This window comes from Rousettus aegyptiacus, unplaced genomic scaffold, assembly GCF_014176215.1.
Source record: "Rousettus aegyptiacus isolate mRouAeg1 unplaced genomic scaffold, mRouAeg1.p scaffold_m13_p_1, whole genome shotgun sequence".
In the NCBI taxonomy this organism is placed as follows: Eukaryota; Metazoa; Chordata; class Mammalia; order Chiroptera; family Pteropodidae; genus Rousettus; species Rousettus aegyptiacus.
Window position 1 is genome coordinate 73,894,614 of NW_023416284.1, and position 144,179 is coordinate 74,038,792.

At 39.6% G+C, this 144,179-nt stretch overlaps 1 pseudogene; it reads right to left on the reverse strand.

Moving 5' to 3' along the window:
• Positions 1 to 34,196: 34,196 nt before the first annotated feature.
• Positions 34,197 to 34,315, reverse strand: LOC118606105 (annotated as a pseudogene).
• Between the last annotated feature and the right edge of the window lie 109,864 nt (positions 34,316 to 144,179).

Genomic DNA, 144,179 nt, shown 5'->3' on the forward strand with positions numbered 1-144,179 from the left:
GGAGAGCAAGATTAAAGTGTTTTAAGACTTATAATATGACCCAACTAGTTCTGGTACTGCTCTACCATGCATTGTTTGGTTTTAGAGTTTTTGTGAGTTCCAACTATGACTTCAGACGAATGTCTCAAAAATGGCTTGTGTTTGTTTAGAGTGACTACATGTGTTCAGGGCAAAGATATTTATGAGAGATAGGCCAATGAGGCTGTAGAATGGTTCCATTTTGGATCACTTTGTACTTCAACTGTCATTATTAATTTATATTTTACCTCTTATATGAATAGTTGCCTGTAGAAACCTGGGTTAAGAGGCATCATCCATCAAATTTATTCCAGTAATTTTTAGCATCTCGTTTGGTGGTGTCCTGGGCAGATGCCCAGGTGCCCTGCTCTTTGATCCAACTCAAGGAGTAGATGCCCCAAAGTCAGGCTGAGGGGGACAGGGAAGCTTCCTCAGGGGCAGAAATACTGGAGCCTGAACTTGAAGGCTAAATTAAAATTTTCCTGGAGGACAGAATGGGGAATTGCGTGTGAAATACTGTAGATATCGTGGCACATTTGGATGACTGCTGGCAGACCAGTGTTTGTGGGTCGTCAGGTGGTTAGAGGACAAGAGAAATGAGACCAGACAAGGCGTCCAGAGCCAGAATATGACAGGTCAGGGACAGGAATTTCACCCTTCAGTTTTGGCAGCACAAAGCGAGCTGACAATTTTTTTTTACACATACCTACATTCCAACATTTTATTATGAAAATTAAAAAAATAGAAAAATGTAAAGACTAGTACAGTGAACACCAGCATACCTACCACCTACATTTTATAATTAGCCTCTTACTGCATTTGTTTCAGCAGCTCCCAAAATGTAGCCCTCAGGCCCTGGATGTCCCATGACCCTTTCACGGGATCCTTGGGGTCAGAACAATTTTCATAATAATGCTAAAATGTTATTTGTCTTTTTTTCTGTGTTGAATTTGCACTGATGGGACAAAAGTGAGAGTAGGTGAAACTCTAGTGCCTTAGCATCAACTGAGGCAGTGGCATTCACTATACCAATAGTCATGGCATTCTTTACTGCCTCTCACTCATAGTATAGAAACGCCAGCTTCAATTAAAAGTGTCCTTGATGGAGCATTACAAATTACTAGTTTTATTAAATCTTAATTCTTGAATACATATCTTTGAAATATTTTGAGTGATGAAATGAGAAGTTTACATAAAACACTTGCTCCATGTTGAAGTATAATGACCATCTTGTGGAAAAGTAAGTATTCATGTGATTGTTTAAGTTGCCAGCTAAACTAGCAACGTTTTTCATAGAATACTAATTTTTATTTGTAAGAATGACCACATTAGTTTCCTTGGGCTACCTTAACAAATTATATTAGTCTTTGTGGTTTAAAAGAACAGAACTTTATTCTCTTATAGTGCCGGAGGCCAGAAGCCCAAAATTAAGATGTTGGCAAGGTCACATTCTTTCTGAAGGCACATATCTTTGAAGTATACAAATCTGTTCTTTGCATCTCTAGTTTCTGGTGACATGCCTTGATTGGGATGCCTTGGAGTTCCTTAGCTTTTGGCAGCCTCACTCCCACCTCTGCCTCTATCTTTACATTGCCTTCTCCTCTTTGTGTCTCTATGTCTTCTCTTCAGTTTGCGTCAAATCTCTCCCTCCCTCTTTCTTACAAGAGGCTTGTCATTGGATTTAGGGTCTACTTGGATATCTCAAGATGAGCTCCTCTTCTCAAGATCCTTAACTTAATCACATCTTTTACCATATAAGATAATATTCCCAGGTTCCAGAGTTTGGAAAGTGACTATATCTTTGGTGCAGGGGGCCATTTTTTTTTTCTGCCACCAGCAATGACTGACAGATAAATTATACTTATTTAGACTTGGGTGTTTGCCAAATATTTTCTTGGAAATAACAAGGAAAGCAACTGACATTTTTGTTACCAATTAGAAAGTTTGAGCTTTCAAGTAAAAGGTAGAATTCTGGAAAACTTGTATTCATCACCATGGGCTTGACAGTTTCTCAATCCTTGAAGGCTTTCTTGATGCGATTGGTGGTGATATGAATGTATGGGATTTTAAATACATATATATTTTTTAATAAAATGTGTCAACATTTGGAAGTTCTGTATAACTCCATGAACTGATATTTTCCAAGTGGTCAGAGCTTAACGCAATAAAATTATAGATAAAGAAGTTGTCATTCAAAGTGCAAGATGGACTGATGAATTTTAATATAACAAAGTATGAAAAGTTTACTAATAAAAATTCAGAATCTACATTATAGCTAAGAAACTATTTAAAAAGTAAAAGAAACTATTACTTTTTCAGTTTTGGATGTATGAAAAAGGAGTACCATAATTATCTGAAAAGACTATTAAAATTCTCTTTCCTAACACCAGTACAATCTCTGCGAGGCTGGATTTTCTTCATATGCTTCAACCAAAACAATTTACATAAAAAATTGAAGGCAGAAGCGGATATGAGAATCTAGCTGTATTCTAGTAAACCATATAAAAATGTAAAGCATTGCCACCGTCCTCATTATTATTATTATTATTTTCATTCTGGAAGATATAATTATTTTTCATGTTTTTAATGTTAACATGGAATGGTTTTATAGAAATGGTTACTAAACATTTAAAAATATTCTCAGTTTAATTTATGTCATAGCAAATTAACATATATAATCCACAAAATAAAAGCTCTTTGGGGTCCTTAATAATTTTTTAGTATGTAAAAGAGTCCTTAAGCCAGAGAGTTTGAGAATTGTTGTTCTAGGAATTTGAACAGGGCAGTGGAAGGTTGAGGATATGGGACTCGATGAACTGTCAATAGCGGGGTGGGGATTACAAACTTGCTGCACTGTAGGAACAAGGAATGAAGGGCCAAAAGAGCATAGTGTGTCTGGGAAAGGTCAAAGTGGGCTGAAGTGCAAGAACAGAAGGTCTTGGTTGTGATGCAATAAGAAACTAAAGTTTCAGGGTAGCGTAGGGCCAGGTTGTGCAGGGCTGTGAATCTGGCACGTGGGATTCCTCAGGAGGCAGTGGGAAAGCACTGATGGTTCTGCCTGTGGGTGGTCCCATCAGGTGATGATGCTCAAGAGGGAGGAGCTGAGTCAGAGCTGCTGTCCTCAGGCTATTGCTATGATTCAGGCAGGGGGCCATGAGGATCATGCTCAAGTCAGTAGAGGAGAACTGTGAGAATATTAAAGGTTACACACATAGGGCAGACATTTAACAGAAAAATGTCAGCTGTGCATGCTATACAATGACAAAGGGGATGAGTGAAAGCACTGAGACAAAGATAGAGCCATAGTTGTGTTCTGCACAATAGTTTAATATGACATCTGAGCTATCTTTTCAACTGTCAGATGAAAACATTTCTATTCATTCCTCAACCCTTCTTTTATTCTATAGACTAATTTTGTCAAATGCATACCGATTTGTAAAATTCTTGGCTAGGAACAGAATTCCACTCTGGGGAATAATCGGTCAAATTTTATCCTTGACCATAAGCACTGCGTATACCAGAATTAAAAAAAAAATATTTTTTTTACACTTTTATTAGCATTTATTTGATACTGAATTTACTCCTGAGCCATAAGTTTTGGTTTCTTCATTTTCTCCTGGGATATCTTTCCTTCTGTGCAACCTCCTCTTTTGCTTAGGATCATGTCACTGTGGCAGGCAGAGCTCATGTCAGGGTTTATCTGCCCATGAGCTCTGTGAGTTCTGTGTCGCATCTTAGGAGCTTGGTTCACCTGAATGTGCTCAAGCACCAGAGAATCTAAACCCTTAAACTCAGCATCACTCTCTGCATTTTTAAGCATGTGCAGCAAAAATTTAGCATTCTTTTTGGGCCACCCACCCTGCATCCAGCTCCCAACTTCACCATTGTAACGATGGAATGGCACATACTGCTTCTGTAAAGTGACATCCTTCATATACTTGGTGGCTTTTCAGATATACATACCTTGATGGCCTGGGCAGTTTCACAAGTGTTCGTAAAGTGAACATGAAGATTTGAACCACTAGATTTTCATGATTTTTGGGAGGTTTTCTGGGTCAAGTGAATAGCAAACCGTATTAGGAGGTTACCTCAGGTTACTTATGGGAAGAGCCAGAATTTGAAATTTCTGTTGTGGTCTAGAGAGATAGAAGAGCCAGGTCTGTTTATGGAGGGAAGAAGGAGATTCTTAGAAAAGAATGCTCATCAAAGGAAGAAAAGAGGGTCCCAATGCTTTCAGAAAAGTGGAGGTCATGGGCTTTGTCTAGGGACATTGTTACCATGTCAGAAGAGACATGACTGAGGACCAGAGAATGTGTACTGTCCTATTATTCTCCAGTTTTCTATCAACAACTTGTGCCAAAGCCTTCTTTGCAACCAGTCACCTCCTAATTATATTTGCAGACTGTGCTTTTTTTGAAACTCTTTTCTCTTTGGTCTCCTATGTCATCACTTTCTTTTGTTTCTCTTGCTACCACTAAGAACATTTTTGATCTTCCAGGTTTTTTTTCCCCCTCCGTACCCCTTAATCTTTTGATGTTTCCGAGTTCTTCCCTTGGTTTTCTTTCATATACACTCTATATTTTCTTCCTAAGTGATCTCACCCACTTAATGTTATAATGACTAGAACACGAATTCCATGAGGGTTGAAAATGATCTTCTTCAAAGCTCTAATCCCAGCCCCTAGAAGAGTACATAGCATATTGTGGGTATGCCATAAATATTCAGTGAATGAACGAATTGCCATTCATATACAAAATATAAATGTAACCCTAATGAAACCTGGCTGCCTTGAGTCCAGATTAACACAGTAAACATTCAAAAGAAACCTAAATTTGATTCTAGGAAGAAAAGATTTGTAAGTGCAGATTGGTGGAACCAGTCTGGAAGGCAATCTGTCAACTTTTAGTTAAGATAAGTATGTGGATGCACCATGACTCAGTAATCACTTTCCTCGATATAGATTTCAGAAAAAATAATCTCATCTGGGTCCATAACAGAACGTAAATGAGGATGTTCATTCTCGCATTATTTGCAGTAAAAGGAGTTGGAGGCAATCTAGATGTCCTTCATTGGGGAATTTTAAATAAATTGTGGCAGATGCACAAGGGGGATACTCTGAAGTAGTTGGAAGCAAATATGTAAACAAGTGCATACATCAACCTTGAAAATTTTTTGCTGTGGAATGAAGTAAGAAACAGAATGATATCTATTCTGCAATGTCACTGATGTGAATTAAAAACATGTGCACAGAGCCGCAGAAAATATTCTGTCTTGATCTGAGTGCTAGTTACATAAATGTATATATGTGTGTAAATTCAATAAGCTGCATAATTAAAGTTATTTCACTTTGTTATATGCAGTTATACATCAATTAAAAAACATGCACACAAAGTTAGATACATTATATAAAGCACTCACTCAAATAAAAGGCTACCATCAAACACGTTAGGAAATTACTTGAGGTAAGGAAAATGAGGATAAAAGGGAGTAAATGAATGAATAAAATAATCAATTTTGAAACATCAAACAAAAATGGGGCTTTGCATGAACCAATGATGATAATATGCCCCGAGAAGTTTGATGTCCCTCTATTTATTTTGTCTGTTTATCTATCAGTCAGTCTACCTATGGAATTATTTACACTCATGGTATCAGCTGACACATCTATGTGAGTGGTTCCCAGAACATTATCCATAGCTCTACTGTCTTCCTAAACTCCAGTCTGCATCTCCATTTGCCTTCTAGGCATTTCTTTCTTGATGTTTTCATTTTTGTAGCCTGAACACTAAAAAAAAACCCCTAATCCCGATTTCCTCCCCACCCCCGAAAATCTCTATCTTCCTTCAGAGATGGTCTTTTCCAGCACATTGAAATCCTAGTGCTTAAAAGAATTTGTGTTTCTCTCCAAACATTTTAGATTGGGGCACCATTTTGGATGAGTAGTGCTGGCATCACCTGGAAGCTTATTAGAAATGCAGAATCTCAAACCCTCCCCCAAGACTTTCTGATTCACAACTTTCATTTCAGTAAGATCACAGGTGATTTGTTTACACATTAAAGCTTGACAAGCACTGCTCTATTTCTTGTTTACTTTGTTAGCCTCACTCATACTATTGGGTAAAAATAAGTGGGGACCCCTTCCAGAAGCACCCAAGTTGGGTTAAAGACATGGTCTTTATTGTATGCCAGGGTCTGTCAGAGGAAGACCAAGGTATCTAGAATTCCAGCCTCTTCTTCGGTGAGTGACCTTGAAAGGGCCACTCTTCAATATGCATTTCAATTGCACTCTACATTAAGAAAGCACTTCGCCATCAATTTATTAGTGATTCTCTCTCAAATTCTCTGCATCATCTTCCTAAGCAATAAATCGTGGTGAATTTTCTTTGTAACCCATAAGTACCTGATAAATTGTAAACAAAGGGATTGAAAAGGTAGCATAGCATAAAAATGTTTAAAGTTTCCTTCATCTAGCCTCCATGCATCACTTAGAGAGAAGCCAAGTACTCTCAGGCTTGATTGTGTATCTAGAATACAATTCTAAACAGAGGAATATCGAGAAGAACTTTACATTCTAAGATTTAATATATTAGTTTAATAACTTTGGATAGCTTTGTCAAGGTGATGTGTCAATCCAATGACACTGGCTGAACTGGAGTCCAACATCAACAAAATTAAGCTAATGCTTTTCACCCTCTGACTGCATGTATACCACTATAGAGCTACTGCATTCACACAGAGATTAAGTATATTCTGCATTATTTTATGAGCTGCCCCAGTATGAGCTGGACATAAAACCATGAATAGTCTAATTTTTTTCCTGTACAAATTGATTTTGAAACAAGTTCCTCCTTGCCCAATAAGAGCAAGGGGCAACTATAAAATGCCCTCTCCATCTGTGTTCATTTATTTCCAGGAATCACTTTAGGTTCTATCTTTCTGGTCTTGCTTCTGCTCAGTTGTCTGTCAGACACCTTTGGCTTCACATTTTAGACTTCCCCCTTGGTTCTAGAGGCTTTCTTTTTCAGAGACACAGTCTTTAATTCCTTGTTGGTTCGTATTCACAGCCTCATGCCAGCGTCTCCTAAGCCCATATACAAACCAGGCTCCCCTCTACACTGAAATCCTCCCAAAACAGCCCAAGTAGGCAGTATGACCAGTTCTGACTCAACCTCCTTCCCAGTAAAGGTAGGATGCCCCCTATTTCATGCAGGTCATTGCTACACTTCTTAGATTCACCCAAAATGAGGAGCAGAATATGTACACCTGCGATTTCATGGCCAACCCATTAATTTCTGGGACGGTGAGGCTCTCAAAATCAATGTTTTGATTTTGTTTGACTCCCAGAATAAAAAGACTTTCATGAAGACAAAATAAAGAAGCAGCAACTACTGACCCGTTGAAAAAGCTACATATTTACCATAAAAAAAAAAAAAGAATTGGCTGTGATACAGGTATGAAAACAAGACTCAATAGCAAATAAAACTGCAGTGAATATGAATGGAAAAAAAAAAAGAGAGAATGGGTCAGAAAGAGACAATCTTCTGCTGGGCAGCATCAGAGAACCTGCTGACCCCTTCGGAATTTCACTAGTGCCATGCCAGCACTCAGTGGGGGAAAGCAATTATTTTAAGAAAATCTATTTGAGTCTAACATTGTCATTATCCTTTTAATGGTGCTGTTCCAACAATCCAGTTAAAATAGGCTTTAATAAATAAGAAATGCTCTTTTTGCCAATACAATTTAGGCATTTTGGAGAGGCAGATGCTATTAGTTCAGCTTGCAGAGGCTTTTTCTTGCCATTTCTAAAAAAAAAAAAAAAAAATTTTTGCAAGTGTAGTATGGTGCAGTAACCAAGTCCAATATAGGCCTGCACAGCCAAGTACTTGTAGTGGTCTACCAGAAAAATAGCGTGTGTATGCGCGTGCACACACACATACACACACACCCCCATGCAAAATGGAGCTTCCTCTAAGATTCAAATGAATCTGTTTTCCATCAATAGAAAATAAGTGGAAAATTACTGTGTTTTCCAAATAACAAGAGAAGAGATAACTTTTGGGAAGCTAATAAGAAGTTTCTCTGCATGTAATAAATCAGTTGCCTTGAAAATGGGTTATCTCATTCTTTTCTTTTTCATTTGCCTGATATTAGGTGATTCAAAGGGCTTGAAATTTAGCTAATTAAAGGAGCTTGAAGAGGAAGAAGGAGTAGAAAATTGAAAAGGTTAAAAGGTTTGGCCCAAGTCCATTCATTAGTTGAAATCCAAAATTAACTTGTAGAATACCGTTCCTGAAAGTATGTGGGGGTTCTGAAGGCAGGTGTTCCTTTGAAAGTTTTACTATACATCTGCTATTGACAGCCCAGAAAAACCAGAAGTAGTCTCTCTCTAGCACTTGCAAGTGCCCCCATTTAACATTAAATAGGGCAAATTTGAGCAAAACAAATGGAGAGGTAATAGGAATTGCAAGAGTACATTGTCCAAAAATTTTGTGCCAATAAATCAATTCCAGTTTGGGGTTATGAGTGGAAATTGGCTTTGTTTTACCCAGAAAAAGATGACCACAGTGCTATGAGACACATGAAGGAAATCCATGTGACCAGAGGCTGAGCCTGGAACTTCCAGACAATTGTGTTGGGAAGCAGAACCTTTCTCTGTCTTACAAAATGCAATGTAAAGGACCTGCGTAGTTCCTCATCAACTACTTTGTGCATGACCTTGAGTGACTTACTCTCTTTTGGCTTCAGATTCTTCAACCATAAGATGAGGGACTATAGTAAATGATCCTCTGACATGTTAAAGGCTTTATGTTCGGTAAGAATATGAGCATAGTACACGGTCCACTTGTTTATGAAAGTTTAAGTCTAACAGGAAGATAATACATGTGCACAATAAAAGTTGTCAATGCAAGGTCATGTATTTAGATATCAAATGAATAGCACAGACATTCATTTATATATGACCGAGGCGCTCTACTTGTAAGGCTGATCCGCTCGTGACCCTCATCCTCCTCTAAATATGTATGCCTTAGTGCTCTTCTTCCTCTCACAGCCAAATTTCTAGAACAATTAGTCTTCATGTACTGTTTCCATGACCTCATTTTCCATTAAATTCTCAACCTACTGAAATTTGGCTTCTACTCCCCCAGCATCACGAAAGCTGTCTTCTACCAAGGTCACCATCAACCCTCAAATTGCCAAATCCCATAGGCTCTTCATTCCCATATGTCTTGACTTCTCAGCATCTTATACCACTGATGAGTTCATTTTCTTGAAACTATCTCCTCCCTTTATTTCCAAGATCCTATTCTCTCTGGTTCTGCTTGTTCCTCACCAACTGCCTCTTCTCAGTTTCTTTTACAGGCACCTCCCCACTGCCATTAAATCCATTTGCTGCCTCAAGTTCTCTTCTTGGTTTTGGCTGCATCCTCTCCCTCTCTAGACAAAAGCTTTTAACACTACATACATGCTGCTAATTCTCCGATCTGCCTTTCTAATGGAGATCTTCCTGTACTATTATTTACTGGCTAATTTATCTGGATGTCTCATAGGTATCCCAAAATTACATCCAAAATTCAGCTTACAACCTTTCTCCCAAAATATGTTTCACCCTCCTAAATCCAATTCCTAACTGTCGCTCAAAGTAAAAATTCGAGGGTCACTGTGAATTCCTCCCATTCCCTCATCCTGTCCTCTCATGTCTAATCAGTCGTCAGGAGCTGTTGGTCCCACCATCTGCTTGTCCCTCTTCTCTACACCCTCTATCTTTTCCCTTGTCCAGGCCCTTATCATCTCTCTCTGCAACTGTGGCAATGGCCCCTCTGACTATTTACAACCTCTGAGACTTTCTCTTGGATGCCATCGTTCCCACTGACAATTTTCTCACCCCAAATTTAATCATGTTCAACATTCTTTGTTATATTGAATTCCAGTCGATGCTGTGCATTTGATGTGTTCACAGGTAAATCTGCAATTTACTTTGAAATCCATAAAAAAAAAAATGAATCAGTGAATGGACCAAGAGACTGATAAATGGATAAATGTGTGACAAATTAGAGTGCTCATAGTCCTTTTTTGTTTGTTTGTTTTGCATTGTTGATAATTGTTAAGCAAATGCATATATCATCTTATAATGGCATTTAAGCTTCTCAAGAACCGGATCATCATAATACATTTTTGTATGCTGCATTGCTCCTAACTCAGGCATAGGGCAAAGTAGCTTCTCTGTCAATATTTGGCAGAAACAAATAGTAGATATCATTTTTATCTGGCCCTTTGTCTAAGCTCAATATAGCAATAAGGAATACTAGAGAATGAACAAGGACATATAAACCAAACGTATCGATACCTTCTATTATACACGTTTTTAAAACTTGTTGATCGAAATATGCTTTTTGAGGCATTAAGAGTTCATCTACATACCGGAAAGTAGGTCTTCTCTTTCTGTTTTTCTTCACATATGAGATTAAGACAGAAGTAACCTTGAGGCACTTTTCATTTGGGGAGAGAGTAAAATGACAGATTATTTTGTCAATAGTAAGCTGTTAACATTGAGTTCAGTAGATATTTAAAAGGAATTCACTGGAGCTCCACTGTGAAACATTACCTGAGTTTCATGCTTTGAAACCAACTATGAGAACATTTCCTAATAAGCCCTTTTTTGCAACCTCAGTAAATAAACACTTTTGGGTGGGATCCAGCACACCCTTTTACATAAAATCCTCTCATTTAGGGAACAGTAATATGGAGAAGGGTGAGTAAAATTAAGAATTTCTTTAGCAAATAACGCAGTGCTAGGGATATTTATCATATCTAAAAATAAGAAAGGATTGTTTCCACATTGTACACTCTGGTTGTAGTCTGGAACTCTTTTGTCATAAGAAATCGGAACCAAGCATATCCTAGTTCCAAGCATAATTTGGCATTATTTTATTATATGTGGTTCCAATTTCTTGGAGTGAAATGAGTCCAATTTGTTTTCCATGAATCCGATTCAGAGTAATCTTTCCAAAGGAGTTTGGCATCAGGAAGAACATTGAGGAACACATGTGGTTAGGGGTGTCGCAAAAGGGGGATTGGTTGTTAGTACAGCATTCGTAACAGTGAATACTCTGTGTAGTTGAAAATCATTTTCCATCGCAACCTGACTTTCAGGTACCTTTTGAACTTTGTGAAAGCCTCTTCTTCAGGTGTCTGAAAAACGTAAACCAAAAAGCAAAACCCAAAACAGGATATCTTCCTCCCCATTTTTGATGTCAGCATAAAATATGTACTGTAGGAACATTTGTAGAAAATGCTATTAAGTAGGTCTTCTTATGAGGATGTAGACAAAGATGTGCTTTTACCAAATGTCAAAATGATGTTGTCAAATTTGATATGCAAAGCAACAAAAATGAATTTATCGCATAGATTTTTATGGTAGTGGTTCTCTGCGGGAAGGAGTATATTTGGTTAGGGAAATAGTTTGCAATCAAAGTATTATTGCTTTGGGGGCAAGGAGGATGTCATTCAGAATAATACAGCAACAAAACATGCTGATAAATTTTTTTTAGTTACTTATTGCATTGTTAACAGAAAGTTATGTGTATTAGGGTATCAAACATGGTTTGTCCTAACTATTAGAAACTTCAGCATTAGACTCACGGAACTGAAAGAAAATGTAAAGGTTAGCAAGACCAAAGCAAAACTGGAGATTCATGAATCTTCTGGAAAATTAGCTCTAACAATAGTGTCTCAGGATTAGTTACCAGAGATGAACAAGCAACAGTGAAATCTACTCGTCCACTCTGGTTAAAATTGATAATCTTTAACATTGGACATCCTTTATCAGATGACCTACAGTAAAGCAGCCTACAACCCCACATTAACCTGTGGTTAGCACATCCGTTTGTTTCCATAACTTTGTGGCAAGAGCATGGACTTTGAATTGAACAGAGCTGGATTTAAATCCCAGCTCTCCCACTTACCACCTACATGATACTGGACAAGCTGCTTAATCTTTTGATGCCTCAGTTTTTTTTCATCTGTAGAAGGGGTATAATAACTCTAACCTTTTAAATGTTACTATTGAAGGTTTCATGACATATTGTTTATAGCATGTTCTCAGTAAATAGGAGCTATTATTGCTACAAGAATAGTAGTAAATTTGCTTTTCCTCCTAGGGTGATGGTGACAGTTTCCTTCAAATGACTTGGAAGTGAGCATGAGGTTTGGAGGCAGGATTTTGTCATGAAGACCAATGATGTCATGAACTGCTCTTAGAGGTCTCTTTTGGGTTGCCCCAGTTCAGTCTTACTCTCCTCATGAGTGAAACTTGTGAGGCAACGTGCTCAGAACCAGGAGAAAAAGTTGTATCTACAACTGCTAAAAGGAGATGAGCTTTTATAGAAACCCCATTTAAGGACACCAGGGCTACGATTTAAAATATTAAAATACTCTTGACGCAGTGATAAATAGCAGCTGCTTAAAATCCCCTGAGTGACCCCCACATCCCCCTTTTCTTGCTCCCCTCAACCCCACCCCACTGTGATGGCTAGTCAACTTTACGTTTCAACTTGGGTAGGCTATATATAGTTTGTATCCTGTTATTCAAACACTCATCTAGGTGTTGCCGTGTGAGGTGTTTTGTGGATGTGCCTAACATCTACCATCAGCTGATTTTAGGTAAAGGAGATTTCCCTTGATAAGCTGGTGGGTTTTATGCAATTGGTTGACAGCCTCAAGAGTGAAAACAGATTTTCTAGAGAAAGAATTTTGTCTCAAGACTCCAGCTGAAACCTTGCCTGAGTTTTCAGGCTATTGGCCTGCCCTATAGGTTTCAGCCTCGTCAGCCCCTATAATCACATGAGCCAATTTCTTAAAGCCTTAGTCTCCCTCTGCTTCTGTCTCTCCTATTCTGTTTTTTTTTTTTTTCTGGAGAATCCTGAATCATACACCCTCTTCGCTACCCTTTCCCAGAGATCTTCCCATCCACCAGAGGTGAAAGTGTTAAAGGCTGCCCAGCAGGAATTCAGCCAGGGACCTTTTTCTGTTCTGATTGTTCAGCTTCCAGGCTGCACCGATTATTAAATGTTTTGAAATCACTCTTGGCTAGACTCAGAGTGCATTGCCCAGTAAGAAACACAGAGGGCAGGACTTCTGGAAGACGGACGTCTCCTTTCCTGAAGCTTTCCTTGGTGTGTACCCTCTCAGGCCTGGTGCTCTTTTCCTTGCTATGTCAAGGAGGTTTCAATTTCTTGCAAAAGAAATTGCGCTGCTGATAAACATTAGTCATGGAAAGGTTTTCTTTCAAACCCAAGGGAAGGAACAAGATAATTTCCCCTGGTTCAGGAAAGTCAGAGTAGAATAAAGCTTCTTGAAATATGAGCTTGATAAAAATAATATTGTCAGTGTGAAATAAAAATGAGGACTTGGAGACAGTTTCATTCAAACTCAATTGATCATATATAATAAAGCCAAGAGAATCAGGTGTGGGGCTGAGAAAGGGATTGTAACATGCTGAATGGAATCAAGCCGAGCTCTTAGCTTGTGAGTTTAGCTTTCTCTGACAGAATGCTGGAAGAGTCACTTGGGCAAGGACTGTGTTGTTGATCTTAGGGGCCTGGGTGGACAAAGAAATCTGCTAGATTCCCAGTTGAAAATATTTTTCTGAGTTCAGGTAGACTTTGCTTTCTCCCATTCCACAAACAAAAAGTATTACCAATCTGTGCTAATAGAGTTGGCCACTAGAACATATGACATTTATACAGATGAAATCTGTGGTAGCCAGAATGCCCTACTTTGCCAGTGTGTTTGTTTCTTTCTTTAGTTTTTGTTCATTTCTTTCTTTTCTTTCTTTCTTTCTTTTTTTTCTTACCTTGCCAGTTTAGAGAACCAAATAAGGTCACAATTCTTGTTATGTCCAAACCACAATCACCCGAGATTATATCTGGATGGAAGAAGTTCAGTGTTTCTTTAAGGGTTCCCCTTATAGTTTCGAGATATCCTGATGAAGGCCACCTTGTTTCACAAACTGATCCTGGTGGGATCCTGTCATTTAAATCTGACATATGAATCAACCCGTGTTGGTTCTGCTGTTATGCTCTGTTGATCTCCTTTTACCTTCAGTCATGGAATTTTCCAGGTCGTATGTTCACTTGTTTTTCTTCCACCCCAGCCATGGGTTCTCTCAGGTCTTAGGGGCTGGGCCCCTAAGCTGGCTTCAGGTCCTTCTAGCAGATTCCCACACATCTCTTCCCTGCTGCCTTCCCGTATCTGTAGAGACCTCTCCAGGTCCCCTCAGTGGACTCTGCCCTGTAGAGCAGAGATGGTTCCCCTTACCGTTCACAAGGACTCCCTCTTTGACCAAACTTTAGTCAGGCTCCTTTGAAGCCTCTTCTTGACTAGGCGTCACCCTTGGCCTGCTGAGCCCCGTTCAGTGAGAAATCTCATGCCCCACCCTCACTGCAGAGCTAATTGAATTTCTCTTATTAATATTCCATCCACTGATACCCTCTCTCTGCTCATTGGCTACAAATCTACAGCTGTCTTTGCTGTGTTTGGAGCTGAGCTCAGTTCTATACTGAATTCTCTCTCCCCCACTGCAGAAGCTAGAATAAAATATGTCTGTTTTTAAATAAATGTTGTGTACAATTTTTCTTTGATACCTTCTCCAAGTTAATAGCCCACTCACAGTTTGGTGCCCAACATAGTTGACAATGGGGACATTCATTTTCTTAAGAAGAAAGTGCCACCTTTACCCACAAGGTAGATCTGATTTCACGGTCAACCAACTATCTCAATAATAGTGTTTGGACCCACAAGCAACTCATAGTCTGGCCCCTCCCCCAAGTACAAAGGGAGGGACAGTGAGCTGCCTTTGTACTCCCTGCAGTGCCTGGCACACACCGCCTTCACACCCCTCCTCCTCCTTTCTCATACCGCAGGGCCCAGCTCAGGCTCCTGTCAGCCTTTGCCTGGCCTATTACAATGGCGTCTAGGCTCACTGCCCTCAAATCTACCTCTGCAGAGTCACCTATCTGAGGTGAAAGCCTTGTGACTTTCCCCCCAATACTCCTTAATGACTCCCCATTTCTTAACGGAGTTAAGACAAAGCTTCTGAAGTGGCCTATGTGGTTCCCATCAAATTCCTGTCGGCTTTCAGCTTTACACTCAGTGTAATCGTCCTAAACCACTTAACTTCCTGTGTATTCATCACGCTTGGTCATGTGGCTTGGAATAGTTACTATGTATCTACCCTTTATTAAGAGAATGGGAAGCTTGCGGAAAAAATATAAGATATTCTTTCTCTACCCTGGAAGTGTAAAATGTAAATTTTTGTGCGGGCGGGATGATAATTGAATAAAGAGGAAGAAAGTATTTTGGCCATTGGTTCTGTGCTTGGAATTTCCAAAGCATTCCTACTGAGGTCTTCATAGGGGAGGAAAGTGTTAACAAGCATGCAGCTGGGAATTGACTCCCTTGAATTTTTAGTTTGTTACTTAGTATCCTAGAGTCTCATCTGAACAACTGATTTCCTATTTTCTTGACTATGGGTATTACCTGAACACTAGGCAGGTTCTCCTCTTTAGAAAGGAAAAAGGGAAGATGGTCAATTCACATCAAGATTTTTCTTCCACTGTTGCAGATTTCTTTTTAAGGTGAATTTGATGAGAAATTGACTGAACTGTTAGTTATAATTCAGATATCTTGGCATTAGGGTTGTGGGGGCTAAAAAAATAATACTTCCCCCACATCTTTTAAGTTCTAGCTGGTCTAATAATCAAATTAACAGAGACAGATTAATAGGAGGAAATCGAATTTCAATACATGCACACAGGAAATTTGCATAGCATGAAAGTTCCACAGACAGTGAGGTAAAACTGGGTATGTATTTCACTTTGGACAAAGGAGAAAGAGGGCAGTAGGGGTCTTTGAGGTAGTTGAGGAAGAGCAGAACACATGGGAAGGTACTTTTTTTTTGCTAGTCAACCCAGAAACAATGAGACATAGGTGGGGATCTAGTAAACATAATTCAACTCAGGCTAGGTCGAACAGCCCAAGATATCCTTCCTGGAGCAGGCCAGGGAAAGGGAAATCTGCATCTCTTCAGCAGGAAAGGGGAGAGGGTCAAAGGTTCTTACTCTTTTGTTTTTTAATAACCAACTTAAAATCAATATCCCCAAAGGCAAAACTTTGGTTCCCTTTAGGGCCAAAGCATTTGGGGGCTACATGAGACCATGACCATTTGCATGATTTCTGGTTCCTGATAGTCTTATGGATCTCTATTTCCTGGCCTTGGGAAACTTCGATTCTATAAGAAGTAGACATTTTTTATTTCAATTTCTTCTCATTCCTAGCACAGTGCTTGCAGTCTCATGCTCCCAATTAAACAGAAATATTTCTGGATGTTTTGCCCACTAACATGATCCTCTTTCTTGCTGGCTCGAAGCTTTAAGACATGTGCAGTTTGTTTTGCCCCGAGTCCTCCCTCTTTTTCTGGTTCATTCTCATCTCTAATTAGCTACCATAGTTTGAAACTCACTCTGTCTTCTTATTCCTTTTCCTATGAACGGTTTTATTAAGTGTGCATTATGCTGTGTGGTGGAGATGAAAATAAACGGGACAAAGTCCTCACTCTTGAATCAAACAGTAGTAAAAAAAAATCAAGAAGAAGAAATAATAGAAATTTGAACAAAATCCATAAAGGGGGAAACAATTCACAGCCTGGGCTTCGGGGATGACTTCTCAGAAGGGCAACTTTTTAGCCTGTTTTCTGATTCAGGATAGTGCTGATTGAGAAAACAAGAGGCTATCCATCTTCGTCCCCAAACCAGGTCAGAGTCTAGAAGCTTCTGTGCCAAGCAGTTATTGGCACTGCCTGGATAAGTCAGAGAAACATACCTCCCTCCCCTGTTCATCTGTTTCTGTGTCTGAGGGTGGAGAGTATAAGACGAAGAAGCTGGTACTGAGTTTTTTCTTTCATTTCATCTCAGGGCAGAGCAAAAGATTCAGCTTCAAATGTCAAGCGTGTCCATTCTCAGGGCCTTGTGGCTTCATCTTTCAGGACTTCCATGCCCTCTCCTGGATTGGCTCTGACCCATGCACCCTGGATGGGACCCTCTCCTATCCTTGACTCTTGGCATCCATGCACCTTTGTGCTTCTCTGGTGTGGAGATCCCATGTCTGCCTAGAGTTGGTTGGAAAAAGTTTCCAAGGAGCCACTCTATTCTGCCCCTTTGGCTTATGATCTTCCTACCTAGGAAGATCCATAAAATACAACCAATGCCTCGTTAATTTTAAACGAATCTCCCCATGTAACCGCTCATCTCTGACGGCCACAATTAACCTCGACTCCACACTCCTTTCCTTTTGTGTTTGGCTGGCTGATTCCTTATCCATTTGCCCTCTCTTAACTTGTACCCCAGGAGTGTTGCAGGCTGTTCAGTAAAACTCCAGGAGGGACTCAAGTTTACAGCCCCTTCTTTTTCTACAGCTTTTGGGCCCCCTCCCCCTTTCATTCTGTGCCTACTACTTCCAGACCATCTAATGCTTTAAACATGTCGAGTAATCAGACTTCCCCAGGAGGTCACTTTGACCTTGTAATTTCCTCCCCTACCTTCCTTCTTTGACTTTCAGACTTGCGTTTTCCGCTCCATGATGTGTGTGGGTCGTGGGTGATGGAATGGGCTTCATCGGCTATGGATTTCCCACAGCAGGAAGGAGGAAATTCAAGAGCTGGGTTTTTCTTCCCAGCTAACAAACCGCTGTTTTGCTTGCTCCTGGGGCCCCTGGATTTCTTTGTCTTGCACTAGTCATGGGTCCAGCTTCCTTTATGTTTATTGAGTGGGGAAAGCCTGAACATGTCACAAATTGCTGAACATTCCCTGTGGCCTAGAGGAACTGAAGGCTGTGTTTTTCAAATCTGCTTTGTCTATCCTGTGTGAATTTGCACTTTGCCCTCCGAAGGTTTCAAGGCCTTCTTCTGTGTGTACATTCAGGCCATGACCGTGGAGCCCGAGGGAAGGTCTTATTACGCCAGTGCTATTTTCTTCACCTTTCACACCCAGCTTAGCCTGCAGTCCGGGCTGTGGGGAAAGGGGAATAGCTGCTGATAACTTACAGGTGTGATTTATATCTTGGATGTTGGGAGGACCCAATGAGGTGTGGGGGGCTTATTTCCTCAGGTAGGGAAAGACATGGCAATTATGGTAAATGCAATAAGATGTCTAGAGAAAAGCAATCATGTGAGTGCAGAAAGCCCAGGTTCTTGTTGTGGAACCTGAGCAGTGTCCCCAGTTCCCTGAGAGACTTAGCGATGCTGCAGTGATGATAAAACCTTGGTCTTTAACTCCCCATGTGCTGGAAAGGACTAGTAGAAGACAGACCACCCCCATCCTCACCCCACCACCAACACCTGGTGGCAGGAAATGAGTTTCACATCCATTCTTAAATTCTAAGAAAATAGTGTATATGATGTGTCACATGTTTGGGTATCTTTTCAAACTAGCTGAGGAATTCTTTGTATCTGTTGCTTGCTTTCCTCTGTCCACTGTTCTTCCTTCCATCCTGCTTCTCTCTCTTGCTTTTCCTTTCTCTTCCTTCTTCACTCCCTGCCTTCATCCCGAAGTCAGCTCTGTTCTTCCCCACACTTTTTCTCCTTTCCACTCTCCTCTTGGCCATTTGGTCCTTCCTGAGAATTGGGGGGAGAGGGGGGTCATCCTGTAGTCAGTGTATGCAAAGTAGATGATGGGTTCCTTGAATTTCTCATTTTATGATTTTCTAAACAATGTTTTGTATTTCTTTATGAATTGCTTTGGTGGACCAGTGATAATCAGGGTTGCTGGATTTAGCAAATAAAAAAGTAGGATGCTCTGTTGCATTTGAATTTCAGGTAAATAGCAAGTAATGTTTTTAGCACAAGTGTGCCCATGCAATAATTGAGACATGCTGATACTGAAAAGTTATTCCTCATTTACTTGCATTTCAAAGGTAACTGGGTGTCCTGTGCTTTCTCCCGCAACCTCATTCATGATCTAAGGCTGTGACTGGTGTGCTGACAGGTCATCAGGTATTGTCCTCTCCCTACCTTTCTCTATATAGTTGAGTCCTCTTGACAGAGAACAATCTACTTCTTTTTCTTAGATATTTTATTTTCTTCTCATTTTTAGCTTCAGAACATAGCCAACACAGCTAACTGATCTTTAGCCCTCTGTAACCTGTCTGAGTTTAAAAGGGTGATTAACTCAGGTACTGCAGTGCAGGGACACTCCATGCATTGGGCACTGACTTAGTGGCAGCCCTGTGTCAAGTACTTTGGATAAATGATCTCATGTCCTATTCACAGCAAGTCCTTGATATAGTTATTCCAACCCCATTTAACAGATAAGATGCAGAGTTTAAATTACTTCCTTGAAGATGAAGGGAACCATATTTTTGCCACTCTGAAGCTGCCTTTTAGGATATTGACTTTAAGCTGTTTATTAAGAAACAAGCCTCAGGAAGAACTTTTGACCCTCCCTCTATTTCTGCCCAAGAGATTCAGAGAAAACTACTTCAGGAAGGAAATCTTAGAATGCTGCCTTAGCCTAATTTGAGTTAAGTATGGTAAATAAGAGGACATCGAGGCAGCCGCCTATTAGCTAGATGCCCCTGTGTTTCATTGTTTCTGAGTTGCACCACTAAGAATTTTCCTGCCTCTTATGTTCTACTCTTCCTCAATTACCTATAAATAGTCCATTCTCACTTCTGAAGTCTAATACCCCTCCCTCACCCCTTTCTCCTTCATCCAAAAACATCTTACACACCCAATGTTGCCTCACAGTCTTTGGAATTTTCATGCCTATGCGAATTCCTCAGGCACATGTATTAAAATTTTGATTTTCTCCTGTTAATCTGTCTCTGTTAATTTGACTATTAGCCCAGCTAGAAGAACTCAGAAGGTGGGAGGAAAGGTATTCATCTTTTTAGCCCACAAAGACAGATTGAATTTGAACCCTAGGTTTCATTTTGTTCCGAATTCCATACTTTCTCACTCCGTGGGTATACACATTCATGTCTGCTAAAGAAAACGCCGAAGGTTGTAATCCATTCATTTCTCTCTTATATACAGCCATTTCCCACTAGTCTTAAAATGGACTAATTCTCAATGCCTTGGAGAGAATTTCCAAAGATTAACGCTATGTAGAAACCATATCCTGTGCTTTTGCAGTGGGGGCACATGTTTTGATCAGAAAAACTAGGACAAACATGTAAGAAGCTCTTTAGATTTTGGGAGAAGGCTCAGTGGGTTCTTGTTCCCGCGTCCTCTGGGAATGCGCTACCTGGGGTCGGAACTGTAGGAAAGAAGGGTCCCACTACCAGGCAGTTGTGTCCCCCTCCCCCTCCCCCAGGCACTTCCTCTGAAGCTCTGCTCCCTGGACTAGTTTCTCTTTCGTCCTGACTCCTTTCTTTTCTCTCACCCTTTTCATTTCTCAAACCCTCCTTCAATTTCTTTTAACGAGTCTCTCCTGGTAACTTCAGGGAAGTGTACTCTTAGACACCTGCTTATCTTACAGTGTTGTCTTACCTTTAATGCTTGACAGCTCTCAGATACAAGAATTTAATACTATTTTAAGTCGTCTATCTCTGGCAAGGTTAGGTCGCATCATTCTGTGACCGAAAATTGTATTAACATTTTCTTCATTTGTGCAAATGCTATCTTCCTGTAAGCGATAAATACCGAGCAGGAGATTTCAATGGATATGAAACTACTTAGAAAAAGGAAAAAAGAAAGTGCTCAGACTTTGTCCTTATCATGGTACAAGTTTGTTTTCCTAAGGGGGAGATTTCCAAGAGCTCTTAGTGCTGTGACTTTATGGTAGAAACGTGGAGAAAAGGACACACTTCCCATGCCGTATCCTTTTTACTCTCTTCTGCTCCTCTGAGCTTTGCTTCTGAATACACAAAACCAGTATTTGTGACTGCCAAAAGGCCTTCTCCTGTGAGGGAGAATGCATTGTAAATCACTCTTTCACAGCCGGTTAACAGGCAATGTCTTTCTCACCAATAATTACGGTTTTGCTTTGAGTTGAGAGGGTTGTTTTTGGGGCAATAAATTGTGATGTCAGTTATCCTTCAGTCTCTTTGCATGTGATTCCTCAGTCGGAAATTGCTGTTCTTAACAGTTGAACCTCTGGGGTCTCCAAGGCTTTGCAGCTGAAAATCTTGGAGTCCTCCACTTTGGAAAGAGGAGAGAGGGGGTGAGGGAGTGGGAGAGGGAAAAGGAGAGAGATTGATGTAGAGAAGTTCAGAGAAGGCTCTTTTGTTTTCAACTTTGCTGATAGGAAATTTGAAAGACAGGGAAGGGACCTTGGCTTCTCTTATTGAATATATTTTATGTTAGAGAATTTTAACAGGGCTTTAAATTACTAAAAAATTTTTAAAATTTCAAAACAAAGTGCATCAAGGTCATGACCATCTGATTATTTACAGTGGTGTGTTCTATTGTGTAAGGGCCTTTGTATACACACATCTTTTTTAAGAATCACCCACATGGACACATTTGGATCATCATTATGTCTCTGGAAAAGTTTATGAGCAACAAAATTCCAAATAGAGAATCAAAGTGCTTAACTTCATGGAAATTGTGAGTGGAAAACTTCATTCCCCAAGTCACTTTTAACTTTATTGGGTGGCAGGTTGTGATAAAATCATCTTTACATGTTTTATGACTCTGTTCTAATCTCTTTTGGTAATCAGTTACAAGGACTTATTTGGCAACCTCTGTAAGAGAGAAAGCCATTCACCCAGATTTTTTTAGGCAACTGCGGTAATTGGTAAAGCCTGCTGTGATGGGGCCAAGAGTTTGTCCCTGTCCAAGAGTGTGTGGCTTTGGGCCTTATTTCACATAAAGGGGAGGGATTATTCAAGTCATAAGGGCTCAGTGCTTCTTTAGCAATCTGCTGAATTGACATTGGGGTTTAGCCTATTTTTATTTTATGTGTGGATGGGGCAGGGTACTTAGGACAGCTTGACCTGTAGAATTTCTGACTTGTGAAGCTCAGAGTTGTTAAAAATTAGGCAGCAAGACAATGTGGTAAAGCTCTCAAATCAAAGCCTGGTTGGAGTTCTGTCTCTGCGTTTATTACCTGTATCTTCTTGGGCACATTGCCCTACCTTTAGTTTCCTCATTTGTGAAACAGGTATAATAATTCTAAGAGTACCAGAGCTCTCTCTACCTTCCAAATATTTCCTGAAGCTAGCTGCTTCTCACTACTTTCTCTGCTGCCACCTTGGTGCAAGGCACCATCATATTCCATCTGGATTATTACATTAGTCTCCTAAGTAATCCTTCCTTCCTTGGCCATACATATAGTAGACAGAATGACTTTTTAGAAACGTCAGCTCAAAACCCTCCTGTGCCTTCTCTCTCATTCAGAATATAGCCAAAGTCCTCTCCATGGCTTCGAAGGCTCCACTTGATTTGTCTCTTGGTTACTTGTCTGTTCTCATCTTTACTCTCGGCTCGATCCAGCCATTCAGACCTCTTTGCTAGTCTCAGAACACAGTAAGTGTATTCCTGGCTCAGGAAATTGTACTGGCCTGGGCTGCTCTTCCCCACATATCTATCCCCATGGCTAATACACTAATTTCCTGCTCAAATGTCACCCAATCAATAAGGCTCTAAATTGACTGTATTTTTTTCTTACTTTGCATTTTTCAGTATCCTACACACTGTGCATTTACTGTTTTTCTCCAGCCCTGGAATGCAAGTTCCATGAGGGCAAGTTCTTTTTTTATGTTGTTTATTTCTTTATCCCCTGTACCTGGAACAGAGCTTGGTTGATTAACTTTTGATAAATAAATGGTAGAATCTGCCTCATAGAGTTGTTGAAAAAAATTAAATGATACTTCTTCTGAAATGCTTGGCACAGTGCCTTACACATAGTAAGAATGCAATAAATGTTAGTTGTTATTATTTTTACTGTAGAATTTAGTAACAAGAAATTCACTTAGGAATGGAAAATAGGAATTTAACTATAGCAAATTGGCAGAGCCAACTGGTGGGGAGGAACTTGCCCAAACTTCTTTGTTGGGGTCTGGGTTATCTTCATGGTTTTTCCCTTTACATCATTTCTTATTCATCATTTAATGATAATAAACAAGAGCTAGAGAACAATAATAAAAATGAGCTTAAATGACAAATGTGGGTACGTGGGATAAGTAGTGCCTTTTAACTGAGGCCACTGAGTTTATAGATAGGCATCTTTTCTGAGGTCACAGGCTTGGGTAATTTATTAGAGAGAGTCATTGAGGTGGTAGGGTCTGTGTCCTTTGTCTACGAATCATGGGGGACAGTTATCATCTTTTGTATCAGTTACTTATTGCTGTGTGACAAACCCTCCCCAAACTTACTGACTTAAAACAATAATGATTTATTATTTCTCACAATTCTGTGGATCAGCTAGGCCGGCGGTCCCCAACCTTTTTGACACCAGGGACCAGAGCTCCTATGAAAATCAAAAGCCTGATGATCCTAGATGGAGCTGAGGTGGTGATGCTAGCACTGGGGAGTGGCTGTAAATACAGATGAAGCTTCGCTAGTTTGCCTGCCTGCTGCTCATCTCCAGCTGTGTGGCTCAGTTCCCAATAGGACATGGACTGGTACCAGTCCGTGGTCCAGAGATTGAGAACTCCTGAGCTAAGCCATTTTGCTTTTCCTGATGTTAACTGGGGCCACCTGTGATGCATGTGTCTGGGAGTTGGCTAGAGCTAGGACATCCAAGAAGGCGGTTGCCTAGAGTCTTAGTGCTGTCTGTCAATTGGAAGGTCTTGGTTCTCTCCACATGACCTCTCTCCAGAAGGTCTTTCATCATTCAGCCAGTGGTCTAGCCTAAGCTTCTTAGCTTGGTGGCTGGCTTCTAAGATAGCAAAAGGAAGCAGTAAACCCTCTTAAGGCCCAGGCCTGTAATTTATAAGAGATCACTCTGTTGCTTTCTATTGGTAAAGCATGTTGCAAGGGGAGGGAAAAAGAGCACTCTTGCTGTGAGTAGTGGAGTGTACATGTGTGTATGGAGTTGAAAGGGTGATTGGCTGCCATCTTTTCAGATGATCTATGGTACCTTTTAACTTGCACCAAATGATTGCTCTTGTCTTGGGCTCCCCATGAAAGTTCACTGTCTATGGGGAAGCCAGACTTTACAACCCTAGCATTTCAAGGCCAACTATCTCAGTACCAACTCTGTACAGAAGATTCTAACTTCCGTTGTAAGGGGCACAGTTTTTCTCTCCATTTAAAAAAGGAAATAATTATTGATCAGAAGCCAATTACTTGGGAACTGTATGCTCTGTGGTTGAGGTTTTTTTTTTTTTTAAATTTCACAAGGATTATTGAGCCCCTCTTATGTGTCAGACACATAGGAGGCCAAGCTCTTTAACATACTTACATCATTTATTTCTCGCAGCAACCTCGGTGGGGATTTTGATGATTCAAATGGAAATTATTCACCCATTTTTTGAATACAGGACGTCATTTACTCAGGGTCACATGGCTAATAAAAGACAGAGATGAGAGTCATCTTAAGCTTCCTATGCTACACGTTGCATGCATGTTCCACAACACCACTCAGCCTCTCTTTTATCTGCATAAAGAAAGCCACAAAGGAACAAAGATGAGGAAAAACAATAATGTTTATTTCAGTCCATTTTGTTGAAATGAGTCATGGATCCATTTAACATACAAAGAAAAGGATTGGCACATACATGGACTTTGAAAGTTATGTATGTATAAATAGAATTTTGTTTGGAGTTTCTGGAAGTTATGAGTTGGGTTATAAGTTTTGATTCTCAGGTAGGTATATCGGTTAAGGTGGGTCTAGCTGCACATAACAGAAAACCCCAAGTAACAGTGACTTAAATAGAATAGATTCTTATTTCTCTCTCAAGAAACAAACTGTGGAGGCAAGTAGTGCAGGGCTAGTATGTCTCCTGTATAAAAACCAAGGACCAAGCTCCTTCTGTTTGGTTGCTCCATCATCCTCAACAGGTTCTTCCACTCATGGCTCAACAGGCTTGTAGGGTCTAAGGTTTTTTCTATAGTTCATCATTAGGAAGGAAGAAAAGAGAAAAGGGAACACTCCTTTCCTTTAGATACTTCCCAGAAGCTACACATGACATTTCTGCCTATATCTTATTGGACAGACATAGTCACAGGCCATTTCTAGCTGAAAGGCAGTCTGGGCAATGGGCAGCTAAAAATTAGAGATTTTGCTACTAAAGAAGAGAATGCACACTGGGGTACAACTAACTCCTTCTGATACAGCAGATGTGGTTTGTAGAGTGATGTTTTAATCAATCTGTGAAATAAAAATAAAGTTTAGAATAAGTTATTAATGATTAAAGATGAATAAAAATATATTAATTTTTTCCCTAGGTGCTTGTACAATGTTTGGTGTAATGTTATTGGGTATTTAAATTTAGATGCTCTACAGGAAAAGTGTAAAATAGGAAAAGTCTGCTTATCACCATTTCAGTTAAACCATGTTGATGGCATAAGCCATCCTATTTAGGCCACATAGCCAAGTGTGACACACTGCCACTAGCCAATGACAACTTACTCTAATTCCTGCCAATAAGTAGGAAGAAACAAATAGGTCTGTTTAGTACTGGACTCGTTAACCTAAACCTCTGAAATGAAAACTAATGAATAATAATAGATTTTATGATCACCAATGTCTGCAAAGTAAGCTGTATTTGAACAAAGATTATGTTGTACATTTTGCTTGTTCCTCTGGTGGTCAAGACAAAAGGATGTGTAGAGTAAGTATGTTTATTAAATTAATTTGTTTAATACCTTTGATATATTTAGCTTTGTTTGGCTCCCACATATCTACCATAGACTTTGCAGGGATATAAAAGAATATAAGACACTGTCCTGATTTAATGTGTATTAACAATACAAGTGAGACAAGATGAAAGTTTAGCTAGATTTTGAAATCAGAGTAGGATTTCGATAGAGAGGAAGAAAGTAGAAGGGACATGGTCCAGGTAGAGCCTTGGAATTAATCAATGCATCCACACCTGTGGTCCAAGAAGGATGCTAACAGCCCTGCCTAGAGCAGAAGGGAAGAGTGGGAGATAAGACTGATGGGAGAAGGTCATGTGGAATACCTCAAAGCCTAGGAACATGAATTGATACATTGTTTTACCAGCAATGAGGACCAATGGATGATTTCAGAGGAGGTGAATGATGAGGAAAGTATAAGAGTGAGGCCTGAGGATGGATCATCCCCCTGCTCTCATCTTTGGAAGAGGACTTGTGAAGGAGAGAGAATGGAAACACCCAGATAGGAATAAACCCAGGAGGACAGAGTGCTAGAAATCAAAATGGAGGATGCCTCAGGAATGGGAATGAGGGTGGTTATTACCAAATTGTGAAATATTTCAGAGTTAAAGGTAAATGAGAAATGAGAAAAGGTTGTTATTGGATGTGGTCAAGGATTATTGCTGACATTTGAGAGCTGGTGGTTTCAGGGGTGCTATGTGGTGTGAACTGCCTGAGGGTAAGGAAGGAATAAGTGCTAAGGAAACACAAAGGTGGGTGAGAAGGCTGGCTTCAGAAGGAAGGAGGTGAAACAGTTGGAAGGGAACTCCCCTATGCCTATACCCTGAGGTGGGGAGAACTATATTTTTCAAGGGAGAAAGGCTGCAGCTGTAGGAAGGGCCAGAATAAAGATGCGGACAGGGAATAGTCATGGACGTGACTATTTATAGTCATGTACCTCAGATGTTACAGGTCTAAACATAAGAGGAGGCTGGCTGCCCTTTAATAGGAGGAAGTCTGTACTTCTGGGGCTGGTAGGACACAAGACAAGATGGTAAACAGAGGGAGAAGCAGGCTGCAGCTGAAGGTAAGGGTCAGGATGTGTGGTGGAGCTTTGAACTTACATGCGAATGTGTGAGCAGAGATGGGTGGACATCAAAGGATTGTAAAGCAGTAGAGCAGTTTCTATTGAATGTACATCTGGGATTGGGCGCAAGGCTGCATGTGTGACTGTTTCTTCGTCAGGGTCCTTAGGCCTCACTAGGAGCAGAGGAAATAAGTTGTGATGATGGAAATAAGTCATGTTCATGATTAACATGCTGGACTTGGCCAGGACCCGAAGGAGGCAAAGGGGTCTCGGTAATGTGGAGGTTCCCACCCCCATTTCTTCTTTAGAAAGAATCCCATAATGCATATTTAGTCATCATTTCATACATGTCCCTAGGTGACTGTTTTATTTCACAAGAACAGATGACGAATGCAGGGTTCCCTTTGGCCACCAGACTCTTGGATTCTGTGGTGCATGTTAAGTACTAGAAGTGCTGTGGTACTACATATGGAGGGTGGTCTTGGCAATAAATAGCTTGCTCCAAGGTGTGCCTCACAATCTGCGTGTTTGGGGATTGACTAGAGCCTCTTCTTGTTCTTTCTTTTAATTTAATTTGAGGCCTCGACCTGCAGTGCCTTATGAGCATTTCGCATGGTCAAAGTGTTATTGGCTTTAGGAAAAAGCAAAGTTCATAGATACAGGAGATGCCTTTTAAAAGTGGAGTGGTTAGAGCTTCTGTGTCTTGATCAAATGCAAGGGCTCCACAGGTGGCTTGATGGCATGGGCGTGGAATCAAGGTACTGTGGCTTCTGGTTGACTGTTAGGAGTAAACACATAACAGAGACAGTAGAAAAAACAGTAGAAGGTGGAACCTCCAGGTGAGTGCAGACATCTGCCCTCACCTCCTGCCCATTTCCTCCCTCATTCAGCTGTGCTTGTAGGAGGAGAAAATCAAATAGAAAGTGTTTGTTTCTCAGGCCCTCATTAAATAGTTACTTGGCCACACAGAGCAAACATGCAGCAGGCAGGTGAGTCAGAGTTTGCAACTTGCTCAATGGGAACTCTCTGTTCTGGAAACCAGCATCTGTGCCAAGCCTGAGACAAGTCCTCCTCAAATCCCCCCTGGATGGCGGTCTGGCCTTGTCTCCTCTTCTCCAAGGAGAACTGTATTCCTAGAGCAGGTGATTCACTTGTTTATATTTCCACAGGACATACAGATTTCTAAATAGAGCGGAGAGTGCTAGAGGGAGAGGTCTTGAATCTCCAAGGTGGATCCAATGGTTTCGATGGCATCATTGGAGTGAAGTACACCAGCACTCTGCTGCAGACTTGCCTCTTGATATCTGGAGGTACTCAAAAGCTGAGGGTCGTCAGAGTCTCATATTCCTCAGGAGTGTGTAACTTTCTGGTTTGACACATCGTGATCAATTTGTATTGTCTCCAAAACTCCAGACAATTTATTCTATGCAGCTAGAGGGTGAAGTGTGAGAAACCCAATCTTTTCTCTTAACTCCTATGTTAGATCCTTTGAGAACTCCAGATTGGTCCCACAAAGGAGGTCCTTGACCACTTTTTTTTTTTTTTTTTTTGCTATTTCCCTGCAAGCCACAGGTTGCGATAAACAGTGCCATGAAAGATAAGACACAAGGTTAGGAGTTAATGTTACCCAAGGTTTGGCTATGGCTACCAGCTGCTTGGTGACCTTGAGTAAATCCCTTTCCCACTCTGTAGTTGGAATGTGGGCTGATAATACGGGCTGGCTGCTGGCTGGTGGTTCTCATGGAGCTGTGGTGAGGCTGCTGGAAGTCGCTTCTGTAAAGGGCTTTGGGCTTCTTGTATAGAAAAAGCACTGTCAATGACCCACACGAATGGTGTAATGATTTCTTTAGGCTCACACCTAGCAGCGCCTGAGCTCCAATCTCAGGGTCCAAAGCCATGCTCGATGTCCAGCTTCCTCACACTCACGCACTCTGTAGCGGTTGCTTCCAGTGTCCCACAGGCTCTGGGGTTTGTGTCAGTAGACATGTAATTTGATTTATCTTGGTCTGGCTAAGGCCAGATGAAGTCAACTAGCCAACAAATCCATAATTGTTTCTAAGGAGAAGAGGCTCAAAGGCAGTTCTCTAACCACTTAATTACCCTCAGTTGCAGGAAAAGCGTAGCCTGGATTTAAATAGGGTATTTGCATATCTGCACAGCTTTCCTTCTGTTCACTCTCTCCAAGCTTTTGCTGCCCAGTTCGGTGGATTTCAGGATCTTTTTCTTTTTCTTTTTTTTTTTTTTGACTTTGGTTAGAAAAAAGGAGGTTATTAAGAAACCCAAACTTTCTCAATTTTTGTTTTAGTTTTATTCCGTGTTTAATAACCGCTGGGTCTGTTCTGCCATTTTCTTTAATTTCGTAGCTGTCTCTCATATACACATTCTTTTTTTAGCATCTGATGCCTCAGATATCACTATTGATATTGTTCAATCTTGACCCAGAAAAATATTAGGTTAAATAACTTTTGTTGCCCTGAGACTCTCTCATTTGTACAAGAAAGGCTGTATCTGGAGCAGTTTCTGGGAGATTCTCTCTTCCCTGTGGACCAGAAGAATTCTTTTTATGGTCCTTTCTATAATCAGCATTACACGGAGAGTGGAAATTGAGGACTGACTTCGAAGTCAACCCATTATCTGTCCTTTTCCAAACAACAATAGGCAGTTATTTTTCAGAGAAAAGGGATCCTGTGGCATTGATTGTCTCTTTTTTCCTGCAGTTCTGACACCGAGGCTGCGCAGATCTTCATGATCTCCCTTTACTACTAAACACAGTGCTAATAACTCCCTGTCCCGATTTATTGTCCTTTGTTCATGACAGAGGAACTGCTTTCCACAGCGATTTAGCCAAGTTCCTGACATTACTTTTTGGGTTATAAGGAGATGGTATGTTCTATTTCTATATCCCCTTGACATTTCTCCCCCTTCAAGCTACTTCAAGCCTTTTGGCCACAAAAACATCTGGAAAGAGGAGCCCATAATCATGGCCTCCATTTTCTCTCCTCCCATTCATTCAACACTTAATTTCACTCTGACTTTTGCCCCATCACTGCCTGAAACTGATCTGGCAAAGGTCAGCTAAGACTTCATTGACAATTTGGTGATTTGGTTGGGGGGAAAATTTTCACGGGGAAAATTCTAATCTTTAACTACAATTTAGAATTTCCTTCAATTATGAATGTAGGCAGCAAACCACAGTAGTATTAATATCCATAGGTATTTCAATATTACATTGCAATTGCACATATGAGGATGAATTATTTTTTCATCACTATTGGGAAATTACAGTGGCTTATAAACTAACTGCTAGGTCTTATTGCTCACTGAATTGATAAGGAAGCATATAAATGACTGTAGTGTAATGCTGTAATCTTTTGATAACCAATATATCTAGTTTCATTTATTATCATATGTATTGTATTTTATATAAGTAACAGTATTATTTTGAGATGGGGCCCATAGGTTTCCCCAGACATCCCAAGAGATTCATGACACACAGAAAAGCAAAGAATCTAGTTTTAATATTAGCTACCTGATTTCTCTAGAGCATTTCTCTTACAATGAGAACCTCAAACTGAATACTCTTCTCCTTTGCTTGAACAATAGCACTCTTTCTTCTGTGTTTCTTATTACTCTTTCCCTGGCTCTTAGTTCTTCTTGAGTTTATTTCTTATATTTGAGATTTGTCCAGAATTGTCTTCTCCCTCTCTCTCTTCCTTATTCCTCTCTCCATTCTTTTCCCTCTTCCTTCCTCTCTCCCTTCCTCTCTCCTTCCCTCCTTCCTTTCTTCCATAAATATTTATTGAGTGCTTACTGTTAAGTAGCTGAGTCCTGTGGGAGGGTAAGTGGAACAGACAAGCAAAAAGATCTTTATGATACAGTTTGGTGTGTACTGCAGGATACTTAGAGACAGAATAAAAACTTAAACCAACCTTGGAAGAGGGGAAAGACTCCTCGTTGGAGGTACCCTTAAGCTAAGTCCTAGAAGATCAGGTAGAATTAGCCAGGCTTGGTGGTATTGGACCAGAGTGGCATCTACAAAGGACTGGTTGGGTGATTAAATTGAGGTTGGAGAGATAATGAGTGGCCAGATTGTGTAGTACATTTCAAACCATGCTAAGAGTACCTGCCAAGGGGTTTTAGGAAAATTGCATTTTAGAAAGATTGCTCTGGTTTGGAGTAAAGAATGGATTTGGGGCGGGGGAGGAAGCCTAGAGGTGGGAGACAAGTTAAGAGGCTGAGAAACTCTTTTCTCTCTTTGCTCTTTCTTAAATGCATCGCACGCGTCCATCCCGTGCTCATGCTTTCCTTCTGCCTGGAGGTGCTCTTCCCTGGTACTCAGTGGACAAGAGTGCTCAACCTCCTAGGCAATGTCCTCTTTTTAGGGTCCTTGACTTCTTTGCCACATTTGTGGAGGACGTTGGGAGTTATTTTTTACAGATTCCTTTTTTAAACCTCTTTGAGTTACTTTAGTACAAGGACTGAGCCTTGTTCATTATTATATCCTTAGCACCTAGCATATTGCAGGGCCTCTAGCAGATTTCTAAATTGAGCCAGATTAAGGGGGAGAACATACAAAGAGGCTATAGACTTTGTTCACAGCTGTATAGCAAAGAGAACCTATAAAACCCCTCAGAATTGTTCATAGAATCATGAGATCTTGGGGTGAGAAAATTATCTAGCTGTCCTTTAGGTTTTAAAAATAAGAAGTTTGTTTTTATATAGGAGAAATCTACTGGATTTACGCCTCTTCTGCCACTCCCTGCTACCACCGGCCTATTAGTAAGTGTTGTCAGAATTCGGAGGTGTTTGAACAGGACTTTGAAGTTTTTTTACTTTTAGTAATATGGATCTAATAGTCTTCTTTTGTTTTCAGTGAGAAGAGACATTTTCCTCCAGGATGACATTGTAGAGAATAACTATGTAAAGTGAGATGAATCTCAGTCAAGGGAAATTGTAAGGTTGAAAACCGGAACATCCAAAAACTTGACCCTGTGGCCAAATGTATTTGTGTGTGGCCCATTCTCTTGGGGGTGAGGATGTGATGCAATGGCAGTCCCAGTCACAGAGATTTTACTGTAGACCTTGACAAAGCTCCTGGACTGCCTCGATTATTGGCAGAGGGCGACTCCTCACATAGCTCCCACCTTGGATTTTAAGTTCTAGAGGAAAAACAGGGCACAGACTATATATTTTTCCTGTTGGTTCTTGCTATGTTTACCAGCTTTTCCCCGTGATCAGAATGGAAAAAATGTTAATGGTTCAGGTTCATTGCTCTTTATGCAGGTGGCAGCCAGACACCAGAAAACCCTGGGAGTTGGAAAGAACATCATAAAGATTGCAGTCACTCCTTAAACTTTCTGCATCTGCAGGTCAAGTGGAGAAAGGTCTGCTCCCTGGCTGATAGGGATGATCATGTAATGTGTTTTTATTCCCTGGCAGGGAGAATGTTGGTCAGTATGAGAATAGGCTTCTTCCATTCCTTTCAAAAGCAGAAATAAATGATGTGTGTTTTGAGGGGCTTGGGGGTCGGTGTGGATGTGGGGGTGAGGGTAGAGGGTGGATGTGGGTGTGGGGAGCTCCTGGTGGTGAGTTAGGGAACCCCAATTTACATTTGAGAAATACAATTTATACTTGAACAACATGGATTTGAACCGAGCAGGTCAGCCTATAACGTGGATGTTTTTCTTCTTTTAAACTTACTTATTGATAAATACAGTACGGTACTGTAAATGTATTTTCTCTTCCATATCCTTTTTTTGATCTTACATTATTGTAAGAATATAGTGTAAAATATATATAACACAAAATATGTGTTAATTGACTGTTTATGTTATCAGTAAGACTTCCAGTCAACAGTAGGTTACTAGTAGTTAGATTTTGGGTGAGTCACAAATGTGGATTTTTGACTGCATGGGGAAAACACCCCAACCTGTGTGTTGTTCAAGGGTCAACTGCACTTCAATAAAGTTTTCTCATAAACTTTATACAAAATCTTGCCTTAGCCAGAGTTTAGAATGGGAAAATTCATTTAGTTCTTGTCAGAACTAACTGATATTGGAAATCTCATCAAGTAAGTTTTTGAGCTCTATGGATTAGAAAATTTGAGAGGCACAATTTTTGAGGTAGGGTGAATAAAAGGGATAAAATGTGCATTTAAAAGAAACTTGGAATCAGATAGGGTACCTGCAATGGTCTGAACATTTGCGTAACCCACAAAATTCATATGTTGAAACCCTATTCCCAGTGTGATGCTATTTAGAGGTGGAGGCTTTGGGGAAGTAATTAGGTTTAGATGAAATCATGAGGGTGCGTCCCTCATAAGTGGGATTAATGCTCTTATGAGAAGAGACTGCAGAGAGCTCTCTTGCTTTTTCTACCATGTGAGGACACAAGGAAAAGTCAACAGTCTGCAACCTGGAAGAGAGCTCTTACCAGAACTTGACCTTGCTGTCACCTTGACTTTGGCCTGTTAGCCTTTAAAACTGTGAGAAGTAAGTTAGTATTGTTTATAAGTTACCCAGTCTATGAGACTTTGTTGTAAAAGCTTGAATGGACTAAGATAACGCTGTGGTTCTTGCTTTTCATCACTGCAACTGCTGGAAACCCAGCTTTTCAAAAGTATGACTTCATTAAAAGGAATACAGCACTATCTAATGAAGAAGCTATAAACTAGTAGCACCATACGAATTATTAAAAAGAGGTTTAGCTAGTAGTAGTTCGAGCTAGTATAGACAAATGCTGAGTATGGTGTGGTTTTGTTTTTTTTTTTTTAAATTTAAAATGCTCTGTAGCACCTCTTTGAATTTGTTATGGCACCTTGTGGTACTTCCCTGTACTGTTTGGAATTTAGCATTAGAATGGGGATGGTGGACTAGAGACATTGTCGAAAACTAGGGAAGAGAATATCAATGCAGCCCAGAATAATCAACAACAGCATAATCTCCAAAGATTGTCCACATCTGCCAACTTCATAAAAGAGAAGCTCTTGAAGGCAGTGAACTGTAGAACCGTAAAATATTAGGGCCTGAGGAAGTAGAGAGAAGGTCTAAAGCTGTGCTTAGCTACTAGCCATGTGTGCTTATTTCAATTTAAATTTCTTGAAATGAAATAAAACTAAAAATTCATTTCCTCAGTTAACTAGTTACATTTCAAGTGTTTGATAGCCACAGCACAGATAGAGAACATTCCATCAACACAGAAAGGTCTGTAGCATGGCACTGATCTAAAGTAGAGGGTCAGCAAACTATGTCCTCTGGACCAAATCTAGCCCACTGCCTGTTTAATTAATTAATTAATTAATTAATTATTTTTTTATGCCTACAGCATCTGGTCTTCCTAGGTGGTCTCCCATCCAAGCACTAACCAGGCTTGACCCTGCTTAGCTTCCAAGATCAGATGGGATTGGGTGTGTTCAGGGTGGCATAGCCATAGACCCCACTGCCTGTTTTATATAGCCCATGAGCTAAGAATGATTTTTACATTTTAAAATAATTGAAAAAATTATGGAAATTAATTTTTTTTCTTGTTGTATATAAATATCCTTGGTTTCACTTGTTGGCCTATGAAGCCTACCGTATTTACTATCTGGATCTTTCTAGAAAATGTTTGCCAACCTCTAGTCTAAAGTATCTTCTAACTACAGTTGAGGAAACTGAGGCCTGGAGACAGAAATTGACCTGTGGTAGATCACACGGATCAAAAGGCTTTTACTTAACCTATTCCTTTAATATGTTCTGGCCTCTTCTGAGGGCTTCTGTGGCCATTCACCCAGCAAGTAAAATAATAGTTTCCCTTAACTGCACTGTAAACTAGAAAGAGAGTGATCAACTCCTTGAAGAGACCTCGATCATCATTCACTTATGAATATGTCACAGGAAGGATCAGGAAAATCGTCTGCTAGAGCTTCATATCCACAAAGGGCATCAAATATAGACATTGGGATTCTCCTCAAATGAGGGTACAGACAGAAGTACCCAGATGTAGTAAAAGATGATTGTAATTCTATAACTTAAAACTAGTGTTCTTCTGCCACACCATACTGTCTATGATTATCCATGAATTAATATTTTTAAAATCTTTAATTATCTTATGATTAATGCCAATTGTATTTGTATTGTAAATTAAGGCATAATTTGTCAAATATAAACATTTATAATATACAGTAGTCTCCCATTATTCACAGTTTTGCTTTTCATGGTTTCAGTTACCTGCATCAACCGTGATCTGAAAATAGTAAATGAAAAATTCCAGAAGTAAATTAATTAAATCCTAAATTGCATGCTGTTCTGAGTAGCAGGATTAAATCTCACGCTATCCCGCCCAACATGTGAATCTGTCTAGTGTCTCCAAGCTATAGACCCTACTCACCAATTAGTCGCTTAAGTAGGGATCTTGATGGGTTATCAGATCAACTATGGCAGTATCTCAGTGCTTGTGTTCAAGTAATCCTTATTTTACCTCATCATGGCTCCAGTATTCAAGAGTAGTGATGCTATCAATTCAGATATGCCCAAAAGAAGTTGTAAATTGCTTCCTTTAAGTGAAAAGGTGAAAGTTCTCAACTGAATAAAGAAAGAAAAAAAATACTGAAGTTGCTAAGATCTTCAGTAAAAATGAATCATATATTCATGAAATTGTAAAGAAGGAAAAAGATACTCTTGCTAGTTTTGCCATCACACCATAAACTGCAAAATTTATGGACACAGTGTATGATAAGTAATTAGTTAAGATGAAAAAGGCATTAAAGTTGTAGGGAGAAGACATGAATAGAAAACGTGTTCCAATCAAAGGCAACATATTGCTCCAGGAAGCACTGAGCCTGTATGAAGGCTTAAGTAATGGATCCCCTGAAATGAATGACACCAAGCCATTTACTCAAAGTAAAAGATGGTTGCACAGATTCAGGAACAGTTTTGGAATTTTATTATCTTGCATCATGACAAGAAGAAGAAGGATGAGTATACTATAGTAAGATATTTTGAGAGTGAGAGAAAGACCACATTTATACAACTTTTATTAGTGTATTGTTGTAATTATTTTACTTTATTATTGGATACTGTTATTAACCTCTTACTGTGCCTAATTTATAAATTAGACTTTATTGTAGGTATGTACATATAGGAAAAACATAGTATATATAGGGTTTGGTACTATCCCTGGTTTCAAGCATCCATTGGGGTTATTGAAATGCATTCCGTGTGGTTAAGGGGGGATAACTGTACTGAATTTTTAATACCCTGTTGGTCATTGATTAATTTCGATTTTTGTTTTTAAAAGTATTCTAAGAAAGAAAGAAAGAAAGAAAGAAAGAAAGAAAGAAAGAAAGAAAGAAAGAAAGAAAGAAAAGGAAGGAAGGAAGGAAGGAAGGAAGGAAGGAAGGAAGGAAGGAAGGAAGGAAAAAGCATGTTAATGTCGAAGGACGGAATTAAGAAACTAAAATAAAGAACTATACAGAAAGCAAAAAACGCTCCTCCTCCCATCCAGACCTAACTTCAGAAAGCCCTGAAATAGAGGCTGGAATGACCTTGAAGATGAACTGCCTTAAATGGTTATGTGTTTAAACATTTAATCTAGATCTCATGAAAAATAACTGGGTTACAGGAAAGAGTTACAGTACAACCTACAGTCAATCCTCATTATTCACAAATCCATAGTTGTGAATTCATGTACTGGCTAAAATTAATTTTGAAAGTGCTAATCAATAGCTACAGTGCTTTTACAGTCATTTGTGGACATGCACAGAGTGGTGAAAAATTTGAGTCACCCAGCTCTCACATTTCCAGTTGAGGCTGAACAAGGCCATGCCCTGATTTCTGGTTCTAACTCTCCTGCTGTGAACAAGTGTCTTTTCCATGGTCTTTCCATAGTGCCACATTTCCTACATTTTTGTTGTGATTTCACTCTTTAAAATGCCTCCCAAGTATAGCACTGAAGTGCTGCTAGTGTCCCTAAGTACAGGAGGGATGTGCTGTGTCTTAAATACATGTGTTAGAGAATCTTTGTTCAGGCATGAGTTATAGTGCTGTTGGCTGTGAGTTCAAGGTTAACGAATCAACAATATATATTAAATGAAGTGTCTTTAAAAAGAAACACACATAAAACAAGGTTATGTATTGATTGGTCGATGGAAATATTGTGACCAGAGGCTCACAGGAACCTAACCTAGATATTCCCTAGGAGAAATGATTCAGCGTTCACAAAGACTTTATAGAACACAACTACTGTGAATAATTAGAATAAACTCTATTTGTAACATGCAAGATCTTGTGAACCCCTCACCATACCTCTTCCTGGGCAGCTCACCTGGGCAGGCCTTAAGGTTCATACTCTATCAGAACAGGAGGTAGTTTAATAGTTGGCTCAGTAATACATATGCAGACCGCACTCTTTACAGGGATGGCTAGAACCCATTTCTTAAATGACAGGGATTCCTGACCATCATAATCAAGAATACTTATCCTAAGGCTGAACACTTACAGCCAATTTCCTGTATCAAAGAATTTGCTTATTCTCCCATCCAGGAAGTAAATTGAGACCAATAGGACTGACTTAATTCACAAGCAGGTCTTATGGAAGATCAAGTTGATCATTAAGATCCCTTAGGTTATGCTGCAACCACATAGGCTTGGATTTTTGCTGGGCTTTATTCTCCACATGGAGATTACAGTGTACACCGGGTAGGAGTAGATTCATTGAATCAGGGGCAGATTAATAGACATGAAGGTTCAGTCAGAATTCCTTGGCTCTTGGAGAAGCCAAGAATATAGAAACACTATCTGAAGGGAAGGAGATAATATAGCAGTCTGTGTATTGATTGTTCAGAATTTCTTGTTCAGAATTCAACAGATAGATGTCTGGTGGGACCAACACTGTGTTAGAAGCCTGCTCATAGTTCAGATCAAGCAGCTGAGCATGGGCTAAGACTTTGATGATGTGTGCTAAGCGAGATTCTTTTGTTATTATTTCTTTTCTTCTTTAAAGGGAGCAAGTTTCCTTGAGGTTATGAGAGCTCCTGGAACGTATAGGAGAAATGAAGTTTGAGCATCTCTCCCTATTTGGAAGTGTTTCTGGAGTCTGCTTTGTCATAGCTTTAACTCGTCAGTGTCAGAGCTACTTTCTAATTGTGCACTGATTTCCACAGCATCTTCTGGATTAGCATCAGGTTTTTCTCAAACATGGAAATGTTCTTATCAGGGGGATGACACATTCAGAAATCTTCGATGTATGTGTATGCATTTGTTTACATGACTGTGGAGGGGGGGGAATATAAAAAAGCCATGCAAATCCCAGACCAGTAGGGGTCCAACCCTCTAAAACATATCTCCTGTTTGAGCTCTAGAAGTCTAGGACCCATACTGGATCACTGCATCTGTCATGGCAAAAGCAACTTTTACCATGTAAAATTTGTTATTTCCCTGCTCCTGCCTTCCTGGGCTCTGTCTCTTATCATGTTAGTAGATGCCCAACTAGTTAACGAAGCCAGAAAGCTGGAAATTATTTTAAACTCTTCTTTAGTCATCCTTTACATCTAATATTACATTCCTAAATTTTGTCTGAGGTTAGCTTACCTTCCAAATGCCCCAATATTCCCTCTAACCTACTGCCAATGACTTACTTCCAACCTCTCACATCTTTCCAATTGCCCATTTCTAAACCCTTTGAATGTGCCTTTTCCCAGATCTGTCTCTTTTTTCATCAAAGTGGTTTCATCAGACCTCTTTTTTATTAAAGTCTTCTGATGACTCCTCATCATCTTCAGGATAAAAAGCTGCACTCCTGTGTGTGACAGACAATACTCTGCAGGATTCAGCTCCCGTGTGTCAGTCCAACCTCCCTCTTCAGAACTCCCCAACTAGTTTGGTAAATTTCAGGTTTTTTTCTTTTTTTCTTTTTCTTTTTTGCCTTTGTCTGCATTGCTCCTTCTGTCTAGAACATCTCTCTCAGCTTTTCTGTTTGGGAAATTCCCACTTTGTCCTTACGACCCAGCTCCAGAGTTTTACTTCTCTCCCTGCGGATGATGGCCATTATATTTAACAACTGGTCTGCTTGGACTCTGAGCAATTAGAACAGATGCCACAGAGAACTCCCGGTATGGCCTTCGCTCAGTGCACCAGATACTGTCACATGGGTTTACTCCACCCTAGCAAAGCTGATCATCTCTCCTTTGTGCCACTACAGTATACATGGGGGTACCCATTATTCACCAGATGGTTATTCAACAAACATTTGATAATTGCCTATTCTGTTTAGATCTTGTCTGGATCATGGGAATACAAAAATGAATAAGAGAGCATTTCTGCTCTTAGGTGCTTATAGTTCAGTCATATAGTGTTTTTTCCCCTTATGTTTCATGTTCTATAAGATTATGAACTCCTTGGACAGTGAGAACCAGCCCTTTCATCTCAGCATCCTTGGTACCTGCAGGGTGCTGGCACATAGCATACTCTATTAGTATTATTGAATGCGGGTATCTGGTTGGGACCCTCAGTGTCTGGACTCAAGAGTCAGGGTGTCAAGGTGTTAAAATGATTCAAGGGGTTGATTGGTCATGGAGCAAAGGACTTCCAGCAAGAAGTGATAAGTTACAATGTTTATAAAGGTATAACCCAGAGAAACAGTTCATTTATCTTCTACGTGCCTCTTAATTCAGCTTTCTTTTTCTTCTTATGGTTATTTTCTGAATGGAATAATGTCACCCACTCGCTGGTTTTATATAGCTCCTATTGAAGTAGAACTCAACAGAAATTGTGCCTATTAATTAAAAACCCAGAATGTGGGCAGTTTCAAACTGCTAATTAAAACTCTTACCAATGAGGTTGCATTAGCAGTTTCGAGCTTTTTTCTTTTCCTGAACCCAGAACTTGGCTTACCAGAGAAAATGACTTTTAAGAAGACAATTGCCAAGTTTGATAGCATCCTGTCTTAAAAACTGTTTAATGTACCTCCAGTGAAATCATAGAGTCAATGGATATCTTCTTAGTGCTTTGAAGGTTGTTAGTGGGTTGACGTTGGTAGGGGCTAGAGAGGACATAAGTGGCCTCTCAGCGCCACTCCCTGCCGCCCTCAAATGACGGCTTGAGTTGTGTGTCTGCAGATAGCACAGCTGGTAGGTAAGGGTTTGAAAATGCTTTCCTTCTCGTGCTGGTCAGAAGAGATTATCTTAACCAATTTCTAGGAACTGCTAGAGCAACTGTGGCCTCTGAAGTTTTAGCTCATCTCCTGCTGGTCACCATAGCTGCTTGTGGGGAACTGGATTAATTCTAAGAGTATAGATGGCAGAAGAGTCTCAAGCCTCAGATTCTGCTCCTTGTTCTTCCTTCTTTCAGGGGGTGGAATTCTCAGCTGGAATTCTCGCCCACCAATGCTGGTGCTTGCAAAAGATGTGGCTTTCTGGGCATGATGCCAAAGAGCTCACATAGGACTCCCTATTCAGCCCCAAAATGTATCCTGTGCTGGCTTTTGGGGTGGAGCGGCCCAGCAGGGCTCCCCTTGTGACTGGAGTCAGAGCTCATGTGGACTCCCTCGAGGTGGGCATGATGAGGGGCATGAAGTTGCTTCAACAAGTGACCCCATTGTATGCTGAACTGAAGGCTGTGGAGAGCAGCTCTGTAACCACCACTGTGTGATGGAAGAGCCTGGGGCATGTCTGGAGGGTTTGATTCCACTGAACCAGGGGAAGAAGCCATGTGGTGAGCATGTGCTTGGGCCACATTTGGGTCCACAGACTGGCAATGTGCTTTGAGTTTGGGCTTCCTTTCTTTTTCAGAAGGTGGTTGATTCATGCAAAATGCTTAACGATGCCTGCAATGCACAGAGCAGGGATCAGATCCCCTTTGATGTGCAGGGTCTTTTTGGAGGTTCCAAAAAAATAGTTCAAAGGTTTACTTTGGACACCACACCTCCAGCACATGTCAAAGTCAAGGCCTGGCTCCCCAGGCAGCTTGCTGGAGAAAACATTTTGTGCCGGGTTCATCCTCTGTGTTTTGTCTTTTGCTGAGTACAGATTTCCAGGCTTCACACTGTCTTGTGGCAAAAAGTGGAGGTTAAGTAAAGGAAAATAAATGGCTCTGAGCTTTTTTAAGGGTTTAGGGAAGCAGGGTGCACTGTGGCTTTTCAGTCGTGTTGAAATCGGCGACAGGCCCTCTTATTGCCTTGGAGCTTGGGGCAATCTGAGCGAAGTGCATTCCTAGGTAGAAAAAGAGCCATCTGGACGCCCCATGTGGGTCAAATCACAGTTCTGCCTGGGTTTGTTTTAGGTTGCTGGCAGCAGTGCTGTCTTCTCTCTCTGTCTCTTCTCCTCCACTGGAATGTAGGACTTAAGGGACAGACTCAGTGAGGACTGGGGTGTGGGGTGCTGGGTGGGGGGTAGGATTGAAGGCACATGAAAACAAAGGGCGGGTGTATCCAATTAGAGTCTGTGGGGGAGGAGGGGAACCATTTATCATGCTTCAGTGTTCTGAGAGCTTCCTTGCCCTTCCCTGCCCCCAAGGCGTGGGCATGGGGAAGGTGCCCTCAGCTCTGCTCACAAGCTGGAGGCTGGCCAGGGTGGATGGTGTAGAAGTCCTGCCTACTTCTTGAGAGAAGGCAAAGCAGAACCACGCCTGACCGTGGACCTGGCTGTGACCTTGAAGTTGAGAGTTCAGGGTAGGATTTACTTCCCATTCTTCCTCTCTAGTTATCAGGATCTATTGAGTCCCTTGCAGGAGTCACTTTTGTTCTTGTGGGCTGTTTACCTACCAGCCAGAGAGGTGGATGTTTCTGCTATGACATAACTGCTGTTTACAGCTGAGGGGAGTACTGGAGAAATCCTTTACTCTGTTAGAAAAAGAGGTACAGATCAAATGACATTGCGGGCTCAGGGTGGACCCAGAGAGCAGAGTCTGGATTGTTACTGAAAAAGGGGTGAGGCATGCAGGCTCCCAGGGCCCCACCATTGCGTCACTGGAATTATAGTTCATTTCTCTCCTCATACAACGTAGGTTACAGCCCCCAGCAGCCCCCAAAACCCACTTCAAAGCTGCATCTCTGAAACATCACACATTCTTTCAGCATTCAAAGTGATTTTATACAATACATGGATGTCTCGTGAGGTCAACTCTCCAACAGTTTGGCAAATTACAGAAATATAGAAACTTATATATATATTTTTATGCAATTTATCTCAAGCTTTTACATTTCTTTCTAGTTCTTCTTCATAGGTATTCCTGTTCTTTTTTTCCAGCCTTGACCCCAGGGGAAGTTCCATAAGGCCCTCTCCTCCTTTTCAGTTGAAAATAATCCATATGCATCCTTCGAGTCTGCGTTAGGCTAGGACTACCCCATGTTCTGCTTGTAGGAGAACTCAATGAATTATTCTTTTTCTTTCCTGGGTTCATGTCCTTGGAGATGCCCTCTGGTTTTAGAACATTCCTACACATTTCTCTGTCACTTCATGCTGTGTCTTTGCCAGTTTTATGTTTTCTGAAATCGTTCCTTTTCAGAGGATATAGGTTTCCTCTCAGGAATCATTTTCCTGGTTTTTACATATCATATTCTGGCAGCCTTCGTTCCATGTCACTCTGGGTTCTTATTTTCATTTTGGAACAAATGTTAGTATTTGTAAATGTTCATTTCTTAGTGAGCTAACAACTAATGATTAATTCCTCTGGGTCAGACAGTGTGCTAGACACTTTTACTTATCGGTAACTTTCAAAAAAAAATCCTGCATTGTTATTCCTTTTTTACACACAAAAATAATGTCATTTGATAAGTTAGATATGAAGTAAATAGTGAGTAGCTCTAACACAAAACAACTTCTGTCCTTTCTGTATCACAAATGGTTCCCCTCATAGCTAAATGGAGATCGATGTCAAATTCACCTCACATTTAGAAATTGCACCAGTTCCCCCACATAACTAGCTTGGAGATGTAATTAATCCAAAGTAATGGATAAAACTCCATTTCATATCTGTGTTCTATTTAATTTTGGTCAATATTGTAGACATATATTACTCTCATCTTTGATAAACAAAGAAACAATTTGATTAGTTAAAAAAAAAAAAAAACAGCTCTAGATTCACTTCCCAATGGCATGTAATGAGAATCAATCTATATTCCTTTTTATTTCATCAGTCCATCTCCTGATTTTGTTCAAGCCTGTTTACCTTTTTTCCTTTTCTGGCTTTGGTACCTGGGCATCCAGGCCAATTTGCATAGCCACTTTTCTCTGGCTCCTGGAAAGCAGTCATTCAGCATGAGGCACAGCAGTAGTCAATAGAACAATGTAAGGTTTGCTATTTGGGTGACAAGAAGAGAGGTGCTGAGTGGTTATTTCCAACATCAATAGTGCATGACTTAAAAACAAAATACTATGCAATGGTCTGGACTCCCTTCCATGTGCCTTAGGACCAGAGAGGAGGGGGCATGTTGGAGGGGTTGGGAAGTCCAAGTCATAAAGTCAAAGGGATGAGGACATTGATAGTTACACTGGGACTATTTCATAATTGGAAAATATGAGGTAGAGGAAAATGAAGTAATCTGGGAAGGGGAAAACTTATTCAAACATCATAAAATCTTATTTCAAATTGGAAGACCCTCAGGTCAGGAAGAAAGTGGAAGAAGTGTGGCTATGTGCTCATTATTGAAGCCATTCGTGTGATTAACAATGTATAGTGCTGCTCTGTGGTATTTTTGTGTCTGTCTGTTTTTCACGGCTAGATGATAAATTTCTTGAGGGCTGGATAATGTCATATATATTTACCGTGCCAAGCAGAGTGCTTTGAATAGAGCACATACTATTGCACCAGTTAGCTGATTAGTAAATTGATTGACATAACATTAAAAACTCACTTGAACAAAGACCGAGTAAATCACTTTAGGTATATGCTTTGCTACATACTCTAAGATGAAAGCCCTGAGCTCTTGTATTTATTAAGGTACAAGCTAGAGTATTAAATATAGAAAGATCCTAAAATATAGTGATGGGAACAGGTTCGAAGTTTCTTCTCTTATGTAACAGTCCAGAGGTTAGCGGGCCAGGACTGGTGGCAAGGCAGCTGCGACAGCTGCAGTCAGCAGGAAGAAGGAAAAGAGCCAGGAGAGTGATCTGAAAATGACACAGGTCCTTCTACTCACATCCCTTTGGCTACAACTTGATCACATGGCCATGCCAAGCTGCAAGGGAGGCTGGGAAATGTAGTCTTCAGCTGAGAGGCTGTGCCTCGGTCCAAGTAGGACTTGCATTATTAAATATGGAAAGAACTGATGTTGATGGACAAATAGCGTCTGATATAGTCCCTAAGCTCAATTTTTCCTAAGATCCTTCTCTTCCCTTCCCTTCCATCCCTTTTGCCTCCCCCTTCCTTCTTTCACTCCCTCCCTTTCTTCCTTTGAAAGGTAATTAGTGTTACCCTTTGTAAGCAAATGAAATTAACCTCCTAAAACATTCCCTATGATTTACCCATTAATACTCCCAACCTGAGAGGAATCCTTTACAGGTAATCAAAGGGGAAAAAAATTTTCAGCTCTGATATAATCACAGGGTAGGGACAGAGCCAGCCAGAGGAATTGGGAACAAAGCTTAGGCAATTGTGTAAGAGGAAGTTTCTTCTTTCTGCAAATAATATATCTTTAAGTGGCACTGACTATGCCAAGTGCCACTGATCAGGAGCTGACATCAAGCAACAGGAGGCTGGGGTGCTGAAGAAGGTGATAGCTCAAGTCCTTGAGGAGCTGTGTGGGGAGGCAATGAATGTCAAGGAAGGGGCCTATTGTAAACTGGAAAGAGACCCCACCTGATGAAGGTTGGGATATGAAACAGAAAATACAGGGCCTCTAGTAGACACAGGTTCGATTTTCTGGGCTGGCCTGTCCAGGCCTGTGGGGCACAAGCAAAGCCAAGAGTGGAAAGACCCACTACATGTGGCTCCAGGCTGCAGGCTGGCATGTGGGATGAAAAGAGCAGACTCTCAGGGATGTTGGAGGCCCCCCTAAGAGGCAAGGCAGAAAGCTTGGGGAAGTTTGATGCGGTGGGAGATGGCAGATTTCTTCCATGATAAAGACATTTCCTCTCAGTGGCAGATGCTCTTGTTATCATGCAGAAGGAGATCTTGCTTCTATGCTGGATGTGCCAACTATACAGGGGGAGGTAGGTGGGGAAATATTCCCAGGAAGCAGACATTGTGATAAAACTGGTTTTAAAAGCTTACACGCTTAAAGAATCAGAGACCCTACATACATAAGAGATTCAGACACAGAAAGGGAAAACGAGGTATATATGGCATTGTGAGTTAAGCATCCTTAACTAAGATGCCTGGGGCTTCAGAGGAGAGGAAGGTCATTTGTATATGATAAGAAGAGCAGATGTTCAGGGATCAGAAGTTTGCATGGTCCTATAGATAGGTCATAAAAGTTATCTCTGGTGATCATTTGTATTATGAGCAGGACCCCAAATTTAAATTCTTTAAGGGAGAGGTAAAAATTTCTCATGAGCCTGCAGGGTCTTGATTGCCTTCAGCTCAAAATAATTCAAAAGCCAAAGCAGCATGTTTTGGAGAGGTCTGCTCTGAACCATTTCACTTATTAGACTCATAGTAGGGCAGCTCTAAGTGGCATTTGCTTGGTGATCAGCGGGGTAATTTGTTTTTTTCCAAGGAGGTTTCAGTGACAGAAGCATGAGTTGCTGAACACTATTTGCAAACCACCTGTAGCCCTGTGGATGTTGCTGCGATATACAGCATACCCCAGATCTAAAGTCTTCTCTTCCGAAGGCGTATTAGAGACAGTTGGAATGAGATAATGAAATCCTCTGAGGGCTACAGAAGCAAACCATCAGAGAGCCAAAAGATTTTTGCCCTGGAGAATTGAAGTAGTCTTGGTTGGTTCTTGGAAAATATTATAAATGGACACAGTATTGGGCAAAGTATTAAAGCTGAAGGAGAACCGCCGAATACATCATGTTTAGTACATAATCCTCTTCAGTTTTACGATGATGTTGTACCCATTTTAAAGTTAGTGCCTGATAATTTCAGAAATGTTGAATTACCTTTTATTCAACTTATATTTGTTTCCTCAACATGGACTGTAAATTGGCTTGGCCCTGCTGAGATTTATTCGCAGTAAAATGAAGGGAGCTTTAGATTTTGATTCAGAAGACTTGAGTATAAGTCCTGTTTTAGAGCTTTTTTTGGCTTCAATGTTAATCTATGAAAGGAGGATTATAGTAGCCAATTAGAGAAGCTGTGGGGATTAAACGTGAATGGTATGAAAACACCTGATCAATTTTCAAGCTTTGTACAGATGTTAGATTTTATTATGTCTATTACTATTACTAATTAATTGTCAGTTTACTTTTAAATAATTTTGAATGGTCAGATAGCAGCATGGGTATTTTGAAGCTCAACCACTAATTGTATAAAGCTACAAACTAATTGTACTGTTTGAATTGGGGCTGTAAAAATCTCTGCCCAGGCTCCTTTTGATATAATAGCATAAGTTTTCTAATGTATTTAGAATTGTCTTTTGATGTCTTCAGGGTTCATTTTCTTTCTCAAAGTATAAGACTTTTGCAGTTGTTCTGGTAACAAAATATAATTTATAACTGGAGGGGGGGGGGCGGGGGCGGAAATCTCTGCTCAGGGATGGTGAAATACCAGGGAGGATTTGGGGCTAGCAGTACCTGTGTGTGACTTCTTCTTTCTCCCTCAATGAGAAGCCAACTTGTAGAAATCTTGTATGTGGATGGCAATGTTTTAAAATGAATTATCATGTTATCGAGGTTTACTTACTTGGAAGAGTTGCCCAGGACATTATTATGTTATCTACAGAATAATTTCAAGATAAAAGAAAATCCGTGATCAATACAAAAATCAATACAAAAGGCCCTTCCTTTGAACAGTTCTTTTATGACTGCCATCCAGAGCTGGTGATACAGAGTAAAAAGAGTCTGAAGGCCATGAGTATGTTCCTGTACGAATGTGGCCTGGACTAATGGCTCATCTCTCCTCTATGTAAGGTTCTTCATCTGTCAAATGGGAAGCCCACTAGGGGATTTCTACCTCATGAGGATGACCTGTAGGGATGCTACAGGACACTTGAGGGGGAGGTTGTTTCAGACCACCTGGTCTTGTATTAGACACTCCCAGAGGACATATTGCAAACATTGGAATATAGGAAAAAGACCTCCTTTGCAATGAACACCTTGGAAGTAATATGGACTAAAACCAATGACCCATATCCTGCCAGGTAAAGAATTGTACCCTGGAAGTCAGGTGAGAACTCTTTCTGCCACTAAAGTACTATTTATTATCTTATAAAACACTCCGTTTGTTTCCAAAGAACTGATACATTGGGCAAAATAAAATGAAATCAGCTCTATTATCTTGCAAAATGGTTTGTTCTGATGACAACAGAAGATGACAGAGAGTAATCGCTAAGAGCTATAAATGTTCTAGTTAGTGTAAACATGGACTATGGTTTTCCTGGGATTGCTAAATGAAGGAATTATTTTTATTGTAGGATCTGGACATCAAACCAGTCCTACTTCTATTGGATGCCACCATTAGAGTGTAAACAGTTGGGACCTTTAATATTCGACTGCTAACAAAGACCTGGTATTCTGAATTGCAAAATGGGAGAGAAAAGGGAGGATATCAGATACTGGGCGGGATAAGAGAGCTGTTCCTGCTTGTGATACTAGCCCAGCTGGTCAAAAGTGAAGGTTGTAGAAATCTGGAGACAGGAATCACAGCTCTTTTAGTTTCTAAGGCAAGGATCAGGCTACTCACAGTCCAGGTAGATATTTGCTTTCTGACCTGCTTGATGAAGCAAAACCGCTTCCTCTTAGTTCCAAGAAAACCAGCCACTAAACTGAGAACCAACCCCAGGTGAAACTAACTGAAAGTTGCACAGCGCCTAGTGAGACTGACCTTATTTCTTGCCTCTCTGCAGCCTGACCTACCTGCACTGGGTTCTGCTATCTCTCACCCTGGTACACGAGCAAATGTCCTCTGGCTTTGAGGTTACCTCACCTAAGATTTGACACATTTCACCTATTTCTTCAGAAGGCAAAGCACCTGTGGTAAAATATGGCTTGGGGCAGAGATATCATCAACCTAAGGTTCACAATGAACGTTACCTAGTGCCTTTTGCCGATAAATAATAGTTCATCTCTGCTACTTCCACTCAGCAGATCCATATAGGTCAGATATGGAAGGGAACTTAGGGTTCTTTTTCTAGTCTACCCTTCTCACTTTTAAGGATGAGAAAAGGGAGTCTCAATAGTTAAAGTGACTTGTCAAGGCTACAGCTGGTCAGTGAGCTGATAGAAGAACTTTATTTCCCTGGTTTTCTGTGGGATTATCCTCCTGAAGCTCAGTCCCACAGTTCAGTGGTATCCCTGTTGTCACTGCCCTTTCAAGGCCAGACACCTGGGATTGTGGCCTTTATCTCCTTTGTCCTTTTTGGGATTGTTACTTAATGTCATTGAGCCTGTTTCCTCAAACTCTCAAAATAAGAATCCCTCAATCTTAAGAGGTTGGCCTGATGTTCATGTGAACTAATGGATAGAAAGTATCATTTTTAATTTTAAAGGAATCTACTAGTATAAAATGTCATTTTGTAAATATCCACCATGTAACATCAATGGACTTTTTTCTTTCTTTCCTTTTTTTTTTTTTTTCCACTTAAGCATCTTAATCCTTAGGTTGGCCTTAGTTAATTTTAGATGTGTGATTAATATGTTAACGATGCCCTCATTTAGCCCTCAGCACTGAATTGTTTTACAATTTCTCAGATTCCAATCGTACTTTGTACCCTCAAGCTCAGCAGAGGTTTTGTAAAGAGGTATATCTTTACCACATTTTTTAAATCTCTATTCCAGCAAAAGATAAACCAGAGGATTGATCATTATTGTCCCAAATCTATTCCAGAGAGCCATTAACAGGGAACTCTGCTAGTGTACAGAGAATGGATCAAATAACAAAAATTCAGACAAATATGTAACTTTCCTGGAATCCAACTATTGTTTAAAATTAGGAGAAACATGATTTTAGCCTTCATACCTGCTGCAATGTGTTAATGACCAAAGGTTTCACAAAACACAAGTATTTGAATCTCCTGATATGGAAAGTTTACGAAAAAGCTTCGTGCCATTTTCTGTTGCTGTTCCAAGATCACATCTGTTTGGAACTGAACCGTAGCATGTGTGCTGGGGAACCTGTATGAAATTAACTTTTATAGCTGCCTTTACAAGCAGAATCTTTTATTGTCTACAACTTGGCTGGGATTCAGGAAGTTCCCAAAATGATTTATTGTCATATGTGCCTATTCTATGAAACTGATATATTATTGAACATATGCAGTCATTTTGGCTAGAGAAAACAGATCATCTGAGCCTTTTATCCAAAAGTATCGAATAATTCACATTGTAGAAAGGAAAAAAAAGTTGAGTATTTTGTTTTAAGTGAAATAATTACTTGCAGGAGCAAAACATTTGTTACCAATCCTATAGTTCTTTTCTGTTTGCCAACATAGTAAAAACATTAGAATCTAGAATACATTCATTAACTAAATAGTTAAGGTGATATTTCCCCAATAAATGTTGGATCACATTTTTACAATATCTGGAATAGTTAGTTCAGTTTATTAGATCATGATATTAAGAATCAAAGATAATGAATTTAAATTTCTTTCACATTACTTAATGCAACCCCCTGCCCCCCCCCCCCCAACTCTCTCTTTTAGTTTAACAGGGGGCTTCTTTAGTCCAACTAGTCATCTTTCATATGGTTACAAAGAAATTTGCTGAAATGGTTGGTGATAACAATGCGTCTCAGGAGCATGTTTTTCTATTTATTGATGAATCATAACTTCCACACATGAAAGCTGGCACCCTTAACCAATCAACAACAACAAAAACAACATCATGTTAGATTAAATTAGAATATGGGAAAGAAAAATATTAAATATAATTCCAGGACCTGCATTTATAGCATATAAAACATTTAATCCCAGGCAAAAATCTGGAGTTTCTGGATTCAGTGTGAACTTTCTCAGCCAGATGCTAATTGGCACCTCCATATTTTAATTTGAAATGGGTAGTCAAAGATCTGAGATTTGGAAATGAAGTTGGAAGACTCCAGATCTTACAAGGCTGTGTTAACCAGTGAGAGATTTAGATCCAGTTTTCTAGTTACGGTGCCAATTGAAAACATTTCATTTATAGTGTCAGTGGAAAATGAAACAAAACAAAATTCCCTAGATGTTATATAACTACTGTCTACAGGGTCATTTATAAGACAAAAGTGGGGGAAGTGCCTCCAAATGGAATTAAAGACAGTATTTTTTTTTCTCTTGACAATGTAGACACCCACTTTTTTGGAACAGAATTTGGAGGCTTGTTTTAGGATTCTGCCTGGCCTTCACTATCCTTTTTATTCCAGAAGTATTTTTTCTTTAAAATGGAAGTGATTTATGTAGCTACTGCCTCATGTATCTTCATAAGGGCTATAGGTATCAACAGTATCATTAACTTCCTGCAAGTAGAAAAACGGAAACTAAATTTAAGAGACTTAGCAGCATTGATTTCGAAACTATTTATTCCTTAATATTTTGGCATTACATTTCTGTCTATGAGCTGACCGTGGAACCAGAATGAGTCCTAGTTGAGTAAGTGCCTTAGTTATATTCAGAGTTTGTGTTCTTTCACCTTAATCTGTTAGGCGCGATGGTTGGACAGAATTACATGTTAATAAACTTAATTCTCAGACAGGTGAGATAGCTTCAAAGAGTGAAATAATCTTTTATTATTTTGAATAATTACTAATGGTATCAGAACGCTATAATCTTGAACCAAAATGGATCGTATTCTGCACACTCTTAACTAGAGGCTGAATGCAAACAATTCAAAGTTCATGTCATACTATCAGGCACGTCGTCTTTGCTTATAAAGGAGAACACATTTTCAAGGAGCTTGAAGACAGTTGAATGTGGGTAATAATAATTTGGTGTAAAACTTCAAGTGGCATTTTACTAATGCCAAAAAAGCAAAGCAGTTGAGGATCTGGTAACTAATTACTAACAGCATTGTCACTATTTTATGTAAGTGTGAACAAGAATCATATGTTTCTTATAGTTCATCCTTGTTGATGTACTTAGTGTTACTGGTAAAAGTGTGATAATGAGCAGCTAGTGGATTACTGAGAACCGCTGTGGACCCCTCTTGATAGCAGTATTTTGTACCCATGCCCGGAGACCCTGGGGGCGGTGGATGTTCCTTAAATAAATGAAAGAATTTAGTAGTGTGAATGATTTAAAAGCACTAGCACAGACTTGAATTAGGAGACCCTGTCATCATAATCTGAAGCTAATGACGCCGTGATTTGGCATTGCAGGAAGCTGCTGGACTACTGAGTGGAGGAGTCGAGACTCCACAGTGTGGCTCTGCCTTCCCTTGGAGCTTCAAGTTGTGCTATGGAAATAACATGGATCGATAGTGGGGAGTGTTTGGGAACTACATTAATTCAGCAATTCCAGAAAGAGATGGGGGTGTTTATTTTTATTTAAGATCAAATAACCAGCTATGGCTACCTGGTTTTTTTTTTTTTTTTTTCAAGAACCTTTTATTCCAGAATCTTGAGAAGGTTTATCTAATGTCTGTGATAGGACCAAAAGGCCCCACTCCAAAAACTGGATGATTAGTCATTTAAAGAACCTTGGACCAAGGGCTAGAGGTTTGTGTGTTCACATATTAAAAAGGAATGCTGGAGTAATGAAGACAGAGTAATTTAAAAGAAAAAGTTGGAATCACAGAGTCCTTAAATGTGGAGCTAAAGGGACCTACAAGTAATTGTCTAATCTCTGGCCATTTAGTCAATGATGAAACAGAAACCGATGACCTTAAATCCATGTGGTGAGATAATTAAAATTAGAATCAGCCTCTTAACTCCCAGTCCGATCTCTCCAGTCCATCAGTTCCTTAAGAAAATCTAACTCCTCATCCTCTAGCCCATCCTTATCAAGAAAGTGTGTAACTGTAATTTAATCCTTGGGTAGAATTATCTCTAGCTAAATGGCCTTGTGCCAGACACATCTCCCTCTTTGTTTCAATTTGGCAAATTTACTCTCTGGTATGAGTCAATCTGAATGCCTATGGGGAGCTTGAGCCACTTCCTTGGGCCACTGGATTGGGAATTGGAGAGTTGAGCTCCGGTCTTATTTCTGTCAAGTCACTTAATCTCTTAGGTCTGTTCTCTTATTTGTAAAGCTAGAAGAATGTTTGGGGGATCTCAAAGCATTTCATTTCAGCTCAAAATTGAGATGACTCTATCTAAAAACACTGGTAGGAGAGACAATGGGGGCTGTTTCCTGGACAGGGTGATGACTGTCTTTTTATATACAAATATACATTGTGAGTTCCAAAAGGGAGGGTGAATATGAACTGCTGGTGGAGGAGAATGGACCCAAGTGGCTTGGCAACACCAGCAAGCAAAGAAAATTGAGAGAGACCTAAGAAGTCTTTGAAAAAATGATATTTAGTTGAAAAGAATGACCAATGAATCTGATAAACAGAGAATCTAGGTTACGCTCACTGAGAGCTCATTGGCTGAAGATATGGTAGAAACCAGATCTTTGAGCTTCTATAAGTGTGCAACAATAATGTCATAGGAAAAAATTATCCTACAATCACGTATGTTTTTCAAACATTGGGAAAACAAAATTCAATTGGTTTTCTATGAAGGACTTCTCATGCCTTTAATATGATAAAATGCTTTGGGAGTCTCCACGATGTAGAATTTCCCAGATTTATTTGGCCATGGAACACATTGTTTTCTGGCACAGTCCCTGGGAAATACTGTTCTAGAACAGACCTAAAGAGTGGGGAGAAGACGGTTCAGGGTGATACATTAGAACCTTTGGAGGGATGCTGGTCAAAAGTTGTAAGGTGAGAACAAGGCACCCCATGGGGTTCCTCCTCTGGGCACCAAAGAGGACTAAGAGCATATCGTGGTCTGGGAATAAAGGTTTTAAAGTAATGGGAATCTGTGGGAGAAACTGTGACCTTGACCTTGAAATAAAGGCCCAGGATAAAGAACTTACATGCTTTCTCAAAAGAGGGAAAGGACAAACAAGAATTCCTGGATGGTCTAATTTTTTTGATTATAAAAAACTAGTTGTATTATTTAAATGGTTTCTAATTATTTCCTGTCCTATAAATGATATACAGAGTAGAACGCCCTTATGTTGAAGCAAAGATTAATTTTTATTTGATTTTTATGGTAAATATTAATTTTTCCATGTGTAATATAAGTAAAAGGAGCAGGTTAGAGCCCAAAACAAAGTCCTGGATGAAGATGTGTGGAATCTTATTGCTGTAGGGACCTAGAGTTCTTAATTGGAGGTCCATGGATATATATCAGAGGGTCAGTGGAAGCATGAGCACACTTTTGTGGTTTTGTGCATACTTTTATGGTGATGTGCACATCTGCTGTACTTTGGGAATAGTGTAAATGGCTTTCATCAAATTCTCAAATGAGCCTATAATCTCAAAATCAACCAACAATGCCTTCCTGAGGATCAGGGGAAGAAACTGAGGTTCAGAGAGATGAGCACGCTTGTTTTTATCTTTGGTTGCTGGCAGCGAGGTTCCCCTGAGAGCTGAATAACAATGGGTGGAATGGAGAATCCACTGAGGAAGACTTGACCATTGGTTTTGGGGCTGCCCTTTTCCCTAGACTGAAGGAGGCTTTGAAATATACGTCGCGCTTCCCATTTTACAGGCCGAACTCAGACAATACGAATTATTCAGAGTGACCTACAACTTGAACATTTGCACTAAAAACCCTGAACCTTGACTCCCATAAGAAATTCATAATTAATATTATATGTTTCATATATTTTTTGAAAAATGAATTTTGATTTTAAACATGCCATAACCATGGAAGGTTTCTCTGTGTTTGGTATCACACTGTGCTTTTGCTTTGAATCTCACAAAGATGTTGAAATTAAAGAGTTTTCATTTTACCTTTTAGAAACATGGTATAATTTATCTGCATGATTGCATTTTAATTAGCACTCCCAGTGTCTATTTAAACATGCAAAGATATAAAACGAGCCAACCAAACAGGAGGACATATAGCTAAGGTGTTTGCTACTATGCTGTTACTGAGCGCTGCCTTGGGATAAACCCCATCCAGGCTCAAGTTTAATAGTGTGGACCGGTTCAAAATAAACCCATTTGTATGCATAATATTTTACTGAAGGGTTAAGCTGCCTTAGCGATTGTTGATAATTATGGATCCTTGCACAGCTCTGAGGCTCTCCAAACATTCTTTGGGGGTAAATCAGCCATTTCCACAATTTAAAAACAAATGTGTGAAGAGTTTTATGGGGGTATTTTTACCCAAGTCTTGGGTGGTTAGGTGATGACCCTTGGAAACCGAAAACCACATCTGAGTTCTGCCAGTGTGCATGTTGTGGGCGGGAGGACAGGGGGAAGGATGTAAACCACAAGAATGGACTTAATTTTGGAGGGAGGTTTTAACTCTATAGCACAGCAACAGGCAGTGGTTTAGTGTGGTGTGTGCTGCTGTTCTGGGAGCCTCCACTTTTCAAAATTCTGAATGAGGCTATTAAGATCAGAAATAAAGGCAAAGGAATGAAAAAATTTGCTCTTCTGGACCCAAGCTCACAAGGCCTGTCTCCTAACACCTTTCTAACTAAGACCTTTGTGGGTTTAGCCGATTGGTCCTGATTTCTACAGCCTTGTCAGCAGCGGTCATAGGATGTCAGGTGAGCTGTAGCTCATGCTAGTGGTCAGATCGCCATGATTATCCATCAGCAATCAGTCTCAACATCGGGTTGATAATTGGTTTAAATAGTAGTCTGTGCGTAGTTCACAAAATATCTACTATCTGAGAAAATGAAGTATTTATTGTTACACAGCTTGCTCAACTATCAGCTAGTTAACTAAAAGTAGGATTTATCAGAATGAAATACCTCAGCAGTGTTCTTATATCGCATAGTTACCAAAGTCTCAGGATAAAAATTACATATCTGTGTAGCTTTGAAAGAGAACCTGAAGCAAACTTAGAACTTGCAGCTTTAAAGTAACACCAGTCGTTTAGCAGCTGTGAGATGATTTTCTGGTCATTTCTCATTGAACAAAACTGCTCATGGAGCAGAACTATCATTTTTTGGTGGAATTCAAAATCATGCTTCTTGCAAAGCAGGACATCTCCATCTTTGTAATTAGATCATTATGAGATCCACTGAAAAGAATTTTAAAATGAAATCTCAATTAATAATTATAGATGTTCAGAGTATTTTGGGTCCTAGGTAAAGTCAGAGAGACTTGACCTCTGAGCTCTTAATGCCTAAACAATGCACCTCCAACTTAATAACTGACATTGCTGATAGCGAGGGCCTCAGTTGAAGACTTACTTTTCCTCCCTGGTCAAATTCCTCATAAAAAGGGGGCGGGGGTTGTGTGGACAACAAAACAAGGGTGACAAGGCAGAATCTTTATCCATCTTCACCTCGGTGCAGACAAATGAGAGTGAAAGCACACACTTCCTGCTCTTTCTCTTTAAATCCATTAAGTCTTCTCTGGTAAACAGGCCTGCTGTTGCTTTTGTGTAGTTCTCCTCCCTTCCCTCATTTATTTAAAGTATTGCAAGTCCTGCAACTGCTGAGGCCATCATTCTCCCAGAATATAACCTGAATAATGGCTGGGTTACAATGGGAGAGAAAGGCTAACAGCAGTTCCTTTGTGCCTCAGAGGGTTTCAATGGATTTTTGAGGCTGAAGCAGCCATCCCCTTATAGATAGAGAGGGCTGACAGGTGGACCAGGCTCTTTCAAGTTGATTTGCAGGGTATATTTTTCCTTTTTCAAGTGTCATAGAACACGGGTTAAAAAGTTCTGGCAGAGTCCTCACTAGTTCCCACAGTTTTGACTTACGCATTGAGCGCTATGCACAGTGCTTGGAGACACAGCGTTAAGCACTACCTGCATTGACTTGCAAGGACCTATAGGACTTTGTTAATGATCAGAACCTGCCTCCACCTTTTTTACTGCTGGTGCACCTCTCCTTTCCTCTCTCCTTCTCCACACCCAGTATTGGTCGTACCTCTCAGGCTTGACTGAATGTAAAAGGAAGAGCGTTGTAAGAACCAGATAAGGTGTGTCATATGTACCTGGGAGGCCATAATTGTGAAGGCCTTGGTTCAAAACCTTTTTAGCTCTTTACTTCCTGTCCGCCATATTCCGAAAGACCTGGGTTGGGTCACCAAGAATTTTTATGATATAACTAAGTCACTTGCTATGAATTAACAGAAAAATATATGTACTTTTATTTCTGCCCATGGTTCCTGGTCGAGAACTCCTAAACCCTTGTAATTTTCTAAGTGATTAAGAGCACTAGGAGCATCCTTTGTTCTAATATTTGGTCATTGACTTCGGTTCCCTAAGCAGAGTTCCTAAAATCTCTTGGAATTTCCTGGGCAATAGTAGTTTCTTTTGTTCTAATGAGGTGACTCTTAGTGGGCTCTTGGATGGGGACTGGTTATAAGTCTGATTGCAAGCTTGGAATTTTCAGCCCCACTTCCCCATTCTCCAGAGAGGAGAGAGAAGGGCTGGAAATGAGTTAATGATCTATCATGCCTACGCGATGAAGTCTCCGTAAAATCCCCAAAGTTTAGGGTTCAGAGAGCTTCTGGCTTGGTGAAGATTCGGAGGTGCTGGGAGAGTGGAGAAGCCATGGAAGCTCTGCGCCCCTTCCCTCATACCTCACCCTGCACACCTCTTCTATCTGGAGGTTCAGCTGTACCCATTATCATGTCCTTTTATAATAAACTGGTAAACAGTAAGTGAACTGTTTTCCTGAATGCCATGAGTTGCTCTAACAAATTAATTGAACCTGAAGAAGGAGTGGTGGAACCCTCCACTTTATAGCTGGTTAGTCAGAAGCACAGGTGGCAACCTGGACTGGTGCTTGGCATTTGGATTGGGTGGGGGTGAGTATTCTTGTGGGTCTGAGGCCTTAACCTGTGGGATCTCACACTATTTCCAGGTAGATGGTGTCAGAATTGAGTTACATTGTAGGACGTCCAGCTGGTGTTGCAGAACTGCTTGGTGTGGGGACTCCCCTCCCCCACACACAGCTGGTGTCAAAAGTGCTGCGAGTGTGGTAGTGGTATGAGAGTAAAGGAGACGTATAGGAGGAGAAGTGTAGGTTTTCTTTACACTCACATTCTCTGACTTTCAGTTTCTTCATCAGTAAAATTAGAATAGTTCAGTGGTTCTCAAAGTGCGACACCCCAACCAGCAGCAATAGCAGTGTCTGGGAACTTGTTATAAATGCAAATTCTCAAAGCCTAACTGAGACTTTCAGAATCAGACCCACTAGGCAGGCCCAGCAATCTGCATTATTTTAGTAAGTCCTTCAGGAAGCATTTGATTGACTGTAAGACTGCAGTTCAAACCCAAACCCCTACGTACACATGATAACACTTCCAGAGTGAGACTTGTCAAGTGAATCAGCTCTGAACATTCTTGCTGATCTATAAATGAAGAATTATAATCATAGGATAAAAAGAAAACTATAGGAAGGTGAACTAGCTTGGCAGGTTAAAAGCCTTTCCATTTCAGAATTCTATATCCCTCTTAGTCGAATTGAACTGATTTCAAAGGATGGTGATAAGTGCTCGACTCCTGTTAGACTGCTCTAGGAAATATAGACTTGGATGAGCATACTTGCTTGTTCTAAAAAGAGAACTGAAGAATTTTTTTCCCTTTACCCAGGGATCAGTTCTTTGTTTGATAAAGATGCCTCGAGAACACTAATAAATGTCACGCAGTGTCACCTGTTAAAGTAACTGCGATGTTATATCTTAAGGCTAGGAAGACAGGCCCTTCTGAAGTGGATATCAGAGTTATTATAGCAAAATTACGACCAAAGGCCGCACTGTGTATGTGATTTCTACTGTCTCTTATTTACCTCTCCCTCCCTCCTCTTTGCTTGTGTAACCTTTACTTATCTTTCGGGACTCAGCAGAGACATCAGTCTATTCTGGAATGCTTTTCCTGAACTTCCACAATTGGGTTAGGAGCCCCTCTTCAGTGTCCCTGGTTCCTTGTGCTTATATGTATCACAGCTGTCAATACAATGTGTCATGATTGCTATTTGACTCATTCTTTTTTCCACTCAGCAGAGCTCTGTGAGGACAGAGACTATTTCCCTCTCCACTCATTTTATTCTCAGGGTCTAGAAAAGTGCTTGGCACATGGGAGAGCATCTGTAATTATTTATTTACAGAGAGCGGCTTCATGAACCTCCATTAGATTATTTGTTTCTTTTATTCACTCATTTGTTTATACACCCATCAGTCAAATATCTATCATCCAACTAGTAGACATTGCCCAAAGATAAGGCATGGTGCTGGCTGCTGTTGGGAATTCAGAAAGAAGCCCATTGCACCCTCTCCTCAAGGGCCTGATGACCCAGTGGGTTTCCCTGTTTGTTATTGGTTTGTTTTTGCACCTCAGATACAGAAGGCCAGTTTTCCTTTTTCCCATTCCCTATCCCCATTTTTGCCTTTTCTAGAGGCACCCAGATTAACGTGTTTGTGTGTGTCATTTTATTTGTCTGTATTCTTATAAAACATATATTTCTGTGTCGTGAACACGTATTTTAAGTTTATGTAAACGGCATGCTTCTTTTTCCACTCTGCATGTTAATAGGCATCCGTGTTCTGTGCACAACAGCCCTGTTTTACTCATTTGTTTCCACAATGGTGAACACCCAGGTGGCCTCCAACTCCCTGTTACCACAAACACTGACAAATATTCTCAAACATACCCCCTTATTGACCTATGGCAGACTCCCTAAGAGTTTGTAGCATGCATGCCATAGGACTCAGGGGCAGGATTGCTGGGTCATAGCATATATATACATTTACAATGGCTGAGTACTGCCAGATTCTCTCCAGAATGACTATCTGGATCTTGTAGATTGGTAGAAGTTCCTTATATATTCTAGATTCTAGTCCCTTGTCAGTTTTAACATTGGATATATCTTCTTCCAATATATTATATGTTAGCTTTGTCCGTGGTGTCCTTTTTTAAAAAAAGATTATCATTTTTTCCCTCCTCCAAAATGTATTACAGAGATTGGTTTTGGATGGTCCTAAATGATCCTTTTATTATGAACAAAAGTGGGTAGCTTTTTACACTAACATAAATTTTTCTGTTCTGAGATATAACTGTAGATAGTGTCACACGTATGTGGATCCGGCATGCCTAAATGAGTTGAGCTTTAATGTAGAGAAATCCCTATTAACCATAAGACTACATAAATGTCTGTCCCTTTTGTAAATAGGGCTACAAGTGTTGTAAATAAGAAATTGTAGATATTTGTGATAATCCCTATAAATAAGGAAAACAAGAGAAAAGAGAAGGAAGAGCTCCTGAGAAGATGTTTGTGACCTTAGAGTCAGAAAAGCTGACAAAAGAGTCAAATTGGTTTTCCCTTGGGCAGGCCTCTGTTTGTACTCCTTATGAAAATTCAGAAACAGCCTCCTTAATAGTTCCTATTGGTTCTGCATATTTTATCTCGGCTGGCAGGTAGCCTGTTAGAATTACCAAAGATTCCAGGGGTGCAGGTATTTAAAAATATCCAATTCTTTGCTATCTATTGAACCTTTATGATGTACTCCCAATAATCTCAATCTCATCTGTTCCTTTCAACCCCTCCCCACTTCTATGTGATGGAAAGCCACATCAAATTCCATCCTTTGGTTTTCCTTAGCATGGTACTTGTGAGCACAGGCTGGTGCCTCTCTGGAAGGGACTTCTGCCTGAAGGACTTCAACTGTACTCAGGACTCAGCCTCAGTTGCATCTCATTTATTTCACCCCTCCATCCTCCCCTTCCCCCTTCCCAATTTCATCTCAGGGGCAACTACTGTATCAGGCATTCACCTCAGTTATTGTATATACTGTGATGTCTTATACTCGTTATGTCTGCCTGTTCCAGCTCTCACTTAACTGGGAGTTTCTTGGGGAGGGAACAAGGTCTGAGCGAAATCTCAGACATATGGCGGGGATTCAATAATTCTGTCTAACATAAGGGAAATCTGCTTTCTTGCATGTTAAAGATAGCCCAGATCCTCAAGCTTTTAAAATATCAACTAACTAATCTGATGAGTAAATTCATGCTGTCATATTACTGGTTTAGTGTGTAAAATCTTCCACATGATAGTCACATCTTAAGAGGAAATTTCTGGAAACAGGATTCATAGGAATATAGAAGGATTATTTTAACCATGAAATTTACAGGTAGCAACATAGCAACTAGAAAGTGTTGAGGATATTTGGGGTCAGGCAGTCCTTTTAATGCCACTCAAATTACTCACCTGTGTAAATATCAATATTTAGGAATATCTTGGGTATGTTCACAGTGTTAGCCTTTCTTCCCAAGCTTTATATTTGTACGTTTCTCAGTAACGTGGGCAGATAAGTATATAGCACATAGAATTTCTGAGTAGCTATTTTGATATCATGAAAACAATACACTGGGACTTTACTCTGAATAAGATGTGTTTGATGATATGCTTTTTGCCAGGAGTTCACTGCTAGAGGCGGTGGAAATAACATGGGAGGCATAGGAACATTTCTCCTGAGAAGAAGATTCCTTTTTTAGGATCCTCAATGGGACTTTCTTTCATGACCTTTCTTCCCCAGCTTTGAACATCTGTCTGGGGAAAGGCACTCTCTCCACAAAAGCAGAAGTCAGATAGACAGGTTAGCTCATTTGTTAGGCCATTGGGTACTCAGGCAGCAATCTCCTTTTATTTTGCTCTTCCATTTATTTTTATACACTTGTTTTATTTTCTTTCTTCTTTAAGCAGGATGACTTCATTGTCACCTCAGTTCACTTGGCGGAAAACACAACCACACCCTGGTATCCACCCCTTAATTTCTATTCCAAAATCCTAGAGTCTGGAAACTGGGCTTCTCACAGGTCTGGAATGAGTCTGGCACCTACTCTCATCCCAATCAACCTGGTTGGGGGTAAAGAACCATGCTGAACACATGTAGCTACTGGGAATGCCCTGAAACCAAGGCAGGAGGACAATTCCAAAAATGAGGACTGAACACACAACCTGGTATGTGTCTGCTGTCACAGCTTTCTTTATGTAAGCAAAGGTTTTCTAGCCACTAACCTAAGGCTTACTTGTGAGAACTGGTCAATTATTTTTCACCCCAACATACAGAAAGAGGGGGGGGAAGGAGGGGGGTGAGATAGATAGAGAAAGAGAGAGAGAGAGAGAGAGAGAGAGAGAGAGAGAGAGGAATGAAGGAAGGAATGAAGGAAGAAAGGAGAAGAGAAGAGACTAAGAGAAAAAAGAAAATGAACACACACATCTCTGTTTCACGCTGTAGGTACATATGCGTGCCCATATACAGAAATGCATATTGTCAGAGATACTGAAGTACAAACATATGCTCCCTTGAGGATCCAGCATATGAGCTTTTCAACACACACACTCCATACAAAAATTTCCTGGGTAAAGCAAATAATTTCAAATTTTGGGAAAGAGCAGAGATCTGTTATGATAATAGTGTTCAACAAGTGTAACATTCTGGCCACAAAGCAAATACCTTGTGGGGGGAAGGCTTGATTGGGGTTTTAATGAGAGATTTTTCTCCTCTTCTCCACCCTCCACCCTCATTCTTCACCTCTAGTTTTTTCCTCTAGCTGTCCAGTCAAGAGCCCTCCACTGGGGAACACTGAGAGAATGTTAACAATTCAATTCTACCAATTAATTTGCAGCACTTTCACCATCCTGCTCAGCAGGGCCTCTCTTGAAAGCTGCTGAAAACATAACAATGCGCCTCTCCATTGTGAATGTGTAATGGTATGTTCATCAGGGGGCTTAAAAATCCTTGGGGCTACAATATCCGCTCCTTGGGCACACCCTATGGAGGCTAGAGCATGTCTCCCCCTCACACTTGTATGTGGGTAAATTCTTATGTGACAGTAAAATGTGAAACAGGAATCCCTTCTTCAAAGAGAAAAGGCAAAACCCAGGGGATACAGGAAATGTTCAGACCCACTGACTTAACATATACATGTAAACACTCCCTCTTTCTCTGGTTCCTCCCTGCCTATTAATGAAAAGGCTCTCTCAAGAAGACAGGTTTGAGTTGTAAGGTTACCATCACACACCAGATTCGCATGGAAGTTTTAGAAATTGAGTTGGCCCTTTAGTTCAGTGTATATTGAGCACTCTTGATGTTGGACCTCATGTGGGGAGGACCAGAAATAGGTCCTCCCTGTGGAGCTCACACAGTCCAGTTTTGGAGCTCTCAGTGCAGAGGCAAAGTGTGAACAGATTTAAGGGAAGACATCAGGCTGAGGATAATTAAGTACCAAATGAGTATCACAAATATTGAGTACTGTTTTTAGCCACAGCTTAGTATAAAAGAGGAAGGAAAGAGAAGAGAGTTGGATTTTTATTTTATTTTATTTTATTTTATTTTATTTTATTTTATTAATTTTTTGTGCTTAGTTGGGTATGATGAGTATCTTTGCTTGGGAATAACTCACTGTGATTGAGGAGAGGAAATAGTGAATTCTGTTGTGAAAGCTAGGACATATATAGGGCCCTGGAGGAGTTGGTTTTTAAAACCCAGCTGATTTTCACTGTAAACTTTACAATAGGAAGTTGTGCCATGAATTCAGTGGTTCTCAAACCAGAGATCATTTTATTTATTATTTTATTATTTTTTATTTTTATTAAGTTTATTGGGGTAAATTGGTTAATACAATTATATAATTTTCAGGTGTACATTATAATTTAACATCTGTATATTCTATTGTGTGTTTACCACTCAAAGTCCAATTTCCTTCAGCTACCATATATTTGATCCCCTTTACTCACTTTACCCTCCCTCTACGCCCCTATATTTGACCCCCTTTACCCCATCTACCTCCCCCTCCTCCCCTACTCCCTACCCTCTGGTAGCCACTAGTCTATAGTCCACGTCCATGAGTCTGTTTGTTTGTCTTGTTCCTTTGTTGCTTTTAGGTTTATATCGCACATATAAGTGATACCATATGATTTTTGACTTTTTCTGTCTGGCTTATTTCGCTTAGCATGATTATCTTGAGTTCCATCCATGTTGTTGCAAATGGCAGTATTTCATCTCTTCTTATGGCTGAGTAATATTCCATTCTTTATATGTACCATAGCTTCTTTAGCCAGTCATCTATTGTAGGATACTTTGGTTGCTTCTGTGTCCTGGCCACTGTGAATAATGCTGCTATAAACATTGGCGTGCAAATATCTTTATGGATATGATTTTTTAAGTCTTTGGAGTAAATACCCAGTAGAGGGATTGCTGGATCATATGATAGATCAATTCTTAGTTTTTTGAGGCACCTTCATACTGTTTTCCATAGTGGCTGTACTAATTTGCAGTCCCACCAGCAGTATACTAGGGTTTCTTTTTCTCCGCATCCTTTCCAACATTTGTTATTACTTGTCCTGTTGATTATAGCCATTCTAACACATGTGAGATGGTATTTCATTGTGGTTTTGATTTGCATTTCTCTAATAGCTAGTGATGTTAAGCATTTTTTTCATATGTTTGTTGGTCATTTGTATATCTTCTGGGGAGAAGTGTCCATTCAGATCCTCTGCCCACTTTTTGATTGGATCAGTTTTTGTTGTTGTTGTTGTTATTGAGTCGTATGAGCTATTTGTATATTTTGGATATTAGGCCCTTATGAGAGTGTTTTAAATATAGAAGGTTGAGAATCTCCGGTTGAAGGGGAGGGAAAACAGGGAGGAATGTAAAGACACAGGATCAGGAAGCAGCTACATGAATGACTGAAGCTAATATCTTCTGCAAGCAGAATGCTCTCCAACTCACATGTAAAATACCTAGGAATTTGGTAAAACTGTCAACAATCAAATTCCCTTAAAACTAAACCTAATTTTGATGTCTCAGCTCTAGAATGTTTTGTATTCTTACCACTGCCCACTCTAAGCCTGTAGAAGTTTATAGGAAAGGTAGTCTTTACTAGGAATGGTGGAGAGAAAAGAGTTTTGGATCCCATAGTTTTCATAGTGTTACTAGTGTCAGGAGAGTGATTCTGCTATGATAAACTCTCCTTGCTCCTTAACACTCACCCTACCAGTTAGAGGAACCTTTGGCATCAAAACAAAACAAACCAGTAAACTTAATTGGAGCTGATGTCATCCATTGAGGATGATGTGAAGAGGGCAGTTTATAGCTGCTGTGATGACTGTTACAATACATGAGGGCCCAGGAAAGAGTAAAAGGCTCTATCACACCCTCACACCAGAGTTCATTATTTTGAAAGGAGTAAACTCAAAGTGACATTTACTGTAGGGATGTCCTTTCTTCACATGAAATAACATTGTGATGTCTCTAAGGAAAATTAATGCTTGACTTGGCAAGGTGTTCTGTACAGTTACTAAGGAAACTGGTTGTGGGGCAGCAGAGTACTTCTTGGTGAAGATGAACGTATAAAACTGAAATTAGGCACACGATTGTGTTCGGAACTGGAGCTCATCGCCTGTTCCACTCATACCCCCAACCACCACTCTTTTCAGCTGAAGTTGTGCGTTTTCAAGAAACAAGAAGAAATCAGAGCAGTAGAATAATACCTCTTCCAGTTAAAAGTAGTGGAATTTGTGAGAGAAAGAATGGATGCTCCACACTGAGAGACTAGAATAAGAGGACTGTGGAAAAGAAGGGATGTTGGAGAGACTGAGAAATGTGAGAGGAGGAGCTTCCAGATGGGGCATTCTCCTTGCAGAAGCTCAGCTTGGGATGACCTCTTTCCCTTTGTTAGTAAGAAGAAAATAATTAAGTTAAACAAAGTACAATTTCAGTTCCTGCTATGCTATACTAGTCTTTTCACATTTAACTCATTCAGAAAATATAGTAAAAAATAAGATCCCGTTCCAATTGTAACAAAATTTTTATTATAATATTTTGGAATTAATTTAACCAAGATTATGTTAGACCTAAAATATTTAAAAGTCTAATAAAATATACAGATAATGACATCAATAAATTTCATATTCTTGCGTAAACAATTTAATATTATGAAGATTGCTTGTTTCCCCAAATTAATATATAATTTCGATGCACTCTCAACCAAAATTCCAGTTAGATTTTTTCTCAGGTACTCAATACATGTATAAAAGAATAAAGATTTGCAAATAGCTAAGTAACTGTTAAGAAAGAGACAGAAAAGTAAAAAGGGAAACTTACCAACTCAGATATCAAAACATACAACAAAGCCGTAGTAATACAAACAGTCTTCAGAAAACAGACATATAGACCAAATGGAACAGAATGGGAAGTTCAAAGATAGATCTGAACTGCTAGAGTGGAAGAATATATTTGCAAATTTTTTTTTTTTTTTTTGAAATTAACAAAAGATTAATATGTAGACTATGCAAAGAAGGCCTGCAGATCAACTCTGATAGAAAATGAACAAAGGGTAGAAATTTTAAGAAGGAGAAAATTCAGAAGGCAATAAACATAAAGAAACGCTCATATGTACTAATAAACAGAAATGAAAGTAAGAGCAATGCGATTTTGCTTTACACCAATTTTGACTGAAAAAAATCAGAAAACAAAACGTCAGCTGATGGTAGAGAATGGGATTTGGGTTACGTAGCATTCCTCATGCCCTGCTGTTTGAGTCTAGACTGATGTGTAACCATTTTCATGAGTAATCTTGCACTATGTAGGTAACTTAAATATCCACATAAACTGTAATCCAGATATTCCATGAGTAGGTATATACCCCTGAGAAATTCTCACACTGGTCTGGATGGGGAAATATATAAAAACATTTATGTTAATATGTTGCCATACTATTGTGTTGACTGAGAATTGGAGACTACTTGTCTATCACCAGGAGAATGATCAGGTACAATGTGGTAGATGTACGTCATCTATTTAAGTGCTATGCAGTAATGAGAAACAATTGGCTAAATGCATATTAGCAGCATGGATTATCTTGAAAACGTAATGCTGATTGAAAAGAGAGAGAAAAAGAATAAAATGTGCAACACAAACTGTTCCCGCAGTTAAAAATAAAAATACATGCATACCAAAGAGCAATAAACACTGTGCAAGAAAACATATAGACAGAAAGATGGATGTTAAACACATCAGAATAATTGTTTATGGGGAAGAGTTAATGGAGTAATAAAGGAAGACAAAGGGGATAGATAAAACAAAACACCAGAGAGACAGACAGACAGACAAGAGAAGGGCCGATATGGACCAAAGATAGTATTGTGCTCAGAGCTATCAAGTATGATTATATCCATCAATATTCTACATTTGAGGTTAAAGGAAGGTTTAACTGACCCGTCAGTATGGAATTACTGAAGCGTCCATCAGAGTTAGGTGAAGAAGACTAAAAATCAGGAAGTATCTGGGGACAGATGACCACTATCCCAGTCATCTTTAAAGGGAAAGAGAAATGGGTCTGGGAAGAAGCTGGTACCAGACTAGCCATGAATCAGTGGGTGGAATCACCAGGTGTTTGGAAGTAGCCAAGAAAAACTCCCTCCAGGCATGAGGGGCTATAAGAGTGAATTCCTTGAATGCTCTTCATGGTTATCTTTGAGGAAGAAATGAGGCCATTCTTGCGTACTAAGGTTAAAAAATCCGAATATAGAGGAGAGAGCAGGAATTCTGAGCTCCTGATGGGGGGTCCTGAGTAAAGTTAGCAAGTAGGGGGAGCTACGCAGCCAGGAGAAGACATAGGAGCGCACTGAGAGACAGGGTGTAATGTGGAGACCACCAGTGATGGGGAGGGATGAGCCACAGATAAGAGGGAAATGAGAGTGTCTAAAAGCCGTTGGCTTGTGCAGGGCTGGACATGGTGCTGTAGTTACAGAGCAAATGGGCGTGGTTTCTGCCTAGAGTTTCTTGCCCTGCTTTTGCTTTTCTGTCACACAAGATGTGAGCAATTCTCAGTAGACCTGACTGAAGTAACATTCCACCTGGACACTCTTCAGGCCTGTCTGGACAGCAGGACATTGCTCATGGGGCCTCAATGTCTCAGGACAGGATTGTCAAGAACACAGCAAACATTCACTTGTATGTGAAGTTACATGTCCTTCACCCTGTCCTGTGCACATTCCAGTAACTTGTAATGGCTCAGTCTACTTTGGGTTATTTTCGATCTTTCCCCCAGTTTCCCCATCTGATATGCAAGTTTTCTCCTTTTTTTTTTTTTCCTTCTCCAGAATTCTCTTTGCAAAATCTCCTCCTCTGCCACCTTACCTCCTTTTTCTTACACATTCATGTTCTACTGCAGCATGTGGGGAAGATGACTTAAGGATGTTGATTTAATTATAATAACATTCTTCATGATGCTTTCAACCTTGATAAATCTTGGGAAAACACAGGTTTATCACCTGTGCAGTCTAGAGCTAAAATCTCCAGGTGATGTGGAAGTGAGCCATATTTAGGGACAGGCAGAGGAGAACACAGTGTGGAAATTGCATCTCAGCTTGGGCTCTGTCCTTTCGTTGTCTGCCTTGCCGGTTCTCACCACACTAACTTCAGTGAAATGCAACTGCGTAACTGCATTGTCAAGTGCAAGAGTTCTGTGTGTCTGGGTGTACTCAGACTTTGTATATTTTTTGTGTCTCTATGTTTCAAAAACATTTCACTTCAATAACAAAGAGGCCTGTAGCTAGGAGGTTTTGAAAATATGTCATTGATGGAGACATGCGCCACCAAATGCCCTCTTGTTTTTGCCGATGTGAATCAGAATGACCTTTTCACCTTCTTCAAGAAGATATTTATAAGAACCAGACATAGCACACGTTAGAGAGATAACGTGAGAGGAGGCCAAGCACAGCTGGAAAGAAGCAGAGAGCTCTGCGCACGCGCGCACGCGCGCGCACACACACACACACACACACACACACACACACACACATTTTGTTTCTCTATTTCTTTCCCAGAAGCAGAAGCTTAGTCCCATAATATTTAGAAGGAAGGAAATAAAGATCAGTTGGTTCTGGTTAAGGCGGAGATTATTTTTAGCAGTCCATAGAATGTGACCTAGAGAAACTGGCTGGCTGTGGATGGACGGAGCTAGATGTATTTTAGTCAGCTTAGGCTACCATAGCACAGTGCCACAGGCTCAGAGGACTTGAATAACAGATTTTCATTTCTCATGATTTTGGAGGCTGGAAGTTCACGTTTCAGATGCTGGCAGATCTGGATGCTGGTGAAGGTTTTCCTCTTGGCTTGTAGACCGTTGTCTTCTAGCAGTATCCTCACATGGCCTTTCCTTGATGGTCAAGGGTGGGAGAATGGTAGGAGAGAGAGTGGGAGAGGGAGAAAGAGAGTCTTTTTCTTCTTATAAGATCACTAATTTCATAATGAGGGTCCCAATTTCATTACCTAATCTAAACCTAGTTACCTCCCAAAGGCCCTACCTCCAAATATCATCACAGTGTCAGAGCTTCCATATGTACGTTTTTGGGAAACACTGTTCAGTGCCCAGCCTGCCAATAGTTGCCCTTACTTGGGTCATATCCAGCCTCAGGAAACTCCCCTTCCTGGTGGGGCCGGCATCCCTGGGGAAGGTGATAGTCACATGAACTGAATGGAGAGGGAGGCAGAAGTACATTCTCAGAAAACTATCTCAAGGGCTCCACTATTCTACAAAAATGTACTAGCCTTTGATTTTGAACCAAATCCATGGGTATTGGAGGCTTTCCAGTTGGTCAAAAACCTCAAAACACATTGCAGTTTTACTTAAACATTTTTTAGATGCAGCTTTTTTTTATTATTATTATATTAACTTAATACTTGATATAATGTAATAGGGATTTAAAATTTTCATATCATTTCAATTTTCAAAATTTAACTTTTTAATATAATTAAAGTATTTTCCTTGACATCATGTGGAAAACTTACCTATCCATTTAAGCAAATCCCTATTTATTTTTTGTTTCCATTTTCCCTTTCCGTTTACTTGATGGTACAAAGCATTGAGTAGAATTATTTATTCCTTCACGAGGGCCATTTTGTTGTAAACTATTTTATTTTCAATTTCTCTTTAGTATATATTTGAAAGAGAAAAACTGGACCGCACTCGTAGCGAGTTACTTCTTGTACCTCTGTGTTTTGCAGAGAGGAGAGGTGAGATCTGCTGGGGAGACATCCAGGGACCATGGGATGGTGGTGATGGAGGTTGTATGACTCCTTTGGTGGCTCGAGCTCTGGGGCAGCCAGCACACCAAAGGCTTGATTACCTCTCTATTCAGGGTGAGCACTGAGGCTGGCTAATGTGAGGAGGGGACGAAGGCCAGGAAAAGGGAGAGTTTGTTTTTTTAGCAGCTGGATAAAAAGTCTCTCTCTCTTTTTTTCTTCCTTTATCTTAGATTCATATAAAAATTTCAAGTTGTTTGTGACTGAGTGTCCACAGTAACATCAGATCATGTTCCAGTAGCTCAAACCTGAGGAGCTGCACCTCACCATTTCAAAAGACAAAGTAGGTGTGTGCAAGGGGCTATCCATGCTCCTTCTACTTAGGGAGGCTTCTGTATGACAGACACAATGGTCTTGGCAGCGTTAATGCCTCATTTGCTTTAAGCAGATACAGGGATTTGCCGTTTTTTGAAAACAAATTCAATTAACACCCTTTTCTTTGGGAGTGTCCTCTGCCCACCCCCTTCCAAAGTCATTTACCCCCTGTCTACTTACAACAGATTCTTCTATAGAGGCAGCTGGGCAGTCTCCCTTTAGCCCTGTACTTCTCTGTGATGAAAGAGGTAGTAAAAGTAAGTCCTTTTCTGTCTACGTATTCAAATTTATAGAAGGAAAGTGCCAAATTATCCTTCAGAATGTTGTAAGACCTGACTTGACCTCAAATTGTACTGTGAGAAGAAACAGATGGGAAAAGAAAAGAGGTCCTTTTTAAACAAAACCCTTTCTTCTATCAAGAGGCTTCTACAGAAAACTGAACCTCTTACCCCATTCCCAAGGATGAGGCGAGTCCAGGAAAGCTCCACTCACCTTATTGGTGTAAACAATCTGGTGTAGGAACAGATAAATTGCCTGATCACAGCACTGCAATTGGTTTTGAAAACACACTTGCACAGTGGCAGTGAGCCAAACATTCCCTTCCCTGCATTGCCTTTTATTTAAGAAGACTGATTTCCTACATAAAGTATTTTTTCTTTCAGGGTCCCCCAAACTCCTTCGGAAGAGGCAAAATATCCCCAATCTTTAGTACTGGGTCCTGGCCACAGTCAACCCTCCCATTATGGAAAGAAGACTGAGCTCAGCTTTGCTGATTTTTTATAGCAGGATGGAACTGACCAACAATCGCTTGTCTTGCTTGGAGCCAGCTCAAATATGAAGCAGATTGAAACATCGTCAGACTCTCAGTATTGAGGTGCTGGATCCAAGGTCCAATAAAAATAGAGAAAAATATCTTTTGACAGCATAGGAAGCATTTGTGGGCATGAATGTGAAACTTCCATACTCCTGGCATTTCCAATCCATGTGACATTAATGTCTCTTCTCCATGTAACAAGGGAAAATCCGATGTGGGAGTGAGGCTTGCTTTCAGTCTTGGTGACTGAGATCATTGTGCTGGTAGACATATGATATGATGTAAATGTTGTAGGAGCACAGGACTTTTATTATGGTGATAGTGTGCATATGTGTGAGCGTGCGTGCGTGCGTGTGCGTGTATGTGTGTATGTATAGAAAGAAGAGGAAGTGACAGAATTCATATTCCGCAGGGTAGAACTTTGGCCTTTGTTTTAGCTTTTGCATTATGAAGAGTTGCATACAGCTATAAATACGAAAGTGATTGGCAAAACTGCAGATTAAGTAAAATCTGTGAAGGGCGTAGAATGCTTTATACACATTGCACGTTGGCAGTGTCTATTCATAGGATGCACATTCTAGAATTTGTTCTCGCTCTCTCATTCTCTCTCACTTACTCATTCGTTTATGTGTACTTTTTCCCTCCTCTCTAGCTACACAGCCTAACTAGCGATGTATAAACACGGAAACTCTCAAGATCATATCTGTTTGGATCAAAGGGCAGGGCTATTCCCTTATGTCGGCAAAGGGATTATTTAACAAGAAGTCCTCGGCGGTGTCACTGTGATACATGGGATGACATCATGCTTGTGAAAAATAAGGATATAAGTCCCTAGTCCCTCACTGGCTTCGAAGTTGGAAATGCTTTTGCATAAAATTCTTCTTATTCCTTATCTATTAGTCCCTTATTGGAAATGACGTCTGAAAATTTTCTCCTGCTAACTTTGTATTGTGATTTTGCATGAGGCTGCTCATTAGAAAACCTTGGCTGCAAGACTGCTTTTACTAAACACTGGAACTATCCATGTCTTCTAACTTCCTACCTTTTCATCAAGGCATGGAAGGAGATTTGCTTTGCCACAGAATTTGGTAAATTCAAAATATATAAGTTCTTCCCACTGTTTATAGTTTCCTGATTCAGGAATGACAGTAAACATCCAGACTCTACAGCCCTTTGAATTTTGTAAAATACAACCTGTTATAAGAATTGCTGTGAATTCTTCACAGATGACAATTAGTCTGAAGAACAAAGACCCAAAACCACAACTGCTATGAAATGAACTATTTAAAATGAATGTATCTGTTTCTGAGGCAAATCCAGGATGGACTTTAGCATTTTAAAAACTTTGTAAATCGTACTCAATTTTAACATCCCGTAGAGGCTAAAAAAATAATAATACTTTTACCTTGTAGTTTCTTTTAGCTGAGCTAATTAAATTAACAGAGTTGGATAAATAGGAGAAAATAATAATGCAATAGATACACAGAGAGATTTCATATAGGCATCAAAATTCCCAAAGACAGTGAGGTAAAATTGAGAATATATATCATATGGAACAAAGAAGAAAGGGGGGTGGGTCAGGGGTCTGAGGTTACAAAAGAAGTAGGCAATTTACAGGTAGTTGAGGAACTGTAGAACACACATGGCAGGTAAATTCTTCCTAGGCAGCCCAGAAACAATACAACACAGGGAGTGCCTACTAAACAGGCCCCCTCTTGATGTCCTCCCATCCACCATAATTCAAATTCATCTGCTGAGGCGAACACCCTAAGATTTCCTTCCTGGAGGGGGTCTTTCCTTCTGAGTCACTTAGACAGAAAAGAGGAGGAGGGTCAAAGATTTTTTTTCTAAGTCTTCTGTTACTTAATAACCAGCTTAAAATCAATATCCCAAAAGGCAGCTTTAGTATGGCAAAACTTTGTTCCTCTTCAATTATCTGACCTGTCTTCCCCCCTGGAAGAAAGCTTGTGACTGAAGAAGGCATACTTGTAAAGAAACATTTTGAATGTTCTCCACATCCATTGCTTCTCAAAGTTTAATGTGCATATGAATCATTTGGGCATATGGTTAAAATGCTGATTCTGATCCCTTAGGCTGGGAATGGAGCCCAAGATCCTGCTTTTTTAACAGTTTCAGGTGATGGTCCTCAGCCACAGTTGGAGGCCTCCATGATCGGCTCTCAGCACCTCATTGGCAGTGCAGGAGAACTGGGCATTGGATGGGCAAGGTGCACAATTTCTGAAAAACTGTTCTGACTGCTCCCAGGATTCTGCTCATTCACAGATCCTCTTCAAAGTATTTAGAATAAATTAAACAATGCTGTGCTTTTGCAGGAGCCAGCAGTGTGGGAGACAAGATAGAGACAGGTTACAGAAGAGAATAGGATCAGGCAGATACAGAGAAAGATAAAGACAAATGGGGCAGACAGAGAGTCTCTCCTGTAATTCCTGTCACTCTCTATCTCTTCCATCCTTTCCTCTTTGTTTCAATTTCTTTTTTTTTTTTTCATCTTGTTTCCCTCATTGCTTTACTGTCTGTTGTAAGATAACAGAATAATTTCACTCAAGTTGAGAGGCAAGTGGGGACTTGTAGGAAAACTGGACTGGGCTGGGATCCAGGAGAAGAACATCTGAGCCCCAGCTCTGCCACTGGGTGTGGCTGGGCCAGTAACTTCAGTTTCAGGGCCTCTGTTATTTTTTCTGTAACATGAGCACATTCAGTTACATGATCTCTAGACCCTCTCTAGCTCTGCTGTGCTGTGATTTACAGTCCATGTCAATGTGTCTGTTACTTGGGGCAAATCTGTTCAACTTTCAATGTAAATTAGTAACTGTAATGTTATCAGGGTTAGCAGAGTGCATAATTTCCATTTCCACCAGGCACGTAAATGTGTGCTCAGGAAGCTCTAGAGTGAGAACTGCATCCCCCCAGCCCCACCCTGGCATCAGTGGCACCTGCTGTGGCGAAGTCAAACAACCACTCTCTAGATCCCTCAGAACTGAAAATCTGTTCTGTGGGACTTTTGCAGCCTTTGCCCTTCCAGCAATTTTAAAAGATTGTCAGTATTATTATTCATGTTATTTGAGGGGAAGAGTCTTTACATCCCCCAGAGTCAGAAAACTCAGTTGGAAGCCTTGAAAATCCATGCTGTGAAACCTGTTTAGTAAATAATGTCATTGTTATTTCTTGGGGAAGGGAGGGAAAGAAGGAAGGGGGTAGACTGTTTAAGGAGGTGGAGGGAGTGTGGTGGAAGGAAGCGTGGCTGACCCATTAACTTTCTTTTGTTGTTTTCTCTAAGTTGTTTGATTTACAAGTATAATAACCAATAAGTAGTAATCAGATACCGAAAAATCAAGTAGAAGGGAAAACAAGAAGTCATTCAGACTTATCCAGAGGATAAGGCCTGTCTTCACTCAGTGGGTGACTGTGGCGAGTGCACTAGGGTATGAAAACAGGAGTTCATCACCTTCAGGATTAGTTTTGACTGGCTTTTACTCTTGTCTGGGTCTTGACTCAGTAGAGAAAATAAAACCAATTGGCTGAGAAGTTGAATTACTGATAATGATGCAGAAAACAGGCTATACCTCACGTAGGCAGTGGAATTTTGAGATTGCTCTTTAGGGATGGGCAACCAACACAGAGGATCTTCATGGGTCTTGTGTCGTCAGATTCACAGGTCAGGGCCCACCTAATCCTATTAGTCAGTTAGGCTCCTTTCACCGGACTGCTTATACTAACGAGCTCTTGAGAGATGGAGCACCCTAAACCCGAAAGACCTAAAACTCATTGCCTTCTGATGTCCTAACAGCTGCCTAATGAAGATGGCAGCCCTCTATTAATTATGAAAGCATTCCTGTGACAGTGAGTATTAGAACTATCACTTGCTTTTGCTGGATATTGACCTTCATCACTGAACATTAAATTCCATTCACAAGTGAAAGGCTAGCCAAAGTAAATGTGTCAGGTGGGAAATCAGTTTTCCCTAAGTTGGTACCTTGGAGAATTTTAAGTACATTTGTGGAAGTAGGAGGTAGATACAATATAAGTGAGGGGAGAAAACGGCTCTGGGAGGGTAGGCACATGTAGTTTTGTTGTGATTTTCTCTTATTTATTTTTCTAGGAGATATGAGGATTTCTTATGAGATATCCTAAGCTAACTGCCCTTACTAATAATGGTTCTAATGGTCTCCAAATCATCATTCAGATGGTTTCAAGAATAGAGGTCAAAGACCATTGTTAGAACAAGAGATGTGTCTAGTATTCTTATCACTTAGGAAGTTACAAGTGTTTTGGGAGCTCTGTGCCAGGAACTGGGGGCAGAAACCAATATATATTTTCTATTATTTCAGAATTCTCATTGCTATTTTGAAAATTTTAGTATTATACATATCCATGAATTCATTGTCCACAAGAACTAGAATATTAACATGAACATTTGTCTACTTATGCATTGAGCCCCATTCCACAATGCTAACTCACTGTTCTGAGCTTTGTATTTAATTATTCCCTTGCTTTATTTAAATATGGTTTTATTACCTAAATGTATTCCTAAAAAGTGTCTTGTTAAATTTTAGTTACCTTAAACGTTATGAAAATTTTATCATTCTATGTGTTATCTTCTGGGACTTGCTTTTTTCGTTTAAAAATATCTTGCTAAGATTCATCCATACTGTTGCATGCACAGTATGTTTTAACTACTTTATATTCCATTGTATAAATATGCCAAAATTTGTTTATCCAGTGGACGGGTCTTTTGAGTTCTTCCAGGTTTTGCTAATAGGGACTGTGCTGCTGAGAACACTCTTGTACAATTTCCTTCTGCACTTAGGGTTAAGACAAAATCCATCATGTGGCCTCAAAGTCTCTGCAAGGCCTGGCCCCTACCAAACTCTGTACCCTCATAGCTCATTCCTCACTTCCCTCCTTTGCTATGCTTCTGTCACTCCATAGAGGTATAATAATGGGGAGAAGAAAGTAAGAGTGTGTTAAAGAAACTGAAAAAGGAGGTCTTTCTCTTGCCCTTTTCCTTGTTAACTTCAGCATTTCCTTCAAATCCAAAATCAATCAGTAATCTATACTTTGGTGTATCTTACTTAAGATCCCAGAGCAGAATCTCAATTCACCTATTTTGTGCTTTTATAGTTCCATATGCCTCCTCTTTAGAACACCTCCTGTGGTTATCATTTTTAGCATACTGCATTTGGATGACAATTTGAGTAATACCTGCTCCCCGGTCGGACTCTGAGTTCTGAGAGCAGAGACTGTTTGTTACTGTCTACATTTGTACCCCTGGGACCTAGCATGATACCTAGCACATAGTAGGAGCTCAATATATATTTTAAATGAATAAAAGAGTAATTCACAAAGAGTTAGGGGAAATGCAGGGAGACCACATATCAGGATATAGTAGGCTTCTTCAAATCTCTAGAGCAGGAGTTGGTAAACTTTTCCTGTACAGAGCCAGATAGTCAGCATTTTAGACTTTGCAGGCCATGTGATCTCTGACAAAATTTCTCAGTGTTGCTATTGTATCAGGAAAGCAGCCACAGGAAACGTGTAAACAAATGAACATGGGTGTGTTTCAGTAAAACTTTATCTACGGACATTGAAATTGAATTTTGCATAATTTTAATTTTCATGTGTCATGAAATGTGATTGATGTGTTACTAAATATGATTATTTATAGTTTTTCCCAATCATTTAAAAAAAAGAGAATCTTTCTTAGCTTGTGGGCTGTGCAAAAGCAGGTGGTGAGCCAGAATTGACCTCTTAACTGTGATTGGTTGACTTCTCTCTAGAGCAGCCTTGTACCTTGGTCCATCCAGTGACGTTGGATCAAGATCAGCCCTTAACCACTATCTATATACAGACAGCCACTGGGGATGGAAAGTGTGAAAAGGTCCAGAGTTAGTGTCTAATTTAAAGAATTAAAAGATACTTTTTTAAATAAAACTTTTTTTTTGAAAAGTTGCCAAATGGTTCTCCTATCTCTCAGCCCTTTTGTTGCCATCTTTCTCCTTTGATACTGAAATGAAAATTCAGGCACTTAAAAGTTCATCTTATGACAGCCATGTCATCACCACAAATTGCAAAACAGAGAAACTGCACACCCACTCGCCTTGCTGTGGCTCTCCTGGCTGAGTCATTTGGCAGAAGTGAGTGAGCGACTGCTGCAATTCATTGACACTTTCACATATCAAGGTCCTGGCCAGGCTGATATAATATGGTCCGTCCTCCTTTGCATGGATGCAGACATGGATTGACCAACATTACCTTGAAGCCAGGAAAACAAAGCAAAACCAAGCAAACAAAGGTTTCTGCTTTGCAATATTTGTTTATATAAAGCCATGTTGACACACTTTTTAATCTGTCAGCACACAAACCCTGGAAGGTAGCCCACACTATTGGTGTGTTAACTTGATCTGTTCACTGAGATGGAAATATTAATTTATTGGAGATAATTAATTTACTGGAGAGATGTGTTTGAGTACATCTTTGTAAAAAAAAAAGTGGCAGTGTGTAGCCCTGGCATGCACCATCATGGACTGGAGAAAGGAATGAAGTGATGAGGAGGCCAGGGCACCATTACTCTCTCATGGCCCTAGTTGTTAGGTGGCAGATGTAGTTCCTTGACTTATTATATAGAAACTGTTAGCACTACATATCCCTGAAGTTGGAAGGATGCTTGAAAGACCATCTAATTCTGACCTCTGCACTCAGAAACCTGTCCAAGTCATTTTTGGTCTCTACTTGAAGGCCAATTGTCTTCAAATTTTGATCAACCACTTTTGGTGGACTATCCCCACATAGCTTTCAATAGAACATAAGCTCTGTGAGAGCAAGGAGTGTGTCAGTACGCCAAGGTCTATAGCCAAGCCTTGCACATAGTAGGTGCTCATATAGAAATGTTGGTTAAATGAATGAGTCACGAGCTTTGAAGCTAGAAATCCATGAAAGCCTGGGGGATCAAAAAGAGAGGAAGGGAAGAAACGGCAAAGAGTTAAGGCAGGGAAGAAGATGGTCTTGGTACAATCTGGTGAGACACATGAGAAGGCACTGGTTGGGCAGCAAATTTAATAGCAGCTGGACTTTTTCATAGTCTTCTCAGACCATGAAATAAGAGTGCACAAATTCTTGGAACTTTTGGTGGAGCACCCTTTCTTGTTCTTCACACAGCCACACAACAGGCTTGTAGAGTTCGTTATCCCCAGAATGGCGGAGACTGGAAAATAGAACTAGCTTTACCATGGTTTATAGGAACTCAGGAATAATGGATAACATGTTGCCTTTTAATGAATTCTCAAGATAATTGGGAGCCAGGTGGGGAAAACACTACAAAGTTGACATTAAGAAGGACTAGCTCAGCTTTCATGGAATGCCTTTTTGGGTCTCTGTGAGAGCCAGACATTACACTGGATGTGACTTTCCCATTGTGGCAATCCTTGCTTTTAGGGCTTTATCTCTTCCTTTTAAAGATACAAACAAAGATGAAGCAAGCTTCTACAAGGACCTTGAAATAATCATTTCAGAGGACATACAGTAATGAAAACAGTGTTATATTTTTCAAGCCAGTTGCAGCCTTTATTTTTCCCCTCGAAATCCTTTATTTCACTTAGTTTGTTTTGTAGTATAAAGTTTCATTTTTCGTCTTGCTGCACACTGGGAACTTTGGAGGCCAGAGACACTGCTGTCAACAGGGCGAGACGGCCTGTGTTGTAATTCTACCTCTGCTGCTAATTCGCTGAGTGAACTTCAGTGTTTTACTTCACCTTGCAAAGTCCTCAATTTTCCTACAGAAAATTTGATGAGAATACATTGTACTACAGGGGATTGGTGATGGTGAAAGCAGGAAATAATGTATGTGACAGCACCTTGAGAAAATTCGCCTCACCTTTCTTTTCCTTTGTTTTGTTATTTCAACTTTTCGCTTGAGGGCCTTGCCTCCCAGCATTCCCTCGCCTTTCTTGTCATCTTTCTCTCATACAGATAACCCAAACTTCAGTTATTCATGTGCCAAATTCACAATCTGGGGTATTTTTGAGTACCAATCACACTATTATTTGCTTAATATTTTCTTTAAATTCACCCACTTTTTAATTTAAATTGGTTTACTTAAAAAGAAAAAATGTGCATCAGTGGATGAAATGGCAATGTTATTACATGATCATTAAAATTTTAAAAATAAAAGCGAAATTCACGGAGTGCTGGCTTGAGCACCCCTTCCTCAATGACACTTAACACCCAGTAAATCTGTCTCCCTGTTGTATACTTGCCTCCTCTTCTGTAACATTCTTCACACCTCTTGTAACTATCACATTGTATCTACCTTCTTCATTATAATGTAAGATCAATGAGGGCAGAAGCAGTGCTTATATAGCCATAGCGTAGCATAATACCTGAAACCTAAAAGGTTTTCAAATTTTTTTGTGTGGAATTAGATAAAATTTCATCTATGTACCCACCTAAAACTATCTCCAGACCACTAGTGCAAAACTGCAGTGCACAACACATTCTCTTTCTCTTTCTTCTGTCTCATTGCTTTCCAACTTGGAGACATTTGGGGTACCTGTGATCTGTCGGGTCACTGTTAACTTGTAGGAAGCTGTGGGATACACTGTTAGGAGTCTGGGCACTTCTCTGTGGATCCAAATTTTAAGAATTGATATGTGCAGGGAGTCAAGAGCTTAGGGCTATGGAATACTCAAAGCTGTGAGTTCTTGGGATGTGTAAGTAGTGGCTAATTGGCAAGTTACTTTTCTACCCCAAGACTTCTTCCCATATAAAGTATATTCCCACAGGTAGCGTTTTGTTGTTGACAATACCTGGGCAGTATTTAAATCTCCATGGAATCCCCAAAGGTGGCCCTAAAGCTTAGTCGTACCTGTTGTTCCCTTGACCTCCCACATCTGGTTGTTATAAGTTTTCACAACTTATAAGTTTCTGAACATCTGAGAAAACGATTGTGCAGACATTGTAGATATCTTGGCAGGTGTCTGGTTCTGCATGGGTTCTGAGTCCTTGACAGTGGTTTTCTAGAAAAATGATGTGCTCCTTATCTATTTGCTAATTCCTTCCACATATCACAAGACTTTTCTGTAAATTCCCATCAGTCTTGACAAAGTTATCTTGTAGACTTATGTAGTGATTTTGATGGCTGCACAGAGCTGTTTGTCTTATTCAGAACTAAATTAATAACACCACGATGGCACCTACTTTAGCACCAAACTTCTTAAACTCCCCTAATATACTAATCAGCATGTCAGTGAAATATTTTTTTTCTGGATAAAGACAAGCTTCGTGAAATGGATTAGACATTCACATGCCATTGCATAATTCAGCATGCCAGTTCAGTGCATATGATTTGCATTAATAGCCTGCACTGGAAGCTGCTGCTCATAGGTTTCTCTCATTAGGTCGAATATGGAAGATTCCAGACTGTCAATCAATTACAGTAATTTCCTTTTCCATATTTATTCCATCACTATCATTGACAGCTACCATTAAGTGACATTAATACAATACAATATCATCTTGCATTTCTACAGAGCATCTCAGGGTGCCTAACCATTCCTCTCTAGCCAAGAAATCACATTACAAAGGAAAAAGTGCTCTTATTCTCTAGGTAGAAAACAGGCTGCCGTCTCTCTTGGCTATGCAGGAGTTGCCTAGAATCTCTGGGGATGTTCCTGAATACTGGGCATGGGTGTTTATTTTTCTGTTGTCTAAAAATACCCAAGGCTGTGCCTCTGGGGAGTGGGATGGCTTAGTGGGCAGTGAGGGCTTTTAAGAGAGCCCACTGGCTCACACTCCCTGCCTCTCCTTAACTTTGATTTGGGATATGTTTACAAGGCAGAGCCAGTGGGAATCCTTGTGGAAGAATTAATGTTCTTAGGAGGACAGCAGTTGCTATGTGCCATTCTTTTATAATAATTTTTGCCTCCACACCTCCTTGCTCTACCCAAATTGCACCATCACTAAAATGTCATTGGCCACCTTGACTCAGGAGAATGGTACAAAGCCCTGTTTACAGGACAGATTATTCCCATATGTTAAGTTGCCAGTTGGTATGTCCTCCTTCCCCTTCTGTTTTTCCTGTAGTCAGGGATTACCTCGGTTTTGCTGCACAGAAGCCATCTCTGTTTTCCAAGTGTCACTGACTGAATATATGGATTACTTATTCCCTTGCTCAGTTTTAGATGATATACTGGTAGGGTTTCCAGATAAAATATAGGATGCCTAGTTATATTTGAATTTCAGATAAGCAATTAATTTTTTAGTATAAATGTGCTCCAAATGTTACATGGAATATATAAAAATTTTTATTGTTTATCTGAAATTTAAATCTAACTGGGCAACCTGTATATTTATTTGCCAAATCTGGCAATTCTACCCATCAGGTGAGCCAAAGGCCTAAGAATCAAGCCAATCAAGCTACTGAGATCCTACGAGAAATCAAATCAAGACAACATATCTACATTGAGCCGAGGCGTTTGGAAGTACTGTGTTCACAGCTGTGGGAGGTGCAAAATAGAGTCAGAGCTAGAAGAAACAGAACACAGGGAGAATGGCCAGTCAAGAGAGAGACTGTGGTGCTAGAGCACGAAAAGGTTTGGCTCAAGGACTATAGAAAAACAAAACAGTATGTTAAAAATTGTTTCTAGTGGTTCTTTATCCATAAACCTTTGTGATGGCTTCTTGCAATCAAGGCTTCTGCTTCAGCCCTGGAGAAGGCTGGAGAGATTGGAAAAGAGCTTTCTGACAGGCAGAAAGGGTGTGGGTACAGTACTTGCCTTAGTGTTTTATTACTGGGGTAAAGCAAACATCATCTTGATTGATGATTGAAGGAGAGCTTGGTAGAAACAATCAATAGGTATTTGTGGATTGGATGACTGACAATTGAATGATTTTTGAGGAGGGAGTGCACGATGAAAGATATTTTACCAAGACTATTTTGGAGGATACAAGGAGAATAAAGCCCCTTTGATAACTAGGGAAAGAAATATCAACTATCTGCTCTGATGGAGTTGTTCCTGCCTCAGTATCCACACTGGATAACACCTGACGCCTCTATCCCTCCTCACCCAATAACCTAGTATTATGTAGCTCAGGGTGCCTCGAGCACTCATGATTACTGTAGCGAATTATTATAGCTCTGTTTCTTCTGAGAATAATTATACACTGGAGGAAGAAAGTATGGAAAAAATGGGAGGCAGAATTGTGACAGAGGGGACATTAAAATGAGTGACAGAGGAAAAACAGATGAGCTGGAGGAGGAGTGTGTCAATTTTTTTTTTTTTCTGATCACTTGATGTTTGCGTGGTTGGGGATAAGGAACTATTTGCTTGTATTATTGTTTCTGTTATCTGTAAGGCAAACTTTATCCTTACTTAAATGACTTTTCAAGCAGTTAAGAAACTCTCAAGGGTGTCCAGGGGCAAGGGCAGAACTAGGATTGGAAACAGGTCTTTCTTGCTCTGAGACTTGTTCTAGTTCCACTTCCTAGGCTGCTGTATCCCCATTGAAAAGCTACTTTGTGAACTTCCTCTCCAGTTTTACAGATGTGCATGATGATGAAACCAACACAAATCAGTCTCTTGCTTTTATGTATTATATTTCATTTATTTTACTGTTTAGTAAAAAAAGAAACTTACAGTCCGAATTCAGCATAAATGGTAACAAGGATCTAGTGCACTTTTGTGATAGAATTTATTTGCAAAGGGATAAAGACACAGACTCACTTCCATTTTTAACTTCCTAAAATGGCCAATCTTTCCGGAAAAAAAAAAAAAAAAACGATATTTAAGGCAGTGGCAAAGAGATTATCTGGTGATTTTGTAAAATAGTAAACCGTAATATTTTACAAAAAGTAGAACTATAATCAGGTAATAACCCATATGAAGATGCAGCTACAGAGCAACAGAAATACATTTAATCATTTTAAAGTCATCTAGATTTCTTTCTGAGGAGGACTGGAAGGCTTTTGAGATACTGGGTGGGGAAAATGATATTAGAGCTGAAAAAGATCTTTATGATACTTAAAGTTTCTTGAGGGTTTGGAGGGAATGAATGAGATGATATCCACATAACAAACCTTAAATGATTACATCTCTCCCAACAGTGCCTGTTTGGAAACCAAGAAAGAGTAAGTGACTAAAGAATTAAAAAATTTAGTAAAAGAAGGTACTCAATCTACAATCTCTCTCCCCTTCTTTCCTTCCCCTGTGGTTTGTTTTTCCCTCAGGTTCTTCATAGCTTAGATAATAGTTAATGAAAAGGTAACTGCTGCACCGATGCTTTTGCCCTTGTGGCAGCCTGGAAGCTGGGCTCTGCACTTCTTTGCATTTCCCTCAGTGAAAATTCACTTCTCAAGGTAGAGAATGCAGATTTCACTGAAGATTTTATAAGGAAGACTGAAGAGGAAATTTACAACTCACAACGCTCAAACTTACTTTCCCAAATCGCCTTTAGATGTCTCTTCTCAATTTTATTCTCAGCTGTTGGGTTTTGGGTCTTTTAAATGTTCTGTAAAGGAGCTTCTCAAATTCTCCATTGTAGCAAATTCTTCCTCTCTACCCATCATGATTCTTTCGGAGAAAATCTAGCTTTTCCTCATCTCTCTTAGTCCTTGGCACCAGTCACCCACAGGCCTTGAGCACCCAGCTTCAGATGAGGTTTGTCAAAGCGCTCCTCCTAAATATGCACGTCTCTGCTTCTCACAAGGGATTCATGTAAAACTGCTAAGAAAAATGAGATTTTCTTTGTATTGCCGCAAGAACATAATTTATCAGGGAACAGTATCTGGCAAAGTTTGCTGTGTGCATTGTGTTTCTTAATTTCCAGGTTACTTACTGACTTCTTATCCAATTCTAGAGGTTGGGTTTGGTGGCAGTGGAGATAAAGGGATTCCTGTCCAACCGCATTTTCAGGATGACATCAATTCTTTCTCCACTGTTGAATGTTTCCAAAGAATTCTGAGTTGATATTTACGCAGTAGCTGGGATAGAAATCGATATTTTGTTTTAACTTCTCCATCCATGAAGAGTGGCCAACCATCTTTCTTCCTTCTATTTTTTTTTTTTTTTTAGGGGCCGCCCTTTTGGGAATTTCCCAGTGTCTCTTGCAGAGATCATAAACTTGGGCTTTTACCATGTGATAAGAATTCCTTTAGGACCATACTAAATATCAGATTATAAGATCTTAGACTTACTATATTAATTTCCAAATTTTAATATTATTGGTTGCTATGCTTTTGGGGAACATCGTAAATCCTGCCTATGGTCCATAGCCCTGGGAATACTCCAAGATGGTTGCTCAAAAGTTGGCTCGTAAATTCTTTCCTCCCTTATAGCAATTCACCCTCCTGCAGTTTTGTGTGACTTTTATAGGAATGGTGCTCATTAAGGTCATATTTTCTGAAGTGAAAATCAGGCTGTATTTGACATGCTATCAAAGCTATTTGTTAAATAAATCTGGAAAATTCAAAATGTTTTGGTTTTTAGATCTATGTAGGGAACACCTTTGTAGAGGTCATTGTGTTTTGCTGCTCATTATTTGTCTTCCCTGAAAACCTGTTTTCTGTCACTTTCTCAAACCTGAATGAACTCTTTCCTTCTCTGACTCATCAATTCTTTGGTTGCCTCATCACTATTTGATCAGTAATTTTGCCCATGCCCAAGAATTTTGCCTCTTCTTTCTCAACGTACTGATTTCTATAGTGCATTTTACTTCTTGATGTTTCTTTCCAGGTCAGATGCTTTCCCCAGTTATCCTTTTTTTTTCTCATTTGATGTGTGTCTCATACCAGGGAATATCAGCTGCTACATATATCCCCTCCATATCCCTCTCCCTCCCACCAGACCTTCCAGTACCTACTGTTGCCAGAATTACTCCAGGTCTTCTTGCTCACTGTGCTTCATTTCTATCCTTGTTATTCAAGGGTAACAGCTCAATGACCTTTCCCCTTCTCTGTCCACTGAGTTCATTTACAATTTAAAATCCAAACAGTTTTTGGTTGTCAGCTTGCCTGACTGTAACCTCTAGTATTTGTTCTTTCTGCCCCTTCTTCCAACTATTCCTGTCACCTTTCATTTCTGGAGTTGTCGTTATTCATCCCAAGTTGTTTCTTGTTCTTTCTTTCTTTGACTTCCTCCCTCATTCTTTTTTATTCTCTCTTTACATTTTAATTTTGAGTAATTATAGATTTTCAAAAAGTTTCAGTGATAGCAGTGATATTACAGAGTGTTCTGGGTTTGTCACTCAGTTTACCTCGTGGTCACCTCACATAGCAATAGTACATATGCAAACCTGGAGACTGACATTGGTACAGTGTGTGTCCAGAGTTCCTGTCATTCTATTACATGTGTAGATTCATGTAACCATCAGGATACAGAACTATCCCATCACTGGAGAGATCTCACTCATACTACCCCTTTATAATTGTACTCACCTGTCATCCCTAACTAACTCCATCGTAACCACTAATCTGTTCCCAATTCTGTAACTTTGCCATTTGAGAATGCTTGACAAATGATATTGTACAGTATCTGACCTATTGAGACTGGTTTTTCTTTGTTCAGCAGAATGCCCTTGAAATCTATCTAAGTTGTTATGTGTATCAATAGTTGGTTCCTATTTATCACTGAGTGGTATTCCATGGCATGGATGTACACTTACCTAGAAGGATGTTTTGGTTGTTTCCGGTTTTTGGCTTACAAATAATCTTTTCTCTCTTTTAATATTTTTCTTCCAGGTTGCTACTTTCTAGCAGATGTTTCCAGGAAAAGGAAATCTTTTTGAAGAGAAAGATCTATTGGTTCTTTTGCCTAATTGAGGCTCAGGTTCAACCCAGAGTGATTGACAATGTAGGTAAATTTTTCGTTTCAGAAATAGCTTTGTTTTTTTTGGCATGTAGACTTAAACCTTCTGTTCCAGCTCTTGTTTGTCAGTAAATGCCCCGCCTGGGGTGAATGTACTGGATTTCACCTCCACAGAGGTGTTCCAATATAAATTTTGATCACAAATAGAAATCAGATTTAGTTATTTTAAGTTACAATGTTAATTCAAAATGACTACACCATTACAAGGGCTTTGGTGCCTATTCAGGAAAGCCTTCAAGTTATTTCTGGCAAAATGTATTGAAACTAGTGGCCCTTAGAACTCAGTACTCAAGGGAAACAGGACAAGCTGAATTTTTAGCTATTTAACTTGAAGACAGGGTCACCCAGTGGCATTTGCTAAAGAAAAATACTCACAGGCTCATTTTTCAAATGAGTTTAAGGTTCAGGATTTTGTTCATTCTGTATATGTTTGAGAGGGAACTCCTGAGTCCTGGTGGGCTAGTTTTATCTTGGTTCTAGTAAATTAGTGGAGTTGCCTGCCATTTTTGGCATGCAGTCATGAAGGTTGATACAGAGTTTTCCTTCTGTGGGTAACTTGGCTTCATTTTTACATTGGAAGATTTTACATATTTGCATAAAGTCCAAGTTGAGGTGATTATATGGCAGAGAAATAAAAGTATAACTATTAAAATATTACTGGGTACTTTACAGTCCTTTGGGGTTAAAAGGGGATTTAACATAGGTGAGACAATCTGCACATCTGCAATGCGAACACTGAAACAGAAGTTTGGACTGCCACATCAATATTTCCTCTTCTTTCCCCTTTAAGTTTACGGTAAATTTTAAATTTTAATCATTAAAGTGAAAATCAGAATTGTCTCCATTTTATAAAATTTTTAGGTTTCAGCTTTGCTGGGCACATTCGGTTTTAGTTAACACCTTTGTGAAAGTAAGATCTCACTGCCTGCCCTCCCCGCCTTCACTCCCCCTTTGAATGTTCCTTAACACCTGGGAGATACTAATGCCTTGTATTTATATAACCTGTATCCAGGAGAACTGAAAGCATTTTGCATGCTTTATCTAATGAATCTCTAATTTCCCTCCAGATAAGCAGAGGAAGGTGAGCTACAGACAGGCCCGGCGCATGGCTGCTGTGTTGTGAGAAAGCACTGAATCACAGGAGTGAGTCACTGGCCAAATGGGGAGGGTGCTTTCCACCCAGGCTGGTGTTCTCAGACTCATGTTTCGACATTTGTCTTTACAATATTCCAAGGTGTCTTCAAGTGTTTCATGAGATTACGATCAGATCATACATTAAATTTGAATATATTTTAACCAAAAGAGCAAAAAGACAAAAACAAAACCAGTTCTGGAAGGTTTCTTTGGATGCGTTATAGAATAGACCATTCTAGGGTGATGTTGTAACTCAAGAAGGTTTGAGACATAGCTTAAATGAGGATTTATGTTACTTCTGATGGACCAAATCCCAAAACTAGGACATTCTGGGTAAAGGGGAGGGGAAATCCAATAATCTTTTTTTTGAAAGAAGTTATGCGTCTGAGTTTTTGGCTTCTTTAGAAATACTGTGAACATTCTAGTAATCAGAATTTTTTATTAATCAGTCTTTCTGTACATCTGCAATGTGAAGACTAATACTGGCAATGATGACTCAGGTGTGAAACATCTTGAGCCGTCATTGAATAATTGGAAACCAAAATTTCTTGAGCTTATAATGGTGTTAATATTGATCCTATCTCCCCTTATTTGAATCCCTTGAAAAGTAAGAATCTCTGTGGTAGCCATGGTGGCTGTCTGAGAAGAAAGACAGCTCACTCGCTGGTGTTTCTGGATCACAGGATTCTCAGTCACCATCCTCCCAGGCGATGAGGTGTCTCACCCACCCAACCATCTGGAGGCCTGTTGAGACCAGGATCCTACTACACAAAGCATTTCAGAAACAATGGTGGGGATCTGGGAGAGAGAGTGCTCAAAGCCAAGAAACAGGACAAAACAGCAGGAACTGACATTTTCCCAGTGCCTAATGTGTGCTAAGTTTCCTGCGAAGGGCTTTAACACATGTTGTTTCATTTGTCACCAAGAAACGACACCTGACAAATGACAGAGTCCTCATCAGGAAAGGTCTTGGGTAATTTGGCTTAGGAACAAGGCGTCAGAAGACACTGGTATGGGTTATAGTGCCGGCATGACAGTTAATAGAAAACATGATAGTGGCCTAAGTGTTTGTCCAGGATATATATTGGCCCAGGTGGGATCTATCAGTGGTTCAATGATGATCGTAAGAACCCAGGTTATCTTCATCTCTGCGTGTGCAGTGTTTACTACTCCCTAAGGCTGACTCTCCTTGTGGGCTTGGGATGGTTGCCAATATCATTGGGTCAGTACTCCTTTATTCTATCCAGAGAGTGAGAGTTAGTGAGAGAAAGCTGGTTTCCAGTACTTCTTCCAGAAAAACAATGAACCTCCTTTTCCAGAAGCCCATTAGCCCTTCTACCTCATTAGCCAGAATTTGGTCACATGGCCAATTTTCAACTATACAAGGAGGATGGAATTATCCTGGGAGGTTTAGACTAACAATGACACACTCTGGGATCTGGAAATAGTGTCAATTGGCTGCATGGAGGCAAGGTGCCTTGAAATGGAATTTTTGCTTTTGGTAAGAAGGAGTAAACCCTGAGCTATATAGAAGTGAAATTAGGTTCTATGTTTGATTATAAGGTAATGATTTTTAGAAAGAGATACATCAAAAAGAAAAATTTCTGCTTTTTCAAATGAAACCACTATCTGGAATGTCCCCTCAAATTTCTCTCCTAAGCTCATATTTCAAACTGCTACCAGAAATCTAGACCTCATGACTTCAGGCATCATGTCTTTGTTTTGTCTCATTAAACAAACTTTTATTACTGGATTCTCTGGTTTGTTCAATGATACCACCATATACATAGACATACAAAAAACAAATTGGACTGTTTTCTAGCAATCTCTTATACCCTTGTATGCCAGAGTGTCTCAGAAGTTCTTCCACATAAAGGGGGTGAAGATTCATTGGCAAAGTAAAAGTTGATAATAACATAATTGGTACCACTTTGAAGCATGTTTCAAGATGTCCATGATGGCCCGTCTTTAAAGCAATTTCATCTCATTGGGGCCAACTGCAGCATCCAGAATATGTGACATCAAATAAGCAAGTAGAGTCCCTGTGTTTTTCTTTTGGGGATAGACTTTTTAGCAGTTGAAGATAAAGGCACACACTAAGCTGAATGAGGGTGAACAGAGCCAAGGGCTCATCTGGTGGTTTGGCAAGTTCTCTTGGGGCACAAATGATGATGAGTGTTGGTGAACTTTAGGAGTTTTCTGCAGGTAAACTGGTTTCACCTGTTTGTACCATGAATGTCACATTGTGTTCTGCACATTTTGGGGTGTAAATATGGACTTTCAAAACTTTACTACCTGGCTTTTGTCAACCTAAAACATGTACCTTCTTAGCCAGGCACTACCTCAGCTCACCAAACAGGTTTGACACAGGAAAAAAAAAATGAAATTGAAGTTTGATCTCATCTTGTGTATAGACCAAATGCCATCAGAATATGGTCTTCTTTGGTTCATTGCTGTATTCATCTGCTAGGTCTGCCATAGCAAATTACCACAAACTGGGTGGCTTAAACAACAGAAATTTATTCTCTTACAGTTCTGGAGGCTGGAGGCTAAGATCAAGGTGTCTGAGGGCTCTAGGAGAGAATCTTTTCTCACCTTACACAGCTTCTGGCTCCAGAAGTTCTGTCACTTGTAGCGGTTTAACTCCAATCTCTGGCCTTTTCTCTGTGTTTCTATGTAGGCTCCTCTTCTGTTTCTCAAAAGGACACTGTCATTAGATTTAGGATACACTAGATATTCCAGGATGATGTCATCTAAAAATCCTTAACTGTATCAGCAAAGACTATTTTCCCAAATAAGGTCATATTCACAGGATCTAGAATATGGACATGTCTTTTTGGGGACCACCACTCAGCCTACTATAATTGTCATGTTTCTTAGATGGTGGATGGATATTGAAATATTTGACAAGGATGTAACTGTCTGTCATAAGTTCTTGGCTTCCAAACCCAAAGGTTAGTGTCACTACCAAAATGAACTGCTTGAAGAAGCATGTGTCTCAGACATCAGAAAAGACAGGCTCTGTCCTGTAAAATCATCTTGTTTCTTTGTTGTTTTATTTATTGCCTAATGAACTATACATGTGTGAGGAAGAACTTTTGAGTAACCATTAGATCATGATCTTTTATACATTCTCTGAATCAAGTGCATCCCATCACTGCCTTATCAAATCCCCATAATTTCTCACCTGGATTATGCCTTACTTCTCCCATTGTCTCTCTAGCTGCATTTCTGCATATGAAGGGAGATGAGCTTCATGAAATTTCAATCTGGCATTACTTTCCAGGTGCTAGATTACTTTCATTTGTCCTTCTAGAGCCATCCTTCTCCACCCTGCCTTCTTCCCCCATAGATTCTTTGCCCTCTGGCTTCTTGCTGGGTTTGGCTTGTGAAGGCAGATGAGAGGCTGGGAGCATGAGATGGCCCACTTATCTCCCTAACTCCTTCCCTGGAGGTCACCAAACACTGGTCGCCTCCCTTAACTGATGCTCACAGCTCATCACAGCCTTCACACAATCCTTGCTTCTAAGTTTTAAAAATTGTTCCTCCTCTCACCCCTCCAGGTCTAAGAATGGCAACAGGCTCCCTTGTGATTTCCCTACACCCTGCCCACACCTTTGAACATAATCTCTTTGTAAACTCTTCTTAAATTAGCTATTTCAATGTGCCATATGTTTCTTGCCTGGACCATGACTAATACGCTATGCTTACAGCATGTCATTGGCTCTATCTTTTCCAGAGGACAAGTGCAACATCCCATGGCAGGGGAATATGACTTCAGCCATGCTAAGTCCTGACACACACTGTGCACCCCTGTACCCTGACAGACTCATGGTTTTCTGAATATGCTGTGTTCTGTCTCTTTTGGGGGATTTTTTAAGTAATGCTCTCTTTCCTGATTTATCTGCCTTGGCATTGTCTTTTCATCCTTTAAGACTGCTCAAACATCATCTGTTGACTTTTGCTGACTTTCCCAGGCAGGGTTAGCTGCTTCCTTTTCTGCACTCCTATGTTATATTATATATATGTCCATTTAGGTGCTTATTATCATTACGAGTATTCGTTCCTGTGTCTGTTTTCCAGTTAGTCTCTGAACCCCTTCACTGTGTGGACTGTGCTCTGTTTTCCTTTGTTCTCCAAGTGCCTGCTATTATTTCCAATGGGCTCAATGAACATTTTTTACATTACTACATTTTCTTTGTGGACTATGTTATTTTTTGCTCTGTTCATATAAACAAGATTATTGCAATAAAATACCACCTTCATCTAGGCAAGCATGCACATTGTTTTCTGTTGTGAATAGTATTACTTTATCTTCATGACAACTCTGAGAGATGGGTAGATGGGAGGCAAATTCTTCTCTGTCACCCAGATTGTTCGTGGCAGAACTATGCCAAGAATCTAGACCTTTTGATAAGAATTTGATGCTTTCTTCATTACACCATTCTGCCTCCTGAGATGTCAGATTAAAACAACAACAAAATCAGGGCAGGCTAGATGAATGAGCGCTACCTGAAGGGCCATTTCAGATGGAAGGCAACTCAAGTGACACAGAGATAACTCCAAATGATTATAAACACATGTCAGGAAGGCTGTTTAGAGAAAGCTCATTGTCAGAAGGGTCCTAACGAATGAAACTGGTCACATTCCCGGAAAATAACTTCCCATTGCCTGAGAATTATATCTAATGTAGGCTCCAGGGACCATCAATAGAACATAACAGTTGAATTAAAATTAGGATACGAACATCAAAAAGTATTCCTTGAGCCTGGGGAAGGGCTGACAACCAATGGGGAAGGAGTGGGTTATTTCTGTAATTCAAACCATATCCCATGAGAAAGTAATTTATAGGCGGAAGCACAAATAAAGATAAATTTGAGGGTATTTGAGACAATTTCTGTTATGTCCACATAAGGCCTAAAGGTTTTTCCTTCTGTCTGTCTCAGGGGAAGGAGCATTATGTTGAAATCAACGCTGATAAAGTAGCTCACATGTAAGGAACATTTGCAAGAGATACAATCAAAGAATTTCAGCTGGAAAAGGGACCTTAAAGGTCATCTGATTCTAAGGTTTTGGACATTTGGATTTTTTTCTACCATGAAGGAAAAAAAAATCCTAATATTCCATCGGTTGAGGGGCAGGACAGACTAAATTTTAGATGTGGCAAATAGGCACTACCCCACGTGATCTTAGCAATACCGATAGTGTTAGAGTATTCGTGTGATCCCCAGGGGTTTGTGTTGTAACCTCTTAATCACTATGACTAACCTTCAATTAACTGAAACACCCGTTAGTTGCTTGTGTCTCCCCCCTGTTCTCCACTGAAGACAAAGAAGTTAACAGAACATAAAGGAAATAAAGAAAATAAATTTCTATGCATCCAGCTTTATCTCTTAAACATTCTATATTGGTGTTCTCAATCTTAAAATGTTCATATCTTTTAACTCAATGATTTCCTTTTGGGAATTTATCTCAGGGATATGATAAGAATTGTAGACAAAGATCTGGAAAGAACCTGAACTGTCCAACGATAAGGAAACCATTAGTTAAATCCAATTAATATAATTCTATGTCATTTTTTAAATCACGTGTTTGGAAAACATTTAATGATATGAAGGTACTTATGATATAAATCACAAGAGCATGATACAAAACTGTGCGTGTGATGTAATCTGTCCAATTTTTTTGAAAACTTTTTTCTTTCTGCTTAGACACATCTGTAAATAGAAAAATACGAGAAGGAAACCCATCAAAATGTTAATTACAGTTATCTCTGGGTGGTGGGATTATGGGTGTATTTTATTTTCTCCTTTGTACTTAATCCATTTTCCAAACTTTATCGGATAAATCAGAAAACAACTTTGTAAACAGTATTGAAAATCCTTCACTGGCTTCTCCCTTATTACCAAGATAAAATCCAGACTCTTTAGCATAGCTAATGGGGTTCTTATGATCTGACTGTTTACTTTCCCAGCTCATCTCTCCCTATGCCTGCCTTTGGGCCCTGCCTTCCAACTTGTCTCATAGGTCTGCTGAATTACTGGTAGTTTTCCAAATGGATAATGCTTTCTGAAGTTCCCTTGCTTTGGCACATTGCTGTTCCTTTTGCCTAGCACGCTTTTCTTATTCCCCCTTCAGACCCGAGGTGCTAACTCCCCCACCATTATACTGTCTGCTCTTGGTTCACAGTTGAATCTCTCCAGTGGAATTATCCTTGGCCCAGGGAGGTCATGCTCCTCCCCCGTGAGTGCCCACTTCTACTGAGTGGTCAATGAGGTGCTCCAGTTGCCTCAATTAATAAGAGCTTCAGCCTCCCTGTGCAGTGGAGAGGGTTAGCCAAGGACTCTTTGGCAACTGTGTCCTTCTTCTGCCTAGTGCTACTTCCATCACTCCCTTGCAAGTGAATACTTCCAGGAAGCCTCTAATACACAAATCTGTCTCTGGGTTCGTTTCTTGAGGAACCCCGTGAGAACCCCTCCTGTGATCCCTCACTTCACTCCCTAAGCTAGAGCCCCATCCTCTGGGCTCCTTTTAGACCTTTATCTGTACTTTAGTATTTTTCTCATTGTACTGTAACAGAGCACAATTCTAGTGTCTCCTGCAACTGACTGGGATCTCCCTGAGGGTGGGAGGCAGTGTCTCATTTCTTTTCCTGTCTGCAGCACCTGTCACAACACCCCTAGTATGTGATGAATGAGTATGTGTGAAAAGAGAAGCAGATAGTAGAGAGAATAACAGGTGGAGAAATGGAATGAGAGATTATTGACATAATGAAATAACACCGGTTCTTCTACATTCTTCCAACTGAAGTTACATTTCCTCTTGAGCCTTTCTGTATATCCACCAATAAACAAAGCTCTGATTTTGAGGTCCTATGCAACCCCTCTCAGGAGCTGAAAGAAATCTGCACTTTATTTTTCCTCTTGCCTTGTATTTGCAATGCTGACCTTCCTTTCTTCCCTCCTTCTTTAACTCCATTTCTCCTTCCCTCTCTTTCTTCTCCCCGTTTTCAAACTAGATCTAAGGACAATTTATAGCCAAAAGGGTTATGAAGTAGTTATGACCAAGGGCTAATCGGATAAGTTATTCCTTAAGAAGCTTCAGGGAGAAAAGTTAGATGTCCTTTCAAATTCATACCATTCTCTGATAAATTGCTCTTGGAGTCTGGGTGCTCTGGTTCCTAAGGAATGATTCTGGTAAAGTGTCCCTGAGGGTAAAGGGAATCTGTCCCAGGTTTCAGAGTTATCAGTGTAATTAATCTCAAATGTGTTATTAAGCCCATGGCTATATGCTATCCAAATTGAGTCAGTAACCCCTGGCCCTTAAGCTTATAAGTTCAGGAACCACCCTACCCCTCCCTTCTGTTGTACTTTCACGTGGTCCACTCCTAGATGAATTCCCTAGTGCTAAAAAGTTCTGAATGGTGGCAGAAGGCTGCTCCACATTTATTCCATTTTCCAAGAAAAACAATTTTCTCTTCATATGGGACCTCCTTAGTGCCCTCATATGGTGCCTCTATGAAGTAGAGCTGAGTTATTCAGTTACCCTTCCCCATTTTATCTGCCATTTTACACAAACAGGACTGCTGCTATGATTCTCAGTGCAGTTTAGGACAGAACAGCTGGAGGGCAAGTGGCCTTAAATAATTATAGAGCCTCTTAATGCCAGTACTAGGACAGGAATTTAGGACTCCTGACTTATTGGTCTATACTTCTAACACTTGTCCGTGATGAAGGCAATCCTTCACTTGTGAGATTTTCTCCATGAGTACATTCATTCCCCTTAGACTTAACAGTTGTTACTAACACCAGAACTGCAAAGCATGACCATAATATCGGTAGCTGTGTGTGTATGTGTGTGTGTGTATGTGTTGGAGATTTCACCCTGCTGACTAAGCCCTGCTGGTTGAAAGTGTTACATGGGAACATTTATTCCCCACCGCTCTTGTTTCCAGGGGGGACATGCTTCCATCCAGTAGCTCTCCTGGGCTCTCTCTATCTCACTGGATGGAAAGGGGAGTAGCCGGTCTGGCAGAAGTAACTGAATATGGGTGTCTCACCATCTCTCCTCTCTTTATGTTTGGGAAATGCCTGGAGAAAGTGGACATTCTCTGCTCCTTCAAGGCTTAAGTTTTAAGTGGTGGTTCCCCATGTGAACAATTTTTTTGCCTTCCAGCACTGCCTGGCGCTGGCTAATTGACTTCAGTTCAGTGGTACAACATTGACAAACTCACTGACCCAAAGTAACAGTCTCCAACCAAAACTTTGTCAATTAAAAAAAAATGATATTTTTACTTCTATCTGTCAAATTCTTATGCCTCTTCATTGGTTCAGAATGCAGGCAGGGAAGAGGGGTGCTATTTATTGGGTTCTCTAAAACCTAAGCTTTGGCGAGGACTCCTCTGTTTGGCCTTCAGCAATAACCTGGTGTGAATAAAGATCTGCTCTTGGTGTGTAGCCAAGAATTTGGAGAGAGAGTTTGGAATGGGAATGCAGATGAACTTAACTAAGGGGCTAACTGGACAAGGGCGTCCTGTCTACAGTCTGAGTGACTCAGGGAAGGTCCTGACTCACTTGAGGCTTGTGAAGAGAAAGGTGGGGGGCTTCCCAAAAAATCATTCTCTCCTTAAGTGACAGTCAAAGTAGTCATGGAACAAACAAGTTTCCTGCCAGGGTTTCTTCTTATTCCCACAGACTTTTAAGTTAAAGTAACTGTGCGAGCAGGGGAATCTCAACAGTTATTAGAATAGTTCTCTTTTGTATACTAAAATCCAGTTCATATCTGACCTTCCCAGCCCAAAGTTATCTCTCTCCTCCAAACTTCTACACCCACTACCTAGCACTGCTATTTGACACTTATTATTTCTAACTGCATTGATTACTTGCTTAGTTGTTGAGATATTTGCTCCTGTTTTCTGTGCATTTTATCTCAAATCCCAAAGTTTTAAAGTTTAAGGACTTTAAAAAAGCTTTTAAAGTTTAAGGACCACATCTTACACCTCCTCGTATTTTCCCCTACCCTCCAAGAGTCTAGCATAGAATTTATTTGCATTTAGTAGTATGGAAATAAACTGATACCAACCAAATATGAACAATCAATGGTTATGTATTCAGAGCTTTCTATACAAGGGAGTCAGCCTCCATGACTTGCGTTTTGGCAGACTCAAAGTCAGGCAGAGGAGTGGGAAAGCTTTATAGTGGGAAACAAGGAAGGCTTTTTTAACAAATTATATCTGCAATGACTTTATTTCAAATAAGGTCACATTCTGAGGTGTGGAGGGCTAAAACTTCAGCATAATTTTTTTGGAGACACAAATCAACCCCATGACACATGCCATCATGCAGAGCAACTTTCTCTCCATGAAACTCAGTTGTCTCAAGCTTCTGACCTTCTCATCACTTCCCAGCCACTGCCAGCAAATGGCTCATGACTAAACAGTGCTGTGCCAAGAACCCTGATGCAAACAGGCAGTTCGAAGGGGTAATGAATAAGAACAAAAAGTTGTCATTTAAAATAAAGCCAACCAGCTCTTTTGTAAACACACATCATAGGGTATTTAGAACCATCATTCCCAACCCACTGCCGCACGTTGGTGGAATTATTAAGTAAATCACATTCACATGTCTTTTTTTGGAGCCTCTTATTCACAATCTCCCTCCGTGTCTTGTTTCCCTGAGGGAGTGTGCTCACCCACTTTCATTTCAGCATTAAACCTTGCCTGTTTCTAAAGTTCATGTTGTCCTGAAGTTCTTTGCCTCAGATCAGTCACCTCTGTTAGTCATCTCTTGTCACTTCTCTCCTTTTTTACTCTTTCAGGAAGTAATGTTTTTGCTCAGGTAAAAGAGTCGTAGGAAGACTTCTGCCTCTTTGATGATTCATTCCTTTGCTTTTTTGCCATTCTAAATGTTAGAGGGGGAAAAAGACCTTTTGTTAAGGGCTTTGGTGAATGGATATGGTCAATTAGAGTGAGAGGATGCAGTCATAAGATACTTTCAACCTAGAGCAGAAGCGGTTTCATTTAGTGGTCCTTCTGATTATTTTGAGAGGCAGCATCATGATTCTCATGGCTTCCGGAATCCATGAAATTGACTTCCCTGCTTTCGAACTATGTGCCCATCCGTTTCACTTTCTTCATGTTTTGTTGTGAGGGAATCATGGCAAGATGGATGCCATATGAGCATTCCACTCATTTGTGGATCCAGGCCACAAGTGTAGATTGTGTCAGAGTTGAGATAGATCTGAGCTTATTCAGTTGAATGAGCCCCTCAGAGGGTATTATGAGCTGAATTATGTTCTCTCCAATTCGTATGCTGAAGTCCTAACCCCCAGTACCTCAGAATGTGACCTTATTTGGTGATAGTCTTTAAAGAGGTAATCAAGTTAAACATAAAGTTATATGGATGGGTCCTAATATAGTATAACTAGTGTCATAAGAGGAGGAGATTAAGATAGGGACATGTATAGAGGGACGATCATCTGAAAACATAGGGAGATAATAACCATCTACAAGCCAACGTAAGAGGAAACAACTCTGCCAACACCTTGATCTCAGACTTCTAGCCTCCAGAACTGTGAGGCAATACATTTCTGTTGTTTGAGTCACCCAGTTTGTGGCACTTTGTTATAGCAGCCCTAGCTAACTGATACAGAGAAAGATAGCTTTAGACATTTGAAGTGAGCCTGTAAAAGTACTATGTCCACCAATGGAGCTCTAGGTCCAGGCCTCAAAGATCCTTATTTTTTGTCTACTCCTCATCTCACTTCATGGTGTAACACTAAATTTGTTATGGAAAAGTTCACAGTAGGCTATTTCATTTATGAATTCAATTTATTTGGCATCTCAATGGTGGTATCAATTCTTCTGCCATTTTCTTCAACACCGAGGAGAAAATTTTTCTAAGCTATTTTTTTTTTTTAGCTGCAAAGATGACAAATGTTATCAATGATATCCAACCAGAGTATATTTTCATCCCTTTTCTTCCTGTTAAGATAAGCCAGAAGTATTTGTTGCCAGAAATGGAAAACAGCTTGCTCATCAGCCAGATGATCACAGTGTTTAAAAGTTCCACTCGTTTGCCATGTGTGAAAAGTTAAGAATTGAAAACAGACAGGCTTATTCTGCTTAAACTGTGGGTTCTGTGAAGCAAGAAAAAGAGATATGTAGATACTAGAAGAATTGTGGAGATGGTTTGATGGCAAAGTGAACAGGGTCTTTTCAAATTGCTCGGATGTGAATTCCCATGGTTGATTTGATGGTGGATATGGTTATTTATCAATTGGATGAAAAATGAGCCTAAAGTTATTAGTCATTGGAGGCTTCTTTGTGTTCCAGAACAAATTTCAATATCCTACACAAACGTGGCTCTTGGGACTTCTACCATATTATCGGAAACAAAATTTTCTAAGTATTTCAGCTAGATTTCTTCCTGATTATCTTGATCGAGATATCTCCACGAGTTATTAGTGGAAGTTAAAAGTATGCAGTGAAACTGGGGCTTTATTAGAAACAGTGAGCCTTCAGATGACATTCTTGAATTGTTCTGTTATTTTTCCGCTCATGAGGAAATAGGTATTTTTGTTGAAACTTTTGTGAAATTGAGTTAAATTACCCAGTTATCACCCTAATGTTATGTTATAAGGCTTTGTGTTTGCTGAGTGATTTCTGATCATTTTGATTAGTCTCTCTTTGTAACCACCTAAGGGACTTTTTGACAATCGAGAGAGAGCCATTTTAAGAAATAGAAATACAGGCTTAAAGAGGTCAAATGATTAACTCAAATTGACAAAAAAGGAAAAATCAGAACTCATGCTCAGGGCTCTAATTACTGTTCTATAGGTTTCCGGAAACTCACATAATCACATTTCGTTTTACTTACGTTGTTAGAAATTATTTTCATTTCAACGGTTAGATTTCCTCCTGTACCTGTTTCTTGAGGTCTTTAGAGGTTAATTTGAACTCAAGGATTTGGCTACCTTAGAGAGGGAAAAAAACACCTGCCCCGATTCTTCTTTGTTAAAGCCAGCTCAAAATAGGGCAAAATAAGTAAGTTCTCACAGAAAGACAATGCTGCATTGAGTTCTACTTCCTATCGGTAAATTCGTGACTGCCAATTTGTCTTAAGGAAGAATGTTTTTAGCAGCAGGGAATTCTGGCCGGCTGGAGACAAGAAAATGAAAAGGAGGAGGGAGGAGAAGAGAGACAAACTTTCAGGTGCACACGAAACTGTGCTGCTTTCAGTCCACTTTCTCCTTCCTCATTTGAGTCAGCGCCATCTTACCCCACCCACCGCTGGCCTTTCTCCGGGTCTCTGGTTTTGAGTTGACTGAGTGCTCAGCAGTGGGCCTCAACTCTTCTTCAGATGAAAGAACAAGTCAGAAGGTACCTATTACAAGTCTGTGAGCAGAGAAACAAAGGCCCGGCTGCTGACACCCTCCCACTAACTTGGGTTTTAATGGTAGGTTTAATTTCCTCACGCTAGCTGAAAGAAAGGGAAAAAGCTAAGCGGAAAGAGCCAGGGTGTGGGTAGTGGCGGCGGTGGGGAAACGACAGCTGTTGTATTCATGGTTAATCAGGTGTGTCTGTCTTTGTGTCGCATCTGTCTGCTACTGTTGCTGGGCCACATGTGAAAGGGAAAGGAGGGGAAGGGGCCATTCATGTTCAAAGCCAGCAGCACTGACCTCTGCTTCGTTCTCCTCAGGGTAGGAGAGCTTGTCTATTTAACTTTCCCCATTATAGGAAGCTGTAATTCTACTCTATTAGCCCACCCTCACCATTTTGGCCTGACAGATGCAAGCTGCATCCAGAATGCCATAAATCGGCCTGGTGAAAGAGGACTCTTCCCTCCTCCCATGTTTTTCCTTTGGGATTCCATTTGATTTGTCAAAAAAGAGAAACCAGAAAGAGAAGGAAAAATGAGAACTAAGGGCATCTTCGTTTGCCTTCTATCTTAAATGCACCTAGACGCCAAACACACATTTTCCCTAATGAGCTTCGAGGGCTGTGTGGCCTCCCTGCACCATGACTAGTACACACCCATTTGCCTCCAGACCTTTTTGTCTCATGAGTCCCACACATGATGGTGTTTGCGTCAGACCTTAGTCATCTCCTTGGCACCAAATTCTCCTCCTGCTTCCCTCCATTCCACGCCTTCCTCTCCACCCGTGTACAGAAGGACAACAGCAGAGCATGGGGGAGGCTTCCAGCTTCTCTCAGAGCCAGGTCTATACTTTAGATACTGCTAGCCCAGCTCTGCCAGATAGAACTCTTCTCTCTAGAACATGTAGCTGGAAAGGAAACAACCCCCTGTTCTTTACCTTCCAGTGCAAGAGATGGTATTAAGTCTTAGTGACTAAGAGTTCGAGATCTTCTCCAGCTGCAGGCTCAACCTGACCCCTTCCTACCCATTTGGGGGTGCTTTGCTTCCAGCCCTTCTGCTTTGGGGCCAGCCCTTGGAGTAAATGATAGTCATCAGGATTTTCAAGACCAAAGAGTTCTGGCTCAAACTTTGACTTTCCTTGAGAATCGGCTATCATAGACTTATTATGGGGTTCAACAGAGCTTGCCACTTGCAAATCTATTTTTGTTTAAGCTGCTTCTCAATATAGGTACTAACTTTCACCCCATCATGTCAATTCTTCTCATGGAGAATCTAGAGTCAGGCTCTACTGACGCTGTGTGTGAGTGTGTGCACGTGCACATGTGTGTGTATGCACACACACGCACACACATCTATGTATACGTATATGCATATATCTTTTTAAAATCAAAAGTATTACTTTCTCAGGGCGTGGGTTATCATCAGCACAGCTGAGTTTCCTCTGTTTGATTGCTATGGCTGTAGTACTGACCTGCAGCGTTGGGGTCAGGAAGCTTTTGTTTCCTGATGCCGAAGGATTTTGGAAAACTATACCACAGCCTTGTTCACTGCCCTGTTTCGTCTGATACCCCTGGATCTCCAAATTTCAGTGAAGTCAACAGGCAAATATGAAACTCTTAACAGAAGCCTAGCAGTCTGTTAGTCTTTGTGAGGCCTTTGGAACTCACAATCTTATGAGAGACCAAGGATTGTGTGAATAAAGCAAGCGATAACAAAGTAGGGCTGAAAAATTTTTTTAAATAGCTTTAAAAAAAATGGTAGTCTAGCTCCCATACAGAAAAATACACAAATCCTAAGTATACAGCTAGATGATTATCACAAAGTGAACACATTCATGTAACCACCGCCAAGATCAAGGAGCAGAATATTACAGCAACTGGAAGCTTCTTCAAGTTCTACCTATGTGGACATCCCATTACATCTAAAACTATTCTTCTATGACACAGTTTGGAATTGAGGTTTAGTTCTTAATTATGGGGCTATAGAATTTCAGAGAAGGTTCCTGTTGGCTGGAAGGGATTTGCTCATGTGAGATTTAAGCGTGACCTAGGTTGGCTTTCTGTGGTTGGCCTTTAAAGAGCCCAGGTGGGCTGGATGTGTGGGGTTCTTGGCTCCAAGGGAGAACATAGAAGATTCTGGCATGTTTTTTAAAAAGTTGTGGTAAAATATACATAATATAAAATTTATCATCTTAACCAATTTTAAGTATACAGATCAGCAGTGTTAAGTACATTCAGATAATTGAGCAATTAATCTCCAAAACTCTTTTTCATCTTTCAAATTAAAACTTTATACCAATTAAACAATAACACTCCACTTCCTCCTCCCACCTAACCCCTGGCAAGTACCATTCTACTTTCTATATCTATACATTTGACTGCTCTAGGTATCTCATATAAGTGGAATCATATACCATTTGTCCTATTGTGACTAGCTTATTACACTTAGCATATTTCCCTCAAAGTTCGTCCATGTTGTAGCATGTGTCAGAATTTCTTTTCTTTTTAAGGATGAATAATATTCCATTGTACGTATAGACAACATTTTGTTTATTCATTCATCCATCAAAGGACACTTGAGTTACATCTACTTCTTGTTTATTGTGAACAATGACACTATGAGCAAAAGCATACGAATATCTCTTTGAGACCTTGCTTTTGATTCTTTTAGATATATACTCAGAAGCAGAATTGCTAGATTATATGGTAGTTCTATTTTCAATCTTTTGAGAAATTGCCATACTATTTTTCATAGCAGCTGTACCATTCTGGCATTCTTTTCACTTAGACTGTTTCTTCCTGACTAGCTTCCAGGGTGGCATAAGAGGGAGTGTGATGTATGGATTGAGGTTGTGGCCACTATTAAGATGGTACTAAGTCTGGACTCTCTATGTGCCTATCCTAGGGAATTTAGAGCAAATGAGGTAAAAGAGACTGGAGACAAAGGAATCCATGGTGGATACTTGAAGACTCTGGCAGATAAAGCAGGAGTAATTTATTTTGCATAAAGATAAGTGATTTTAGTTTGTAGGAGAATGGAGGGTAAGAGGGCTTTTGATTACTAGGTTTTCAGAGGACTAACACCTGTTCAGCGTACCATCTCCAAATTTTCTTTGAGACTTTAGGTATATGTGTTGGAATATTTATAGAACAGACGATGAAGAAGAGGGAGGATAATAGCAGTCAATTAAATGATTGTGGAAGCCACAAACTTCTTTCTCAGTAGAGATAGCAAAGATAAGGGTGCTACCTGAATAAAAAGGTAGTCCTTGGTAATATGGTGCTGTGGAATGGGTTTAGTGCTGGCTCCTAATGCCAGAAGTACCCTTGTATTGAATATGCAGGGGATTCCTCAAACAATTTTAAGTGTCTCTGTTTTCTAAATCTTGATGCTTCATTGCTAGGGTCAACCCAGCATTAACATGTATTTGAAGTAGGCATTATGTGAAGGTCACCAGGATAGTGATCTTCAGGACTATAGATTTGGGGGACTCATTATTATTGCTAAAAGAATATCCTGCTTCTTCTAAATTTCTTAGTTTTGACCTTCTCCTGTTTAATCATGGGGAACAAACCTCAGCCATGGTACATGGTTTTTCTTAATTTTAAAAGTAATATATGGCTATGTTTAAAGGAAAAAACCAAACAAACAAACAATAAATGCCCTACCCTAAAGGATAACTATTGTTTAGCAGTTTTTTTTTCCTTCCAGAATGTCTGTACACATTATGCGCATATACATATATACACACAAATGCTTGAGGTAGCAGTGTTTCGTTTCTCCTATAAGAACCCTCTGTTAATTAATGCAAACATACAGATAATACATTTACGCTACTCTTTACCATTATAAACTGCATTTATATATTGTTGAACCTCGTCGAATTTATTTAAAGTTGTTATTATTTTCATTTAACAGAAAAGAGGCCGAAAATGGAGTGGGGACAAGAATCTAGGTCATCAAAGTAAACTCGGTGTCCACCAGTCTTTTTCTTCTACCATAAGATCTATAATGATCATTGAAGGCCAGACATCACCTTACAGAAATATTCAAAGAAGCTACCAAATTACTGCCTTCATAAAACTTACTTATCTTGATCTCTTTATAGTGACAATTTATAAACCTTTTCACCTTATACTTGTGGGCCTGCTGAACTTATTTAAATATATATGCAGTAAAATAAGAATTGAGGTTATTAGAGTAGGTGTAATTCCAATAGAATCTTAGGGAAAGACAACTGTTAGCCTTGAAAATATTTTTAGTATTCATAGGTATGTTGACATCAAATATTTATAAAGTTACTTTGTTAGCATGTGTGCCTCAAACTTCTATTATAGAAATTTAGAACAAGTAAAAAGAGTAGTTTTTTTGCCTAACTGCATTTTAGGTCAAATGGCAAAGAAGTCTTGATCTGTTTCCTTGGTATAGAACAATAACTATTTTTTCCTGCTAAGTTTTTTTTTTTTTATTAAGTAGTTTGCAAATAAAAGTTATAGGCTAGATGTCCTTTATTTGCTATTCTCTGTAAGAAAAGTTAAGATAGAGAAAGAAGATTCAGTAATGGCCATTGTTGGTAGAGAATAATACTGCTGATAACTGGCATATAGAATGGGGGAAGAAAAAAATTATTTCAGTACTATACTGATTGGGACTGGATTAGGCTTTATAGGAGACAGAAATACAAAAGTGACATAGAGAAGATAAAAGTTAATTTCTCTCTCCCATAAAAATTGTTCAGAGTTGGCAATCCAGGGCTGATATAGTTCCTCTGTGAGGTTTCCTAATATTCAAGTTCCCTCTAGTTTTATTAGTCTGTCATCCTTTGGGTGAAGCTTTTTATCTTTACAATCCTTATGATCCAATATGGCTACTAGAGCTCCAGCTATCACATCTGTATTCCTTTTAAAGAGGAGAAACATCCCAGAAGTATGGTATTTCTTTTCTGCTTAGATTTCACTAACCAAAACCTAGTTACATGGCCACACTTAGCTGCAAGGTAGGCTGGGGAATATAGTATTTATTATGGATGGCAATAAGTTAGAATAAAAATTGTTAATTGAGGTTCAATACTGAAAAAGGGAGAAATGGATATTGAGAGGAAAATCACATTCTTTTGTTCCCCAAATGGCCATACTACCTTTCTTCTACCTTCTTGTTACCTGGAGCTTCAGAGCCATGTTGGACCAAGATGTCAACTTGGAAATGAAAGTCATACACAGTAGAACAATAAGATTCAAAGCACATGGGTCTGGCACTGTGGAGCTGTGGACACAGTACCTCTATACTTCTTTGTGATAGAAAGACACATCTGTTTTGATTAAGCCAATTTTGTTAGGGTTCTGATGGTTGCCCCTGAGCTTAATCTTAAATGATACAAATACAATATAAACTTATAAAATAACTTTCTTTTAAGATTGCATCTTACTTTGCCTGCCAATGCAGGTGGACTGATCACCCACCCATCCATCTTGGCCTACTGTGTGCCTGGAATTAGGTATACAAAGAAGGCTAAGATGTGCGAAGTTGACATTCCAGTGAGGAACCAATAAGCCAATTCAGTAAAGGAACTCCAGTTGCTTCAGTAGCCATCTGTATGAAGTAGAGTGGAGCACAATGATATTTGTAGTATTCTCTGCTGCCATCTTTGGACTGAAAAAAAAAAACTTTATAAGTAAATTTGGAATGTTGACCATAGCATATTTTTCTTCATTAACATTATTAACATGTTAATAACTTATAATTATTTCTTGGATATGCAAACTAAGGTATTTTTTAAAACATATATATATGTATGTGTGTGTATATATATATGTATGTGTGTGTGTGTGTGTGTGTGTGTGTATATATATATATATATATATATATATGGAGGATGATGTTATCAGATTATACATTAATTTTCCTTTGAGAAACTTTCACTATAACTAGAGTAGAACATTTTACTTAAAACTAAGGATAGATTGGCTACTTGCATCCTGCTCAAGAGCTAGTGGCATTTTAGATGAGAGAAAATGTACTTTTTATATTGGGTTTTAGAGTAAGCTGAATTTATTTACTTACTATTATTGACATTACAGCGAATCATCACAGCATCTGTGTGTTCCAAATAGTTCTTATTTGATTTTTCACAGCAATGTCTATTTTATAGTTGAGGAATCTGAAGCTCATTAATGTCTAGCCAACTTACCCAAGGTCATGCCACTGGTAAACAGTGGAGTCAAGTTTTGAATTCAAGTCTGGGACTCTTTTTATATTCCATTCAAGTGTCCATAACAACCTTACCATGGAGACTTAGCCATGAAAGCAGAAGGAGGTGGAAGGTTAGAGAAAGCTGAAGAGGAAAAAAGGTTAAGCTCTTTTGAAGTTTTCCTGCTCAGCTAGGAAAACATTGCTGCAGTTATCAGGTAATTGAAGTGTCAACGTGCTGCTGTCAGAAGGGCTGGATGAATTTGTTCCCGTTGGCCTATATGTGGCTGCAAAGAGAGAGCACACTGCAGTTTTCAGGTGAAGAAACTCTCTGGCAGTCGTGGGAGTTCCTCTTTAGAAGCGACTCTACTAACATGCAAAATCAATGTCACTGAAGTTTTTGCTTATGTTACTGCCTTCGACACTGTTTGATCCTTACATAAAAGAGACATTTATCATTTGACAGGACTAAGACTGGAAAAGACTGTAGAGGTTTCCCTTAGCTTTCTTGCACAAATGTCTGCAAACTCTGCTTCCTCGGTGTGTTTTCATTGCAAAATTTAGGTCACCCATGGGGCCTCTCCTTGTCCTTTGACGTTTCTGAGTTACTGTTCCTGCTCCTGATGAGTTTGAAGAACAGATTTAGATCATCTTCCCAGTGATAGATGTCAATTTTTAGCAAATTATAATGTTTACAAAACCACAAAAAATAAAAGTTATGCATAATGATGATAAAGTTGTCATGTTCTATACTATTTCTTTTGTTTAGAGGGCAACATAACTCTTATTGGGTAATCATACACTTATTATTTTTCACTGGAGATTATGGAATTTTCCTGAACATGTTCTGACAAAGAGGTATCTCTTTCTTCTGAAGTGCTAGAATCATTGATGAGTCAGTTAACGGCAGCATTTATTCTTTTTGCTCAGTTGTCAGATATAAAAAAATTCTAGTAGTAGACATCCTAGAGTGTCTGAGAATTCAGTATTCTCGACCATGGTGAGCACACTGGAGGGGAAGGAATTTGCTAATTAATAATAGTTGAAATATCAAAGTTTTAGATACTTTGTTACTAAATCACAATGCATTCCAGAATGAGCCCCCATAATAACACCATTCTTGAATTCTGGCATTCTAAAATACTTTCTTGAGTGAGAGAGGAAGGGATGGGTATACAGCTGGCCCACGACATGCCTATGGGGCCGTATTGGTGTGAGCACTATCTGGGTTGTGAGTTGAGTCAGAAGAAACAGAGGTCTGCCATGAGAGGTCATGCCTCTGACACTTGTGCTTTCAGAGGCTATGGTTGGTTTGCACTGGAGAGTGACCTACCGGGTCACTACAGTTAATGGTGAGTAAAGAAAGAGGGTGGCCATGGAGTAGGGGTCTATGTACTTTAATCCTAGTATAATAATTTGAGTTTTTGAAATTGAGACTCAATTGAGATAATTATTTTGTATATAAATGCCATATGAAATGAACCTACATAAGCTATATTCAGACATTGGTTATCAACTGAGTCAGAAATTTTCAACAAGAAAAAATAAAAGAAAGGCCTCCTTCAGAGAAAATTCCTGAAATCTGTCCTCTTGGTACATTTAGCCATTTCTGACAGGTGGCAAAGGCTGGCATTTATTCTTTGGCATCAGCCACTTTCAGTGGAAAGGGTCATGCTTGCAGGTTGCCAAGCTCCATGGCTTTCACTGAGTAGTTCTCTCCCTCTCTGAGTTTTACAGAATCAAATCTTCTGTAATTTTTTTTTTGGGGGTGGGGGTGGGGGGGGTTGAGAATGACTATGGTAGACCTAGAAACTTCTTCCTCTAACTGGGCAGTTTACATATAACTTGAGGACTTTCAAACTTGACCACTCCACAGTTTATCTGAACCCAGGAAAATTGTCCCCAGTAGTCCCCTAATTCTCCAGTTTGCTGCCACAATGGCTGCTCAGGTGTGCAAGGGGAGGAATTACAGCTTCTGATTTTACCATGAGGTCTTTTCCAGCTTTCTTTCCTTGGGCCAAAACAATTGTCATTCTAGTTGAAACTATCCCTTCAGTTTGTCAACCTGGAGGATGAAGGTTGAAGGCCTTGTACTGAGGCATTTTTTATATGGTGTTTAATTTTGCCTAATGATATATGAGGAATTATAGGAAACTAGGCAACATCATGGGCATAATGTAGAGGGCTGGGCTGGAAGGAATTCAAACTGAGTGTCAGCTCTATGCTAGGGGCTGTGAACATGAGATTATGAATCTGAGTTAAGACAGGTCCCGGCCCCGAAGGTTAGGTGGTGGGGAAGATGGTGAATGCTCTCGTATAGGCAAGCAGAGTTTACACAGAGCAGGGCTCCAAACCCACTGTTTGAGGCTATAAGGAGCAGAGAATACCTCAGAGTACCAGAGACAATGGGGATTTATCACATACATACACAGGGAAGTCAGCAAGCGGAGAACACTGAATCTATACCTGGATAACCAGGGCCATACTGGGAAAACAGTGCTTCCGTTCATTCCAAAGTGCTGTAATGAGTCTTGTGGGGCTCTCTCTCCCCTTCTCTGTTCAACTGCTGCTACCTACTATAAGTTTTCCTGTCTCTTCCGCACCTCACAGATCTGCCTACTTGTACCTTCTAGGATTTCCGGCTTCTGCTCACTGCCTCTTCTTGTGATGTCTCTTGGCTTACTTGCTGTGACACCAGCTGTTTCAACTGCTGCTGCTAGCTGTGAATGACTCTTGCAACCCAGCTTCCCAAAAGAAGGTCTGATGGAACCCGACTGGTTACTACATAGTATAGAGGTTCCATCTTGGCAGAGTTTTCAGGCCCTACGGCCTTGTCTCATCAGAGGCCACTGGCCAGCTCTTGTTTGACTCAGTTTCTGCTCCTCACATCAGATGAGAGGATGGAGGCAGGACTCTGTTAGATAATAGTGGCTTTTGAACAAGGAATTGCCTGAGGTGAGCCCGTTCCTTAGAGAAAGGCGGCGGGACATCATAAATAGGAGACCTTTTTCTTGGGCACTTGTGTCTATAAGCTTTTGGTGAATTGCTCCACATAATGGAGGGAAGAAGATTCAGCTTCCTGGGGGAAATCCTAAAGAGACAAAAAGCCTAGGTGCTGGGTTAGAAGAGGTTAGAGAAAGAGGATCCCCTCTCCCCCCCCCCCCCCATCACTGTAGGGTTGACAAGAGGAACTGGAGAATAAATATCATGGATTCTTAATTTGTGCCTGGCAATAATCTTGCCTCCTGTTCCTCTCTCTATAGTACTTATTAATTATTTCCTAAGAGTGACATTGAATACCAGGGGAAGGGTCAATGTGATGTGGCCCAGAAATAGCATACGAAGGAATAGGAAACAGCAGCAGAGGAAATCATCCCCCCAATTGGCTGAAATTTCAAGGAAGACTTTGGTCATTCAGTGGCCTAGAATTGGATGGCCTAGAGGTCACCCAAATCTCCAAGGGACAGGGAGGTCTTACTTAAAGGGCGGTATCTGGGTATAAAGTTGGGGTCAGATACCAAAGGTGCAGTACAGATGAATGTTTGGTCCAAATTGCTGCATGAGAGGAAATTCCAGACCAGAGTGGAGGGAACCAAGACAGAGCCTCCACAGTGGACAGAAAGGCAGAGCTAAGAGGGCTCCAGAGCTGCTAGAATGTGAGTCAGAACCTCCTTTATAGGGATGGCTTTGCCAGTGGGTAGAAGGCATCCTTTAGGGCCACTTTAATGATTGGAAAAAGGGAAGCTAGAATGATGGAGAGTGACCCAGACACCCAATCACAACCCAAGTCCCTTCCTAGCAGAGCTGGCTCTTATAGATGTGATAAAATGCCTAAGAAAAATACTCTTCAAACCCATTCTCCTTCCTTTCTCTTTTTTAGTTCAGTGTCTCCCTTTTCTGCTTCCCCTATTCCTTCTGTGAAAAATAGACTCATCCTCAGAGAAGTCTTTGTTAAAACCCAAACTCGATACATGTCATGAAAATGAATGAATGAACAACTAAAGAAGTAAGCTGTGAAGTGGATTTTTGAGACTGCATTGGTGTTGGTCACCTGCCTCCTTCTGACTGTAATAGAAGTCATGCAGCTTAAAAACTCTGACTGCTGATTTGAAAATTTACCCCACGCAGTGATTGATAATAGAAGCTTTCAGGAATGAATAAAAAAGAGGGGGAGGGGACGACAAGCAAGTGCCTGGGGACATATGTGGATGAGATTTGGATGTTGAAAATGAGAATAATTAAAACTCTAATTGTTCACCTTCACTCAAGCGGTGCTCAGATGTCCAGATTTCTCATGTCTGTGTGACAAGTAGGGAAACAGAGGCACAGAGAAGGAAAAGAGGCTTGCAAGCTCCACCTTGGTATCATTATTTAAAGAGGTGCAGTGACCAGTTCACTGATGGTGGCTTATTTTGAACCAACCACTGGCAGAAAAATGAAGCCTGGCCATTCACACTGATCTGTGTCCAGTGTCTTGCTGCAACTCCATCTCTTACTGCACTTGCAGTAGCCATTTGACCATTTCTAGCAAGACGTTGCTGTGGGCAATGGCCTTTCAAAATGCTAAATGAGGCAGGCTTTATTATTATTTTTTTAAACAGACTTTCTCTCTGACGGAATTCTTCGCAAGGGAAAGCACTGCCTCATCTTTTCCTATTAGCCTTTGCACAGGGTCTTTTCCCTCGTGCAGTCTTTTATCAGATTAAAGCCCCTTTCTACATCTTCGGCTCTTACAAATTTTCTTAGAGATCACTTGGTAGTTCAGATTTTAATGGAAGATGGTAGATGGGACTTAGCTTTCTTTATGCTGCATTTGAAGTTGAGGTGAGGGCTGTGATTTCTCCTGTTCATTGTTGTCAAAGAAGGAAGGGAGGAAGGAACTTATGTCAAGTATCATGCATGATGCACCCTTAGGGTCAACGCTCATTCTAGCAGACTGGAGGGAATTTATAGTCTAGACTAGCAAGTTCTAAAATGCAGATGCACAGTCAAAATATTTGAAGAACTTAAAAAAAAAAAAAAAAAAGATTCATGCCTGGGCCTCATTCTCAGAGATTTTGATTCAGTTGGTATATTAGTTTCCTAAGGCTGCCATAACAAAGTACCACAGAATGGGTGGCTTAAATGATTTATTGTTTCATCGTTCTGGAGGCTAGAAATGGGAGATCATGATGTTGACAGGATTGGTCTCTCTTGAGGTCTCTTTCCTCAGCCTGAAGATGTCCGCTTTTTCTCTGTGTGTTCACGTGGTCTTCCAACTGGACTTGTCTGTGTCCCGATCTCCTCTTCTTATAAGGACATCAGTCATATAGGAATTAGGTTCCATCCTAATGACCTCATTTTATCTTAATTACCTCCTTAAGAACCTTACCTGAAATATGGTCACAATCTTAGGTTCTGGGAAGTTAAGGCTTCAACATATGAATTTCGAGGGGATACAGTACAGCCCATAACAGTTGGCCTGGGCATCAGCACTTTTAAAGTCTCTCCTGGAGTCTCCAATTACAGCTGAGGTTGAGAATCCTTGTTCCAGATGGGTCCATCCTAGCAACCAGAAACAGCTGTTTGAAATATAATCCCTAGACAGTAAAGTTTTTTACATTGTGGAAGTGTTGGGAACTTGTGTGGGAAAAGGCTGCTGTCAGCAGAACAATGTCAAGAGCTTTTGATACCTAACTAGTTGGCCATGGAGAGACTTCATGACAAGGTCCTTCACGCCAGCCTGGGGAGAGTGAGCTCTGATTTCACACTTTGGGGTGCAGTAGCAGGGTGCTCGCTAGACTTGAGGAGAACAACCTCTGGGGACAATCCACATCTTTTTCTCCACTGCTGGATTTTCTAAGCTTTGTGATCTCTGGTTTTGTTTCCTGAACTGACCTAGCCCCTAGGAAGGGAGCACCCTGTGAAGGCAGCTAGTTTCAGTTCTTGGGCCAGGAACACAGTAGAACCTTACATAACCCTGCAGTTGAGCTCTTGGAGAGAAATGCCTGCCTCATGTGAAAATGCTTAATGAGAGGTGAACAATTAATGGGAGGAGGATGGGGCTCTGTTCCCAGGCTGACTTGGAGGGAGTGATGACTGGTTTGTGGGGGCTGAGAGTCGTGGTGATGCAGTGCTCATCCTGACTCATCTGCAGCTCGCTCGGCTCATGACAAGCACACACTGATGTCTTAGTAGTTCATCCTGTGGCAACGATTCTGTTTCTATGTTGATCTTGCCTTGCAAACTCAGTTTTGGCATTTTAAAGAATTGCTCTATTTTTTGTGGGTGAGAATTTTTTTTTTTTTTTTTTGTGAATCTGTCTTTTGTTTTTGTTCATATCGGATGGTTGTCTTGTGTATCCTCTTACTCCATGGGTAATTATTCACAAAGAAGAGAGACAGCTCTTCTACCTCAGTCCCAATATACATTAGAAGGTACTTACTTTCCCTTCTTGACTTCCTTTGTCCTTAGCTTTTTCATTGAGGAGGACAAACTCGAATGCTACTGCATTTACAGCTTAGAAGGAGTGTCTAGCAGTGGTATAAGGGCTTTACTTACTTTGCTGAATTTAATCCTCACAAGAACTAATGCAGTCGGTATGATTATTGTTATTCCCATCTTACAGATGAAGGAATCGAGGTTTAAAGTGGTAAAAAACTTACTGGGAATATCCAGTGGTGGTAGAGTTGGATTCAAATCTACACCATTCTGACTACAAATCTTATTCCTAGCCATTGTGCATCTGAGCCATATTGACATGTCACCCAATCACATAGCTTTAAAATCCATCTATATGATAAATGAATCTCACATTTACATATCTAACATAGACCTTCCTCTGAGTTCCAAACTTGGGTATCCAACTGCCTGTCGATACCTCAGATCTAACCTGCCCCAATCAGAGCTGCAGACTGCCTTTTCCCTTCACAGGTGTGCTCATGCTCAGTCTTCACCCCTCTCTGTAAGTTTGTTTCCATTCAGTTACTCAGGCCAAAGTGTGGTAGTCGCCCTTGATGCCTCTTTTTCTTTCACGGCCCATATGCAAGTCACCGGCAAATCCAATGGGACTAACAATGTCCGGAATCCAAACCACCTCTTCCCACCTCCATGGTCATTGCCCTTCTACTGTCTGTTCTCAGCACAGCTGTCAGGGTGACTCAGCTTATGTCACTCCCCTGTTCAAAAATTTTTGGTCCTTTCCTGCCCCATGCACGGGGTGTCAATTATTGTTATTGCCTTTCAACTCGAAACCCATCCTTCTATACTTGATTTTATATTGCTGGGTCAGCTGGCTCCCATTTGGGCTCGGCCAGTAGAGGGTGATAGAGGGAGATGGCACCACTGGAGAAGGGAAAGGGAGCTGCTCCTTCCTGTCTTGTTTTCTGTAGGTTCCCCCTCAGCTTGCAGCTCTTGTGAGTGACACCCCAGCCCTGCTTCTTCACCCTGGCAGTGGCAGTTCCTTCCTGAAGCAGCAGTTAAATCCACTTTGCAACTTTTCCCATACTCAAGAACTTATCTCATTGTGCTTCCACATGGACACCAGATCCAGCTGCCATTGCCTCCTATCGTGGCATGGACTCTAGCCCCATGGAACCCACCCTCTTCTGAGTTTCCAAATTTTAATAGTTTACTCTTTGTTACCCTGGAGATAGCTTCCTACAGAAGCTTTTAATTAATTTATTTTTTAAAACCTATTTAGTAACTGGTTAATGACTTCTTTCCTAATTAATATTTCTTTGTATTAAACTAGCCCTGTTGAAATAACTGGTGTGGCTTCTGTCTCCTACCTAGACCCTGACTGATATTATAAGTCAAAGCCAAAGTCCTTAAAATGGCTGGTAAGGTTGACTATGAGCTAGCTTCCTGCTACCACCTTGCTCCTTCTCTTCTAGCCCCTCTGGCCTCTTGCTATTCTACAAACATACCAACCCATTTCCAGCCTCAGGGTCTTCACCTTTTTTGATTCCTTTGCTTGAAAACTCTCCTTACAATTCTTCATGACTTTTCCTCTACCTCCTTAGCATCACTCTGAAATGTTACCTCTTCGGTGAGAATTTCCTTGACCATCCTACAAAATCCACATTCCCCCACCCTGGGTGATTCCCGTCCTTTTAAATCTGCCTTGTTTTTTCCACATAGCACTTGTCACCATCTGATGGTCTATATATTTACTTGTTTATTTGTTAATTGCCTATCCCGACTAGAATATACAATTCAAGAGGGCAGAGACTTTTTCTACTCTATTGATTGCTACACCCCAGACTTTAGAAGACATGCTTTGCACATAGCAAATGCTTGACAATTATTGGTTGAATAAATAAATGAATCGAAGTTCTGAATTCTCAGGATGAAGACTAATGTGCTCTGGGCCCAGGTGGCTTTTCTGTCGTGCTTCAGAGGATGCTGGCCTTGTAGGAAAATGACTATAGCTGCTTTTTTTTACTGATTCATGAGGGAGAGCTGGATGGGCAGTGTTGGCACCCATAGTGTGAATGGTCTTGGGGCGTACTTTTGAAGACTGAGTAATATTTTTTCTCTCTTTTCTCCCAATTTCTATTGCTAGATCGGGGTTGGGGTGGGGGTGGGGTGGAACTACAACAAAATTTAGAAGCTGCTGAATCTATGGTTTCTGTACCCTTAATTTCCATTCTGACTGGCTTTTGAACTAATTGGACATTCAGGTGCTGCCTTGCTAGAATACTACCCTGAGAACTTTATGGAGATTCTAAGTGCTTACCAGCTCCTATGACTTTAATTCCTAATGAAATAGCCTGGGAATGTTGGTTGTTGGCTTTTTGTTGTTATCTGTGTTTAGATTGTGTCTGTGGATTGCCACACCTCACTTTTAAGATGGGGACTAGCTCCCTAATCCAGGAGGGCTAACAAAATTTTCAGGCCCAGAAGAGGCAAGAGAATTTAACACTAGCAATTAGTGGAGACTAAACTTCCCAGGGTTGAAGGTTGAATCAACCTTAAATCCAACATGTTCCAGGTTACACCCTGCCCTGCTGGATTATGGGTAAACTCTCTGGATTACAATGGTAGTTGCTGGGTTCTTATTGCTGTGATTCATCTGTTCAGTCTTGTTTGCCTTGGATTTCAGCCATCCGGGTTTCAGAAGGTGCTGAGCTGGCCACTGTTCTTGGCCTCAGAACACAAGTGTGATTGGTGCCATATTAAATGCTAGTGGCAATTATGGTTGCTGATTTGAAAGGAAGCTGAACACACTGGCTTTCATCAGGTCAGCTTTGCTTGGCTACATGCAACTTTCCACTTGGGCAAATGAGGGCTGAATTCTTAATTGAGGCAGACTCTTTCAAAGTGTTGTGCTTCTGGGCTTGGATAACTAAATGAAACAACCTTGTGAAGTTGGGTGTTGTCTACACTGTCACTGAACCTGGTGTCCTGTGAAAGGAGACTCTTAAGCACACAAAACCCCTCCTTCTAAGGGTTTAGATCTTGCTCACTTTTGGCTCTAGATTTTCCTCAGTTTAGAGCTGCTACAGCCTTAGTTTAAAGTGCTATATTTGAAATGAACAAACACACAAAAATTTGAGTTATGTTTTAACTTTTGAAATGTAGGATGCATGTAGGTAGGAGGTAATTAATATGCACCTTCAGAATACCTAGCACTTTGCTAGGTAATATGGGAAATTCAAAACCAAGGAACTCAATCTATTTAGGTATGCACACAATTAAACAAAAATACTTATAAGCATTAAAATGTTTATGTAAATAGGAGTGCTGTAGAAAGTCAGAGAAAGGATGGATAATTGTGGACCTGCATTTGCCAGAGAAGGCTTCACTGGAATTTGAAGTAGCCTTGGGAAAAGAGTGTGGATTTAGATTGATAAGGAGAAGGGGAGAGAACCATAAGGGCAGGGGAAACCTGAGCAGGGGCTTGATGGCAAAAATATGTGCAGCATACATGGCAATTGCAAGGGGATGAGCTCTCTCCCAGAGTCATTAGGAAGAGAGCTGAGCAGATGGGAAAGGACAGAGCATTGGAGGACACCCAATCTGGTTGGGTAGACAGGATATGTGCACAAAAAAGATAAGTCAGATTGTTGACTTGCAATTAAAATATTAAAAGAAGATTCAAAGTAAAAAAAGATAAAAAATACTTGACAACTGAATCTTAAGAGCCAACTGAAAGGTACAAATAAGGAGTGCTTCAGAAGTTCAGGGAGAGAGGAAATACCCAGGGTAGGCTTTGCAGAGATATGCCAAAGGAGAATAGGTTTTGAGAAAGGAAAGAGGGAAGGGGAGAGGCAAGAGAAAGGAATAAATGGTAGGTAAAGGGGGGCTCAAAAGCAAAACTATCTTTAGAAAGTCTTTGGCTATGTGGTAAAAAGAAGATGGGTATTTGGCTGGGATTGAAGTCTTAACACAAGATAAAAAGGTTTGTATCAGTTATACTGGGGAAAGGAGCCAGGAACTGGATGAGGGACAAATACCAGGATTACTCAGCACCTGCTAGGGCCAAGCTGTGTTGGAATGGTATGAGCCTGTGGTGGGCCAGTTCTAAAGGTTATGGTTCCTTCCCCAGTTGTGTTTTGTAATTCCAGATGTCGAGACTGGGAACAGGTGAGGCTGACTGGAAGGGAAGGCCTGAGAGGATGAAATCTCAACTGCTGATGAAGGCAGATTTGTACAGCTGAGTACAAGGGTTGAAGGGCTCATGGGAAGATTACTGGAGGAATGGGAGGAGAGCCTACTGAGTTAGGAGACCAGTGGAAGTGGAAGCAGTCTTGTGCTGATGAGGTCCTGGGAAGACATGTTGGCCAACATGGCAATGAGCTGAGAGAAGGAAGAATAAAGGAAGCTGGAAGGAGAGTATTTAAGAAGAAATCAGAACATTAAGTGTTATGGTTTTTTTTAAAATTGTTTCTCTACATAAAGAAAGTTAGGTGGAGTTAGGTTGTCAACAGTAGTATGAATAACTTTACAATGATAAGGTAACTTAGAAGATCTTGGAACAAAACGTTCTTTAAATTCCTTTAGATTTTCTGTTTTCTGTCCAAACTTATTTTATTAAACACTCTTTAGTTAATATTTCTAATAGATTTTAGAGGTTGAAAGAGCAGGGATTAGACTTAATTTGGAAACTCAGCTCTATCATTTCTTAATTGTGAGATCTTGGGCAACTTGCCCAACCTTCTACTCTTGATTTTCTCATCTATAAAATGGCAATAACAGTATCTTTCTTACAGGGTTGTTATGAGTGTAAAAATTAGGTTCCGACAAATGAAGGCTACTGCTATTTTAAAATTAGTATTTCAGAGGAGTTCGTGTGTTTCAGTGTGAGTTGTTTTTCACCCCTGCCCATTTTCCCCGCATATCTTCTTTCTCTTTCTCATTCCTCAAACATTTAGTAAACACATTTACTTGGGTTTGTGACCGGAACTATGGGGGCCGAGTTTAGGTCATCAGAAGTAAGCAAGCATATAAAAATTTTTTAAATTAAAAGTATCGCTGGCATAGAATATTATATTAGTTTCAGGCATACAACATAGTGATTTGACATTTATATACCTTATGATACGATCACCACCATCTAGACTTTCATTGTGCAAAATTACAATATTATTGACTATATTCCCCGTTAAACCAGTATTTTTTAACAAGTTGAAAATTATGTCACTTTTAAGCACAGTAAGGGAAGAAGAGGAAATTAACCCTGTGAATCGTGGCTATTTGACACCAACAGTCTTCACAGGTTGGTTGGGATCTTTCTCTCCTACACTCACATTGACATTGATAACAATCTCCTCCCATGTTGACTAAATTAGATGTCACGGTGTGCTGAGTAAAGTGGCCCTTTGCTGGGAGGGAAGTGGGCAGCATTAGTAAAGGACACAGAGATGCTGTGGGCAACTGTGGAGGAACTCCAAGAGCCCAAGGTACAGGTCAAAACCACACAGTGCCTGAGTCATGTTTCCAAACATAACTCACATCTGTAAAATATATCAGGGAAAATTAAGAGTCCAGGCAGGAAATAAATTCAAATATATTTGGAAGATATTAAAGAAAGGGAAAAAATTCTCCAAGAGATCTGATCTCACCTTTCACTTTTTCTATAAAACATTTTGGTTTTCTGGTTATGTCTTTCTTGAGGTATATTAGCAATACTGTGTTCATTTGACAAGTATGGTATTTCCTTTTTCCTATTACATGTAGGGTGAAGCTCTAGTTCCTAGTTCTTTGATGAGTTCTATTTCTTTGGCATAGAGGGTCTGCAAGTGTCATGGGTTTGGCCAGGATTTTGTTTTCTCTAGTTTAATTTTGTAAAGTACAAGTGAAGGTTTTGTGGGCTGAGGCCAAGAAATCATACTTCATACTTGCCTTATAACACTTTTTGCCTGTAGATCTCAGTTCCTTAATGCAGTGACAGTTGAGAGAACACAGATTTACATTTAAAAAATTCTTACTCAAGTATTTTATTGTGTGAGTTTAACAAAGGAAGCTACCCGTGTTTTCCCCAATTTGTTTGCTTCTATGACATGTATGGAAACTCCCTTATTTTGTTAAGGAACCAAAATGAGGATGAAATTTGTCATATAAAAGTACTGTGGTATAAAACTTTTCCAAAGACAAACATCACAAAATTGTCCAATTGAGGTCTGATTTTGGTGCTTACATGTAGTAAAGGGAAGGAAAGGGATGTCTATTGCAAATTCAATATAGGCATCTCTTGCTGTTTGACCTCTGGCAATCCAAATTCTCAGAACTCAGGAAGCAAATTGATTCAGAAAATTCATCACTCTCTGAAATCTCAATTCTTGTTTATTGAAACTTGGATATGAAATAGATTTTTCCTCTCCAAACTCATTGCCTAAACACTCATTATCAGAATTTAGTAATCAAATAAATTTAGATAACGAGGAGTACTTTGCCCTCTTCTTGCATATTAGCAACCACTCATTTATTATGGAAAATTAGGAAGGAATAGAGATAATAAAAATGACTCATTGTCAGAGGTATAATCCTGAATGTTAATTTTCCAGTAATGGTTTATATCAGGGAATGAGAAATACTCTTCCTTTATCACTTCTTTTTTCTTCTCATTTTCCCTAGCTCAGAGACATTCAGAATCCATAGGAATTTTTAAGAAACTGTTTGTCGATAGATCTGCGTGTCAGCTTGGGTACTGTATCTGCCCAATGTGTACTGTGTGTGAGATTTTTCCCATTGCCAGACTTCTGCACTTGACTCTAGTTTTAGGTCACTGAGCTTTCTCTTGGTGGCCAGCTTCTTGTTGTTCTTCCCCAGCACTTGAGGATAATCTGCTAGTCTGTTTTTTTCAGGATGACACTTGTAGCCACAGGATCCATAAATGTGTGTGATTGATTATTGAAAGTAACTCATTTACCTACTGATAAACAAGGATGAGAATGCCTAGTTAAAATACAAGTTGAAATCTAAGCATAAAGAAAGTCAGGAATGAAAATGATGTAGAATTGATGGTGCACACTGACTTAAAAAAATACATTTTCTCCCACGTGCTCAAAAACTAACTACGACTGCTGTCCAGTGTCCAATTGAGTGTGTGAACAAAACAAAGCCAGATGCAGTTGATTAACTTCCAGGCTTTCTTATACAACACGGCCATGGTCAGTTCCCTTACTGTACTTATTTTCTCTAAATGAGTGTTCTCCGTTTCATCTGCCTTGCTTCTTCGGGCTGCAGCTTCAAGTGAAGGTGCAGAACATGGAGAATCTGGCTGACTGCTAAGTAATGTGACCATGGTGCAAAGGTGCCTCTCAGTTCAATGTGTCTGCTTGTTTCCTGACCACAAATATTTATTGAGAATGTGACTCTCGCCAAAATAAACGTTCCCTTCATCTGGCTTTTTGCAAAATGACATTACCTCTGATAGTTGCTCTATTCTTGGTTAGGGCTTGGGCCACTATCTACTGGCTATCTTTAAGAGAATTAGAAGAGCACCTCCTGAAAGCCGATGAGTCTTCTGGGCCTAGCTGTAGACAGTACCATGTGTGAAGACAAGGCAGTTTCTGCCAGCCGGATGAAGCCCTGCTCACGGTAGGAAGAGGACTTGACTTCTGCTTCTGCTGTGCCCTTTTGCAGTTCATAGACTGCACAGTGATCCATGGCAGCCCAGTTAGAGGAACAGAGTACTTGGCAGAAGACTTTTGGATGAATTTCTGATTATGCATAGACACCTTTCTTACATAGAGCTCGAAGTACCCTGCTTATACTCTCATTTCACCATGCCTATCCACTGAAGGCAGAATGTTAGCTTCATAGACAGACAGACAGAAGCACAGTTACAGAAATGATTTACCTGGGGGGACAACGTAAGCCAGCAGTCCTGCCAAGACCAGAACTTGGTCTTTTAACTGGTTCTACGAATCCCCAGTGGGACTTGAGTTAGATTTAATTTAGTTTTTAAGTCTTGGCAAACTGGATGCTGTGTGTTTGTGTAGACTTGCACCATTTAAAAGGTTCTTGGAGTTTAGATTTTGCATGTAATTTGCTACATTAGATTTGGGCAAAAATATTTGCTTTTTGGTCCTTTGTGGTTTAAGTTCCTTCTCAGCATTAACCTGGAATGTTAGAGAGAGCTGTACTGTGGAACGCAGCAGGGGGGCCAGAGTTCAGGGTAGGGTGAGTGCAGGAAGGCTTATTACTAATGGCAGCTTTTCAGACTGCAGGAGCTTATATAAGATTTTCCTGGTTTGGTTAGTTATTTGTTTATGTATTTTGGACATTATACAGTTGAGATTAGGAAGCTGAAGCATTTCAAGTTTGGAAATGAAGTAAAGATTTGAATTAACATTGGGAAAAACTTTCTCCTGATACCTTGCATCAAGTAAGAGCATTAGTGGGATGTTTGTCACATAAAGCAACATTCATACTACCATAATTATCCCAACACCTTAAAGTTTGGTTCATCTTTGAAGTGAATGGAACCAGGATGAGCTATTCCATCCAAAGTTTGGCTGTCGCCTTGGATTTTAAAGAATGTTAAACTTTATCACTGGGGAATGGATTACCTAGTGATTAGATCTAATCCCTTTATATTCTTTTGGGACAAAAAGCAAGATGCAGATATTATGCCTCCATTTTATGAGAGGAATAGCTGAGGCAGAGAAAAGGAAGTAACTGGTTTAGTCATATGATGAATCTCAAAGCAATACTTGGGCATCCTGGGGACAGCCTATGAGGATAATTTCTGCAGCTATAGTAATTTTCGGCAGTGCCTTCTCTCTCTCTCTCTCTCTCTCTCTCTCTCTGAAGTTAACACAAATGCTCTTGTTTTGGTAGACCGTGAAACTCCTTTTCTCCTATTCCTATACCATTACCAATCTCTCAATGAATTTTCAATCTCAGTGTATATGCAGCAGGATCGCACCATATGGGAGGGTTAAAGTCAGCATGGAAGGTGAGAATCTATTATATTTTTAAAAATTAACCTTTAAAATATCTTGGTTTGCCCATTTGTGCAGTAAACATAGCTTATAGTATTGGTATGCATAGTATATACAAAAGCACATATATAGATAAGACTATGTAAGCTACATTTAATTTTTCAGTGCCAAATCTTTACACATTAGCATCTTGGCAAGAAGCTCTGAGAGATAAGCTGGAACAAAGATTGACTTAGGGCAGAATAGATCAATCTCTCACCTCTTGCTTACTCTAGGGCATTCATTTACTGAGAAAAATCATGGGTAGACTTGTCCATGTTATTGGAAAATTTCCCCCCTCCTCTTCCCTCTTCTTACCTCCATTCTGTCTCAACCTCTCCCTTTTCCTCTCTCTACTTTTCTCCCCTAACTGGATAGAATTGAATTTGTACAAGTTAAATATACATGCGATATCATTTTACTGTAGGTTTTACAAATGCCACCTTAAGTCAGTCAATGTCATTGTGAAATAGAAGAAAAAGTAAAAGGAGAAATTGTTACTTCTTAGTGCTCATTAGAAGAAAAACACACTGATGGATTTTATGTTTTTGTTGGAAAGATCAGCCTCCAACTCCATATTCTCATTGGAATATGGGTTTATTGCTAATGTTAAATTCATAGTCTTTAAAAAAATTATTTTTTCCCATTACAGATGACATATGATATTATATTAGTTTCAGGCATGTATAGTAATTAGACTTTATACACTATTATGAAGTTATCACCCCAATAAGTCTAGTGCCCATCTGAAAATTAGTAGTTTACATGCAAGAAGTTACATCATTTAAACCAAAGAGATCAATGTCCTTTTGGAAAAACAAGGCTGGTGTTCTATTCTGAGATGCACTGTATCAGGAAAGCCCTAGTTATGAGCAAGCATAATACATGTTAGAAGGCATCTAGGGAAGAATTCTAGAACCGATAACTGAATATTATATGACAGGGCCTTTACAACTAGACACAATTTTATCAGGCCATTTGTCAGCAGCTTTCCTCTTAATTACTTTACAGCAAGGTGTTATGGCAACAGCTGGGGTTGGGAACTTTAAAGAAATTATGCAATAAGGGAAAGCTCATTCTGGAAAAATCATCTCTGAAGCCAGCTCTAAAATCATCTGGATTGGTTAGTTGCCAATTTGCTCCCAGACCACCACCTCATATTCTCCTTCTCTGTTTTGCCTTGTATGGAGCTAACCCCCATAGACTACATTTCCAGACTCTCTTGCCAAGTGTCTTACAGCTAAGTTTGGCCAACGAGAGTCATCAAGAGAAACGGGGAATCCAAGGCATTTATTCCTCTTGTTTTCTGTTTGAAATAGTGTGTGTGATAGCTAGGTCTCATCTGTGGTTGCAGCTCTTGATGGGCAATCCCTCCTGTTGGACCTCCACAATCCTGGGCACTGGTCACATTACCTCCTCCTTTTATTTCCTCAGCCCTACAAGAAGCGCTGGCTTCCTGCATTGCTAATCTCCAGGTTGCCTAACTATCCTTTTGGTTTTTTAGTTCCTCAGACACCTTTGTGGCAAGATTCTCATGTTAAAATTTCTATATTGAGCTACTTGGTGTTGATTATGTTTTGTTGTTTGCTTGTTTGTTTTCACAGACCTTGACTAATGCCTATTCATGCTCTAGCCTCCATTTTGGATCTTGTTCTTGGCCTAATGGGTTTGCCCTTAGGTCTGACCTTAAGCTTAACCAACCTGTTTCTTGTCACATACATCTTTCCATTAAATTTCTGACCCCAGTCTTGATGCTTGGGAAATATTCAGAGTAATTCCCCTCTCACTCCATATCTCTGTCTTTGCTGGTGCAAAACATTGTGTGAAATATGAGACACAGGCCTTAACAACCAGAAAGTTCCTTAGATATTTAATCCAACTTTTTATTTTTACAAATGAGGACACTGGTGCCTAGAATAGTTAATGTTTTCCACAAAGTCACTAAGTTAATGGCGGGGAGTGAGCAGAGAAGGGAAGGTTCACATTCATGTCTAGATAAACTTTGCATCACCTAATTAACTGTAGCATGTGAAAGGGATTGGAGACATAAAGATTTCAATATTTACTACTTGATGACCCTCCTCATTGCCTGGCCTTTGCCTTCAAGCAGACATTTTGTACTGAGTGGACAGAAATATTAATTAATTAGTTCAACTCGTATTGATTGATTGTCACTAAGGGCAAGGCTCAATGCTGAATGCTTTGGAAAGGACACATATGAATAGAAAATGACCCCATCCTCAAGAAATTCTCTCTCTATGAAGAGGTATTACATAAATACAAATGACACATGCATGTCGTATATGCTGTATACAAGGTAGAAAATTGTAAGCTCCACAAGAATGATGCAAATGCAGTATTATTTGATGTAGAGGAGAAAGAAGGTTGCTTCTGGCTCAACAGTGTTGGTGAAAATTTAATAGAGTAAGTAGTAATTAAAATGGACTGAAAAGCACAGGTAATACCTGACCACGTAAAGCTGGTGAGAAAGCCATTTGGGAGAAGTGATCAAAAGCAGATAACAAGACAGTGAATGGTTCAATGTAGCTGGAAAGCAGATTGCCTTGAGGGGGATAACAACAACAACAACAACGACAACAACCATAGCTAGCATTTAATGGACCACATACCCAAACATTGTGCTAAGTGCTTTTCATGCTTTGTATTAACATATGAGATGAATATTTTTATTCCTGTTTTACAGATGAGGAAACTGAGGTTTTGAGAGAATTATAAAAAGTCAACCAACTACAAATGGTGAAGCTGGGATTCCACACAGGTCTGCCTGATTCTAGATATGCTGTTAAGCCCTAAGCTGAGTGGGTAGGCCATAAAGGAAAATAAGGGATTTACATTTAGATCTAAAAGTATGAATAGTAATTTTAGTACTGAGTTCTTAGTGAAGGCATTAGGAAAATGAAAAGACCTAGATTCCTGAAAAAAATTACCGCTACCACATCCTCATTAGAGCAGAGATCTATAAACTTTTTTTGAGCACATTCTCTCAATGGAAGTATGTTTATTTATATTTATTTATGTTTATTCTTATATGTGTGTATATGTTTGTACGTACAAGCATGTCTTATGGTCCCCATATGTTATATAGTCTAAAAATACATTTAAAAAGAAGTAATAATAAAAATACTTCAGAGAAATAATTTTTATTTATTAACAATTAAAAAATTATTTTTGTCTCCATAAAAAAGAGACTTTTGTGTATTTATCATTAAGCTTAAGCTTAGTAAAATTTTATAAATCTTAATTGGGTTTTGCATAACTTTAAACACAGTCATAAACATTGTAGATGTTTGCTTTCTAGTTCCCTATACTTTTCTTTTAATGTCTTGCTAATCATGAAGATTTTATACCGTCACTAGCTAATATCTCAAAGTCATAATAGCCAATACAAGGTTCATCATTAATGATTGTGGGATACATCTTGATTTTAAATAAGTTTAAAAAAATAATATTGAGGTTCTTTGTTTTTTTAATTTATTGACTTTCTGAAAGTGAACTCTTGTGTTTTTACTCTGTAAAATAACTGATGACGCGCTTGTCTATGTGCGAGAGAAGTGTCTGTCGGCTCTGCCATTTTCTCATTGCTTGCTTGGGCTGTGTTATTTGTAGTATTTTCAATCTGCGGTTTTTTGTTTTTTTTTTCTGTGAATCTTGACATTTTTTTTCCCAATAATCTGAGGGTTAATTTACTTTGAATTACATATTGTAATGCATATAGCCACTTAAGCAGGCACAAGGGAATAAGGAATGCTCTAAAATGCTGAAAGCTCTAACAGGCTGAGGATATCAATCCCCCTGGGAAACCTCCCCTATCTTGAGTATTGCAGATTAGGTGAAAGTGCTCAGTTCATCTGTATATAACGTATTTGTTAAGCTTAATTAATTAAAAAAAATAAAAACATAATGGTAGACTGATAGTTAAAATTCCTACATTCCATTATTGATGACTCATCAAAACTGTACACCTTGCCAATTTCTTCATATAATTTAGGCTTCTGGAGAAAAATGTGAAAGAAGGAGGGAACGAAAGTATTTAGATAATGTAATTCCCTTTAGAAAAGAGTGAGGTGTGACTCATAATCCCTAAAAAAATTCTCCTGGAGTTCTTTTGGGTATGAGTGACTAAATGCTTCTCTAAGAGGAAGTCGTGTTTTACATATATAAATATTCATTATTTCTACATATTAGGGTTGAAGAACTCAAACATTTACAGGAAATTAAATCCTATTTTCATTAAAACTTCCCTGTTCAGAATCCTTAAAGTGGATAGCCCTGACATTTAAATTGGAATTCACTCTTTTCTTCATTTTGTTGACCAAAGTAATACTGGGAAAATATGGGAATTATCTGTTTACCAAAGTGATACCATCTATATCCAAGCATGCTAAACCAAACTCCAAAGCCTAGTGGATGAAATATCTGCCTCCTGTGTTAAGGCCGACAGGTTCAACTCCTACTGGGATGGTAGTTTTTTCAATTAAATTTCCATTAACTTTTGCCTTTGTGTCATTAGAAGCTAATTCTTATGTGTGGCAAAGATGAAAGAGTAAAAGGAAATATCTGATTCATGCATCATGTTATTGACAAGTAAAATGTGATGATGACAACTTTTTAATGTGGAAGATAGGAAAGCCAGCAAGGGGACAGGTCTTTTAGACCTGACACTGACCACGGCAGAGGAGTGGTGGCAGCTGCGGCTTGGGAAGGCAATTTGGAAGATAGTGATCATGTGGTGGAAGCATTCACTATTCTAAATGCTGGGATGTGAGGAAGAGCTGGGCAGAGAGAACAGTCTTCAGGAAGCCTGAAACACTGGGAGGGGAAGTACACGAATGGCACATTGATAAGGAAAGGAGATGGAGGGGGGGCTGGCCATTTGGAACAAGCTGGTATCAAAGAGGAAAGGCAAATCTCTTTCGCTAAAGAAAATAAAAAAATAGAAATCTTAGAAGTAGCCCATTTGGTTAATACATGTATTCTTAGATGATATAAATTTCAAGCAATGGAGAACAAGTAGCTAAGAAAGACAAAAGAATAGTTCACTTTAAACACAGAAATGAAAAGGATTCTCAGGGCACAGATGAAGACAATGAGAAACTGACAAAAGTTACAACAGCAATTTTGCAAGAAGGGAAAATATAAAAAGATGAAAACCAACCAAACAATCAAAACATATATTTGCTAATTGCCAATGCGGAGAAAAGAAATAGTAAAAGTCGGATAGCTCAAGAAGACTTTTAAAGCAGGACCCATAATCTTTCAAGTTTACATAGAAATAAGAGGAAATGGTCTTTAGAGTTCCATCACACAAATCTTAACCAAATGAGCTTAGACACAGACACAGAACTTTAAAAAAAAAATAGAGGCAAAGAGATTAGGGACAATTTATTCACTAGAGGTTTGTCTGGGTTTACATTTGAGGTATATAAAGGACTGGATGATCAAAATTTTAAGTTATTATGCGTTTATTTGGGAATACAAAGTGAAACACAAATGATTATACATGTATATCTATAACACAAGCGTATGCTAATAGTCTACATGTATTTGTATATAAGAAGTAGAATCAACTTTTAAATACCCATAATAATGCCTAATATTTATCGAGTATTTACTATTCCAAAGACTGTTTTGAACATTGTACATCTCAGTTATTTATCACGATTACTCTATTAGGGGAGTACTCAACCCCCACACCCCGTTTTACAGATGAGAAAACTAAGGCACGAAAGTTCAAGTCCAAGTTCATAGGATTGGTTCATGGTAGAGATAGTCATGTTTGTCACCATGACTCCATGAAATGTCAGTTAATTAAAAAAGAAATTAGACTGGAAATAGGTTTAACATTTATATTTGAATATAGCTTTGCCTGATGTTCTGAGACAATTTACTTCGAAACACAATAGTGGAGCCCAAATCGAAATAAAATAAAAAGGCAGAACTATTGATTCAGGAGGAACTATTTCTATTTTTTTATGGCTGGAGAGAAACTATGTCACATCTTAGAAGGATGCAAAAGATCAGTTTAAAGTAAAATAGGCTATCTCAGCAAGATTTCTGTTTAATTCTTGACCTTAGCTGGTGCCCAAGCCCTAGCACTGTGTGCGCTGTCAATGGTGTTCAGCTTCATTACTTCCACCTATGCATTGACAGTTTGAAGGCACCTTGTGACTTTGATCTGTACAGTTTTGCTTTTGCTTTTCCCATGTAGGCACTGACATCTTGCAGAAACGTGGGCCCCCTAAGCCATTGTATTAGTTAGGAATGCATTTGGCCCCAAGTAACAAAAAATCCAGCTCACAGTAGCTTAAACAAATAAGGGTTTATTTTTCTCGTGTAGTGAGAAGTCTGGAGTGAGGCAGCTGCCTGTGTTGGTTTAGCTGCTCAACTTTATCAGAGTTGGAGTCTGCACTACTCTTGGCCTTTCCTTCATGTTTGCGATATGGCAGTTGCAGCTGCAAACTTTCCAGGCAGGCAACGTGGGGAATAGGCAGCACCAGCCTTATTTGTTTATTTATCAGCACAGCAAATCTTAGAAGGTCTTGTTCTCTTCCCTTTTCCCTCTGTCCTCCAAGGACTTAGCTGGGACTGGATCACTACTAGCTGCAAAGCAGGCTGGGAATGTGTTTGGGCTGCAAGGGAGAAGAAAGCTGGATATGGATGTTGAGCGACTAATCTATGGAGTGTGCCCTGGAGTTTCAACAGACCTTCTAATTTAAGGAATAGCCTGAATTACAGATTTGTGTAATAGATAATCAAATAACTTTCAAGCTCATTAAAACAAATGGGGTTAAATCATATATTTTTCTTTTATAACTCTTTTATAACATGTAGTTTGATCTCTTAAACATTCGGCCCTAAAATCTTATTTAAAATATTTATTTTCATTGACATGAAGAAATAATTTCTTAAGCAAGGAAAAACTTTAATTCAGATTTTTTTTTTTTTTTTTGGCAAATGATTGATAAGAGCCCATCATTTATTTTTACTGACCCAGTCATGAGCTCTCCCTCTGTCCCCACTCCTGCCTGCCATGGAGAGTGCCCTCGCACGCTTCCCTACCCTCTCTGCGCCTCATCACTCTCCCTTACTTGGCTGCCAGTCCAGCTGCCTTAGAATGTCAGAAGGGTGACATTTTCAGTTCTTTTCCTGTCCAGCGGTAGGGTATAGGACAGGCAGCCTTAAGTTCTCCTTTCTGCGCAAATGTTTTTGATTACAAATACCTAACTAGGTTTGAAATGTTTTATAGAATAAGACAATATTTTTTGAACAAACTTTAAAAAAAAAGTACAGTTTTGTTGTTTGTTTCCACCTTCCCCCACCCCCATTCATGCTTGCACACCCTCTCCCTCTGCCCCCAACAAATTCCAAAATGTTGGATTTCAAACTAGCGAGATTTTACCCCACTGTTTAAACAATGTTCACTTCTGCATCTATGTTCACTGGGATGAGATTTTCGGAGCAGAACTCAAATAAAATTACTGTTTTCATGGAACTTTTTAAAACTTAGCATTAACTATTATTATTTCATTTTTTCTTACTAGTATGCATTCTTGAAACATAAAATGCATTTAAGACAAATGCAGCTTAATTTTCCATGTGAAAATTAACATGTTATGGAAGTTATGTTTTTACAAAAATTTAGTCTGTAAAATAAGAGGAAAAGTTAAAATAAGTTGTGCAAAACAGGCAAATAATACTTTTTAAGGATAATTAATAATGAAGAGGAAGAGAGAAATGGAGAACACAGCCTCCAACTGTCGAAAGTAGATTCTATTTCGGAGGCAGGTTATGGGTCAAGGGGCCACGTATTTATCATCCATGCTGAGACAGTTTGAAAGTGAAAAGGACATAATTAATAATTATGCCAGGATGAGAGGCAGAAATTGGCACAGTTTCAGGCAAAGCAGGATAGATAAAGTCACTTTAATTGAACATGGATTTGAATCGAGACTCAAAAATTATGGATTCATTAATCATGAGAAACTTTTACCATTTGTATCATGTTTTTCAGAAATGTTTAATTTTGTCCATTTTGTATTACATGTATAGTTTGAAAAAAGTCAATAAAGATTTTAAAAATATGGACAATGTAAGACTTGTACTTTAAAAGTATTCAGAAACTAAAAACCGTTTTTTAAAATCAGTGCTATGATTTCATGAAACAAACTGCCAGTTGATGACAGTTTCAGCATTTTACTTTTGTAGCTTATTTTTAGTCATTCATTTAATTTGAGTACTATTTATTAAACCCAGGTTATTGATCAGATACTATATTACTGTGTCCCTTAATCCTTATAATGGCCCTATGAAGTAAGTGTTAGTCAATTAAAAAAAAAAATTACCTCTGCAAGGGTAAGTGACTTGCCCAAAATCACATGGCTGGCAAGTGGTAGAGCTTAGATTCAAACGCCAAGTCCAGTGCTTTCTCCCTTGTTATACAACTATTTTGAATATTAACGCAGGTTATTTATACACTCTTAACTATATGCTACATTCTCAAGTGTGTTTTTGATTACATTTCAGGGCCAAATAATTTTCATAGGAATACATCTCTAATTTTATAATGGTATCAATGGGAAAATAAAAGAGGCTGTATGGGATTTTGCTTTACTGCTGGCTCCATGGGAGAAATGTCAAACTTATAAGCCTAGGATTTGAAGACCAAAAAAAAAAAGTCAGCAGTGCTAAAGTACTATTTTTATCAATATAAGACATTTGAATGTAGAAAAGCACCTGTGTAACTCACAAGATTTCTGAGAACCCTGGACTTTGGCCACAATACCAGTCATTCATTGTAAAGTAGATGAGATGTAAGAAGAAACATCCCGTACCTTCCAGAGTTTCATTTATTGCTCAAGTTTCAGAGCTACTGTTCTAAGTGACCTAACTTATAAAGAAAGCACGGTATGAGATTTAAGGATAAAAATCTCATGTCTTTTTTACACATTTAGATATAAAAGAATTTTATAAAATTCCAGGTCAATTTATCCAGTACAAAATAAAGATGCCAGAAATAAATAACAGCTGTTTAACTATGTACAACAACATTGCACAACTGTTCAGGACAGGAGGCACAGATGAATTATGCTGATAGGCTGTGAAGTGGCAACATTATTTGTGCCTTTTCTTTTAGCCATCAGTCTTGAGTTCTCCATTACCCACTCCTTTTAAATGATTCTATTGAAAAATGCAAAATAGCTTAATCCATTCATTTTCCTTAAGTTCCCTTAAAATAAAACACCAGAGCTATAATTTGCTAATCATATTTCATCATTCACGACAATCACCGCATAGAGTTATGGTTAGTGAAATCACTAAGCGTCTGCGTGGCTGTTATTGTGTGAAGGCCCATTTGGCAATGGAAAAATGTGTTGATCAAGAGCGATTCATAGCATCAAAGATTCCATACAGAAATGTAGGTCCTGGTAGAGATTTATTTTTATCCTATAGCAGCTCTCAATTTTCTATGACAATAACGATCACTATTGACTTACATGTTCAAAATAATGAATTAATTAATTCATTTGGGTGAAGTGGGTGGAGTTAGATAAAAATGAAATTCTTCCTTTTATCTGAGTCAGTATGGTGGCTCCAATTCCAGTGGAAAATGTCTCTGTTGGTGACTTAGCAATCGTGCAACTGATTGGCATAGTTACTGAGCAGTCTGGACCACGTGATTCTTGATACATGACTGTTCTATCATGTTGATTCTGTAATCGAGTACCACCAAGAATCCATTCACTTATTCAGAGGAATAAGTACTATTCATGAGCAAAACCATTTTGCTGAGTGTTTCAAAAACACCTAATTTATTTCATTTAATCTCCCAACAGCTTTAAGAGGTATTATTATTTTAATGTTAAAGGGAAGCTGAGACTCAGGTTAAAAAATCACTTGCTGAAGTCATACAACTAACAAATAGCTGGACTAAGTTTAATTTCAGGTCACTGGCCTCTAAGTTCATTGTTGTCTTCTTTAGATTACACTACTTCTTAGTAGCTGGGAATACAAAACAAATTCTTATGGATGGATGGTTGGCTCAAAAGCAGTCAGGACATGTTAATTAGCAGGCATGAAGAAGGAGGGATAAACAAATAGTCTGCGTCATTTCAGAATTCCCATTAAAAATGTGAGCTCCTGGTGGTAGGTTGTCCAAATCTTCTCTTTTTGGTGTTTATCTTTTGTTTTCCCCAACTGTCTATCAGCTCACTGCCACACCAAACCCCCACTGCAATGTAGGAGACTCATTTTCAAACAGAGTACATATTTCAGATTTTAACTTTATTGTGTAGACAACCATAAGGCTGTGCTGTCTCAGAGTCTTCATTTTAGATCTTACTTAGTTCCTCCTTCTTCTTCCTCCTATGACTATTGTCATGTAATACTAGAACTTGTGGAAGTAATAAATGGAAACATAAGTCTCTCTTGACAGAGAAGTCCTTTCTGTAATATCTCTGGTATGACATCAATTCTCTACCCCAGCACCGGAGTTTGTGTCTCATCTCTGTCCCTTAAGAGTCGAGTAGCTTGGCCTGCCCACTTTTTCTCCCTAAGCTTTGCTGAAAAATAGCCAGCCTTAAAGGTGTCATGTGAGAAGAACTGGGATGGTATAGATGAGAACAGTCTAGGAACTATAAAATGCTCTATAGACTTTAGATATTAGGTGTCTGTCTTCTCCTTCTTATGGGGCCAGTTGCCCTGCAGATATTCCCCACAGAGTTGTCTAAAATAAAAAAAGGTGAAATAACATTAAGATAATGAAAATTCTTGCCCTGGCAGAGTAAGGGCTCGCTCTCTCTCTCTCTCTCTCTCTCTCTCTCTCTCTCTCTTTTTGCCCCCACAATAACTTGCATCTCCCTTCCTTGTAGTACTTACCTCATCGAATTGTGCATGTTTGTTTTCACAGTGCTTAACATTTAACGTGGCAGTAATATTTACTGAGCATTTACTCTATACCACGGTTTTAAGCACCTTAGATATAGTAATTCATTTAACCCTCATAACAATAAAATTATTCTCATTTTATCAATGACGGAGTTGGGATGAAGTTCAGAAATGTTAAGTAACCTGCCTCAAGTCACATAACTCATAAGTGGTGGATCTGGGGCTGTCTGGGATATGAAACAGGTCTTCTGAGTTGAGACTGTTCTTAACCACTATACTCTCTTGCCTTTAAGACACTAACACTCATTGTCAAAAGCTGAATAATAAAGGAAAAGATAGCTAAGAGCAAAAATATTGTTTCCTTTATTATTTTACATATAAACATAATTCCACCACCTAAAGGTAACTACACTTAGTATTTTTCTTCATTCCGCAGGTGGTATTTTATATAGTTGAGTTTATACTGTAAATGAATTTATAGCTTTTTTTTTTTTACTTTTATCATATTCTAATCATTTTTAATGATAAAAATATCCTTGCATAAATGGGTGGAACATTATTTGGCCAAACATTCTCCCATAATTGGGCACTGTATTTTTCTTTCTTGTTTTAGGGGATTCTCTAATTAACAGCTCTGTGCAAAAATCTTTTTTATGGATCATATTTTTGTGTGGTTCACAGAATAGGATATTATTGAGATTTTTGATACACAATGCCAAATTGCTTGCTACAAAGATGGTACCAATTTACACCCTCACCAGCAGGATCTGAGCCAGGTCTTAGATGCTTGAGAGGTTTTGAAGGAGGGGAGTGCAGAGTTAGGAGGAGACAGGACCAGGAAGCAGCGAGTTGCCTCCTTCGGAGTGTTAAGCAGTCTGGCCTTTAATGGGTTTGCTCTTCACCCACATAGAAGAAATGGAATGAAACAGGAGTTACCCAAAAAGAAAATAGAATTCTATCATTTTAGGCTTTACCTCCACTGTCTTAGAATCTGAATATGTCTGTTCTTCTTATATGTGGCAAGTTATTAAGCCTTAGTTTATCAGTAGGATGATGATGTTGTCTTAAATTTGACTAAAGAATAATGAAACACATTTCAAAGGCAAAGCAACTCATCCAGAAAATAGTCTTAGAATTGTCTCCGTGTATGTATGCATGCACATGTGTGTACATGTACTTGTGTGTAAGTGGGACGGTGGTGGGGAGTGTCAATTTGAGAATAGTTGCCAGTAGGGGAAATCAACTAATCAAAGGATCGACTTCACCCTTTTTGCGGGTTTCCTGAGCTTACTTTGTTAGGTTTGGTGCATTGCAGTGAATTTAGAGCACCATACTGAGGTCTTTTCATTAATACCTGGGAGGCTGTCTATAGCCTATGGCACTTCAGTAGAAGAATTAGTACATAATTCACCAAGTGTCTAACTTCATGTCTTGTAAAATCCCAGTTTTAATTTTCCAGAAAAAGCATTTAGTTTTCTCTGCCTTTATCTTGTGCTTTGAGTGTGTTTCTTGGCTTTCGCCATCTTTTTCCTCCTTCCTTTTTTTTCTCTAACTCGCTAGCAATTATGTCTTGACTGCAGGGCACTCATATTTCCATTCAGGGGCTCCATTTTTATTGTCTGTCTTCACAATTACTATATTCACCTGTTTATATTTCTTGGCTTTTTTTTTTTTTTTTTTTTTTTTTTAAATCCCAAAGACTAAGTGTGCTTTGCTTACCTTGGTTAGCAAGAAGAAAATGACCTCTATTGGTTTCAAAGTAGCAGACTTGGCCACAGTGGGAATGCCAGCCATAGAAGCTACAGATTATTTGCAGTAAAAAAAAAAAAAATTGTATCCTTGACAAAGGAATAGGACTCCCCTGGAGAGAATTGGTAACATTTTCTTTGGGCAAGTGAAAACTTTCCTTTTGGCAAAGAGCATTGTAATTAACACTTCAGAAACGGATAAACCTAATCTGAGCGCTGGCTCCACTTAATAGCTTATGAACTTGGCAAGGTTGTCTGAGTCTCAGTTACTTCATCTGTGAAATGGATATAATAACATTTACCCCATGGGGTGGCTAGAAGGATTAAATGAGATAAAGCATGTAGACCACTCGGCACAAGGCCTGGCCTGTGGGCTCCATAAATGTTGACTATAATTATTTTAATCATTATTCTTATCATCATTATTTGACTCAAAATTTCTCACTTGCTCTATCCTATAGAAAGGACTCATTTTGTTTTTCCTTTCTAAATGTTACCTCTATTTTTCTGATAATCTTAACAGATGAAAGGGAGGGAATATTCTTTTCCAGCAGCCAGTTAGTATGGCAATAAGAATTGCGCGTTTGCTGTATTTATCCTCCTTTCGCAATTGTTTGGGAAACTGCCATCTGTTTCCATAGATCACCTAGTTATGTTTGATTATGGGGTTAACTGATCCATAAATGGATAAGAAAGAACATGAAGACACCAGAGAAAATATTTATGAAGAAGAAAGCATCTCAGGCATAAATATGTATCTAGCTTGTAATAGAATGGTTCAAACGGTGCTTTGCACTGCCACCTGGATACATGGCTGAGAGCTTGCTGATACATTTTCTCTCCCACATACTCTTTCCTATGGTGCTACTATAAAAACAGTAAAATATTAATAACAAAAAAAGCCTTCTTGAAGATACAGCATGTTATGACAAGTTGTAGGGCATTAACAGCAATTCAGTGAAATGTAATTTGAGGCATATATTTTCAAAAAATCCTGCACCAAATCTATGGCATGCTTGATTCAAATCGGCTGCTGTGGTCTAACATGTCTCCTTGGATTTTTTCTTTCATTGCTCGAGTTCCCTTGCACAATTTTTTCCTTTCCTTTCCTCTCATGATCGATTTCCCATTTGCACAAAGCATCAAGTCTCTCAAAGGCTGGTTTCTTAATACTTACCAAAGCTTTCCATCTTTCTATTCTGTAATTTTAGGGGGTGGAGTAAAAAACAATTCAGCAAGGTTTTTTGTTTTAATTATCTGGAATCGAGATATTAAATATTAGTTCTTCTGGGTCTTACACCATTTTAAATTGACGATCCACCCCCATGGGCTTTCTCCTCATGTAATGAATCAAGTAGAGGACAATAAACCTAATTTGTTAGAACCCAGAGCCCCAGGTTAGGTATCTGTTTTCCGTATGGGCAACTGGCTTTGCTGGCTTCTGCCATCACAGCCGAGAGAAACGCTGGTCAGAAGCAGAAGGAGAGAGTATGAGTGGGTCCCATAAAGCCCCTAAGAAGGACAATTGAAAGTGTTTATCCTTAGGTAGTAGTGAAATGAGTTCACTATGCAGGCTTTTAGTGGGATGGGATGAAAATAATTGTAATTTTTATAAATTTGTCTGCTGCTAACTTTTGAATACTTGGTGGTGGTAGTGGTGGGTGGGTAAGATGTTTATGTGAAAAGAGAAGATGTTTCAAACTTTTGTCATCTGGGAGGAGAGGCTAAAATTCTCTACGTGAAGAGAAAACAAGTTTGGAGGAATTAATGGTGCTCCTATTTGATGGTTAAAGATGGGAAATTTGAAGAGAGACTTTTGAAAACAGAAATAAAATCTAACCTTATTGAGCAATTACTATGTCTCAAGGACTATTCTAAGAGCTTCCTATGATATATTTATGGAGGTAAAATTCACAAAACGTAAAACTAACCATTTTAAAGTGAACAGTTCAGTGACATTCAATCCGATGCTCCTCTACTTATGGTGGGGTTATGTCCCAATAAGCCCATCATAAGTTGAAAATATTGTAAGTCAAAAATGCCTTTAATTCACCTAACGTACTGAACATCATAGCTTAGCCCAACTTAAATGTAAATAGAACATTTACGACAGCCTACTGTTGGGCAGAATCAATCATCCAACACAATGAGTATACCATAGAGTATCAGTTGTTAACTCTTGTGGCTGTGTGGCTGACTGGGAACACTGTGACAGTATATCATACTGCATATCATGAACCCAGGAACAGATCAAAATTCACAATTCAAAGTATGGTTTCTATTAAACACGTATCACTTTCACACCAATGTAAAGTGAAAAAGTTGTGAGTGGCACCATTGTACGTTGTACGTTGGGGACCATCTGTGCATTCACAATGTTGTGCAGCCACTGCCTCTATCTAGTTCCAGAATATTTTCATCAGCTTGAGAGGAAACCCTGCACCTATTGTATTAAGTTTTCTAGGGCTGCTATAACAAAGTGCCACAAACTAGGTGGCTTAAAACAATAGAAATGAAGCTAAGCAGGGTTGGGCCTGGTTAGTACTTGGATGGGAGACCACCTAGGAAGACCAGGTGCTGTAGGCATAAAAAAATAAAAATAAAAAATGAAGGATTGTAAACTGACAAGGTCCTTGCAATCTGAGAGGTCAACAAAGGGTTGCCTTGCCAAAAACAAATCAAAACAAAACAAAACAAAACAAAAAGCAATAATAGAAATGTACTGTCTTTGGGTTCTGTAGGCTAGAACTCTGTAATCGGTGTCTGCAGTGTCTGCTCCTTCTGAGACTCTGAGTAGACTCCTTTCTCGCCTCTTCCAGTTTCTGGTACCTCCAGCAATCCTTGGTTTTTCTTGGCTTCCAGCTGTATCATTCCAATCTTTGCCTCTACCTTCAAATAGAATTCCTCGTGTGTGTTTTCACATTCTTTTTCCTCTATCTGCCTCCATGCCCCAAATTTCTCCTCTTTATAAGGGCATGTCAGATATTGGATTAGATGTATTCCAATCACTTCATCTGTACTTGATTACCTCTGTGAAAAAAACCTTATTTCCAATAAGTTCCCAATTTGAGGTACTTGGGACTAAGACTTCAATATATCTTTCTGGGGGAACACACTTCACTCTATAATACCCATTAAGCAGTTATTTCTCATTCCTTTCTTCCCCAGCCCCTGGCAACCACCAATTTACTTTCTGTTTCTATGGATTAACTCACTCTGGACATTTCATATAAATGAAATCGTACAATATGTGACCTTTCGTGTGTGGCTTCTTTCACGTAGCATAATGCTTTTGAGGTTCATCATTGTTGTAGCATGTGTCAGTACTTTTGACATTTCTTTTTGTAGATGAATAATATTATACATGTTTTTCAAATGAAGAAATGAGGCACATAAAGGTTAAATAATACATCCAAGATCACACAAGCAGGAGATATTGGAGGTGGGAATTGGATATAGAAGACTGCTTGAAAAGCCTGTATGTCCTCAAGGAGTATGCCTCTATTGAGCACAGAGGAAAATGAGCCTTAGAAAAGAGTCTGGGCCAGCAACAAGGAGAGGAAATGGTGGGTGCAACATGTCCAAGGACTTTTTAAAATGGTGCCTAATATTCAGTTTTAAGTTGCTTCTTATTCTGTGTTTGCAGCCACCTTCTCCATTTTGCCCAAACTTTCAGTAAACTCTCCTCACTTTACTGTTTTGTATTATGTTTTGAGGAAACAACAAAGGGTAGCATCCAGAGTGGAGACAGGAATTTGGAGAAAAAGATAACCTGGAAAACGTAAGCCCTGGGCATTTTGTAAATTCACGGATTATCTAACTAAGGTATTTTATTGAAGAAGTAAGGGAAATAAGGATCCCAGGGGGCTGTCGGTTTGAAGACAGGTCCACATAATTTTATGTGATCAGCTCGATGTTACGTGGAAGCTCCGATGTATCAAAAATCATCCTGTTGCCCTCACCAACCAAAACTACCACATCCTCTTAACACCACCTTGGATGAGTGGAAGCCAAAGTGGTGTGTGTCACAAGAGATGTAAGAATTGTTCCTTCACTAGGTCAGTTCCAGAAACTTGAAAAATCTTAAGCCAACTTGCCAATTCAGAGAGATGTGGTTCTCCACAACCAAATCAAGACTGGATTTTGATGACTTGCATGTGCTCTTTTCAGGAATTAAGGCCGTTTATTTGTTTCCTTAGGGCTGCATTGAACAGCAGAAACTTATTCTCGCACAATTCTGGAGGCTAGATAAGGTGTCAGCAAGATTGATTTCTTCTGGAGGGCTCTGAAGGAGAGCCTGTTCTGCCCGGACATGAGCGGCCAGGAATAATTAACTCTCCGTCTAAGTATTCAATGATGGGAGAAATATTCAACTTCTGCTGTCCCTGCTGGCAACTTGGGTTACAAGCCTCAGCCTGTGTGAGATCCTGGGACCACTAGTCTTCACAGTCAGAGGAAACATGAGATGTGTTGGGTTTGGTGATTGTGAAATGTTTGCTGGAATAGTCAATCCTCTGTGGAGTGTAGAGAATGGTCTGAATGCTCTTGCAGTTGCTACCTCAGCAACTTGTTGTCTACTGCATTATACAAATCCATAATCTATGTTTTTACCTTGTTATGTGATTGAAGGGGAGCAAAGTTTTGCCACCCTAAAGCTGCCTTTTGGAATGTTGATTTTAAGCTGGTCATTAAGACCCAAAAGAGATCCAGATGAAAAAACTGGCTTCTAGAAGGAAAACTTAGCATAATCACCTTAGCATTAGACAGGAAGACTCCATGTCTGTTGACTAGATCCACCCCATGTCTCATTGCTTCCAGGTTGCCTAGCCAAAATTTACCTGCCATTTGTGTTCCCATCTTCCTCAATTAACTGCAGATCAGCCATTCTCAGTTTTGAAATGTCAGGCTCCTGTTTCCCCTTTTCTCCTTTGTCTAAAATGACATATATACCAAAATTTACCTCACTGTTTTGGAGAATTTTCGTGCTGTGTAAATTCCCTATGCACATGTATTAAAATGTGATTTTCTCTCATTAATCTTTGTTAATTTGATTATTCGCCCAGCTAAAAGAACTCAGAAGGTTGGAGAAAATGTATTATTTTTTTAGCCCTACATAATAATACTGTTTTTTTTCTTTTTTTCTTTTTATGTATTGATCTTAAAAAAAAATGGATGTTTAGTGAAAAATTCAGTCCTAAATATCTTTTGATGGAGAACGTTGGTGATAAATGTGAAATTAGCCCAAATATTTGTTAACATTTACCATGTACACTGAGGGCTGTAGTGATATCACTGACCACAGATAAAGCCAGAAAACAAAGTTTTATAAAAAATGCATTGCCGACTATTTTTAAAATTAGCTATTTAAGACAATTATGCCTCGTGATGACGATTTCACATATGCGGCATATATGTTCTTTATCACATTGGTAAGTATGACTTATCAGTGAGGTAAGATGATTATTCTTCCAAGTTAATTTTACTTAATTTTGATTTCATTTTTTTCTTATGCACATAGGAAAAGTAAAGTGATAAGTATTAGTGGGATATCTCCATTAGCAGAAGAATATCACAGATAGTTAGATGATGCAATTTTATATCAGTTTCTTCAAGAGAAAACCAGCTAATTTAGATAATAGTTTTTTTCTCCCATCTAATTTATGAACTCAGAGTAAAGCTTCTGAAAGTTCATTTTGTCAAAGATATAGCATCTGACATTTTTGTAGTTTATCACTTCACTTAAGAACTATTCAATAATGGAGATGGTGGTAGAACTACACGTACAGATTTTAGTGGAGCACAGCATCATGGGAAAATGGCATTATTACTAAAGTCAGAACTCTGTGGAGCAGAAATGTATTTGAAATTAGATGTAGTATGTTTAAGTTCATAATTGCATCCAAATGAGCTGTGATAATCTACCAACAAAATCGAAGCTATAATCGACAGAAATAAATATTTTTATTTATCCACAGAGAAATTCAACTACAAAATATTTGAGGGAGAGATGATGTTGAGTAAAAAAAAGTGCTTCAGCCTGGCATGTGCACTTTTTTTTCCTGCGTGTCCTTAGATTTTAGAAATGTTTGAGCCTTAATGGGCTACTTTAGAAATCAATTCAAGTGTATTAAAATATATATTGACCTTTTACTTTTTTTGTTTTTAACAAATGAGTCCTCTAAATTTTGTTTACATTTTGTTCAAAATCAGTTGGTAATCTTTAACCTCAGATATTTAAAGACTGGTGAGGTAAAAGACTGCAGCTCTGAAAGCTTTTAGGAAAATTATTGAAAATAAAACTTGTATGTACAAAACCAGAGGAAGAACTGAACATATTAAATAATGTAAATTTGAGAGTAAATAATTGTGCTTTGAGGTATCTTACTTATAAAAAGAATATTTCGATGGGGCTTTTACATTCATTTGAGTGATTTTGTATTCTGTACTGAAGTGAAATTGAGAAGGTCTAAGATTTTTGCAGCATTTAAATTTGGCAAAACATTGACTAAAGAATGGTACCTGTGATAATATTTGTTCTGAAATGCTAATACATTTCAATGGGAAAAAACTTAGAATTGAGAATATCTTCTATTTATCAGAGTTAGTTCTTCCCTTACCAGGTATCTTAGCACCCATAGGAAGAATATTTTCTTAATTAAAAATACTGTGGTGAACTGAGAAGAGTCAATTGAAGATGTCAACAATTTCAAATTTAAAAACTATAGGAGACAACTTTGAAGAAGGTTGCAGGTAATTTTGTTCAACAATAAAATATATGCATTAAAAATATGTAGTATGATGTATAAATATGCCTCCAGAACTGGTTACAATAAATATTTATGAACCATAAATATTTACATTATTTTTAACTGTTCAGATAAATGAAGCTAAATAACAAGAATTTCTGCTTTAATGTACATTGCTTTTTATTTTTAGAAATGATTTTATTGTCAAAAATAATTTTTTGATAAGAGGTATTTTATAGACCTACCATTATAATAAAACCAACTTGTCAATCTATCAATGCATACTTAAATCATTATATATTTTTATTCATTTTTCTCTCTTTAACTTTCAAAATTGTCCCAGTGTGGATAATAAATATAGTCATGTAGTTAAAACAGATGTCTATTTTGAGTGTTTTTTTTTTTTTTTTTTAATCCTATTGCCTCATTGATGACTTTGGATGATGTTCCACAGTCATTTATCTACTTCTGGACTCCTGAATGCCAAGAAAAGACTGCCTATTAATTCCTTGATTAGAACTTGATGGCTTGTCTCACTCCTTCCTTAGCTCACTTTGACTTATCTTTCCCCACACCCACACAGTAACAGCGACTTCCATCTCTTACTCAGGTAAGAAGGTAACTGCACTCACTAAGTAGACATTTAAAAATTGTTTATTTTATTTTGACAATTATGTTCCATTTATTATATATCTTTAACAAATCATTTTATTGTTTATTTATATTACAGCATATAGTTCCTGTCTATGTAGAAGGAAAATGTAATTCTTTCAGTATTATACTATACACAAACATACTCACTAATGAGTTCATTAAGAGTCAAATAACTAGGTAATTGGTGTTTTAAGTGCCATATATCATGCAGAAATCCACAGTGGGTTGTTTTATAGGTGATTAAGGGATATAGGTAATAAAGGGAACACATTATTTTTTTTTCCCTTTAGTGTAATAGAATACGTGCTCCTGCTATCCAAAAATTCCCTATCCACTGGAATTTCAGAAAAGAATAAAACTTTCAGATAACAAGGGCCACCTATATTTAATGAGTGATTTTTTCTATTTGTTATTTTTCCCAGCTTTCTTGAGATATAATTGACATATAATATTGTATAAATCTAAGGTGTATAAAAATGTGTTGATCTGATACACTTCTATAATGATCACCATCACACCCTCATCACATCGAATGAGTTTTTAAAATGCCAGGCCCTCTTTTAGGCCCTGTGGGTTTAACAGCGAGCACACTAGACAAAGTCTGTCCTTATAGAGCTTACCTTTGGTATGGAGAGAAGGACACTAAAATAAATAATACAAAATGTGTCAGGTGGAAATGCATGCTTAAGGAGAAAAATAAACCAAGCTAAGGGAACACAGACAGATGAGGAAGGTGCTGTTTTATTAAGAGTAAGTCTTTTTGGTGCAGTGTAGAGACTAGAATAAATGGTTGAAGCACACCCTTTGGATATCTGGGGGCAAGAAGGCCAGATGAGGCTAGGGAGATACCTGGTGAGTTTGAGGAAAAGTAGAGGGACCAGTATGTTTGGGGAGGAGGAAGCCATGGGGAGAGATGGAGAGAGAATAGAGAGGCCGGGGGGAGGGGAAAGCTTGGAGGACCTTGAAGGCCCTAGTAAGGACTTTGGATTTTACCTGCAGTAAGAGTGGAAGCTACTGAAAGTTTTAGGAAGAGGAATGCCATACGGAGGCTTATGTTTGTTTGCAAAAGATCATTCTGGCTATGGTATAGGAAAAAAATTGTGTGTATGTGTTTGTGTGTGTGCGTGTGTGTGTGTGTGTGTGTGTGTGTGTAACAGAGAACGGAGATGTAGAAACAAGGAGACCAGTAAGAAGGCTCTTGCAATGGTCCAGACAACACACGATCAATGCTTAGACAAGGGCAGTAACACTGGGGTGGTAAGAAACAGTGGGTTCCACAAATACTTTGAGGGCAAAGCTATATAATTTGTGCTGAATTGGAGGTGGGAGAAACTTGAAACCTTCTAGCTCGGGTATTAGGAAGAAAGGAGTTGCCATTCACTGAGCTGGAGAAGAATGGGAGAGAAGCAGGTTTGAATAGAGTGGAGTGAGGGAGTCAGAAGTTGTGTTCGAATTGTTAAATTGGATATGGCTCTAAGACAGCCAGGTAGAAATGCAGTGGTCGATTACTTCTCTCTCTGAGCCCAGTTACTTCACCAGGAGATAGAAGCTGTTAGTAATACTTACCTACCCCACAACAAGGTCATGGTGAGGACTGAAAGAGTTATCAGGTTAAAGTACTTTGCCAGAGCTCGTGGTAGCTGCTTGAATGTTATTGTCATGAATATCTTTGATGAATTCCTATTTTCTGAGAACATTCATACACAAAAGAAGTACCACAGCCTTTAGTGCAATTAAGTCCATCCCTAGAGACATAGAATTAGAGCCGAAGTGATCTTCAGTCATTGCTAATTCAAACCTTCAGTCTACAGATAAGAAGACTGATGGATGCCAGGCAACTTCGTGGCAAATCCAGAACCTGGGTCTGGAACCCAGGGCTGCTGCCCCTGAAGCCTGTAATCTTTCTATTACATACTGCTTCCATGGGACGTGACTTTTTTTCCCCCCTGGGGTCTCAATGTTTGAAGGCTGTTTGCTAAAAATTCAAGATGATTTAATGTTCAGCAAGGCTTCTTTTCACAGTTTTAATCTTTTGAGAGCAGGGAGGGTGATTGGACCTAAAAAGACGTCATCTTGGGTGAGAGTCTCATCATGTTTAGAAGAGTAAGATATGGGAGGTCATAACCGTCACGTGACAAGGCGTCAGGTGCATGAGCCTGGCTTGCCTGGTGAGGGTGCTTCAATCCAAGAGGCTCTTTTCTTTTGTGAAAATATCACAAGATCAAGCTTCCTAAGTCATGCGGCCCTGTTCTGCCAGGGGGAATGGAGGACGAGATAGATGTATCTACTGTAAAGTTGATGCCCCTGGAAATTGGATGTTTCTGGGACTCTGCATTGCATTGTTATCTAGGAGGTTCCTTTTCTCCCCATCTCACCACATCTCCTCCTGCTCTCTACCCTGCCCCCCCCCCAACTTCCAGGTTACTACTGCTCAGAAATTACACACGTCTGATCTTTTCCATTCATCTTGAGATGCTGATTAATATATAATTTATTCTTGAGCCCTTTTGAGAGTCTGATGTTTCTGCGGAAGGGCTTTGTGGCAGGCCTGGATCCTTTCCCATTAAGGCTTGCAGCAGCTGAGTGCTGGAGAGTGGAGGTCTTTGGCGTTCCCAAGGCCTCTTATTCTTCCTATGGCACTTTCCACTAGTTGCCAAACCAAAAGAAATGACTAACCTTTCCCCTGGCCCATGAGAATATGCCCTAAGCCAATAACACTGATGATCAAGGAGTTCTCCCACCCGAAGCTCTGCTTTATGGTTTAGCCCAGATCATCTTGAGGTACAGAGGAGGCAGCTGGGCAGCAAGCCTTAGGTAGTGTGGGTTGGGTGGGAGGGAGCAGAGGGGCTTGAACCCCACACCATTGGTAATAAATGGTAATTTTGTTTGTAGCAGAAATGTCACAAATTCCTAATGAGCCAATAAGATGGAAGAGAAGCCTTTAGAAAAAACGGCTTGGGGGAAAGCTATTGTTTTTGTGATAAAAAGGCTCTAGATCTAGAACAGGACTTTCTATCAGGTAAGTGTGAAAGTTTCATTCTAAAGGTAGCAAAGCGGAAAGACACAGGAGCTTGGGACTGCTGACACCACAAATGTGCTGTACCAGTTCTTCACTTGGATCTATTGTTAGAAAAAAAAAAAATCATCTCTATTTGTCTAAGCTGGTGTGTCAGGGTTTTGGTACATGCAGCTGAAAGTAGGCCTAACTGCAGACTGTACCTCACCCCTTCGGGTGGAAGTGTGGCTCTGTTACTTACCTGTCACGGAGGCTTAGGAATTGCATGTCAACTCTCTGAGCTTCAGTTTCCCCATTTCTAAAACAGGGACAATAACATCTTCCCTGCAGGGGTGGGTCCTGAAAGAATCCCAGGGACTTTGAAAGTGCTGCACATGTGCGGGCTCACTGCCGTTATGGTTGGTAGGCACTGGGCTCTACCCCTCTTGGGGGAAGGGGGTGTAGTGTGGTTTGACATGGTACGTAAGGAAGGAAGGAGCGGTGGAGGTAGAGGGAGTTATGTCTCAGGGGTAATCAATCAACAGGCTGAGAGGTGAAAATATCTCCAAGGATGGATCCATCCAGTCCAGCCACCAGGAAGCAGAACCCAAGGTGTGAACTTGCCCGTTGTCATTGCATTTGAAACTAAGTTCCTTGAGGTGTCTCTTGCTGATGCAGGAAACCGGGGCCTGCTTGTGGGTGGACCCAGTGTGCAGATCTGAATGTCTGAGTGTCTGCAGCGAGTGCGGAGTAAGGGCCCTGTGGCTGTAGGTCCTCATGCATATGAGGATGATGACAGAATTGTGTGTGTGTGTGTACACACATGTGCCATAGCAGGCCTTGGGCAGTTGCAGGTCTGAAGG